General features: G+C 39.3%; 1 long non-coding RNA gene and 1 pseudogene across 4 annotated transcripts; one reads left to right on the forward strand and one right to left on the reverse strand.

Moving 5' to 3' along the window:
* The first annotated feature begins 28,032 nt into the window (after positions 1-28,032).
* On the forward strand, positions 28,033-29,958 carry LOC117695268 (T-complex protein 1 subunit gamma-like; annotated as a pseudogene).
* Positions 29,959-45,009: 15,051 nt separating this feature from the next.
* LOC117695432 (uncharacterized) lies at positions 45,010-107,080 on the reverse strand. 4 transcript variants are annotated; one of them, XR_013105916.1, is made up of 7 exons: positions 106,694-107,080; positions 105,057-105,114; positions 103,066-103,120; positions 100,033-100,229; positions 71,918-72,004; positions 46,646-69,092; positions 45,010-45,894 (listed from the first exon to the last, which is right to left on the reverse strand). It is a non-coding gene; the product is annotated as an uncharacterized LOC117695432 (long non-coding RNA). The 4 variants fall into 4 exon arrangements; XR_004604606.2 differs by lacking the exon at positions 71,918-72,004 and having other exon boundaries at positions 46,646-66,608; positions 68,850-69,092; positions 106,694-107,078; XR_013105915.1 differs by lacking the exon at positions 71,918-72,004.
* Between the last annotated feature and the right edge of the window lie 37,099 nt (positions 107,081-144,179).

Here is a 144,179-nt window from a genome sequence, read left to right on the forward strand (position 1 = left end):
AGAACTAGTTTCTAAGACACTGTCCAAGTTAGAGCGCCTGGGATCCCTGCCTCCTCTGGGTTCTTGGAGGTTGGGGGCAGAGCTGCCACCCAAGATCTGCTCAGTGCTCTGGCCCAGACTGGAAGGAACCAGTGTTCCAGGCCGGGAGTGACTTCCTGGGTCCTTTTGGTTCCCAGTTACTCCCTGGTTAGGGCGGGCCCTGCTGTCTGCTTACCTAAGATACTGCCTGAGTTCGAGTGCCTGGGATCCCTGCCTCCTCTGGGTTCTTGGAGGTTGGGGGCAGAGCTGCCACCCAAGATCTGCCCAGTGCTCTGGCCCAGACCGGAAGGAACCAGTGTTCCAGGCCGGGAGTGACTTCCTGGGTCCTTTTGGTTCCCAGTTACTCCCTGGTTAGGGCGGGCCCTGCTGTCTGCTTACCTAAGATACTGCCTGAGTTCGAGCGCCTGGGATCCCTGCCTCCTCTGGGTTCTTGGAGGTTGGGGGCAGAGCTGCCACCCAAGATCTGCCCAGTGCTCTGGCCCAGACCGGAAGGAACCAGTGTTCCAGGCCGGGAGTGACTTCCTGGGTCCTTTTGGTTCCCAGTTACTTCCTGTTTAGGGCGGGCCCTGCTGTCTGCTTACCTAGGATACTGCCTGAGTTCGAGTGCCTGGGATCCCTGCTTCCTCTGGGTTCTTGGATGTTGGGGGCAGAGCTGCCACCCAAGATCTGCCCAGTGCTCTGGCCCAGACCAGAAGGACGTATCATGAGAATTGTAAAGAGACATCTAGGAGAAACATTCAGGCAGGCAATGGTTGGTCCTTTGATGCCTTAGTAGGAGAAGGGCAATTTGCTTCTAGTGATAACCAGATGCAATATGACCCAGGTTTATATGCTCAAATTCAAAATGCAGCCATGAAGGCTTGGCGTAAACTCCCGGTAAAGGGAGACCCTGGTGCATCTTTAACAGCAGTCAGGCAAGGGCCTGATGAACAATTTTCTGACTTTGTTCATCGATTAATGACAACAGCAGGGAGGATTTTTGGCAATGCAGAGTCAGGTGTAGATTATGTGAAACAACTTGCATATGAAAATGCTAATCCTGCCTGCCAAGCGGCCATTAGACCTTATAGGAAAAAGACAGACCTTACGGGATATATCAGACTCTGTTCTGACATAGGTCCCTCTTATCAACAGGGCTTAGCTATGGCAGCTGCTATGCAAGGAAAATCTGTAAGAGATTTTTTGGCAAATAAAGACAGAAAGGCATGTTTTAAATATGGTAAGCCTGGACACTTTGCAAGAGATTGCAAAGTAGAAAATGAGTTAAGCCAGAGACAGCCCAGAAAACAGCCTGGGCTCTGCCCATGTTGCAAACATGGAAGGCATTGGGCTAGTCATTGTATGTCTAAAAGACACGCACAAGGTAACACCCTTTTCTATGATCAGGGAAACGGGAACAGGGGCCAGCTCCAGGCCCCGAACCAACACAAGCCAAAACAGGCTTATGGAGCAGTCAGTGTCCTACCAGCAAATACCAATCCCTTTCTGAACTTAGTCGAGCAACACCAGGAAGCGCAGGACTGGACCTCAGTTCTGCCACCCACACAGTATTAACTCCAGAAATGGGACCTCAGGCTTTACCCACTGGAGTGTTTGGACCACTCTATCCAAATGTGTTTGGCCTGATAGTGGGAAGAAGCAGTACTACTATGCAGGGATTACAAATTTTTCCTGGAGTTATAGATAATGATTATCAGGGTGAGATTAAAGTAATGGTGCAGGCAATTCAGAACATAGTCACCATTCCTACAGGAAAGAGGATAGCTCAACTATTGTTACTTCCATTGTACCCTACTAATCACAAATATAAGAATCCTAAAAGAGGGGATCAAGGTTTTGGTTCCTCTGATGCATACTGGGTACAGCCTATAGTTAAACAAAAACCTATGATGACAATCTGGCTAGATGGAAAGGCATTCCAAGGCTTGGTTGACACAGGAGCTGATGTGACTATCCTAAAACAAAGTGATTGGCCTGCTACCTGGCCTCTGACCCCAACCTTAACCAATTTAAGGGGTATTGGCCAAAGTCAAAATCCACTACAAAGCTCTAAGGTGCTAACGTGGAAAGATAAAGAAGGAAATACAGTAAATATACAACCCTATGTCATCTCAGGCCTTCCCATTAATCTCTGGGGCAGAGATCTGTTATCCCAGCTGGGATTGATTATGTGCAGCCCTAATGAATTAATCACAGCTCAAATGATAAACTCTGGATTTTCCCCAGGGAAAGGATTAGGAAAAAGTGAAGATGGGATCACTCATCCTACTGAGGTTTATGGTAACACTAGAAGAAAAGGCTTGGGGTATTTTTGATGGGGGCTACTGAATCAGCTGCACCCCTAGGACATTGTGCAGATCCCATCACCTGGAAAGGGGACTCGCCCATCTGGGTGGATCAGTGGTCCCTAACCACCGAAAAATTACAAGCTGCCCAGTTGCTAGTGCAGGAGCAATTACAGGCAGGGCATTTAGAAGAGAGTAACTCTCCCTGGAACACCCCAATATTTGTCATTAGGAAAAAAGTCAGGAAAGTGGAGATTGTTGCAAGACTTGAGGGCTGTTAACGCAAGCATGATTAAAATGGGAGCCTTACAACCTGGGCTGCCCACACCGGTGGCCATACCTTTAGGTTATTATAAAATAGTTATAGATTTAAAAGACTGTTTTTTTACTATCCCCTTACATCCTAATGATAGAAAACGTTTTGCTTTCAGTATTCCCTCTATAAACTTTAGGGAACCTATGAAAAGATATCAATGGAAGGTATTGCCTCAGGGTATGGCTAACAGTCCTACCTTGTGCCAAGAGTTTGTGGCTTCTGCCATAGAGGGTGTTAGAACTATGTGGAAGCAAATTTACATGATTCATTTCATGGATGATATTTTGATAGCTGGAAAAGATGGAAAACAGGTACTCCAGTGCTTTGATGATCTTAGAACAGCTTTACAGACTGCAGGGTTACAAATAGCACCAGAAAAGGTGCAATTACAAGATCCATATACTTATTTAGGATTTCAGATTAATGGTCCAAGTATTATTAATAGTAAGGCCACACTGAGGACTGATTCCCTTAAGACACTTAATGATTTTCAAAAACTATTGGGAGATATTAATTGGCTACGACCATATTTGAAACTTACATCAGGAGAATTAAAGCCCCTGTTTGATATTCTTAGAGGAGATCCTGACCCTAAATCTGACAGGACTCTAACGGAGGAGGGTAGAAAAGCTTTACAGAAGGTAGAGAGTGCTATTTCATCTCAATTTGTAACTCATATTAATTATTCTAAGCCTTTATATTTTCTTATTTTTAACACTAAACTAATTCCTACTGCAGTTTTTTGGCAAACTGCACCCATATTATGGGTTCATCTTCCCTCATCCCCCAAGAAGGTTCTTAATCCATACTATGCAGCTCTAGCAGATATGATTATGTTAGGCAGAGATAACAGTCAAAAATATTTTGGAAAAGATCCTGATGTCATAGTACCACCTTATACAAGCCATCAGGTTGATTGGCTTATGCAGAATTCTGAAGTCTGGCCTATTGCATGTGCCTCATTTGCTGGTCACATAGATAATCATTATCCCCCAGATAAATTGGTTCAGTTTTGTAATCATCATGAATTTGTTTTTCCATCTCGTACTGCACATGAACCTATCAAGGAAGCATTGCTAGTTTTCACTGATGGTTCCTCATCAGGAACAGCTGCTTATGCCTTTAAAGATCAAGTAATCTCCTTTGCTACAACATCTGTGTCAGCTCAATTGGTTGAATTACATGCTGTTATTGCTGTGTTTCAAACATTTCCAAATCAAACTATTAATATTTATACAGATAGCTCATATATAGCTCAGTCTATCCCTCTGCTAGAAACTGCTGCACAAATAAAGCATTCCTCAGAAGCAGCTGATTTGTTTTTACAGTGCCAACAATTAATTTTGAGGAGAAAGTGTAAATTCTTTATAGGACACCTGAGAGCCCACACTGGGCTACCAGGTCGTCTCTCTGAAGGAAATACCAAGGCAGACCTAGCTACTGGGATAGCTGCAGTGACTTTATCAGATCAAAAATCTAATTTGGTTCAGGCCATAAAGGCTCATGAGTTACATCACCTTAATTCTAAAACCTTAAGAGTTATGTTTAAAATTACCAGAGAACAAGCTAGACAAATTGTCAAACAATGTCAATCATGTGTTAAACTTTTACCAGTTCCTCATTTGGGTGTAAATCTAAAGGGACTGATACCAAACAGTATCTGGCAAATGGATGTTACTCATTATACTGAATTTGGAAAACAGAAATATATACATGTATGTGTAGACACATACAGTGGTTTCATTTATGCAACATTACAAACTGGAGAAGCAAGCAAGCATGTGATCTCTCATATGCTTGCTACAATCGCTGTATTGGGTGTGCCTAAACAGATAAAAACTGACAATGGCCCAGGGTATACAAGCTCCAGTTTCCACCAATTTTGTGAGAAATTGGGAATACTATATAAAACGGGTATTCCATATAATCCACAGGGCCAAGGTATGGTAGAAAGGGCACATCAAACCATTAAATGTCAATTTGAAAAAATTAAAAAAGGGGAATGGTATTCTACCAAGGGATCCCCCAGAAATATCCTTCATCATGCACTTTTTATTTTAAATTTTTTAACTTTAGATTCTGAAGGAAAATCTTCTGCAGATAGATTCTGGCATCCTGATACCAAAAAGAATTTTGCAACAGTCCTCTGGAAAGACCCATTAACTGGAACCTGGAATGGGCCAGATCCAGTGCTTATCTGGGGAAGAGGTTCTGTTTGCATATATTCCCAAACTGCAGATGCTGCCAGAGAGACTGATTAAACAAATAGACAACAATAACAAATCCAGGGAGGAGAAACCCCCTGAGAAGCGTATTTTTTCTTTGCAGGAAATATGAAGGAAACAGGAAGATGCTTCACAATTGCCTTCAAACTGGAACAGATCAACGAGTAAACCTGACTTGGGAAGTTCTCAGTGCTGAAGGAGACATCACCACCCACATCTTCAGGGTGGCTCTATTGGACTCTTGATTCCCTGACTTATGATTTAGTGGGGTATATTGTTTAAACCCACTACCACAGTTATTATAGTTGTTTTGGGGTTTGAGATTGATTGAGCGGGGACGGGGATTTCCTTACTTGTTTTGTTAAGATCAAAGCTATGATCAATTCTGTATTTTTGTGAGATACCCTTAAAAAGAGTGTTGCTTTTATACTGACTGTTCAGGCATTGCTAAGTCTCTTGTCTCTTGGGTTGATAAGGTTCAACAAACTGATGGCTTTTGTACGGCAACAGATAGATGCTATTCAAATGAAACCCATACAGGTCCAATATTACAGGCTGGAAGTAGGGGACTATGAAACCTCTGTCATCAAGACAGACGAGGATTAACCCCTAACTTACGCGTTAAGCCGAATAGTCAGTGACGGGTAAGAGAACATTCCGAGACCCTTGCCCCTAAAGGAAGGGAGGCCTCACCATCCTAAGACAGGAGCTCAACCAATGGCTGTTGAGTATCCAAGGATGGGAAAGGGAGGCTGGGGTCCTTTGTTCCAACTTAGGACAGACACGGTTTCCATAAGTTTTCCCAGCCTTCCCTTTTGAAAAAAATTTAAAAAGGGGGACCTGTTGGGAGCCGACTTTAGTAGAAAGCGGCTAGATCAACTTTGCAGCCATCTGGAACCATATACCCTGACGAAAGATTTGGTTTTCAATAGCCTACAACAGCTAAAGCACACTCTGATATCCCACGTATTTTGTGTTGCTGTTTACTGCCCCCAGCTGCAAGGCGCACGTGGTAGTCACACCTGCAAGGCATGCAGTTCACGTGCTGTCCACGTGCTATCTACGCCATACATGCTTATAAGGCGCATGTGCTATCCACGCCTGCAAGGCATCACAGTGCACGTGCTGTCCATGCTATAGATGCCTGTAAGGATTACGTCATATCCACACCTACAAGGCACGTGGCAAAAGCCTATAAATACCTCAGAATTCCCTTCAATAAAGGAGACTTGATCAGACTTTCTGTCTTGTCTCCATTCTTTGCGTCTCTTCCCCTTTATCCTCTCTCTCTCTCTCTCTCTCTCTCTCTCTCTCTCTCTCTCTCTCTGTCTCTCTCTCTCTCGCTAGACCCTGACCCTCGGACCGGAGCAGCAGCTTGGGCCAAGACACTGTGGCCGCCAAGCGTGGAGCAGAGCAGGCCGCAACATTTTGGCCCACAAAGCCGGGCAGTATGGGCCGGAACAGTCAGTTGTTCTCTGCATTTTGGTCAGTTATGGATTTCTGTGATGGTCTGTCTGATATAAAAAGAAGTACTTGTGGTAAGGAGTCTGTGGGGATGAGGATAAATGTTTAGGATGCAATTAGAAATTATGCTGTTTGGTAAAGTGTTGATAATAGCTTCTCCTCTAAGATTCATGACCTCACTAAGCCCCAAGGAAATAGCTGGGTTTACAATATCAGGCACAATTTCTCTCCTGTTGAGTGGGCCTTGTGTCCAATTAAACACCTGGTGAGTACTGCCAAGATATGAGTACCATTATTGTACACCAAGGGATATCTTGCCATGATGGTCATTGTTGTGCTTCATAGGCATAGCAGTTGTATCGGATTATTGATTGTTTCCCTCCCTTGACAACTTGCATAGCGCCTTTTGGGTACTATGAAAGCTGATACCTAGGAAGGAGGCTTTAGGTCAGTTTAGTATCTAAACTGCAGTATGTCTTCATCAGAAGGACCTTACCTTTAATCTCTGGTAAGCACCTTAGGGTAACAACAGCAGCAATAGCTTATGTTGTTTTAGGAGTCTCTTGAACTCCCCTGACCAACAACTCATAAGTGTATTTATCATGCCTAGTACTAGAGTTTTTGTTAGCTTGTCTGTGGCTCCTTGGGGGAAGTATTTTCAGGCCAAGTGGCATAACTTCATTTAAACAATATGTGCATATGTATACACATACATATATATGCATTATGTACTTTAAATAAATAAAATGTTATGATTATGTGTTTTCAACTATCCTTAGTGTTACATATTTTCTACTTCTCTCTCTCTCATGTATTTCCATCTTTCCCCTCTTTCAAATTAAGGCTTTCCCCAACATTTTTTCCATTTCCTACTTTATTTCACTCACATCTCATTGTGCCTCTAGTGTTCCTGAAGAATAACCTTTTTAAAGACACAGTTATAGCTCAAACTAGGTGACAATAACCTGGAGTGTTAGGGCCAGGATATTTTACTAGTTGTCCTCTAGACAGGATTCAGGGGGTAACAATAGAATGGTTCCACTCACCATAACCCTTGTTGACCCACTAGCAAAAATATTTGCATTCTGTTCCCATGATGTTATGGTCTGCTGGCCTATAAGTCTTGATTCCAGAAAGGAGAGCACTTCTGCCAGAAACCCCAAGAAGTATCTCTTTGTGCTGCAAGCTAAGATTTCTTCTTGACCACATTAGACTCCTGGTGTACACATAAGCCATCAGCCTAAGAAAAAAAATAACAATTTTTGAAGGGGTTATTGATTCAGACTCCCAAGGATAAGTAAGACCACTTATCCAGAATGGATATAAGGATGAGTATGTCTGGAGTGTAAAAGATCATTTAGGGCATCTCTTGATATTACAGTGTCCTGCGATTAAGGACAGTAGGAAACTACAATAATCCAGACAAGATGATAAATGGCCCAGACACTTTAGGAATGAAGGTGTAGGTAACCACTCTAGGTTAAGAATCAAGACTTGATGAATTACTTTCTGAGTGTATATCACTTTTTTTTGGTCTTCTGGTTAAGAACAAATGAAGAATATGTTTGTGCATACTTGCACACATAACATATATACACACATGTATGTATATAGTAGATATTTGTGTTTCTTCTCTTATATTACTTTATCAATTAGCACACCAATTGGTAAATTGTTACTAGTTAAATGTTGGTAAAGATATAGTATTTTAAAGTTATGGGATATTAAAATTCTTAAGCATTTCTCAAAGAACTTTGCCATCTGCTCTGGGGAAAGAATAATATACCCTAATTTGCATACAGGAAAGTCAGGTCACATCAGATAAAGTTATGATCTTGCTATTGTCTTCATTTGAAAGTTAAGGGTAGAGTTCCTTCCAGTCTGGGCCCGGGAACTGAGCAGATCCAAGACAGCAGCTCTGCCCCCAATCACACAGAACCCAGAGGAAGCAGGACTCCCAGGAACTCTAACCCGGGCAGTATCTTAGGTAAGCAGGCAGCAAGGCCCGCCCCAAACAGGGAGTAACTGGGACCCACAAGGACCCAGGAAGTCACTCCCAGCCCAGAGCACTGGTTTCCTTTGGTCTGGGCCAGAGCACTGAGCAGATCTTGGGCAGCAGCTCTGCCCCCAATCTCTAAGAACCCAGAGGAAATGGGGCTCCCAGAGCTCTAACCTCAGCAGCATCCTGTCTGCACTTGAGCACTGAGCAGATTTTGGGCCCCAGCCCTTACCCAGTACTTACACCCACCCCACAAAGTTCTGATACAACCAAGATAATAGAAAAGAGAGGCTCCAGTCAGAGACAGGGTAGGTAGCACTAAGGAGATACAGATGGCAAAAGGCAAGCACAAGAACATAAGCATCAGTAACCCAGGGTATTAGGCATCATTAGAACCTAGTTCTCCCACACTAGAAAGTTCTGAATTCCCCCATATGACCAGGAAAGCAAGATTCAGATTTAAAATCACTTGTAATGATGATGATAGAGGACTTTAAGAAGGACATAAATAACACTCTCAAAGAATTTAAGGAGAACACAGGTAAACAGGTAGAAGCCCTTAAAGAGGAAACACAAAAATCCCTTAAAGAGAACACAAGCAAACAGGTGAAGGAATTGAGCAAAACCATCCAAGACATAAAAATGGAAGTAGAAACAACCAAGAAATCACAAAGGGAGACTACCCTGGAGATAGAAAACCTAGGAAAGAAATCAGGAGTCATAGACACAAGCATCACCAACAGAATACAAGAGATAGAAGAGAGAATCTCAGGTGCAGAAGATACCATAGAAAATAACACAACTGTCAAGGAAAACACAAAATGCAAACAGTTCGTAACACAAAATATCCAGGAAATCCAGGACACAATGAGGAGACCAAACCTAAGGATAATAGGTATAGATGAGAGTGAAGATTCCCAACTTAAAGGGCCAATAAATATCTTCAACAAAATTATAGAAAAAAACTTCACTAATCTAAAGAAAGAGATGCCCATAAACATACAAAAAGCCTATAGAACGCCAAATAGACTAGACCAGAAAACAAATACCTCCTGTCACATAGTAATCAAAACACCAAGTGCACAAAACAAAGAAAGAATATTAAATGCAGTAAGGGAGAAAAGCCAAGTAACATATAAAGGCAGACCTATCAGAATTACACCAGACTTCTCACCAGATACTATAAAAGCTAGAAGATGCTGGACAGATGTCATACAGACCCTAAGAGAACACAAACGCCAGCCCAGGCTACTATACCCAGCAAAACTCTCAATTACCATAGATGGAGAAATCAAGATATTCCATGACAAAGCAAAATTTACACAATATCTTTCCACAAACCCAGCATTACAAAGGATAATAGCAGGAAAGCTCCAATACAAGGAGGGAAATTATACCCTAGAAAGAGCAAGAAAGTAACCCTCTTCCAACAAATCCAAAAGAAGATAGCCACACAAAGATAACTTCACCTCTAATAACAAAAATAACAGGAGACAACAATCAGTTTTCCTTAATATCTTTTAACATCAATGGACTCAGTTCCCCAATTAAAAGACATAGGCTAATGGACTGGATACATAAACGGAACCCAGCATTTTGCTGCATACAGGAAACCCACCTCAGTGCAAAGACAGACTCTACTTTAGAGTAAAAGGCTGGAAAACAATATTTCAAGCAAATGGTCCTAAGAAACAAGCTGGAGTAGCCATTCTAAAATCTCCAGCCTGAGACCACAAAGGGGTTGGGGGACTCATGGCTCCACCTGTATAGGTAGTTGAGGGTGGCCTTGCCAGGCATCAGTGGAAGTGGACAGCCTTGGTACCTGAAAGTTTGGATTCCCTAGTGTTGGGGAATTACAAGAGCAGGGAGGCAGGAATGAGAGGATGGTGGGAGCATACCCGCATAATAATTGGAGTTGGGGAATGGAGTAAGGGGTTAGGCATCAGTGGAAGTGGAGGGCCTAGGTGCCTGAAAGTTTGGATTCCCTGATGTTGGGAAATTTGTGAGCAGGAAGGCAAAAATGGGAGGATGGTGGGAGCACACCCTCATAGAAACTCCCAGAATTATATGGATTAGACATGACAGAGTCAGGCTGCCAGAAGACTAGATTCCAGAATTCAAACAAAAAATTACCTTGATACTAAAATTTGTTTTGAGAATTTTTATATTGCAGAATACATAGCCTTGGTGTATCTACTCATTAGGCAAGCTGAGCAGACCTGCTCAAACCTATGATGTCCTGGAATTCCAGCTGGATGCAGTGAAGACACAGTGTCAGAGGTTTATCAATTTACTCTTCCCCCAACCCCTCTTCTAATATCTCAATGCTCATAATCAGCTTGAAGAAGTTAATGAAGAGTTGGCGCCCCTATTCCCTGGGCTTGGGGACTGAGGTGGCTAATATTGGGCTGTCTTTCTAGGGAAAAGTGGTGGTTTTGTTAGAACAGGGAGGATTAGCTAGGATTTATTGCATAGGCATAACCTACTGGTAGAAATATGTATAATTGTTCTTAAGATGAAGTTATAATTTCTTTAATGGTACAAAATTTACTTTGATTTCAAATTTAAGGTTTTCATTGGTACGAGCTTCTTATTAATATAAAAGTGAGATGAATTTTGTTACTATCATAGGCAATGCGCCTGTATAACACATTTAAGAATACAAGGCTTAGACCCAGTCCTTCTTTAACTTTCTTAACTTATTTGAGATGGTTAGCCTGTGAGTTTAGGGCCTATAGCAAATTCATGGCTTTGAGTTTATTGTTAGGGTGTTTTCTATATTTTCTTTAGAAATAACTGAGAAGAGTTAACAAACAACAGTCCAGATTGCCTTACATAAATAGTTGGTTTTCAAAACATCAGAAATCCACACAATTGACGTTACAAATATTTCTGTATTAATGTTCATTTTGATCAGAGACCTGTCTTTTCCTGACAGCTTCCTGTCTTGGATTCTAAGAAGAAATTGAGCATCTTTGGAGTTATTCCAATTGTGGTGAGTCAGCTACTAGGCAAGAATTGCCTCATTCCATCTACAGACAAATCACTATCCAGAAAAGGATACTTGCAGAATAGTCAACTGATTATATCTGCCAAGACAGAGTAATCAACCCTTAACAATTCTGCATCACTAGGTCTGTCAGATGATTCTGGGCCAGAAGGCTGAAGATTTGATGCTCCAACGTTCGGTAGTATAGGGACTGTCCAGGTGTTCAGCGGTCTCTATAAATTGGCTATGTTTTAGAAGCTATGCTTTGTGCTTCCCATAATTTCAGTTAACTCAGTCATTCTGGATTTCTGATGGGGTTGAAAGCTTATAGTCTCATAGCCAATCCTTGCTATTTACTTTGAGAGAAAAGATTTGAGAGGATGGTTTTCAGCTGACATTCATTCTAAAGCCAAGGGGGGAAAAAGCCAGGTTCAGAACTAAGTCTTTTATTTAGGAGAGATGACAGAGGTTCTGCTTAGTCAACAAAATGATGGACTGGGTATTAGGTCTATCTTGCACCTTGCTGACATAAATTGGTATAGTTATGCTCTAACTGTATTTTGAGAGAAAAGTTTTATTTTAACAGGAAGGGTGATATGTAGGAGGAGCTAAGATGGGAGGAGTAAGGAGAGGAGGAGTAAGGAGAGGAGGAGGAGAAGAGGATGAGGAGAAGGAGAGGAGGAGCTAGGTGATGAGAAAGAAAGAGAGAGGGGGGGCAGACATGGAGGAAGATTTTCACATGTCTCTGCCAGTCAAAGATAGTTGATATATCTAGGTTGGGTATTAGGTTACACTTCTGATTGATATTGAGCATTATCAAACTTATAAAGTCATTGGTTAACATTTTAAAAATTGTATAAAAGCCAAAAGGAGAAGGGGGTATGGGATAGGGGTTTTCTAGGGAGGGGAAATGAGGAAAGGGGGTGGCATCTGAAATGTAAATAAAATATCCAATAAAAGAAAAAATCAAAAAAGAAAATAAAAAAATGAAGACTCAAAAAAAAAAAAAAAGAAAAGAAAAAAGTTAAGGGTAGCACAAAATGTGGTTGGATGGCAAGTTGAGGTGGAGTGGACTTGTGACCATAAATCTTGGTTGTCAGTTTGATTGGATCTGAAATCAACAGAGAGCATTTCCTCTGCGTGAGTCCAGAAAAGTATTTCCTGAAAAGATTAACTGAGAAAGAAGACTGTCCCTCACATGGGGCAACATTTTCATGAAATGGCCCAGACATAAAGGCATCTGAGGAGAAAGCAGTGCTATTTGTTTCTCTTGCCTTCTCCCTGGTGACTGTACCTAACTCTGCTGCTATTGACCATTCTTTGCTTACATCAGAATCCAGGTTCTTTAGATTCTTTTCAGTGTGGACTCAGTCCAGCAGGTCTCCAGGAATCTCACAGGCTTTCAGAAGAAGATTGGTACTTTAAAGGCATACAGCTTCATGGACCAAACAGCTACCAGATTTTCAGCTTCTCCAGCATACTGGTGGCTGTGGTCAGGCTGCCCAGCCCCTGTTGGTTGTAAGCCATTTTTTTAACAGTTACTAGAAAGAATGTAAATTGTAAACATTTACAATGTAACCCCTTTTAATAGAATATATATATATATATATATATATATATATATATATATATACACTCAGTTCCGTTCCTCTTGAGAACCCCATCTAATATATACTACCTAGCACTTCACCAAACTGTTCCCTAAAACTGTCTATGCATCAGAATCACCAGAGAACTTTCTAGGGCCCAAGTTCTAGGAATTTTGAATCCAAAGTTTAGGGCTAGAAACTAATAATTTCTCTTTCAGTAAGCTTTCTCCATGGTTTTACTACACACTCCATGTAGAGAACAAAATTTATGATGTGTACAAATGCCATCTCCTCTGTGGATTCTTTTTATTTTTGTTACTGAAGATTGCACATGATAGACAAATGCTTTATGTTAAGCTACATATCCCAGATCCTCTGAATTCTTACCAGATTCCTGGAGATGTAAATCTGGTCTCTTTCCTATGATTAAAGGACATTTTGTCCTCACTCTCTCATTGTTTATAACATGCTGCTCTGTAATCCCTCCTTTTATGTACCTCTCTCGCAATCTACCATTCATTCCTTGAGGACTGACTGTATCTTTAATTCCTGAATCCCTGTGTCCTAAAGGAACATATGCTACATACTTCTTAACTGACTGATGAGTAAATTATTTCAGGAGCCAAGAACACATCAAGTATGTGGAGACAGAGTTCTTGGAATTAAATGTCCTCACTTACAGGCAGTGAGTGCCTCATTTGTTTTTAACATCACTGGTTTATAAGTATCTCAAACTTAACATAGTCAAAAAAGAGGATCCAAGACATTTCTCCAGGAACTATATCCTTTTTTTGCCTTTTCCATCTGCTTATGTGACAGTTTCACAAGCCCATTTGACAATTTCACATGCTCATTGCTTTAATCAAAATTAGTTCATTAGTATAATTCATTTTCCTTTATTTAATCCATCTCTATTTATCTGATGTTCTCATAGAAATCAGTGCTTCCATTAGGATCCAGACTCTCCTATCAACATGCCCAATGTAGAAAGAAGTCAAGAAAGCACTTGTCAAAGACTTTTTTTCATGGAGAACCATAATTAGACAATGTGGAGAGAAAGAGAGAGAGAGAGAGAGAGAGAGAGAGAGAGAGAGAGAGAGAGAGAGAGAGAGAGACTGAGCTGAGACTTTGGAGCATTCAATCCTTAAGAGGATGTCTTTATCAACTGCTCTCCTCAAAGCTCAGGGATCTATACCGAAGAGGAGACAGAGAGATTTTAAAAGCCAGCTGTGATTAATAACTCCAAGGAACTAGGGTCCTTCAGACACAATAAGATGAATGCACATTTGAACTCACTGAGACTGTGGCAGCATGTACAAGTCCTGCTCCCACCTCTAACCAAGAAGCTATCTTCAATTAGTACCTGCTTGCAAAGGAAAACTTAAGTTTTCCAGTGGAACCTCATTGGGTATATTAATCACACTTAGGGTAAGAATAATAGCCCATGAATAGTTGTGTAGCACAAAATTAATTCAATAGGGTTTTGGTAGACTTTTTGTCTTACTTTTGCTTTACTTAGGCATACTTCTTGGTACCATTGATCTTTTGCTTATGTATTTGGTTTTCATTTTGGTAGTTTTATGGATGTATGTTTCTTCTTCATTTAATTATTTTTATTTACATCCCAAATGTTACCCCCTCCCAGCCCCCTTGCAGAATTCATCTCCCCATCCCTCCTCTCCTTCACCTCTGACAGGGTGCCTGAGGCATTCCTCCCCCTTCCCTCCACAGGATTAGGCACATCCTCTCCCCACTGAGGCCAGACAAGGCAGATTTCTGCTGCATGTGTGCTAGGGGGTCTCAGACCAGCCCCTGTATGCTCTTTGGTTGGTGGTTTAGTCTCTGGGAGCTCCCAGGGATCCAGGTTAGTTAACACTGTTGATCTTCTTTTGGGAGGTTGTTTTGGTTTTGGTTTTTTGTTTGTTTGTTTAGAGAGAAAAATAACAAAGTTGAGTGTCTAGGGAGATGAGGAGGATCTGGAAGGAATTGAGGAATGTCAAAATATATTGTGTACATTTTTTTCTTTAAAAGACTTTGTTTTTGATTCATCAACAAGCTTCTAAAGGAAGGGGAGGAAAAATAGATACAAGAATAGTCTGGCTCTAAGATATATATAATATGGTGAGCCAATGAGCAAGACACAAAATAGATCCAATTTCATTCATTTCCAATTCTGTTTATATTAATACAGATTCATGCAACATAAATTAACCATTATGTAGAGTTTATAGTTTAATGACATTTAGTAAATCTACAGTGTTGATTGAATATCAAGCATAAAAACATTTGTATCACCTATGCCATTTTTATCTCTGTACCTTTAAATTCTTATACCCAATTTTATACTCCCTACATCCTGTCACAATTACCAATTTTCTTTCTACTTCTAAAGATTTGTATGTTCTGGACATTACATAGAAATGAAATAATACATGTGACTTTTCCCCTTCTATCACTTAGCATAACATTTCCAAAATCCATGTACATTTTAGCAACACAAGACTTCAATGATTTTTTAACATTTTATTTAATATTTTTTTACACTCCAGATTTTATCCCCCTCCCAGTCCACCCTCTGACTGTTCCACATCCCATACCTCCTCCTGTCTCCATGAGGATGCACCCCCCCAACTCCCCACCCCAATAGACCTCTAAACTCCCTGGGGCCTCCAGTCTCTTAAGGGTTAGATTCATCTTCTCTCAATGAACCCAGACCCGGCAGTCCTTTGCTCTATATGTGTTCGGTGCCTCATATCAGCTGACATATGCTGCCTGGTTGGTGGTTTAGTATTTAAGAGATCTCAGGGGTCCAGGTTAATTGAGACTGCTGGTCCTCCTACAGTGTCGCCCCCCCCCCCCAGCGTCTTCCAGCTTTTCCCCAATTAAACCATAGGGGTCAGCAGCTTCTGTCCATTGGTTGGGTGTAAATATCTGCATCTGACTCTTTCAGCTGCTTGGATTTCAATGATTTTTATAGCCAAAGTCTACACTATGAATATAGTACATTTGTTTATACATCCATTCACTGTTAAAACATTTGAGTTGTTTCTTGCTTTTATGTGCTATGAACTTGTATGCAGGTATTTGTTTGATTGTTTTCAATTATTTGGGGAGAGACATATCAACAAATGGAATTGCTTAGTCATATAGTAAGTAATTATATATTTAACTTTTGAGGAACAAGCATACTGTTTTCTACAGCAGTTGCCCCATTTCACATTCCCACCAGCAATGTATGAGCAATTTCACCACATTCTCGCCAGCATTTATCTTCCCTTTGTCACTATAGTAACCTTAGTGAGTGTGACATAGCATCTCATTGTGGTTTTCATTAGCATTTTCCTGACAACTAATGATGGTGAATATTTTTCAAGTGTTTATTGACCATTCACATATCTTCTTTAGAAAAATGCCTTTTTAAAATTCTTTGTTATTCTAATAGGACTGTTTTGGAACTGTAAAAGTTCTTCACTTATCCTGGACATTATAACCACATGTAACATATAACCTGAAAGTATTTTCAAACACTGTTTTGTTTTCACTTTCTTGATAATATCATTGATCCACAGATTTTTAATTTTCAAATATATTCTTTTTTTTGTTTGTTTTATTGCTTGTGCTAATGGTGTTAGGGGTAACAAACCGTCACCAAATGCAAAAGAGTGTAGTTTCACCACTGTATTTTCTTTGATTTTTAAAATTGAAAATAGACTTTTTCGTATGATTTATTCTGAGTACAGTTTTCCATACCCTAATTCCTTTCAGAACCTCCCTACATTCCCACCCACCCAAATCTACACTCTTTTTTTTCTCTCCAACTAGAAAACAAACAGGCATTTAAACTAATAACAATAATAATTAATGATGATGGTGATAATGATATAAGATACAATAAAAATGAACCAGAATTACAAAACAAATGGGGAAACAAGAGTAAAAGAAAAAGCAAAAGAAACATATATAGACACAGAAACAGTCATTTACACACACAGAAATCCCATAAAAACACAAAATTGGAAGCAATAATATATAAGCAAAGGACTTGTATGATAAAAAGAATTTCCAGAAAAAGCATTATGAAATAAAACAAACAAACAAAAGTCTCCCGAAATACCACTGAATTCATTTTGTATTGGTCATTTGTGGCTGGGTATGGAGCCTGCCGGTTAAGTGTGGCTTGTAAACCCAGTGAGACTAAGTTGGAGAAAAGCAATTTTTTTCTTTATGAGAATTTGGAAATAGCTTCTATGTTAGGGATGGGAGATCATACCCACTTCCTCTCTCAACACTGGGATCCCCATCTGGGAATGCTGCCACAGTCTCTGTGCATTCATAGAGCATTCATACTACTATGCTAGAAGGCTTTATTTTCTTGATGTCTCTCATCCCAATGAACTCTTAACAATCCTTCCATCTTTTTCCACAGGGTTCCCTGAGTCCTGAGGAGGGGTATTTCATGGATACATCCCATTTAGAACTGAGTATTGCAGGATATTTGATCACACTGTGTACTCTGAGATTTTCTTATTTACTGAAAAAACCTGTTTCTAGTCATGGTGTGGCTCAGCCCTCAGTACACAGTTCTGATCACTTTGGCTAGAATACAGACATGCCTTTAGTACACACATTTAATCCATATCAATAAAGGTAAAGTTAGTGTGTAGAAGAATGCATCTGTGTTTGAAAGTCATGTCCAATTGAGTGGCAGAAAAAGTGACAAACCAGAGAAAGATTTGACAGAATAGGATATGCCCAACTCTCATGAGAAGAGAGAGGAGAGGGAAGCTACTTGAGGGGCAGCATGCAGCATAGGGAGACAGGGGATGCAGTTTTACGGGCACAGTTATAAATGTTTCAGAGAGAGAGAGAAAGAGAGAGAGAGAGAGAGAGAGAGAGAGAGAGAGAGAGAGAGAGAGAGAGAGAGAGAAACAAGCTAGACACAAGTGAAGACATAATGAGCCAGAGAATGAGAAGGAGCCAGAAGATTAGAATTGATTAGCAAAGTTAGTATGAGGCCAAGCAGAGAAATTCAGGAGAGGCCAAGAGAAAGAAGCCAGATTGAATCAGTTAGCATGGAGAAGAGTTTTGATCCAGAACAGCTGAGTTGAATCAGCCAGAACACAGAACTAGAAAGGGTGAGCTTATTGAGCAATATGTCTCAGATACTGAAAACATTCAAGCATAGATAAAATTTTATGGAGGCTAGAAGCTTTCAGAACTAGGCCTAGGTTAGCAGACAGAGACAGTAAGCCCCAGAGATGACAATTACATCCGGTGAATAAAAGATATTTTTACAGAGTGTTTCAAGATCTCTCACTCTCTGTACATTATCAAGATGAGTATTTGTATCTGCATTTGTTCCCATTTGCTGCAGGAAAAAGCTTCTCTGATGATGGTTGAGCAAGGCAGTGATCTATTAGTATAGCAGAATGTTATTTAAAATCATTTTATTGCCATGGTCCTTTAGTAGTATTTGATTTTCCCATAGGTCCATGGCCTGTCTAGTCCTAGGTTATTGGTTACCTGAGCAAGTTGGGGATGGATTCCCTCTCATGTAGTAGGCTTTAATCCCAATCAGATAGTAGATAGTTACTTCCACAACTTTTGTGCCCCTACTGTACCAGTGTATCTTGAAGGCAGGTTACTTCTTTAGATCAAAGGATTTGTAGGTGAGTTTGTGTTTACCTTTCTTCTCTGGTAGTATGCAGAGTACCTTTCAGTACCATGAAAGTAGTGAGCAGGGGTGAAGGCTCTAAGTAGGCACCAGCTCAAATTTTATGTGTTCAATAAGTCATATAAGTGTTGTCTCCAGCAATAGATATTACCATTAATTTGTGGAAAATAACTAATAGCCTTGGAAATAGCCCGGGTTGTTTAGGGGGTTTCCATGGAGTCCTATTGACCAACAACCAGATTAGATGTAACTCATCCCCAGCACTATCGGTTTCATGTGCTGGAGAGAGATGTCTAGCTGGAGCTTTGTCTCTCCTGTTATTTGGTGATCTCATTTAGTTTTTTTTATGTGTATATATTTTAAGAAGCCTCTACTGTATTTAGTCTTGATCCAACCCCTTAAGTTGCCCTTAGTTTAGCTGTGTTTATGCAGCTCTTTCCTCCTCATCTTCAGTTGATCACCCAGTTCCAGTTTCCCACCTCCCCTGTCCATCCATGACTATCTTATTTTATTTCTCCTTGCTAAAACTTCTTCCTTTCCCTAGTTCCCTACTTTATAAATACCTCTGTAGTCATATGAATTGTAGCATACTTATCAAAGACAGCCACAGATGTAAGTGAATACACCCCATATTTCTTTTTTGGGGTCTGGGTTACCTCACTCAGAATGATTTTTTTTACCTGTGCATTCCATGATTTTTTAACAGTTAAATAATATTCCAGTGCTGTTCCCTCCATCTTTTGATTAGTTGGTTTGAAGTCTATTTTGTCAGATATTAAATAAGTATACCTGCTTGCTTTGGGTCCATTTGCTTGCAATATCTTTTCCTATCCTTTTATCCTGAAGTGATGTCTATCCTTAATGTTAAGGTGTGTTTTTTTAATGCAGCAGAAGAATGGATCATGTTTTCCAATCCAATCTATTAATCTGTCTCGTTCTATTGGGGAATTGAGACCATTGATGTTAAGAGTTACCAATAAGCAGTGTTTTCTGAGTCCTGTAACTTTGTTGTTATGTTGTGGGTTTTCTAGACACTTCCCAGTGAATCTTTCTCCTAGCTCTACTACAGAATCTTTTCTCTCTCCTAGGTGCCCCTCCTCTATTTCCTGCATAAGTCATAGGCCATAGGCTTTTTAATTGGCAGGTGATGCATCCATACAATACACAAGATATTCTCTATACAATACTTCTTAAATTTGGTTTCACTATAGAATGTTTTCCTTTCTCCATCTCTTGTGATTGAAAGTTAATCTGGGTATAGTAGTCTGGTCTGTCATCTATGCTCTCTTGAGTTTGTTCAGACTCTACTGGCTTTTAGCGTCAGGTATTTTTGAGTTAGGTTTTACTCTAAATGGGTCTGTCCTTATGTTATTTAGTCTCTTTTCCCTTGCAGCTTTTAATATTCTTTCTTTGCTCTGTACATTTAACGTTTTTATTATTATATGCAGTGTGTTATTTATTTTCTGATCAAGTCTATTTGATATTCTGTATGTTTCTTGTTCATTTTCTGTACCTTTAACCTGACTTTCCTGTCCTTCTTCTCTTCCTATTTAGATTTGGTTTTTTCACAGTGTCTCAGATTTCCTGGATGTTTTGTATCTAGATTTTTTTAGGGTTGTAACATGTTCTTTAACTGGGGTGTCTATTTCTTCTATCTTGTTTTCAGTGTCTGAGATTTTCTATTTCATCTCTTGTATTCTCTGGATAAGGCTTACCTCTGAGGTTTTTGTTTGGCTTCCTAAATTTTACATTTCCAGTTTCACCTCAGTTTTGGTATCTTTAGTTATTCTGTTTCCACATTCATATCTTGAACTGTTTTTATCATTTCAATTCTCTTTTGGTTGTGTTTTACAGACCCCATTGAGGGATTTGTTCATACTGTCTTTAAAGCCATTGACCATATTTATTTCTTTTTTTTCTTTTCTTTTCTTTCTTTCTTTCTTTTTTTTTTTTTTTTGAGACATGGTTTCTCTGTATAGCCCTTGCTGTCCTGGAACTCACTCTGTAGACCAGGCTGGCCTGGAACTCAGAAATCCACCTGCCTCTGTCTCCCAAGTGCTGGAATTAAAGGTGTGTGCCTCCATATGCATAATAGCTGTTTTTGGAGTCCCTGTCAGTCATATTGCATTACTTGAGGTTTCCTGTAGTATGTTTGGTGGGTTATGATGGCAACATATTGGGTGTTAATGATTGTGTTTTTGCACTGGTATCTAGGCATCTGGATTTGATATTATTGGAATTCTAGATGTTAATATCTGGTCTTGTCTTTGTTGGCTAGGTGTTCCATTCCTTGCGCTCTATTGCCCTCTCTGGATCTTGGAAAGGTGTAATGAGTGTGGGTTGCCTTGTAGGGAGTGCTTCTGAGTCTCTGCCAGGTGTAGCCCCTGGGGATTCCAGGAATAACATATTTTTAGGTATTGATGGCTGACAAGAGAGAATGGGAAACATCTAGAAAGGGTGTTGAGAAGATCCTAGGGGAGGAAGAAATCTGAGTCTTCCTAGGGAGTGGAGTAAGAGAGGGGGAACATGTCTCTGCTAGAGAGCTGTGGGTGAAACTGGGAAATTCAAAATGGAGGAGAGGAAGGAGAAGAAAGATGAGCTACCTGATTTCCAGGCCTGTGACAAGTGAGTTCCCAGGGAGAGAATACCTCAGGGTTTTGGTGGCTGACACAAAGGGATGGGGTTAGGAAAGAAGGCTAGTCTGACTCAAGGACCCAGAGTTAATGGAGATACAGAGGTAGGCCAGGCCATAGAAAGTGCTCTGCTACAGAGATGGGGAAGAGACTATATTTTCTTTTAAAAGGTTGAATACATGTATGGAACTTTCTAAAGTCTTCGTATATTCATTTCTTAAAGACTTATTTATTTATATGTATATGAGTGTTTTGTCTACATGTATGTCTGTGCAACATGTACATACATATACAACCACAGAGGCCAGAATAATATCCTAGATCTACAGGTACAGGTGTTTGTGAGCCATTCTGTGAATGCTGGGAATTGAACCTGGCCAAGTATCTGAAAAAGCAGCAAATGTTCTTTACTGTTGAGCCATTTCTCCAGACCTAGTATATTAAACATTCAAAGAATAAAAACTATTATTTTGTTTTAAAAAGATTGTCCTAGTTAATTTTCTTAAGACTTGACTGGACAACATAAAGCTGACTATGTAATCAAACAGTATTCTGGATGTTTGTTTTGGGGCATTTTAGGATAAAGTTCATATTTAAATTGGTGGTCCTTGAGTAAATTGTTACCCTCTGTAATGTGTATGGACTGCATCCAAGCAGTCAACAACCTAACAAAAATGAGAAAGAGAGAAAAGAGAGAGAGAAAGAGGGAGAGAGAGAGAGAGAGAGAGAGAGAGAGAGAGAGAGAGAAGAGGAGAGGAGAGGAGAGGAGAGGAGAGGAGAGGAGAGGAGAGGAGAGGAGAAGAGAAGAGAAGAGAAGAGAAGAGAAGAGAAGAGAAGAGAAGAGAAGAGAAGAGAAGAGAAGAGAAGAGAGACTGGCTTTTTCCAAGGAATGGGAGAAGTCTACAGCAGATAAACTTTAGATTTCAATTTCAGCTTTGACTTTTCCCTGAATATGCAGCTTGCCAGCCAGTTTTTATATATTATTGACTATGTGAGTTCCATCCTTAAACAATCCAGATCTATCTCTAAAGATACATATATCCTATTGCTACTATTTTTCTGAGGGGCTGATTACATTAGTATGGAAAATATAATTTCAGCTCTTCCATTTAAGTCATCAATACATTTTGATATCACTTTGGTATATGGTGTGAAATAGGGCTGACTTAATCATTCTTCAGTACCAAGTTATCTCAGCAAAATATGTTAATCTCTTTTCTCCATTAAAAGTTCTTGGCATCTATGGTGATTTGAATAGGTATGGCTCTCGTAGACTCATGTGTTTGAATGTTTGGCCCATAGGGAATGGCACTATTATGAGGTGTGGCCTTGTTGGAGTAGGTGTGACTTTGTTGGATGAAGTGTCTCACTAGTGGGTTGACTTTGAGGTCTCATATATGCTCAAGCCAGTTCTGTGTCTGCTGCCTATGGATCCAAATGTAGAACTCTCAGCTCCTCCAGCACCAGGATGGCCTATATGCCAATGGTAGAATTAATAATAAAAGGTTAAAAAAACAATTAGACAACCTAAAACAATCCCTATACTCAGTAAGCCAAAGCTGGAAAACAACTCCAGGTCAACTGTGTGCCTTGGGAAACCTGACCAAAAGAAAAGACTAAATGTCAAGAAAATGAAAGAGAAAGAACAGGTCAGGATGAAGCTCTAAACATTTCTGAGATGCCCTGAAAACATCTTTCCTGCTGTCTTGATGATGACAAGTTCTGCTGATGTGCCTAACACAACATCCACAACATCCTTGACATTTTTTCTTTGCTGTTTCCATCGTCAGATTAGTCAGACTGTGAAATTCTAAATCTTTCCACTTTGTCCACTTGATCACTGTAAAACTGGCAGAAAGTAGCCAAGAATACCCACATTTCAGTCTGAAAGATGGAGGGGGAGGTGTCGGGGGTGGAAATCTTCTCTGCCAAACTTATCCATCAACTTTAAATTTAGCTTTCCATGAAGTCTTAGCACATGAGCACAATATAGTCAAGGTCTTTTCCACAGTTTAACAAGTGACCTTTTCTCCAGTTCCCAATAGAATCTTCATCTATTTCCAAGATCTCATCAGTATAGCCTTTAGCCCTTAAATTTTTATCAACATTCTGGTCATCTGGAACCTTACCAGAATCACCTTCATATCAACCATTCCAAAGGCTATTTTGTATTCTTTCAGTATTAGCTTTCAACTACAGAGTGTGGTGATTGCTTTGGGTTTATTTAAATCATACTTTTAGAAACTCAAAGTCTAGTTCAAGCAGCCCCAGAGAATAGTACATCGTGAAGAAATCACATGTGTGACCATATAATCACACCTATAATGGAATCAGAGAAAAAATAAGCTAAGCTAGGCTTGCTCCTTGTCTTAGGGTTTTACTGCCGTGAACAGACACCATGACCTAGGCAACTCTTTTAAGGACATTTTATTGGGGCTGGCTTACAGATTCAGAGGTTCAGTCCATTATCATCAAGGCAGGAACATGGCAGTATCCAGGCAGGCATGGTGCAGGAGGAGCTGAGAGTTCTACAGCTTCATCTGAATGCTGCTAGCAGAAGACTGGTTTCCAGGCAACTAGGACAAGGGTATTAAAACCCATGCCCAGAAGGCTACACCTACTCCAACAAGGCCACACCTCCCAACAGTGCCACACCCTTGACCAAGCATATACAAACCATCACACTCCTTTATAACAACCTTCACACAAGGAATGCCAAAGGAATCACAGAAGCAATATTCATCCCTACTGATATAAGGAACTCTCACTAGATTCTACATCTAGACATTTCTACCAGCTCCTTCTGGGACTACCCTGCAGACCAGTAACTAATTACAATTGACTTTTGTGGGATTCTTCAACAACACCCAAGCCACTGCACACACACACACACACACACACACACACACACACACACACACACACACTTGTATGACCTGCATGGAGTATAAATTTGATGCGTGGGATTGTGTATACCATTGCACACAAATAGATGTTAAGGCCAGAGGAGGATATTTTATTGCTCTCTTCCTCATTACCTTAAGACAGGCCCTTTCACTGAACCAGAAGCTCAGTGTTTCAGCTAGAATGGCTAGCCAGCAAGCTCCTGGGACCCACCTGTCTCCACTCTCCAGTGTTGAAGCTATAAGCACCTACAGTCACACCCAGTTTTTATATCAGTGCTGGGGATTTGAACACCTGTCCTCTACTTGCATGAACTGTTGTTACTCATGAGACATCTTCCCAGGCCCAGTACCAGTTTAATGTATAATTCACTGAAGTCTGCCTTCCCTTAATATGTGTAATTAGCACTTTTGCCAAAAATAAAATGAAGCTAAATGTGTATCCTTATGTTTGAACTTACTACGAGGCAATTTTTACATGTTTTGGTTAAAATATCATGAAAGTATACTTGATGTGATGACCCAGTTTTGATCACCCTACTTAACAAAATCCCTTTGGCTATTCAGGTTTTTGTGTTGTTGTTATGAATGACTTAAGAATGGTTTGCTGTTTCTAAGTTATTAGAAAACTATTGTTTCATTAGAACGTATTGTTAAGGCTTGCATTGATTGGGTAGCTTGCTTTAGGTAGTATGGATGGGTTAACCACACTAAGTATTCTAATCTGTGAACACAGCATCTTTTCATTTTTCTGAGACTTCTTCAAGTTTTTTTCCTTGATATTTTACATTGTAAAGTACACAGGTTTTCCTTGGTCAAACAAATTTCTAAATACATTTGTGCTCTGCAAAAGGAATTCTTTTCTTGACTCCTTTTAGAATAATTCATTGTTGGTGTATAGAATCCTGAGTAATTTTTTAAATCCTAACACTTTACTGAATTCATTTAATTGTTAAATATTTTTGTTGATGCTTTGAGGCTCATATATGATTGTGTCATCTATAAACAGGCAATTTTTTTTCTTTTTTCATTTTGGATTCCCTTTATGTTGTGGTTTGAATTAGAATGGTATCCAAATAGGAAGGGCTGTGTAAGGGGGAAACTGGAGGGAGGGGGGCTGCAATCAGGATGGAAAGTGAATAAATAAACTAACTTATGGAATAACAGTCCACATAGAATCATATTTGAATGCTAGTCACTAGGGAGTGGCATTATTTGAAAAGATTTGGAGTGTGGCCTTGTTGGAGAAGTATGTCACTGAAGATAGGCTTTGAGGTTTCAAAAGCCCAAACCAGGACTGGTGGCTCTCTCTTCTTGCTACCATGGATTTGGATAAAGAACGCTCAGCTACCAAGTATGCTTGAATGCTGCCATGCTCACCATGTATACAATAGACTAAACCTCTGAAACTATAAGCAAGCTCCAATTAAATGCTTTATTATAAGAGTTTTCATGGTCATGGTGTCTATTCATAGTAATAGGACACTGACTAAGACTCTTTCCCTTGTCTAAGTACAATAAGTAAGACTAGTAGTTCTGCGTTGAATAGCTGTGATGAGTGTAAACACCTATGTTTTATTCCTTATATTAGAAGAAAAGCTTTCTACTTTTCTCCATTGATTATGATATTTTGAGTTAGTCATATGTGGCTTTCATGGTGTTGAAACATACTCCTTCTATAACTACATTATTCAGAGGGGTTGAGGTGGAAGGGGTAGGGGTTGACACCCAGAGTGGGGCTTCCCCTTCTAAGGGGGATGGGGAAGAACTTATGTAAGGGGGTACTGGGAGGGGAAGAAGGGCTGATATCAGGTTGTAAAGTGAATAAATAATTGTAATAAAATGTAATAATGTCACCAGAAATATGTTTTTTTAGGAGAAATTGATTCTTTGTGGCATTTTAAACTATAAAATAAATTACTTTTTCCGTTTCTTTCTTTCTTTACAAATGCTGCCCCTTCCTGATCCATCCTGGCAGAATTCCTCCCTCTCCCCTTCCCCTTCACTTCTGAGAGGGCAGTCTTCTCAGTATCGCCCTGACTTTCTCATAATATAACCCATATATTTTAATATACATTTTGTCACATGGCTAGTTACTGGTGCTCAGGTACCATGTATCTATCTCATCACATCTTTCTGGGTGAATCTCAGATTCTGGCACTATCCCAGAATCTTTTCTGCCTACCAGATGTTCCACTTCCTATTTCCTGCCTAAGTTAAAGCCCATCAGATTTTTTATTGACAAGTGCCACATCCATACAGACACAAGATATTCTCTCTACAGATCGAGAGGAGGCAGTGCCTGTATTATTTATTTTGTTTGTTTGTGTGTTTGGTTGTTGTTGTTGCCACCACTGCTGCTGCTGCTGGAATAAATACCATAAGCAGCAGTAACTTGGGAAGAAAGAGGTTTGTGGGGCTTGTTGTTGCTGAGAGTGAGCCTATAACAGCAAGGGAAGACCAGAGCAGGAAACTTGTGATAAAATCTTAAAGGGCAAACATGAAGGAAGGATAGGGAGAGGAGGTAAGAGGGAGAAGGAGAGGGATAAATGGAAGTGGGGAATGACTATAACTGTCAAATCCTGCACCCAGTGACATACATTTTCCAGCAAGACTACACCTCCTAAATGTGCCACTATCTCCCCAAAATAACACCATTAACAGGGGACCAAGTATTCAAATACATGAACCAAATACGTGGGGGAACATTCTCATTCAAACCACAATAAACAGCATACCTCACTCAAATAGTGGGCCCCTCTGTTTTTTTTTTTTTTTTTTTTTTTTTTTTTGTGTGTGTTTGTGTGTGTGTTTGGGACTTATTTTATACAGTGCATTAACTGGATCCTAAAGGGGAACAGATATTGCTCTGTATCCATTAGCTTCTGATGTATTATGGCTAGAATATGTGCCTCTTTCTCTTTGTGTTCTCATCCAATCTCTCCAAAACCTTACAGGAAGAAATGTATGGTATGGCTAAGAAAAGGAATTCCCCATTTACCATGTAAATCAGTCTAAAACATATGTTGTTGCATGGTACACATGTGGGACTTGGCTCATGCCAGGGAAGACAACTCTCAAATGGAAAATACATGATAAACCTGATCCCCAGGTTTCCAAGTGAAAGGGAGACATTCCAGTCATTTGTTCATATTTTGTTATTTTCTCTTTGACAGTTTTATACTTAAAACACAATGAATTTTAGTCACCCCCCAAAACTACTCTCATTCCTATTCCTTTTTCCTTTGAAACCCTGTTTTCTCAGAAGTTCCTCTTGCGTTTTTATGTTCTTTGTGAGTAGCCCAAGAACTTTTTTAGGGTTGCTTGGATGAGAATGGCTGGGAGAGTATTTACTGGAGCATGAGAAACTTACCAGCAGCTGCATCCTACTAAAAATTACAGCCCCATTGGTAGTTTTGATAAGGCTGAAATAGAATAGATGCTCTTTCCACAAGTTCTTTATTTTCCTCTGTCTTCTAGATAGTGAAGTCCTTTTCATATCCTTTTGATTTGCCTGCCCCTTGGATATACTCCTATTACTTTACACAAATTTAATTTCCACATCTTAAGAAAAAAGTTAACTTTGATTTACAGATTGAATTTTAGAACTCTTTTATAAAGTCCCAAGCAAATGGTCTCAAATAAAAGATACAGATTAATATAAGCAAAATAATCAGGTAATTTAAACTCAATGTTATAGAAATATAAGGAATAATTGGCTATATAAACACTCAGTAGGCCTATTTTTAGAAGAAAATGGTCTGATACTCAGGGTTTTTTTAATGACTTTCATAGAAAGGCTCAAATATATCAGAAAATTTGTAAAGGAAAGACAAAAAGAAACCATAAAGTGTAAGAAAGAAGCATAGAAGGTTATAAGAATGGAAATAAGTAGTCAGCTCCCAGTTGTGGCGCCATGGTGGACCACTGCCCAGTGCTTGTGCTTGGTCAGAATACAAAGCATGAATCGTGAAGGAAAGTTCAACCTGGAAATATCAATGCTATAAAGACAATTCTGGACATCATCTGGACCTGTTTGGGACCTAAATCTATGATGAAGATGTTTTTAAACCCAGTGAAAGGCATTGTGATGACCAATGATGGCAGTGCCATTCTTTGAGAGATTCAAGTCCAGCATCCCACAGCAAAGTTCATGATTGAAATCAGTGGGACCTAGGACAAAGTGGTTGGAGATGGGACCACATCAGTAATTATTCTTGTGGGAGAAATGCTGTCTGTCGCTGAGCACTTCCTAGAGCAGCAGATGCACCCAACAGTGGTAACCAGTGCTTACCATATGGCACTGGATGATATGATTAGTACTCTGAAGCAAATCAGTACCCCTGTTGATGTCAATAACTATGATACGATGTTGAACATCATCATTAGCTCTATTACTACAAAAGTCATCAGTCAGTGGTCCTCTTTGGCATGCAGCATTTCGCTGGATGCTGTCAAGACTGTACAGTTTGAAGAGAACAGCTGAAAGGAAATTGACAACAGGAAGTATGCAAGGGTGGAAAAGATACCTGGGGGCATCATTGAAGCCTAGTGTGTCTTACATGGAGTCTTAATTAACAAGGATGTGACTCATCCATGAATGCACTGCTATAATAAGAATCCTCAAATTGTGCTACTGGGTTCTTTTTTATTATTATTATTTCCATGATTTTATTTATTTATTTATTTATTTATTTATTTTGGATTCTTCTCTAGAGTACAAGAAAGAAGAAAGCCAGACTGACACTGAGATTACACAAGAGGAGGATTTCAACCGAATCCTGCAAATGGAAGAAGAGCACACCCAACAGTTGTGTGAAGATATTATCTAGTTGAAACCTAACATGGTCGTCACAGAAAATAGCATCACAGATTTAGCTCAACATTACCTCATATGGGCCAATGTCACAGCCATTCTTAGAGTTTGTAAAATAGACAACAATCATATTGCTAGAGCCTGTGAGGCATGGGTAGTCGGCAGACCCAAGAAACTAAGAGAAAATGTTAGTACAGAGGAAGTTTTATTGGAAATCAAGAAGATTGGAGATGAGTGCTTCACATTCACTGCTGACTGCAAAGACCCAAAGGCCTGCATCATTCTTCTTAGAGGAGCCAGCAAAGAGATACTCTCAGAAGTAGAACACAACCTCCAGGATGCTACACAAGTGTGCCTCAGTGTTCTCCTTGACCCTCAACTGGTGCCTGATGGTGGAGCCTTAGATGGCTGTGGCCCATGCCTTGACAGAAAAAGCTAAGACCATGACTGGTATGGAACAATGGCCATATAGAGCTGTGGCCTAGGCTTTAGAGGTTATCTCTTGGAGCTTGATCCAGAACTGCAAGGCCAATACTATTCCTCTACTTACCTCCTTCTGGGCCAAGCACACACAGGAGAGTTGTGAAACCTGGGGTATGAATGGTGAGACTAGTACCTTGGTGGGCATGAAAGAGCTGGGTAATGGGAGCCATTGGGTGAAGCTAAAAAGATACATAACATCAGTGAAGATTGCAGTTCTACTTCTGTGGATCGATGATATTGTCTTGGGCCACAAGAAAAAGGATGATGATCAGAGCTGGCAAAGCCATGCTCCAGATGCTGGCCAGGAATGAGTGGTGAGCAAGGTGACTTCAATGCATAGAACCAGCAATCTACCCTTTCCTGAGTCAGAGTTCCAGGAATACTGTGAACATCCTTGTTTGCAAAGGATCAGGTTGAGGGGAAGTCTATCCCATCTTGGTTTGCAAAAAGCACTGACATATATCTCTTCACTATTGTCAGCTTTCCATTTAGCTTGATCCCAATGATTAAATTTAAGTCACTTGAAAAAAATGGAAATATGTTACTCTTTTTAAAGAAGTAAATGTTTTAGTTTTAAAAAGGGTTTGTATAGTAAACTATAGCTTATATAGTTTGTATATAAACTATAGTTATAGAGTTATAAACTATATAACTTTATCAATTATGTACAAGACTGTCATAAAAATGGAAATAGATAAAAATAATAACAAAACCAGAATGTCAGTATATGTCACAAAATGGTTTGTAAAATGTGAAATCTAAAATGTGTACTATGGGCATGTGGTAAGATTAAAAATTCCTTAAGTCAAAATTTAGTGTGCTAATATAATTTCCACGCAATTCTCTGTATGTAGAAGCATTTATACAAAACTGGCTTAGAAAACAAAAAATATGTTTATCAAGGTAAGTATTTGCATTGTTTTCTGCTTTATTTGTTAGGCATTTTAGCTACTTAGGAAACTGAGTTATAACAGAGTCAAGAATAATTTTTTAAGTATATTAGTTTTTGTCCATCTTTAAGTGTTACACTAAAACCATTATTCCTTCTTCAAGACTAATATGACTAACCTTTTAGTATCTGACAACCAAAGCTAGAGTCCATAACCAATGAGGATAAAGGTATTAAGGGGACAGCCAATTATTTTTCCTCTTTATCAGCTCAACCAAAATGCTAGGGACAATGGGACACCTTGAAAAGAATCCTGTGCTTCTGTTAGGTTACATATCCTCTTGATTGGAGAGGCCATGTAGATCCCAGAAGTTAGACTCTAGCCAGTGTGCATTCTACAAGACAGAGGATTATTATAGAGGGAATTATAGAGGCTTTTTAAAGGTAGACACATGCTCAATAAAACCAGGATGCATTCAAGTAGATAACACAACTGGTTTAGGCAAGACTAAAGGAATCACTGGACTCTCTCCTATGTTCCTAAAAGTAACCCCTAAAGGGACCCTCAAATGACCTTAACAATAAACAGAAGAAAAGGTTAACTTTTATCTCCCTATAGAGTCTAAAACACCCATCAGGAATGAATAAACAAAAAACAGAGCAGTTGTTAATAAATAAACTAATCTAGATTTGAAATGGGATTCTAAATACTATGCCAACTTTTATAGGACCTACTCAAAAGAATATGAGGACACAAAGGGTACAGAGAAAAACTAACAAATTTGTACAGTTTCTAACTACACTGGTGGCTTCTTAACCAGCAGTCATTAAAAATTCCAGACTTCCAGCACAGTAACTCTAGTAAAATGTATCATTCATCCTATTTTTAAAAAGGTTACTACATCTTGTATTATTATTTCTCTAAAACTTTCACTTAAAACATGGCCACTTTAGCTTCCTTCACTGAGAAGCTGTACAAGTTCTAACTGCCACAAATTAATCAGCATCCAATCTATTAGACTACAAGCTAGCTTTAGATCAACTCTTAACTGATCAAGATGAAGTTTATGATGTCTTTTTATAAATGTTTCCCTAGTTAACAATTCAAGAATGCTGTAGATTGACTTTCAGATTATCCTTCAGTCTAACCTCCATAGATCTCTTCAAAGTGATAGTTATCATTATTTTATTATAGATCACTTATCCTGTAGCTAAGTCCCCGGGAATTAGTTATTATCTTCATTCTGCTTATGGACTTAAGTCCTGTGGATAACTAAATGTGTTACTCAGACCCTACAATTATCCATTAAAAGGCTTTGCCAGGAGATTCATCTTACCTAGAGGGAAAACACTACAAATAACCCTATTAAGAGTCCATGTAAACATGTAAACCTTCATTCAGTTCCTAGCTTTAATTCTTTTAAAACATCTTATAGGTACCCTTTTCTATATTCAGGTCTGCTAATAGATGACACAGTCTGTGTTTTAAGACAGTGTTATATGGTCCTTCCTGTCTGCACCAGAGCACTGAGCAAAACCTGGGCTTCACCTCTGCACTCAATCTCACAAAACCCAGAGGAGGCAGGGCTCCCAAGAGCTCTAAACCCAGCAGTATTTTAGGTAAGGAAACAGTAACACCCGCCCAAAACAGGGAGTAACTGGCACCCACTGGGACCCAGAAACTCACTCCTGGTCCAGAACACTGGTTATTTCCTATCCATGCCCAAGCACTTAGCAGATCTTGGAACCCTCAGCTTTAACCCCAGAAGCAACATCCACCCCAAACAGTTCTGACACAATCAAGATAATAGGAAAGACAGTCTCTAGTCAGAGACAGGGAAGGTAGCACCAAGGAGATCCAGATGACTGAAGGCAAGCACAAGAACATAAGCATCAGCAACCCAGGGTACTTGGCATCATTAGAACCTAGTTCTCCCATACAAGAAAGTCCTGAATTCCCCATATTACTAGGAAAGCAAGATTCAGATTTAAAATCACTTCTAATGATGATGATAGAGGACTTTAAGAAGGACACAAATAACACTCTCAAAGAAATTGAGGAGAGCACAGGTAAACAGGTAGAAGTCCTTAAAGAGGAAACACAAAAATCCCTTAAAGAATTACAAGACAACACAACCAAACAGGTGAAGGAATTGAACAAAACCATCCAGGACATAAAAATGGAAATAAAAACAATCAAGAAACCACAAAGGGAGATTACCCTGAAGATAGAAAACCTAAGAAAGAAATCAGGAATCATAGATACAAGCATCACCAACAGAATACAAGAAATAGAAGAGAGACTCTCAGATGCAGAAGATACCATAGAAAATATTGATACAACTGTCAAAGAAAACGCAAAATGTAAAAGGTTCTTAGCGCAAAACATCCAGGAAATCCAGGACACAATGAGAAGACCAAACCTAAGGATAATAGGTATAGAAGAGAATGAAGATTCCCAACTTAAAGGGCCAATAAATATTTTCAACGAAATTATAGAAGAAAACTTCCCTAACCTAAAGCATGAGATGCCCATAAACATACAAAAAGCCTACAGAACCCAAATAAACTAGACCAAAAAAGAAATATCTCCTGTCACATAATAATCAAAACACCAAATGCACAAAACAAAGAAAAGATATTAAATGAAGTAAGGGAATAAGGCCAAGTAATATATAAAGGCAGACCTATCAGAATTATACCAGATTTCTCAGCAGATACTATAAAAGCCAGAAGATCCTGGACAGATGTCATACAGACCCTAAATACAGACCTTAAGAGAACACAAATGCCAGCCCAGGCTACTATACCCAGCAAAACTCTCAATTACCATAGATGGAGAAACCAAGATATTCCATGACAAAACCAAATTTACACAATATGTTTCTACAAACCCAGCACTACAAAAGATAATAGCAGGAAAGCTGCAATACAAGGAAGGAAATTATACCCTAGAAAGAGCAAGAAAGTAACCCTCTCCCAACAAATCCAAAAGAAGATAACCACATAAACAATGTCATTGCTAATAACAAAAATAACAGGAAGCAACAATCTCCTCTCCCTAATATCTCTTAACATCAATGGACTCAATTCCCTAATAAAAAGAGATAGACTAATGGACTGGATACATAAACAGAACCCAGCATTTTGCTGCATACAGAAAACCCACCTCAGTGACAAAGACAGATACTACCTTAGAGTAAAAGGCAGGAAAACAATTTTTCAAGCAAATGGTCCTAAGAAACAAGCTGGATTAGCCATTCTAATATTGAATAAAATTGACTTTCAACTTAAAGCTATCAAAAAAAAAAGGATAAGGAAGGACATTTCATACTCATCAAAGGAAAAGTCAACCATCATGAACTCTCAATTCTAAGCATCTGTGCACCAAATGCAAGAGCACCCACTTTCATAAGAGAAGCCTTACTAAAGCTCAAAGCACACATTGCACCTCACACAGTAATAGTGGGAGACTTCAACACCCCACTCTCAGCAATGGACAGATCATGGAAACAGAAACTAAACAGAGATACAGTGAAACTAACAGAAGTTATGAACCAAATGGATTTAACAAATATCTATAGAACATTTCACCCTAAAACAAAAGAATATACCTTTTTCTCAGTACCTTTTTAGAATTTAATGAAAATGAAGACACATCATACCAAAACTTATAAGACACAATGAAAGCAGTGCTAAGAGGAAAACTCATAGCTCCAAGTGCTTACAAAAACAAACTGGAGAGAGCATACACTAGCTTGACAACACATCTGAAAGTTCTAGAACAAAAAGAAGCAAATACACCCAAGAGGAGTAGATAGCAGGAAATAATCAAACTCATGGCTGAAATCAACCAAGTATAAACAAAAAGAACTATACAAAGAATCAACAAAATTGGGAAATGGTTCTTTGAGAAAATCAACAAGATAGATAACTCTTAGCCAGACTAACCAGAGAGCACAGAGACAGTATCCAAATAAATAAAGTTAGAAGTGAAAAGGGAGACATAACAACAGAAGCTGAGGAAATTCAAAAAAATTATCAGATCCTACTACAAAAACCTACATTCAACAAACCTGGAAAATGTGGATGAAATGGACAATTTTCTAGACAGATAACAGGTGTCAAAGTTAAGCCAGGATCAGATAAGCCATCTAAACAGTCCCATAACTCCAAAAGAAATAGAAGCAGTCATTAACAGTCTCCCCACCAAAATAAAGTCCGGGACCAGACAGTTTTTGTGCAGAGTTCTTTCAGACCTTCAAAGAAGACTTAATACCAATTTTCTATAAACTTTTCTACAAAATAGAAACAAAAGGAACACTACTCAATTCATTCTATGAAGCCACAATTACACTAATACCAAAACCACACAAAAACCCAACAATTTCTTTCTCTTTCTGAGAACTTCAGACCAATCTCCCTTATGAATATTGATGCAAAAATACTCAATAAAATTCTCACAAACTGAATCCAAGAACACATCAAAACAATTATTCATCATGATCAAGTAGGCTTTATCCCAGGAATACAGGGTTGGTTCAGTATATAGAAATTGATCAATGTAATCCACTATATAAACAAACTCAAAGGAAAAAACACATGATCATATCATTAGATGCTGAGGAAGCATTTGACAAAATTCAACACTTCTTCATGATAAAAGTCTTGGGAAAATCAGGAATCCATGACTTATACCGAAACATTGTAAAAGCAATATACAGCAAACCAGTAGCCAACATCAGATAAATGGAGAGAAACTGGAAGCAATCCCACTAAAATCAGGGACTAGACAAGGCTGCCCACTCTCTCCCTACCTATTCAATATAGTACTGGAAGTCCTAGCCAGAGCAATTAGGCAACAAAAGGAAGTCAAAGGGATACAGATTGGAAAGGTAGAAGTTAAAATTTCACTATTTACAGATGATATGATAGTATACTTACATGACCACAAAACTTCCACCAGAGAACTCCTAAACCTGATAAACAGCTTTAACCAAGTGGCTGGATATAAAATTAACTCAAACAAATCAGTAGCCTTTCTCTACTCAAAAGATAAACAAGCTGAGAAAGAAATTATGGAAATGACACCCTTCACAATAGTCACAAATAATATAAAATACCTTGGTGTGAATCTAACCAAGCAAGTGAAAGATCTGTATAACAAGAACTTCAAGTCCATAAAGAAAGAAATTGAAGCAGATCTCAGAAGATAGAAAGATCTCCCATGCTCATGAATTGGACGGATTAATATAATAAAAATGGCTATCTTACCGACAGCAATCTATAGATTTAATGCAATCCCCATCCAAATTCCAACTCAATTATTGACAGAGATAGAAAGAGCAATCCTCAAATTCATTTGGAATAACAAAAAACCCAGGATAGCAAAAACTACTCTCAACAATAAAAGAACTTCTCGGGGAATCACCATTCTTGACCTCAAGCTGTACTACAAAGCAATAGTGAAAAAAACTGCATGGTATTGGAATAGAGACAGGCAGGATGATCAGTGGAATAGAATAGAAGACTCAGAAATAAACCCCCATACCTATGGTCACTTGATCTTTGACAAAAGAGCTAAAACCAGCCAGTGGAAAAAAAGACAGCATTTTCAACAAATGATGCTGGTTCAACTGGAGGTCAGCATGTAGAAGAATGCAAATTCATCCATTCTTTTCTCCTTGTACAAGGCTCAAATCCAAGTGGATCAAGGACCTCCAAATAAAACCAGCTACACTGAAACTAATAGAAGAGAAAATGGGGAAAAGCCTTGAACACATGGGCACAGGGGAAAAGTCCTTGAACACAACACCATTAGCTTATGCTCTAAGATTAAGAACTGACAAATGGGACCTCATAAAATTGCAAAGCTTCTGTAAAGCAAAGGACACTGTCAATAGGACAAAGCAGTAACCAACAGATTGGGAAAAGATCTTTACCAGTTCTACATCTGATAGAGGGCTAATATCCAAAGTATACAAAGAACTGAAGAAATTAGACGCTAGACAACCAAATAACCCTATTAAAAATGGGGTACAGAGCTAAACGAAGAATTCTCAACTGAGGAAACATGAATGGCTGAGAAGCACCTAAAGAAGTGTTCAGCATCCTTAGTCATCAGGGAAATGAAAATCAAAACAACCCTGAGATTCCATGTCACACCAGTCAGAATGACTAAGATCAAAAACACATGTGACAGCAGATGTTGGTGAGGATGTGGAGAAAGAGGAACACTCCTTCCCTGTTGGTGGGATTTTAAGCTGGTACAACCACTCTGGAAAGCAGTCTGGCCGTACCTCAGAAAATTGAAGATAGTGTTACCCGAGGACCCAGCTATACCACTCCTGGGCATATACCCAAAAGATGTTTCAACATACAACAGGGACACATGCTTCACTATGTTCACAGCAGCCTTATTTATAATAGCCAGAAGCTGGAAAGAACCCAGATGTCCTTCAACAGAGGAATGGATACAGAAAATGTGGTACATTTACACAATGGAATACTACTCAGCTACTAAAAACAATGAGCTCATGAAATTCTAAGGCAAATGGATGGAACTGGAAAATATCATCCTGAGTGAGGTAAGCCAATCACAAAAGAACACACATGGCATTCACTCACTGATAAGTGGATATTAGCCCAATAGCTCACAATACCTAAGATACAATGCATAAGACCATATGAAGTTCAAGAAGTAGAAGTAAGTCCAAAGTGTGAGTGCTTTGGTCCTTCTTAGAAGGAGTATCAAAATACTTAACCAGAGCTCTCAGGGTCTAGACCTCCAGCCTGAGAACACAAAGTTGCATTGACTATATAATTTCCAATTATGTTAGTGTGTTGAAACCTGGCATGTCTGTTATGGGGATCTATCAATCAACTTTCGTCTCACTGCCCTGAGTATTAGAAAACCTTGATTTTCTGAAAAAAGCTTGAAAGTGCTGGAAGAAGTGAGTTAGGCTTTAAGCAGAAGCAAGAGGGTAGTGGGCTTGATTATTGCTGGTATAACAGCTTTAATTTCATTAATTGCTAGTACCACTGCTTCTGCAATAGCATTGATACAAGGAGTTAAGACAACTATTTTTGTTAATCATCTAACAAAACAATGTTAGTAATGTATTGAGTATACAAAAGGTTTTATATAGGTATCTGGAACAAAAAGTGATGCTCTATAACCCATTCAAATTATCTGAAGGAGGTTCAGGTTCGGGGTTCAAGAGTAGGAGCCATCCCAAGTGTCATGACAAATATCATTGGAGTAGCATTACTTTTGAAATTTACAATAATTGTCATTATAATTAGAAAAAAATTTTAAAGACACCTGTAGGATATTTGGCATAATCTTAACACCACTCTGGGTGTGTTAACTTTGCATAGTGAAAGTATGAATTTAAAGAATGCTGCTCTGTTGAAGTTTGATGCTGCAGATAATACTGATAAAATTATTCATAGCCTGAGGTCAGTACTTCCATTTTGGTCAAACCTCAGGAATGGCATACATAGCTTGATTGGGCTATTCCTTCTTGTCCTGGGAATACTTTTATTCCTGCTCATCATGTTAAAGCTTATCTTTAGCAACATCAACATGTTGCCAGCCAAATTACATGTCTTGAACCTGAAAATGGACCCCCAAACAGAGTTATTAAATTAACAGGCTGGCAAGCCAAGGACAGGTAAGATTCTGCACAGAGCCTTACCAACCTAAGACAGATTGTTTTTGATAATGCGTATTTCATGATGGGTAAGAAAGGCATTCTTGTCAGAATGACATAAGACAGGCTCAGTCCTGTTAACAAAATAAAAAGGGGGCGAGGTGGAGAGCCTTTGGGGCTGCTTGACAAGAATTTGACATGGGCCAAGGGCAAGGAAATAGGCTGTTTGGCAGGAATATGACATTGGCCAAGGACAAGGAAGTAGGCTTAAAGCAGGAATCTGACATTAGGCTAGAACAAAGAAGTAATTTCAGGTAGGAATCTAAATTGTAGGCCACAGCAAAGAAATAATCTCTGGTAGGAATCTAAATATTAAGCTAGAACAAAGAAGTAATTTCAGACAGGAATCTAAATTTTAGGCTAGAACAAGGAAGTAGGCTTCAGACATGAAAATTATTTGGGCTAGGACAGGGAAGTAGGCTCAGATACCTTGGTCATCCTGATAAGCCTTTAGAAATTGTGATGACGGGATTGTTCACGTAATTGAGTTTAATGCCTTGCTTTTTCTTTGACTATTTGTGTTTATTGTATTACTTATTCCTCGACTATTTGCATCTATTGTATTGCTAGACCCTCAACCTGGAACTGACCTTAATACATGCATGTAATCAAAATTGTATAAAAGCATAAAGGAAGAGGGGGTATAGGATAGGGGGTTCTAGATAGGGAAAATGGGGAAAGGGGAGGACATCTGTATTGTAAATAAATAAAATATCCAATACAAAAATAAAATGCATGTTAGACAAATGTATTAAATAAAGAGATGCTATAAAAAAAGACTGTGTTATATGAGACCTGAGTGTTACCTTTGGTCCTGGGAGAACATGTGAATTCCCAAAGGGCTTACAAAGTGATTAATGGGTAATGATCTAAACCTAACTTCTAGAACTTTACGTATTTTAAGATTATTATTTAACAGAAACCTTTATGATATAAAAAACAAGGACATAGATTATATAGCAGTTTCCTCTGAGGTAAAGTATTATATTCTGGAGGAAAATTCACTAAGAATAAAGATATTCTAAAGAGGACAGAGAACATTCTACCTACAGGGAAGCTAGTTAAGACCAAAGTAAACAATACAAAAATCTCAGGAAGTCCCTGTAACTGAACAGATAAATTAGGCCCCTGCCTCCCCAAGCATATTATAAGCAGTAACAACTGATGAAATACACTCTTTGATCAGCTGTGCTTCCTGGAAATAGCACTGTACAAACTGTGGAGCTGTCTGCAAGTTGTCCAGTGCTTTTTAGATTTCCAACTTTAGTGAGCTGTCATCCATGCTTTGGTAGGCCTTTGGTGATACAGCAAGCTTTGTGTCTTCTCTGATTCTGTAATTAACCCCAATACAATTCATTGGTTCACCAAATTGGACTTTAGAGATATTCTTTTTTTTTGGGGGGGGGGGGTTGGTTTTTCAAGACAGGGTTTCTCTGTGTAGTCCTGGCTGTCCTGGAACTCACTCTGTAGACCAGGCTGGCCTCGAACTCAAAAATCCACCTGCCTCTTGGAGATATTCTTAATTTATTTGGTCTATTATTGATTTGGTATGTGGCATATGTAGTTGTTTGTTCAAATCTCTCCAGAAACTGCCACAAAACAACATACCAATGATCCCTCTTCTAAGAATTAATGCAATTGAACCTCATTTTAGACACTATAAAAATAGTGTAGAGCCCGCCTAAAATGTATACTGGAGTAATCTTGGACCATTGTCCACTCTCACCTGTTGAGACTCCACTCTCCTTTAAAATGTCCCCTTTTGTCACTGACCACACTCACCTCTTGATATTGGATTCTCCCCTACAATTGCCCTTTTGGCAACTGCCTTCTTTCACCCCTTTGAGAATGTCCTCTTCTATGCAATGCACTCTTTGGCCATCTACTCTCATTCTTTGAGAGGTATTTCCACTTTATAATAAACCGCTCTTCTTCTATACTGTGCTCTGTGCATCTCATCTGAATTCTCTCTGTGTATCTCATCACAAGGACCAAGGAGCTAAAGGCATTCAGAGAGAGATACTGGTAACATTGTTAATAACTAGGTTTGTAGTTTTAGTAAACATACCATTTAGGATTTTTAAAATTTATTCTTTCTCTTGTGTTCTAACATACAATCTGTTCTGGATAATGTTCTATGTGCAGTTGAGGAAGTTGTATATTGTTTGTGGTGTATGGTATATGTGCCACATGCCTGATGGATGTATGGAGTTGCTCAGATCTTAAATTTTCTTACTTATCTTCTTTCTAGCTCTATGAATTAAAAAAATTATACAAGTAACTGTAAACTTATATTTTGCTCCATTCAGTTCTGTTTATTTCATTTATTTATTCCTTGGGTTTTTTGGTGTGTATATATGTTTATAATTACTATACATTTTGATGGACTGAACTTTTATCAATCTATAATATTCTTTATTACTTTTAAATATTTTGACCTAAATATTTTTTCTTAAACTCCAGTTTAGCTACTATTTATATGGAATATATTTTATAATTATTCACTTTTAATTTATTTTCACCACTTTAACTAAAGTAAGGTTTAAAAATTTTTTCTTTACCCCAAATGGAAACTATGTGAAGTGGTTCATTTGTTAATTAGTTTGGCTACATTCCTTCATAATGGACATGTGTATCAAAACATTAAGGTCTGGTTGTGGCTCAGTGGCCCTGGGTTCCATCCTTGGTAGTATGAAGAAAATTGAACACTTTAAATACATACCACTTTTATTTGTCAATTACATCTCAATACAGTACTGTGCTGTGGTATAGCTGTTTTCTACAAGTGTAAACATGATCATCACCATCATGAAACCTAGATTGCTGTGATAACCTATAAAATGGTTTATCTCTGCAGTCATAGTAACAAAATAAACACAATAACATGCTAATAGCTAGGTTAATAAAAATTATAATTGGATTGTTAACATTAACTCTTAGAAGGAAGGTCACTACATTACCCACTACTCCCTACCTCTCACCTGTATGTGGTCTTAGGAAGTTCTAAAGAATATAGAAAGGGGAAGGATAACTAAACCCAGAACTCCAGTTAGGCATCTTTTGTGAGTGGTCACACATGCTGGAGTAGGATTGTTCAGTGAATCAGCTTCCCAAACCACCCATGTAGTGGCCACACATGTTGGGGTTGGACTTTGTTGATGATATAGCTGTCCAGCTATCCATGCTCCTATAAGTAACTCTAATCAATTTATTGATGCATCACTTTGAACTTAGGTGGAGTCAAATTTTTAGTGTATACCCTATATGAGATAAATTGTCATTTCTTTATGTCCTCCAAGAAAAGTCACTCAACAATATAGTTTGATTTTTAATCCATTTTTCTAATGACTTCAATTTTAGGGTAAGTGACAAATGTAATGTGTGTGTATAAAACATCTGTAACATTTTAAAAAGCATAGGCATAATAACTATATCTACATTATAGAAAAATGGATGTATAGAATTTTTCATGTTGAAAAAGTAAATCTCTATTGTTTGTAAAAATAATCAAGAGCAACAATGACAAAAATGAGGAGAAGGAAGAAGAGGAGGAGGAGGAGAAAGAACAAGAAGAGGAGGAGGAGGAAGAAGAGGAGGAGAAGGAGGAAGAGGAAGAAGAAGAAGAGGAAGAGGAAGAAGAGGAAGAGGACAAAAACAACAAAAGTCCTTTTCTTCATCACCATTACTGTGATGCTTTAGATAAGAACAGCCCCTGTAGGTTTGTATTTTTGAATGCTTGGTCATTTGGCAGTGGCACTACTTGAGAGACATTAAGTGTGCCCTTCTCTGAGTAGGTGTGTCACTGGGGATGGGGAATGGGAGTTGGGGGATGGAGGTGGGCATTGGGGTTTCAAGGACACAAACCAGGCCAAGTATTTCTCTTTCTGCTGCCTTCAGATCTAGATGGAGAAGTCTCAGCTCCTCTCCAACACCATGACTGCCTACATGCTGCTGTGCTTTTTGCATGCTGATAATGGATTAAACCTCCAAAACTGTAAACCAGCCCCAAGCCGATGTCTTCCTTTATAAGAGTTGCCTTGCTCTTGGTATTCACAGCAGTAAAACAGTGACTAAGACAATTACCCTGGTGACCACTATTCTATTAATATGTTTTTCTATGAATTTGACTACTTCAGATATTTGCCTTAGTGAAATCATTCACTAAATCATTTTTTGGTGGGCTTATTTCTTTTACCACAGTATCTTCAAAGTTTATCCACATTGTAGCAGCTGTAAGTTATCCCTCTTTTTGAAAGGCTAAATAAAACACTACTATATATTTATGCCATATTCATCTATTCTTCCACTGATAGGTACTTGAGTTATTTCTACCTTTTTACTCTTGTAAACAAAAGCTCTATGACTGAAGATATACAGATTTCTCTTGAAGATCCCGTTTTCAATCTTCCTGTGTAAATATCCACAAATGGAATTGCTAGATTATATAATTTTTTACAAATATTTTAAGGAATCACCATAATATTTTCTACAGTAACTACATCATTTTATATTCTAACAAAGAGTGCTGAAAGTGTCAGATCTAAGAGTCGTTGGTTGTGGTGTCCAAGGGTCTTTTAAGTAGATGCTCATGTCATTTGCAAATAACAGTAATTTGATTTGACTTCTTTTTCTATTTATATCCATTTAATTTTTCTCTTGTATTATTGCTCTAAAGCTTCAAACACTATATTTTATATCAAACACTGTATTTTATAAGAGTGTTAAAAGTAGGCACTATATTACTCCAGATTTTAGAGTAAATGGTCTTGGTTTGTCTCCATTTAATATAATGTTAACTATGGGTTTGTTGTATGTAGCCTTTTTAAAAGTTGAAATATGTTCCTTTGATTACTAGATTCATGACTTTTTATCATGAACACATGTTAAACTTTGAAATGGCTTTTCTGGGTCTATGGAAATTATCATGTGATTCTGTACTTAAGTCTATTAATATAGTGCATTACATTAACTAATTTGCATGCTTTAAGCCAAACTTGCATCCTTAATATGAAACCAATTAGTGGTGGTATATGTTCTTCTTAGTGTGTTCTTGTGTTTAGTTTACAAGTATCTTGAGATTTTTTACATCTGTTCACCAGAGAAATGTGTCATCAAGATAATACCAGCTTCACAGAATAAGTTTAATGCTGTCTCCATCATTTCTATTTTATGAAAAATGTTTAAGGAGTGCTGATGTTAGACTTCCTTAAAGATTTGTTAAAATTCAGTAGTGAATCCATCTACTTTTCTATTTGTGAAGATTTCAGTATCACTGCTTATTTTACTCTCTTGAAGTTATTCTTATCTCCTTGAATTTGTGTTGGCAGGTTACATGAGTTTAGGAATATATCCATTTTTTAAAGTTTTCTAACATTTTGTTTTTTAAATGCTAGGAATAAAATTCAGGGCTTTGAGCATTCCAGACAAGCCCTCTACCACTGAGCTGCATCCTTGGCCCCAGTTTTCTAGCTTTTTAGAACATAAATTTTCAAAGTATTCTGTAATGTCCCTCTGAATTTCATAAGAGCCTGCTGTAATAGCTTTCTTTTCATCCGTATTCTTAATTTGGGGATTATCTATTTTTCTTTAAAATTTGCTGAACTTACTTATCTTTTCAAATAACTTTTTGTTTGATTTGCTATGTTTTATTATCTGTACTTCATGATATTCATGTCATCTGAGTTTGACTTCTTGTTTTTCTAGAAACTTGAGGTGTATTATTAGGTTATTTAAAGTGTATGCTTAGGTTATTGTGATCTCATTGTTTTTAATGTAAGCAATTATAGCAATAACCCTTCTTATGAATGATTTATTTTTTGTATCCCATAGCTTTGGTTGGTTGTGTCACAATTTTCATTTATTTATAGGATTTCAAAAACTTTCTTCCTTGATTTCCTCAATGACCCACTGTTCACTCAAAACTCTATTTTATGATACTATTTATGTAGCTTCTTTTATTCTTCTATTATCTGATGAAATGTAATTACTTTGATTTTGCTTTGTTTCCTATAATGTGAATAGTTCTGGAGAAGGACCCATATGCTGTAGAGAATAGTTGTATTCCCTATTTATTGAATGAAATACTCTGTAAGTATCTGTTAAATGCTATTGCTCTATCATGTTGTTTCTTTATGCTGATCCTTTGCTGATTTTTAGTTTGAAATAAGTGCCTAAAGATGAAAGTATTAAAATCTCCCACTGATATTTGGTATATAAATGTTAACAATATTTAATAGTTTTTCTCCATTAGTTTATTTATTTACTTTATATACTGACAGTTGGCCCTCTCCTCCTCCCAGACTCTCCTCACATGGCCTCTGATCCTCTTCCCTTTCTCTGAGAAGTGGGAAGACCCCCTAGGTACCAACCCATCCTGGCACATCAAGTCACTGCCGGACTAGCCACATACTCTCCCACTGGGGCCAGACAAGGCAGCCCAGTTAGGGGAACAGGATCCACAGGCAAGCAACAGAGTCACGGAAAGACCCCTCTCTAGTTGTTGGGGGACAGCATGAAGACAAAGCTGCACATCTGCAGGCAGCCTAAGTCCAGCCTGTGTATGTTCTTTGGTTGGTAGACTGATCTCTGGGAGCCCTCAAGGGTCCAGGTTAGTTGACTCTGTTGGTCTTTTTGTGGAGTACATATCCCCTCCTGGTTCCTCAGTCCTTTCCCCAACTCTTCCACAAGAGTTCCTGAGCTCACTAATGTTTGGCTGTGGTATCTGCATCTTTTTCAGTCAGCTGCTGGGAGGAGCCTCTCAGAGGACAGTTATGCTAGGCAACTGTGAATTCAGGCTGACAGATACAAGCAACCTGAGGATCCTAGGTTGTTGAAGGAGGAAGGCAGACCTGCAATGTGTCCCTATTGATCTTCTGAGGACAGCTTTGCACATTCCCAACTAAACTGACAGTGTTTGCTACTGCATTCATTTATGTCCATCTCACAGAGGACACCTGTGTGTCCAGGCCAGCAGTGACAAATATAACTGTCAACAATGTCGTCACATGTTTTATTATTGTGATGAGGGTTTGATCAACAGAGGCATCAAAGTGTGTCCCTGTGAATCCACTACTCATGCAGTCATAGTAGTCGTTATTTTCTCCATCCACACATAGATCTCCATGGAGATATGGCTGACTGGCACATTTACCAGAGTTGAGTTCACAGTGATCTCCAGGGAATCCAGGTGAACAGTCACAGAAGTAAGCCCCCAAGAGCATCCTGACAGATGGCACCATGTAGACATGGCTGGGATCCACAGTCATCAATTTCCAGCTCACACTAAAATACTCTTAAGAGCAAACACGCATGAATCTATCTCACTGAGGCACATAGCCTCATTCTCATCCATGCAGGGATCAGAAACACATTCATCCACTTCCAAGTCACACTGCCTGCTTTGGTATCCAGACACACAGAAGCAGGAGTAGCTACTGATTCCATCCTAGAACACAGCCCCATTGTGGTAAGGGCTAGAAACACACTCATTGTGATCCATCTCACAGAACCTTCCAGTATATCCAGCAGTGCAGTGTTCCCTTTATTAATATGTATCTTCTTTTTCTCAGCAAGCTCACTAAAAAGTCTATGGATTCCTTTTCTGATGTTTTGTTGGGTTTGATTTGAGATAGGGTCATATATGTTTTTCAGGATGCTCAACTTAGTTCTTTGACTCAAGTAATTCTCCCACCCCAGCCTCCCAAATAGTATGGATTTTAAGTACAGCTAAACTAACATTTATAGAAATATGAGGAGGTGATTCTTGATTTCCAGGTGATCTTGGAACTTTTGTTTATGGTCAATTCCTAGGTAAGTTGTTGAAATGTGGTGGCATGTTGACTGGCTGCTCCTCTTGACAGTTCTGGTTAGAAACATCTGACAGAAACAAGACAAATGTTAGGAGATGGTGGCTGGAAGCCATGAATAATTATTGCACTGTGACTGAGGAAATATCCTCCCACATACTAGGGAATAAACAGGACTATCTCTCTTAACAGTTTCTTCAGTAGCCAAGCTTCTAGAAATACCAGCCTTTCAGATGCACGATTTACATATTTGGTTTTTTCCTAGTTCTTTGAGAATTTTTGATCCCATTTACTTCTCCTCCATCCCTTCCCATTCTCTCCTTTTCTATCCACCTAACTCTGTATCTTTTTTAAAAACCCTCCGAGACCAGTTTATGCTGCTCCAATAGTTTCAGGTCTGAGATCTTCCACTGGACCATGGTCAACTTACCAGTAGCTCCAATCTTAAAGAAAACTATCCTGTCTCCCAGCAGCTAACAATTGCCAATAGCTCCAAGTAGACTGTGATTAATACTCCACATGTTTCGGAGTGCAAAATATTTGGAGAACTTATGAAAATGCCAGTTCTTGGAACTCCCCAATTCCCTTTTCTGAGAGCTAGAGTTAGACTGGCATTGAAAATGTTGTAGTGGGAGTATGAGAGGAAGCTAACGGAGCAGGTGGGTTTGTTCTAGCTCTCTTTGACCTGGCAGTTAGCTCGTACTTCCACATTTAGATTAGTATTCTCCCTGATTTGTGCAGTATATCCAAGCTTTTAGGGCAGGGATTTAAGGTAAAAAGACAAATCAGACAATTTGGTAGAAGTCATGAAAACCACTTACCTGTAATTACAGTATGGAGGTCTACATAATGAATACCAAAAACCAAGCCTGAGGGAAATCCAGATACAAATGTCCAAAGGTGTTCCTCGGTTGAGTATCAAGACATGATGTTGAGCCAAATGAGGTTCAGAGGTCCAGGGATATTCCAAAGAAAGAACAGCAAATATAAGTATAAGTAATACATATTAGTCATTTTTAAAGAAAGGTTCTTATCATGCAACCCAGACTGGGCTGTAATCTTACTGTTTTGCTCCTTTTAGTTTTAGGATTACAGGAGTATACCACCAAGGCCAGCACTCATGGTATTCTTATGGAAAGAATACCTCACACACAGGTGACTTTTTACAAGTTATAAGTCTGAATTTTCTTGCTATGTTTAGTCTGATAAAGGGGCTGAACTGAGACAGACATATGTCCCCAGATCATCAATCCGAGGCAGTTATCGGCTTTGCCCATAAAAAGCATCATTGTCTTCCACTGAATTCCTGACATTTAGGGAGAGTTTCCATGCTTGCTTCTGAGATCTATTCACCTTTTTGAGAGGTAGCTGCTGAATTGGCCATTGTCATATCAAGATTACAATACGTTCCCTGTGCTGCACTTATAGTCCTTCTTAGGTTGGACGTAGTCGGGATACAGAATAAAGTGCCAAAGCACACAGCATGAAAATGAAACACATACATACAAATAGGCATAGACAGAAATGCAAAACTGTACAGGGATCATCTACCTAGCTGCCCTCGGCTAGAACTTTGTACTGATTAACATATCCTTTATATGTTTCTCTATATACTGTCAAGGACATGGGTGAAGCTAGAAATGTGGGAGGATAGAATCACACTTGCTCTGCAAAAGAACCTTCACTGAAGTTCAAAGAACTGCTCTAAGGGAATCCTGAAATAGCAGATGTATAGGAGGAGTAAGTGTAGAGACTTAATGTATGGCAGCATACTACTATAGTTAATAAGACCATATTGTATTTAGTGTTTTTAATAACTAGATTTTAGATGCTTTTGTTACAGATAATACATCTATTAATGTTTTAAAAACTAAGATATGCATATCAAAGCCCTGTTATCTACCACTGTAGAAGGATATAGTGAGTTCAGGTTTTCCTGACTGATGGGCATTGTCTTAATATAAACATAAAAGGAGATACTATTCTCATATAAAATGCACAACCAGAAAAATATTCAGTGCTCAGAGCAGAAATGTCTAGAGAGGAAAGAGGAAATTTCCTGTGTGGCCACTAAAACAGATGTCATTCACATTAACAGCAATTGGAGCAGAAGTCCAAGATCTCAGCACACTTTACTACTTGACAACATAGTTATGGATGAATAAACCGAGGAAACCAAAACTAGAATGTAGCAAAAATAGATATGGCTGGACAGGTGTTGCATTAGAAGACTTCCTAAATCCTAAACAGCAAGGAATATGATGTGGAAAGTCTGCTCCCATGATCAAAACTGCCATGACTTGAAAGGCCATGATAGTGGAAAAATAATTCTATGACAAAGACAGCTACAGTTGGGAGAAACAGAAATGTATATTTTTTTTTCCTGGAAGGAACCATAACATACAGTGTTTAAAGATAAAGTTCATAAGCAGAGAAGAGAGACTTTGAAAGGCATGAGCTAGGAATGACTCCTTGCATTATCAAAGCAGATGTGCTTGAAAAGCATGAAGGTGAAGAACCTTTTCCTTGGCCAGAGGTGGAAACTTCTTTTTCTGACCAACTTTGTTGAGCCTATTAGAGAGGAGAAGCTGGAAAATTTCCTTAAGCAGTGTGGATATGGAATGGGAAGACATGGTAATGGAAAACTTCTTGCTTTACCAAACAACTTTAGCTAATGATGAAATGGATTTAGAAGGTATTTCATAGCTATGACCCTGCACCAAATGAGAGGACATAGAAGTTGAGCTTCACTTTCTTGTCAACAGCATCTATATCAAGAAAATAACATAGTGATAGATGACTTATTCCAGTATTAAACCAGCAACAGGAAGGATCTGACTGTAGAGAATTCAATTTATTACTAAAGTAGTTGTGAGTTAGAAATATATAGGCATGGAAAAATTATATCATGATTTAAGTAAAACCCTTATGAGTGAATAAGTCACATTAGATATTCTTTTTTGAATCCAAAGTCCATAATGATTATACAAGATTTAGGACTGGATTATATCTCTTATGGGCACTCATTTTCAGTAGTAAGTTAATATGAAAAACCTTCTTCAATGCACCAAGAAGTTGTGGTTAGGAAAGACATGAGATAAAATGATTAGTTTCTAATAATATTACATATGGTAGAAAATATAGCACGCAGAATATATTTCATGAAGTAGATAGGAAAATGTTGGCCACTTTCATCATCACACAGTTTTTGCCATGGAGTGGAGCACTCAAAACAAATATGGCTTTGAAAGATGGGAAAGTTGAAGATTTCAGTAGCTATTAAAGTAATATATATGGGAATGACAAGAATATGAAGTAGATGTGATGATTTGAAGGCAGCCATAACTTGAGAAGACAGAGATTGATGACTCCTATGACCAAAACATATCTAGCTATGGAAGAAATGCAATAATTCCTCACTGAAGAGAATAAATAATAGTGAAGATATAAAAGTGGTAAACATCTTTGAAAGCTACATGGCATGACCTCTTTGGCAGTGATTGACTTAAAAGACTTATTTACTGGCCAGAACATAGGCACATAGATAAATATTGGAAATGGAACACTTAATAACCAAAGCAGAAAGAGCAGGAATAGTAAAATGCAGAGACTATCTTTCAGGATTCATGCTAGTCTTAATTTGGAAAACATCTCATGCAAAGCTTCCTTTGATATTGAGTAAGAAGAGATGAGGGGGCCATAGATATCAGAACAGCAATGCCAATGAAAGACAGAGTAGGAAGCATAAAATACCAAAAAGGTAATTGTTATGTCTTAGAAGCTTTGTGATAGCAAAACCGTACACAGATGAAATCTATTTTCACTGCTAGATCAGAGAAGGCAGGAAAACAATCTGTATACACAAAAGACATCCCTTGGTCAACTGAGCAACACTAGTAAGTCATCATAGTTCAAAAATGCACAAGCTAGAACAACAATAAAAATCCTACCCCTAAACAGAAGTATCAAGGAAAAATGGAAACTACAAGGCAAATACAAGGAAAATAACATCAGAGAAACCAAGCAAATGGTAACCAGCAAAAATGACTTAGTGATTGATACCACCAAAATGACCTAACACCTTTGCCCACACACATCAAGTACCAGTTTCTTCATGTATCTTGAATATCCAGACATGTTTTAAGAGGATAATCCACCATATTCTTAGCCCAAGCAAGGGTCATAAATTCATGTGTACCAGAACAAAGAGGTGAATGAATGCCTTAGCTCCTCGGTTCCTCAGGCAATATCAAACTGGTCCAGTACAGATCCAGTGACTCTGCTCCATTTGAAAAATGTCAAAACCCAGAACAATCATCAAAAGTTAGGTTCACAGACACTCAGGTTTAGATGGATTTGTACACCTTATACAAAAGACCAGCAAGGGAGTGCTCCAGTTCCCCCACATACCTAGTCCTAACTTCAGAATGCATGGCCAGGCTGAGGACACAGATTCTCTGTGCTAGTCCAATTGAGTTGGAACAAGACATATATTTGCAGCCCATCACCATAGACTGAGGCATAGCTGGAGACCCCCATATACAACAGGCCAGCCAGCTTTGAGTCCTACATGCTTTCATGCTCACGCAGGATCACCCAGCATCAGATGGGGCTCTACAACTATATCCTTCACCCAAAATATGGAGTAAACCCAATTCTTCCTCATTGACTCTGTTGTTGCTTTCTCTGGACTTACTGGTGTTGCTCAGTTTTGTGCTCCTGACCAGTCAGATGACACACTTCTGTCTCTGCGTTTCACAAATTTTGAATCATTCCAGAATCAACTGGAATCCCATTGCTCAAGGTCATCGACCCTAGGGTGTGGGCTGGACTTTCATTAACCCATGTGATTTCCGTATTCTATGAAGGCCTGACTAGGCTCCAGGAGCCCATGCAACTCCAAAGCTTTGTGAATGACACAGGACATACCCAACAAATGTGTATCCACTCACCACATAGGCTTTCCTAGGGCATAGAACCTTACATCTGCCAAGCCTAGAGCTTGCCCCAGCCTTCTCTACCCTACATTCTCTATCAGCCTAAGACAGTGGTTCTCTACATTCTCAATACTTCCACCCTATGCAATACAATTCCTGACACTGTGATGACCTACATCAGTAACATTATTTCTGTTGTTATTGCATGACTGTAATTTTGCTACTGTTATGAATTTTCATGGACAAGAGTATGTGTTTTCAGAAAATCTTTTCTCTGTTATGACCCACACTTTGAGAACCACTGCCATAATCCATAGGCTCTGTGGATCTCCACAGCAGTCAACCAGTTGTGTGCCCTAATGCCATAGTTTCCTCTACCAGGCCCATGCCAAGGCCCAGTCAATGTAGTCTGGATAGCTCCATAGGCCAAAGAAGGATAAAGAACACCATGGGACTCATGAGGCCACATGCTGCTAGGTCTTGCTAGTATCTTGAAGGCTGCATAATAGTCTATCAGGAAGAAGCAGCCTTACCCTGAATGCCCTGGTCCCCACATTTGAGGCCTTATTTGGGTGTAGATGGGTATGCAATGTCCCATGCATGACATAGTCTGCATTAGATCGCAATCCACCTGGTATCTACTTGTCCAAAGATTGCTAGGATGATGCAGCCTACAAACCAGCAAGATCTTGTCCGTGTCCAGCACATGACACACCTACACTGTCCTACATGCTTAGACCTAGCTAGAGTAGAAAACCATATGCAACATCCCAGCAACATGATTACCCCAGATCCTCAACTGTAGATGCAGTCCCATAACCCCAGGCAGAAAGGGAGTCAGCAGCCTATGCTCAACCCCTGCAATGTGAAGACCACAAACATGCCTTTACAGGATTATTTTCATAGCCAGACAGGTCTAGATGGATTTGCACTCCTTGTACATGAGACCCATGAGAGAGTGCTCTAGTTCCCCACATACCTAGCCCTGTCACAATGCATGACTGAGCTGAGGATATAGATTCTATGTGCTTAGGACACACATTTGCAGCAGATCATCAAGGTCAGATGCCTAGCTTGGGTGGTCCCTCATCTACATCAGACCAGCCAGCTTTAATTCCTACACTCCTACATGCTCTTGCAGTCCTCACTACCCAGGATCAGATGGGGTCCGGTGACCCCTATTTACCCTTTTCACCCTGTCCATTGTCCCCTGGACTTGCTGGTGTTGCTCAGTTTTGTGCTCCTACCCAGTCATTTGGGATTCTTATAACTATATATTTTACCCAATTTTAATCATCCCAGAATGAAACGGGATCTCATTGCTCAAGGTCAGACCAGCCTGGGAGGTAGGCTGTACCTTCCACTCACCCATGGGATTCCCATACTCTTTGAAGGCCTGCCTATGGTCCAGGAGCCTGTGCTACACCAAAGCTTAGTCAGTGACACAGGTAAGTACCAATTACCATGGTTACAACACACCTAGGACACAGGCTTCCTGGGGCATTAAGCCTTATATCTTCCATGCCTATAGCTTGGTGAAGTCCTCTCTACCCTACAGTCTCTATCACCCTATGACAGTGGTTCTCAACATTCCCAGTGCCTGGGTGATACAATTCCTGCTGTTGTGGTGACCTGCAACCATGAAAATATTTATATTACTACTGCATGACTCTAATTTGCTACTGCTATGAATTGTCATGGAAAAGACTCTGTTTTCAAAAAAATCTTTTCTCTGTTTTGACCCATAGTTTGATAACCACTGCCATAATCCATGGGCTCTGTATATGTCTACAGCCTTTAACCAGTTGTATATCCTAGTCCCATTGTTCCCTCTAAAAGGCCCACAACCAAGGCCTTGTCAGTTTAGTCTGTAGAGTACCACAGGCCAGAGAGGGACACAAGACACCACGGGACTCATGAGGCTCCACACTACTAGGCCTTGCTGGTGTCTTGAAGACTGCATAATAGGGTACCATGGAAGAATCACCCCTACCCTGCCTGCTCTGGTTCCCATATTTGAGGTCTTTCTTGGGTCTAGATGGCCATGCAATCTCCTATGCATGACACAGGCTCTGGAATATCCCACAATCCCTGTTCTCTACGTCTCCAAAGATAGCTGGGTCCACACCAAGATCTCATTGGTACTCTATTCTTACATTTAAATACATTTATACATACTGCATACTAAGCTAGCAAAGGGAGAGCTCCAATTCCCTAATTTCGCAATTCACACTCTTGCTAAAAATTTGTGTTGTAGACCAATCTACTGAAACCATCACGCACATTTCTAGGCCTTCAGCACTGTTGTGGCCCTAGGTTGTATCCTATAGCTTGTGCATCAGTCCATGAAGCTCTGATATCCCAAACGGGTCCTTAGTGTGCCCCCCCTTTCCAGAACTGGCTGTGATCTCACCAGCACCCATAGTCACTGACCTCATTAATTACTAGCCTTTCTTAAAAACCAACCCAGTTTTCCAGCCTGGCAGCATGGTGCTCATATTCCACACCTATCTTGAGTCTCAAAACCCGTGTAATGCAACATCACTTCCTGGTGAGCGCTTATGATTCCACACATCCTGTCTGTTTCCATCCTTTTCTGACATGCTGCATGCTTACCAGCACAGCCTTGTATGTATCCATAGAACTTCACCCACACTCACTGGCCCTAAACTTTTCAGCCTACTTAGGGTCATCCAGCATATGCACCAGCTCAAGGTAAGTGGCATAGATTTTTAAGTGTTCATGCAATCACCATAGTGCCATGCCTAGCTGCAGGTCCTGCATCCTGCTCACCAGCTTATCCTGTTGGGGTTTTTTTTGTGATTGTTCCTCATCATTTCCGAACACTTGTCATCTTCATACTCCCAGAAGTCCTATCTATGTTCAGCAGACTGTTCTATGGCCACGCCTAGTGAGTCATCTAGATCCTCAGTCACCTCCTCTGTCCACATCTTTGCATGCATAGGTGTGGTCAGTTGCCTTGTTCCTAAATTCAGACATGTTAGTGCTACAAAGATCCCGATGAGCTCATGTAATCCCCACACTCACAGGCCTAGCTGGATTCCCATAGCAAATATCCCAATTCTGCCTAATGAATAATCCAGACTCTCCCTCTCAATTTATGTCCCCTCATTCTCGGGTCTAGCTGTGGTCACAAAATCTGTGTATCACTATGGCTTGTTCAGTTTCCTGGGTCCCTGAAGGCTTCCCAGTCCTCATATGCTCAAGCTCTTAGTTGTTTCCCAGTTCTATCTTTAGTTCCATAGCCCGTGCACCAGCCCAGGGTAATGAGTGATACTGACACTCCCAGTTCTAACTGGGGTTACACAACTTGTGCAGTGGCACAATAAGACAAGTGCCCTGGATTCCCCAAATGCTCATGTGTCCTCCACTCTTCTTAGCTAGCTTGGGTCCCTTACCCTGTGTCCCAACAAACTGGAGAATTTCTCCAGATCCCTGTATGCCATGCCTGCCCCATACATCCAATGTGCTCAGCTCAGGTTCTACAGCCTATGGACCAGTTCAGCTTATAAATCCCCTAGAACCTAGCCTGCCTGTGCTGACTCCATTCTCCCAAGCCTAGGGTCTCAGTCTGTATATAAGCCCATCCTGGTGAACTACCTATACCCCTACCCACCTGCATCTTTCCCATACTCCCAGGAGTTTCAAAATGTCAAAAGGAAGCTTCCTTAAAATCACATATCGCGAGCACTCATGCACACACATTTGGAGATATACATATATTTTAATGACATTAAGTGGCACATGGTGCAGTGTTCCCCACAAGAGTCATAGGCTACCTAACAAACAAGCAAGCATGCCAGACACAGGAAATCTTTCTTTGAATTGTTGGTCAATAGGCATCCAAGAGACTTCCAAAGCAATTTAGGTTATTGACATTGCCTTCCCATGGTTGTCTCCTATAAGCAGAAGGTAAGATTCTATTGCAGAAGACACTAGACACTTTGGACACACAACTTGAAAAAAATGAGCCAGAATTGACCTGGAAGCCTCTTCCCTGAAGACAAGCTCGCATGTATCTAGAGGTGCTATGCAAGTTTCCAAAGGAGAAACATAAACAATAGTCCTATCCAGATGTGTAGCCTAGGAACCACAACAATGACTGGCCCAGCAAGCTCTCCCCAGATGTGCAATAGTGACACTTTCTCTTGGAGGTAACTAATAGCTCTCTAATTGGACATAAGGCTCAGCTAACAGAAAGGAATTTCTGTCTGGTGCTTTAAGCCTAGTCAGCTGCCCATGGTTTGTGATGTTATAGACCTTGGAGGAGAATCTACTATTGCCATTTTTCTTAAGCAAATATGATTTTTCAATTGTATTCTCAATATTTACCTTTATACCCACAGATAAATGTAGTTTGCACCTTTCATCAAAGAAGTTTTTTTTTTTTACGACAAAGACTATTATAGAGATCCTTAACAGGTCAGCAGTACACAGAGAAAAGTAGCCAACTGATACCTCTTTAATGTAGCAGGGAATACTGCAGAAGAGAGGCTGCAAAGAGTATGAGCATCAGAGGACCAGGATTCCTACTGCTAGATAAATCTCCTATATTTGACAGGGATAATGTACTCATGAAATCTCAACAACATGGTTGCCTGCACAATAGCTGAATAATGACCTCATCAGTTGGCATGCCAACCTGGATAGGAGAAATTTCACAAGGCTCCATCCATCCCTAAATGAAGAGCTACAGGCAATTAATGACTTCTGAGAAAGGGAAAATCAGAAAAAACAATGTCTATTACTTGATAAAGAAATTATGGGTTAAACCAACAGAAATGCTGCTAGTTTAGATGAAAGGGAACAGAGACCATGCAAAATGAAGAAAAGCTATTAGACTTTTTAAGTTCTAAGATGGAAGGACACAGCTATCGATCTGCAAATATGCACCAGCCTTCAAAAATGGGGAAGCACGTCTTTAATCCCAGCACCTACAAGGCAGAGGCCAACCTGGTTTACATAGTAAATATTGGGCCACCTATATTGATTTATAGTGTGAAACACCATCTCAAAATAATAAAAAAGAAATGGGTAAGAACATGCTATGCAAATGAGAGATTAGTGGTAACAGTACTCTCTCCACATAGAGCACAATTCTGTGGGTCATTCCTGTCTTATCCTAATAGCTACCACTTTGTTTTCACAGGCCAGGCTTCTCCCACCCAGCATCTTCAGAGGAAAGTTACCACCCAGTGAGTCTATGGGCAAGATCATCAAATCCAAAAAAATAACTTATTGAACTCACTACAGAATAAAGTCACCCTTGCTTGGAGTCTTGGATTTGCTTGAACTATTATCCCTTTCATATTTCTCAGGCTACTACTTTCCTCTACTGTGTCCTGAAAGCACATTTCCTGTATGGAGTGAAGAATTTACACCTGAGGAGGCTTTTGTGCAGGTCTTTGCATACACTAGGCACGCTCTACCACTGAGTAGTAGCTCCAACCATTTTAAAATTATATCTTGAGACAAAGCCTTGCTAAATTACTGTCCACTTGACTATGGATGTGATGAGACTAGCTACCTGACTTCTTTGAAATGATGGAGCTGGAACTGTAAGTAAACCCTCTCATCCCAGAGTTGCTTTTGGTCAGGTTATTTTATCATAGAATCCTATCTGAATATGACTGCTATAATTTAATTCACTTATTCTGAGCCTGATAATTAAGAAGCTACTGGTCTGGATTAAAAGAGCCTGTGATACCTATCTTACAGATACTTTAAAAGCCTGTAACTGGCCTGAGAACTCTTCTATAAAAATGGGTTATCTAGACTACCAATAAGAACAAGGTGTCACTGTTGTAGAAAGAAGTGTTAAAGGTTCTCATTAGCTCAATTTTACTGAATAAACTAATGAGGACCTAAGAGTTGCAGTGACTGGCCTATACCTAGTGGTGCATAGCAAAGCTGAAATAGAAACCCAGTCTTTTCTTTTAGTTGAGTTCCCTCTCTCTTTACCAGATGGTATGTGACATGCCATCTTCCCTCACTGTTATAAGAACATACTTAGCCACAAGAGATTTTTAAATTTCTTATAACTGGTAGAACCTGCAGTGTAGGAAGTTCTGCAATTCATTCATTATTCATTGTAAGAAACACACAATAAGAATGTGCTGTATCATAGACCCTAGACTAGAAGCAGAGCTATTTTAGGTAATCAAGGGAACTCACCAATGAATAATCCTTTCCTTTTCTATTTCCCCCTTTCTTCTGCATGTGTGCATGTGTGTGAATGAGTGCATGTGGTATGTGTGTGTGTGTGTGTGTGTTTGAGTGTGTGTGTGTTTGTGTTGGGGGATTGCTGAGGGCCTTGGCCTTGTGAATACCAGAAAAGTGTTGTAGTACAGAGTTGTATATACTCAGCCTTGAATAACTCTTTTAATTAAATATCTGGAAGCAATACCTGCATTTTTCTAATTTAAAAAGCCATTACATTTTACTTGTTTATTTGTGGGAGAGACACTCGTGTGGAGATCAAAGGACACCATGCAGCAGTTGGTTCTTTCCTTCTACCTTATGGGTCCTAAGGATTGAAATTAGGTCATCAGGCTTCGTTAGTATTAAGCATTATTACCCAACTGAGCCATCTTGTCAGTTTCAACCTAGATTTTATTTTTAATAATCCAGAATTCTTTATTTGAAAGGGGCTGCAAGAAACCAAATTTATCAATTTCCTCTTCCCCCCACCTAATAAGAATAGAACATTCAAGCATTGATTCTATTTATATGTCTATCTATAAGGGAACAAGAATATATATATATATATATATATATATATATATATATATATATATATATATATATATATTGGTTTTTCGAGACAGGGTTTCTCTGTGTAGCCCTGGCTGTCCTGGAACTCACTCTGTAGACCAGGCTGGCCTCAAACTCAGAAATCCGTCTCTGCCTCCCAAGTGCTGGGATTAGAGGCGTGTGCCACCACTGCCTGGCTAAGACAGGTCTTATAAAGGAGATTGTGCTAAAAGAAAATTAAGTAGGTTATCCATGATCACAGATTTTATAAGTATTTGAGCTAACATTTGAGCTCCCAGTCAATTGTCAAAATATTTACATTCTTTCTTAATTAAATTTTTTTGTTTTGTTTTCAGCTTCAGGAATTGTTTATTTATTTATTGGAAATATTTTTTTATTTTCTTTTAATTTTATTTATTTTACACCCTGGTCACAGTGTCCCCTCCCTCTTTTCTCATCCTTCTGTCCCACCCCCCAATCTAGCCCTCCTCAATTTCTCTTCAGAAAAGGGCTAGCCTCAGTGGCTATCAACCAACCACAGCATATCAAGTTGCAGTAAAATTAGGTGCCTTCTCTTCTATTGAGGCTAGAAAGGCAACCCAGTAAGGGGAAAGGGTCCCAAAGGCAAGGAACAGAGTCAGAGACAACCCCTGTTCACATTTGGGAGTCTCACAAGATAAACAAACTACACAACTATAACATATATGCAGAGGTCCCAGGTCAGTCCCATTTAGTTACATTTTTTAACTTAGCATAGAAAGTAACAGCTTTGTTTTGGCACTAGCTTATGCATCATTATGCTTTCTTCTTATCTGTTCCCCTCCCCAACTGCCCTACCTTGTTCCCTGCTCCCTCTGGCTGGTTCTCTCCCTTCCCCCCACATAGTCCCCTATTCTGCTTTTAGAAATCACATGCATTCCATTATGTTCTCTTCCATCCCCCACCTAAAATTGCCTCCTTCGATGGCATCTATGCATTTTCATGACCATCAGCCATGTTCCCAAGATGTTGCTATATAAAGTGAACAACAAGGAGTAAGAGGAAAGAAACAAAGTGGGACACTGATGAGTGTTCTCTATTTTCCTTCAAGTTCACAAAACTCATCACATTGTAGGAAGCAGGGAAAGCCTGAGTTTTCACAAGGAAGAGATTAAACTTGGACTCTTATTAGATTCTTTCCCAAGGTCATAGGACTGAAAATGTTCTGGGGAAGCTTCTTGAGGTAGTTTTAATTTTTTGTCTCTTTAATTCCATCTCAGCTAGACAGAAAATGGAAAAACTGTAGAGCTTTATGTTCCAAAACTGTTAGTCATCCTAGCTCCACCCCCACTCCCACTGCCACCCCCATAATACCACAGTCCAAGAAATAATGCAATGTACCTTTTGGGAAAAGTGACTTTATAGTTGTTTTGGATCCTAAGAACATACACTTTCCTTGCCTGATGATTTCTCACCTTAACTTCCAAGCAGTGTTTCCTAATGCAGACTTCTGCTAGGGACAACTGCTTCCCAGTCCTGCCCAGTCTCCAGTGGGTAATAATACTGGAAACCTTAACAACTCTGCCAGCAAATAGGACAGAGGCAGGCTACCTGGCCAATGGCTTCTGTGATAAGTCTTCTGAGACGGATGTTATTCTGCAAGAACATATCTTTCAGACCTGCTTTCTGTCATGGTGGGGGGTGGTAGGGTAATTGTTGGAGAGTAGAGAGAAGAGGGTGGACAACATGAACACAGGATATACGGCTGTTCCAAGAAGAAAGCGATACATGAAGAACAGATTCTAACTTTTATCTTATCCCCAAGTAATATCTTGAAATAATTGCAGAGAGTATCTGATTCATTAGCTATATTGTATGAGAGACACCACAACAGATCTTAGCCATATATCCCAAAAGCTTCAGGTGTTGATCTTGCTTTGTCTTACTTATCAGTCAGAGAGCACTAGAAGACAACAGGCCTGCTATATGTACAGTGCTAGCCTACTGGTAAAACCTTGAATAACATTTTGTTAACCCTGAATCATTCCATCATAGCCAAGAAGCTCTTCACCCAGCCAAATCCACAGCTTTCTTGGATGCCAGCAAGGGCCAGTTCCCTTCAGCTGGTCTTCCCAGCTGGACTTTGATTAGGAGTTCAGTAATATTCAATCATGCTACAGTAATTCCTCCTGACGACCCATCAGAAGGGACGAGCCTCTGGTAAAAAGCCTGGAAGTGCTAACTATTACATGCTTATCCTTACTGACCCTGCAAGTAATCCACCCATACCCTAGAGGTAACATTCCCATCTTTTTGGCCTTGTCTGGCAGAGCCACCTTTTCATTTTCAGGGAGAAAAAGAATAACAGTAGATTGTTCCATGGTTTAGAACAGGCTCAGAAGGGAAGAAAGCTAAAGCTCATGGTAGAGAGGTACAGGGAAACTGAAGGCAAAAGATTTCAGCCCCTGTCATTATGGCAAAAACAAGGTATATTTGAAGGTTCAAATTAAGGACAGAGGTGTGGCAAGTAGGAAAAAATGCCTATTAACTTAAAAGAAAGTTCCATCACTTGTTTGCATGTCAGAGAGCTCAAGAAACAGCTTTTTATTTGGGAGCTAAAATTTTGCCAAAATGCTTGTTCTACATATCAGACCTCACATGTGGTTCAAAGAGTGCAGCGACTTGACTGGAAAGATTCGCTTTGCAACACCAAGGACTGTGAAGACTAAGGTCCAGGTCTTTCATTTTGAGTTCAGGATGAAATACGAAACTTTCAGAATGCAAATGCAAAGTTAGGTTGCCTGAACGATAGCATAATGTTCATTAGTGAGCCAGTGTTTATGTTCTACTCTAAACTGTTAAGCCCACACTTATGCTGGGGGTGGGAGCATCTCTTGTAATCCCAGCGTTTGCAGAATCTGAGGAGTAAAGGCAAAACGATCAGCAGCACACAGTCAGACTTGGTTACACAGAGATGTCAAAAAATCTGTCTAATCATACCTTTAAGAAATTCAATGGAGAACTTCGATATTTGTCTTTCTGACAACAAGTCCTCATTTTTCATTTCAGACTTCCCTTACCTGCTGCCCTGTATGATATAATCCTTCCACAATGTCTCTCACTACAGGTACTTTTGCTGTCCCTCTTCTTTTCTTATATTATTTTTATTTTCAGGACCAATGTGTTATCCCTAAGGCACAGTCACAAAGCACTTGTGCTATGCCTGCCTATATGAGACACTCCAAAACATCCACCCCCTTTACCTGCCACTTAGTGAATGTTACCTTCTGTCTTCCTTTATTTTCCTATCATCATAGTCAACTGACTGTTCAATGGGTAAGAGACACTGAAGTGAATAAGCATGTGTTTTCCCAAGGACTGCTAATTTCAAATAACCTACCTAAATTTTCAGAAGATATGTTCTAATTTTTGGTTAGAAAATATGGTCACCATAAGTTTAAGGCATCCTTGAAATATACACAGTACATAGATCAGTGCAATTCAGTTTGAGAGACAAAATGGCCTTAAATGACTAGAGGTATTAAAAGAAGATACACCAGAGAGGATCAAAACAACTAGATGAACTTTAACAGAGTTGAGTTGTGCCTTGGGATATTGATCATATCTGGATACAGTAGGGATGAGATTAGGGCCAAGTGTCATCATCTAAGCAAATTGAAGGATCATTTGTATGACTATAAAATATTGCTCACTTGCATCTTACTATATCAGCCAATGTACACCAGTACAGGTGCTGAGATCAGTTGTCAAACAACTTTGTCCATCTTTTTGATATCTCTTGATCCCCACCCCACATAGCCAGCTCATTTCCTGGCTTCATCTGAGTGGGCTCCCAGGATAGTCCATTTTCACTAGTCAAATAGAAGTCAAGCTAATCCCCTTAACTGTCAACATGCAAAGAAACCCAACCAGTGACTTGATATGATTGTAATACTCAAGGCCAAAACTCATTCAGAACTCATTCAACATTTTGTTTTCATTTCTAAATTGATTTAAGAATAGATACAACCCACAGCAATGCTGATATAAACCAGTAGCCAGATCATTTCAAAATAGTAAATGAAAATAGATAACTACAAATAGGAACCAAGTACATATATTAAATAATGACATTATGTGAATATCAAGTCCCATTAGCATATAAATGAACAGGAAAAGGTAAAAAATCATGGCAGAGTAAGGTTGATAGAAATTATTGTTTCTTTGGCATGACTTATGGAATTAGAATATCAAAATTTTGGTTGGAAGTGAGCTGGGAGAAAGGCAATGAAGCTTTGGCTAGCACTTTTGTAAAGGAGTAAGAAAGTTTAGACAGTACTTTGGCTCACTTGACAAGTACAATTGCCTTTGCTCCCAATTATTGGGTTTTTTATTTCTAATGCCTCCTAAAATAAGCATATCTAAAACCCTGTATCACCAAAGTACTGGCAAATCATGCAGAAACCCTTGGGAGCTATGAAAATCAAGTAGTACTACTATTATCAGAATTATTAATACCTAGACACATTAACAGATAAATAAGAATTGATTACAAAAAAGTCATGATCCGGAGATGTTCTAGGAATTCACAGTTAGCTTCTTGAAGGCTTCCTATGTGTTTCGGGAATCTTGCTAGCTGAATATATGTTACAGGCATTGTGAACAATTTCTAGGAATGACTTACCAACATTATACACATTGCCTAGGAATTGTTTACAATTCCTGATTTAACATTCCGCTGCAACAGAAATACAAGTTAATTTGAATTTGATCATACACTGGCTTCAAAGCAGAAGGCAGCATTTCTGCAGGCCTTCCATATAATAGGAAGATTGACTTTTATATAAAAACATAGACAATGGCTAAGTAGCTGGGCTGTTCACTTTGAAGACTCACATGCAGAAGACTATGCATGAACTGACTGAATAAAAAGTGCCAAGAAAAATTTCTTTTATTATTTTTAAAGTGAATTAATTTTATAGCAATCACAAATCCAAATATGAAATTCATAAGTATTTCAAAAATGAATTAAAATATGTATGTCTACATTTCTTTCTTTTCACTGTTTTTGAACAAATTCCCTACTAGCAATATTTATTTTTAAATAGATTAGGATTTTTACACTCAAGATATGTACTGAACTGTCTGAAGCAGTCCCCTTGAGAATGTGTTCTGATGTTGTCATTGTTCAGAATAGTTTTGAAATGCTGCTTTGAGAACTGCCTTCTGAGCCAGTTTATGAGGGAGACAGTAACAAAATCACATGGTTTTCTTATCACATTTTAAAGCTTAGCTATACAGCATAGTAACTACACAATTTGAATCAACCAGATTCATTGTAGAAATAAAAAATGCAGCCACATTGTTACTAAAGCCCTGTCCCAGGCCACCCCCAGAACCTTTGCTCAGGCTGGATGCGAGACAGTCTTTCACTCTCTACCCAAGCACCCTAAAGACATGTTCAGTTTTTGAAAAGTACTAGCTAACATTTGTTTCAAAAATTCAGACTGAACTTTTCCAGTGAATTTTCATGGTATACTATGTTTGGCCAGACCAGGCTCCTAGACTGTAAGCTTCATGACAGCAGTTCACTGCCTTATTCCTAGCACTTATAGCCATGTTTTGGATACTGTCACTGCTCAACAAATATCTGTTGAATGGTAAATGGATGGATGTAGGGGAGGTGATGATGAATATATGGATAGATGGATAAAGTTCATTAAAGAGTTATTATAGGCCTATCTTGGGATGCTGCTGAGTAATAGAGCACTTCCCTAGCATATACAAGTTCCTGGGGTCATATCCCCCACATAATAAAATAGATATCATGACACAGTGTTAGTGGAACAGTGAAATACAAAGGTGATGGTTATATAGAAAGTTTACCTTCTAGAAGTGAGCCCAGGATATCACTGTTTGTCAGTAGCAAAAAAAAAAAAAAAAAAAAAAAAAAAGATTCTGGTGGTGACTATAGCATACACCTGGATTGTGAGCTAGTTCGCTGATAAGCATTAGAAGTTAGTTCCTTGCCTGTTTTGGACCAGTTGCTCATACACATTCCAGTCACAGACCAGCCTCTGATACAGGTCAGCTTGCCTGCAAACAAGTGCCACAGGGCTTTACTTTCAAGAGGAACCAGTGAAACACCATTATCTAAAGTGGCAAACTAATGAAGAGTGATGGAGCTTTGGTCTGAGATGAGGGAAATAAACTACAAGAGCTCTGCACTGTTCTCATTCTTTTCCTTTCAATCCAGAATTATAGTCCTGCCATCTTCTTCCTCGGCATGCTTACCTTCTCCATAAGCTAGGAAAACAAAGTTGAGGACCTCCAGCTCCCCATATAACTTGGCAATAGATCCTGTTTCCTGCCCTAGTGACAGCAGTGGCAGCAGTGCTAATAGTATAAAAGTAGCAGTATTAATAAACATTAAAGCTCTGCTGGCGATGGTGTTGATAACCGTGCTGTACTTGCTGAGTGCTTCATACATGGTATACACTCTATTTAAATGCAATTTTTTAGTTCTCTTGACAAAACTCTAGAGTTAGCACTGTTGCAATGAGTTTTGTAGTTTAACAAAGTGAGACTATGATAGGTTAACACACCAAGCCAGTCAGGGGTCAAAGCTTTTGCCTGTCTTACTTTTGTGCCAGAGAGTGAATCACAATAGAATGTTGCCTCTTGGTATTATAGTCTGCCCTCTGACACATCCTTTCATGGCCAACAATAAAGATGCAAAAGAAAGCTAAATGTACACCCTCGTTCAAACTTTAAAGTGATTTGGTCTTGCCTTATTGTATTTGATAATAGTAGCTGCAAAGCAACCCAATCCTAGAACCCAAACATCTGTTTTAAGACCTTGAGCGGGTATGTTTTTCTGGAATATCCCTTCAGAAATGTTTTTGAACATTTGTTCAAACAAGCTGAGGTCTGGACACCCTCTGATGCCTTTCTCGATTGGTTATGCGCCAAGTATGACATGATCTCCTGCATGTGGTTTGAGTTAGGTGGAAGTGTTGCACATGCCTGGGATACTGGGCAAGCCCACTAGAGCTGCCCCGTGGACACAGACAAGCCTGACTCCAGCAGGCCCACTGAGAAGATGGCAGAGCTGTGGTGACTGGGATGGGAGCACCAGTTGGATAGGTCACCCCATAACCCCCATTGAGCTAGGCCATTTGTATTCTAGATTCTTTCTCCCTTTGCCTGAATATTTAATTGTGTTTGGGACAGGTTCCAAAATACCAAGTGGACTTCCCAAGCCCTGTGACTTGAGAGTTTCAGGAGCTCTGAGCCTGAAGCAATAGGCTTGTTGCTATGGTCGTTCCTGCTGCTGACCACGTGAGTTCTACCTGCTGTGCCATGAGATCATGAGGGAATTGATCAATGCCCTTGGAAAGTGCCTCCTCGTGCACATAACTGGAAGGGACTATAATCCCAGACAGTTTTACAGCTTTGGCAGGATGGAGGTACACACTGAGGATAGATTGAATGTCACCTCTTGGCCTGGGTTTGTAGGAGATGGCTGAAGAGCCCATCCGCAAAGCTGCCACATGGCCAAGTCCATGTGAGTGATGGAAACACAGCTGTGGGAAGAGGCCAAGGCCGGTAATGAAGGAGCAGACACTCAAACCTATGGGGAAATCTCTGAATCCCCAACATCTGTGAGAAAGATCAGATGAGGCTTGGGGGTAAAAAGCAACAAGAAAGCACTTAGCAGTTCTAAGTGTTCACAGAAAGAAATGAAGAATACCAGTTTGCCATGGGCATGGGTGTCAGACTGGCTTGAACATTCAATCAAGTTCAGAGGTACAGTATTTCTTTAAGCCAGTATGGACTCCTGAAATTGCCTCCAAATATTCTTGAGAAACAACTCCTTCTTCCCTTCCTTCAAAGTAAGATGCATATGTACTGCTGAAAACTAACATCACCTCTCTATACACTTAGCCTAGCAACTGGGAGAAAAGAATGTTAACAGTTACATGTGATTCTGTGTTTTGATTGACTGGGGTACATTGGTTTGGAGAAAAATGAACCAGGTAAGGGTTAATTGCAACATTTGCAGTAAGAAATCATGAAGGCCTAATAAAAGGAGAAGTAGTGCAATATGGGTGAAGGTCTGGTATCACGAGTTAGCAACCTGTTAAATTTATCAGGGCAATGGAGAAAAGTGTAAATGCCATTTTTATCATTTGTAGTGATTGATAAGAGGAAAATAGCAATGCCAGTAACATGAACAGTGAATTTAGGAAAAGAACAGGTCTTGGGGAGAAGAGAAATACACTTCAGATGCCAGACTGAGCATTAGAAGACACATTTAAAATTTGTTCTCTGACCTGAGAAAGAGGTTAGGGCTAGAGACAGATGTTCAGGCAGACACAGCTTGCATACTCCTTTACTTAAGTCCAAACCTGCTGGCCCCCACTCACTATCAGCACAGGCTACAGCAAACAATGAATATTTGAAACCCCTGCCTTTCTGCTTCCACTGCTAACTTCCCCTGCTGCCCAGTTTCTTGTGCCCTCTATCTCCAGAATGTTACAGCCGAAGAACCTAACTGGATTCTTGATCCATTGCAATCACAATATATGTAATACCTATCTTGAAGAATGACTTTTTTATATTCCCAAACACATGTCAAATTGGGATAATAAATGATCCCAATGATTACATTAAACAGTTTCCATTTCTTTGGACATTTATTACACAGACAGAAAACTTGCCACATATGAGAAAAACCTAGAAAGGAAGATAAGGTAAGTGCTACAGAGTTATGGTGACCATATTTCCTAAAACAAAAATTTGACACTGGTTCCTGTTGAAAAACTTAGTGAAGCCCTCTGTGGCTGAATAAGGCGATTTAGGAGATATAACTGAAACAATGAAAATTGTGTTTCCCAAGACATTTCAATTGTTTCCCAGAAACAATAGAACAAGATACTTACTTATAGTGGGAAATGCACACAGTAGAATGCCAATAACATGATATGCTTTGTGGTTTTGTACTTTAAATGCTTTTTCTTTTATTCTTTTCATATTCTGTTACTTCCAGTCTAAATTTAATAGTCTTGCCATTTGCTCCTTCCCAGGACAACTTGAGGGTCAAAAAATATGAAGGTCAGTGTGAGAAGGTACCTCAAAGATAAACTGAACTTTTTCTTTGTTTTTAAGACAGTGTCTCATGTATCCCAGGATGTCCCCAAACTTAAAGTGTAGCTGATGATGACTTTGAACCTCTGATTCTCTTGCTGTTACCACCTAAGAGCTAGGATTACAGATAGGTGTGTACCACCATGCCTTGTTTATGTAGCATTTGGGTTAGGACCTAGAGCTTTGGGCATTTTAGGTAAGCACTCTACCAACTGGGTTACATTCCCAGCCTCAAACCATTCTTGATTTTTTTTTTTTTTGAGACAAGATCTCACTATGTATTCCTGACTGGTCTGAAACTCACTATATAGATTAACCTAAACTAACACCTTCCTCTGCCTACTGAGTGTTGTGATTAAGAGTGTGCACCACCACATCTGGCCTCCAATCCAGTTTTTTAAAGATATAAAGAAATGGCTTACCCAAGGTCATACATGAAGTGAAGGGCAGATCTAGGACTAGAATCTAGGTATTTTATCTTGACCTTATAAACATCCCATCTCCAAACACCAAGCCTCCATTTGGGAAGCAGCCTTTCTTCCCCTTCATCATGTATCTTATCCCTATCCTTTGCTTTGGAGACCTCTGGAGGCTCAGGCCCAGCTATCAATAGGGAATAGCACTAAAGAGCCAAAGTCAAACGAGCCACGATCTCACATTCCCTTGGTATACAGCAGCCCTTGGCCCACATTCTTCAACACCTTTCTCTTGTCTCAGCTAGGACATCCACATCTCTGTTACACAAAAGATCTTTATGTCAACTGGTACATCAAAAGAAATAGGTAGAACCTGAGCACCTATTATGAAAGATGATGAAAGGTGAGACCTTTGCTTTTGTGTGCTAGACTGTCAGCACTTTCCACAGCTTTCTGGACATTTTTTTTTTTAATGAAAATCAAACATTCACTGCTGAGAGAAAATTTAGTTCCGCTTGTATCTCAATCCTGAGTTTGCTAAACTCTTCCCTATGGTAAAGTAGAAAAGACATTATATCTGTATATGTTCCCAAAAGGTAGTTGTGCAAACCCAACACAAGCGAGCTAGAACACAGAACTTAATACCATATGTGGCAGAAGGTTGCTCTCTGGTCCTTATTCCTTCTATGAGGCTGTCATAAATATAATTCCTCATGTGGCACTTCTCTATGAAAAACAAGATTCTATAGTGCCATTAGCCACATGAAAAACTTTAAAAGGTTCCCCTTTGAATCCAAGAACTCTGGCATGTGTGGAAGAAGGGCCTGTGGACAGAGTTGTCTTTCTAGCCCCAAGACCTACTATGTGGTCAACAACTACACTGCAAAGAAACAAATATGGAAGTGAAATGAAGTAGACAGCACAACAGGAGACTAGAGTGGAGAGGTAGGGCAGCATCATAATGTAAAGGGTTTCACAAAAAGCTTGTGGAATATACACTTTTGACATAGGCTATAAATATGTATCTTTGTGTCTGTCACAGAGCAAAACACTTTCAACATCAGGGTAGATCTTCATGGCAAGTAAAAACTCTGTACTCAGTGCCTATACAAGAAGTTCTAAGTCTTTTTAAAAAAATAGTTAGGGAACACATAGTTCCCAGGCACTCATTTCAATGTGTCTCAAGCAATTTCATTGACGTATTGCATATACCTTGGGCCTGAGACCAAGTGTGAGAAATTTCATCCCATCAGAAAAATCATTGAGGCAGCTTAAGGTAATGGAAACTGGTGCTTTGGATTAAACCTGTCTTTCCATCTCTGTTTTTGGTGCCTAGATAATGGCTGTGAAAGAAAAAAACACTAGAAAGCATATAGCTTGCATACTTTGGAATTAATGGGGGAAGAAAGATCAAATGGAGAGAATGAGGAGATATGATCTAGTCTGTAATTCAGTTCCAAACTGAGATCTAAAGAGTATCACAAATAAAGTCTTCAAACCAATGATGCTTCACAGGTCAGAGTGCTCCATTGCCACCACCCAAGCTTAGAATACACACACTTTGGATGGAAATTTGGGACTGTCTCTAGTGCTCTGTAGTATATTATCAATACAGTGTTTGTCAGACCTTAACCATATTGTTGGAAATCAAATACTGAAAGCTAAAGAGAAACGAGTGCCAGGAATGCAGTGTAAGTTACCTATCATTGTTTAAAATGGCTCATTGGTGGAAAAGGACGAATGAGAATAGCAAACACAGATAACATTACCATTTTCGAAGATCATTTGCTTCTAAGTAATGTTCCCAATATTAAGGAGTAGTTAGATTAGTCTCCTTGGTCTACCACAACAAGATATCATAGGCTGTGTGCTGTAAAAAAGACATTCATTGTCTCACAGTTGTAGGAGCTGAAAACCCAAACTCAGGGTCAGGATTGGTTTCTGGTGAGGCTTCTTTTTCTGGATTGTGGATAACCATCGTCTTCTCACTCTGTCCTCAAATGGCCTTTCCTCTGTATTCATGTAGAGAGAGGAGGGGAGGAGAAAGAGAGAGAGAGAGAGGAGAGGAGGAAAGGGGGAGGGAGAGAGGGAGAGAAAGAGATCTGATGTCTCTTCTCATAAAGACAGCAGTTCTACTAAATTAGGGTCCCACTAATATGATCTCATTTTAACCTTAATTACCTCCCTATATCCTCTATTTCCAAATACAGTCACATCAAATCTGGGGCATCAAGCTATGAATTTGGAGGAGGACACAATCCAATCCATAGCAGTTTTTTTTTTAATGTACTTTTTTGGAGACAAGGTATCATGTAGCCCATTGGCCTTGAAATTCTAACCCTCCTCCCTCCACTTTCTGAGTTCTTGGATCACAGGCTTGTGTCTCCATGTCTAGCTTATTACCTGAATTTTACCAATAAGGACTAAAACTCAAAGAGGTTTAGTGATTTGCATATACTGCTAAGTAGCTGAGGTCAAGACCAGAACTAGGCTCTGTTAAGTAATGGCCCTGCGTTCTTTCTGATATTCCTAACATTGTCTTATGAAATGAATTAGGACAAATTTTTCTGATTTTGCTTTCTTTCTTAGGTGGGCTGTAAAGAATTGGTATAGGTTCTTCTACAAGGAATTTTGGTAAAATTCACCCACGAGTTCACCTTGGTTTAATACTTTTTGAGAGATAATTATCAAATTAGTTTTCTGAGTAGATAGAGGCCTATACAAATAATCAATTTCCTCTGAGTTTTGACAGATTGTCTTTTTCAATTAAAATTTTAGTTAGGCTAGATATTAAAGGGTTTGGTAGAATGGCCCATTTCACTGAGGTTGTCATATCTGTGGTTATAGTATTTCCTTACTATCCTTTTACTATCTATGAAACCCACAGCTTTGCCGCCTTTCTTAATTTCAGTTATTTGTGGCTTTTCTCTCATATTTTTATCTGAGCTTTCTATATATTAATTGCACAAAGTAATATTCATTATGATATCTTCATACATATCAATAATATACTTGAATCCTTCCTATTCATCCCCTGTTGTCCTCTCATTTCCAATTATCTCCCATCTCCTGCTGGTCCTCTTCTTCTCCCCAAGTAGTTCCTTTCTACTTTCTGTCTTTGTTTTAAAATCTACACTTTGTATCTCAGAGAAAATGTGATATTTGTCTTTACAAACTTGGATTATTACACTTAATATGATGATTGCCAGTTCTATCCATTTTCCTGAAAATAATGCAATTTCATTATTCTTTGTTGTTGGATAATATTCTATTGTATACATGTACCATTTTTCTTTGTTATCTGGCCTGGCTGGATGATTATCAATTTTATTAATCTTTTCCAAGAAATACCATTCAATTTCATTTATTTTTCTCCATTCCTTTCTAGTTTTTTATTTCATTAATTTCTCTAATTTTTATTATCTATATATTTTTTATTTCTTTGGGTATCATTTACTCTTTAAATAGTCTCCTATGAAAGAAACACACTATAGATTTTAAAACTTTCTTTTATAATATTTAGCATTTAGTACTATAAGTTTGCCTATAAATTCAGCATTGTCTGAATTCCCTAAGCCCTGATATAAGTTTCATTTTCATCTAATGCAAAGTATTTTTATTTCCTCTGAAAACCTGCTATTTGACCTACATGTTATTTAGAATTGTGTCCTTTACTGTCCAAGTATTTGTGGATATTTCAACTATATTTTGTTGTTCATTTCTATTTTAACCATATTACTGAGAGCATACACTGTATCATTTCTATTCTTTAAAACTTAATATGGTTCCTTTTATATCCTGAAAGTGAACCATGTGATATTCTTTGAGAACTATAAAGGGAAATATACTCTATTGTTGATGTATCATATAGATGTCAGCTAGGTTTAGTTGATTGGTGATCTTGTTTAGTTCTACTATATTTTTGATGAGTTTCTGCTTACTGGATCTGTCCAGTAGAAGAACTAATAAACTTTAGGAAAACCTTGAAATATACTAACAGATTGCCTACTTTTGAATATTGTTTTTTAACTATGAAAATCTGATTTTTAAAGATTTACTTTTGTTATTTTAATTACATGTATTCGTGTCAATATGTGCACACAAGTACAGAAGCCTGTGTAGTCCAGAGGGGTTGAATACTCCTGGAAGTGCAGTTACAGGCAGTTATAAGGTGACGAATGTTGGTGTGAGAAACTGAACTTGGGTCTTCTCTAAGAGCAGCACATGCTTTTTAACCACTGATCATCTCTCCAGCCCCAGCTGGCTTTTAATTGGGAGTATTAGACCTATTGATGTTGAAACCACCAGTGGTAAAGCTGGATTGGTATCTACCGTATTTCTTACTATTTCTCCATTCTATGTATTTATTTCCTTGCTTTTGGTCTCACCTTTCTTCTACTCCATTTCTGCCTTCAGGATATCATATATGATTTCATTTCAGTTTTTCTTAGAATGTAAGCTATACTTTTTTTTTACTGCTGGAGATAGGACCCAGGGGTTTGCACTAGCTAAATTCCAGCCTTATTTTAGTGTTTGCCACTGATGTCATAACATACATTTCTAGCTGATCAGACTCCATTTTCAGTTAACACTGCACCACTTCATAAGTATTACAAATATAACAAGATTCCCAAATTATTCTTCTCATTCCTTATAATATTGATGTCATTCTTTTTGCCTATCTATAAGATAATCACCAATTATAATGTTGCTGTTCACCTATTAGAAAAAAAATGAGAATAAGAATGAAATTTTGGTTTTCTTTAGTGTATGGGGAAAAATAAATAAAACATATTTGAGGAAATAAAAATGAAAATTTTTACTTCTATATACTCACCCTGTAATATTCTTCCTCTCCTCCCAGAGATCCACACTTCTTATCTAAATTATTTTGTCTATTTTCGAAGAATATTTTTCAACATCTCTTGTAAAAAAAAAAAAAAAAGGTCTGCTAGTGATAAATTACCTCCAGGTTTCTCTAGATATTTCTCAATTGTCTCCTGTTGTTGCTCAGAATTCTTGCTGATGCAGTGGCAAGTATGCTGCAGTCCTATAACATGGTCTCAATCTTTTCAGAAGCCTGTGTCCCCTTCATAAGTGCTCCTCAGGTTGATTCCCGCCCCCAGCCCCCTGTTTAAATGATACAGAGAGAATAAGGGGGATTGAAGTTGAGTATTTATCTTTTCCAAAGTCAGCTGGGCACTCATAAACCCTCACTCAGTCCGGCTCCGACAGAACAGTTTCCCTGGACTATAAGCCTTAAGTATAGTAGAATGCTCTGAGTATATTTACAAATGGTTACTCTTGTCCATTCCTTGTGGGAAAAAAACAAGGATTTTTTTTTCCTATCTTGACTGCATAACTTCCAACAGATCCTGTGGATAAAACTCATACAAATAAAACTGCCTCTGTTGGAGTTTTTAATTCTCACACTTGTCTATTCTGAGCCTCTAGCAATTCATCAACTCGTTTGTTTTCCTACCCCACAACTGGCTCTAATGCTGATGTTTTGCTCCTAGATTTCTGTTCTTATGAGCCAAGGTCATCTGTATCTGCCCATCTGTCCAACTAGAGGAATGTACTTTCTCTGGGACTTCAGTTCTCTGGTGCATGTAAGAAGAAGTGATTTTTAAAATTTTTTCCTGGTTATGAGGATGAGAATAATGACCTACAAGCTCATTTTATTTGAGAACAAATACCAGACATCTCTCTTGCCTTTTTTTCTACATACAATTATTTCCCCTGTAGATCCTTTTCCTTGTTATTGGAATCTTTAGCCTTAGGAAATCTTCAAGCCTCTCCAGCTTTATTTCAAGCTCCCTTACAAATATATCTTCCTTTCATGTCAGATCAAAACTGCCCAGGCTTCTCGTAAATGTGTACCTATTGATAGAAGCCAGTTAAAGAATTCATGCTAATCCATTAATGTGGCTTTGTTTTGAGCCCAAATAATTAGCTCTGTTCATGTATACATTTCACGACTCCATTCAATTTTTGTGTTCCCTATAGAATTTGGCACATAGTAGGTATTCCACACATGGGAAATTTCTTTAAAAGGATTTTCATAATGAGTGGGGTAAATGTTATTATGCGTATGATCAATTCCATGTGTTTGGAAAGAGCATCATGTTTTGGAACGACCAAGAAAGGCTTCATGATGGAAGCTGAAACTGAATATTACCCTGAAGAATGGATGGGATTTACGTTGAATCAGAGGAGAATGAAATGGCATTCCAAGTTTTGGGCACAGCATAAACAAAGCTTCAGAAACAGAATAAGACAATGCTCTTTCTACTGTTAAAAACAGCCATAACTGGGACTTGAGATCTTTGAAGACACTGAAAAACTATAGAACTGATTACGTATGGTTATGGAAGGAATACATTCATCTTAGAAGATAGCAAGTCAATAACAAACAATAACTAAGTTTTTCTTCACACAATTAAGCAATTTTTCTCTGCCAGTACTCCATACTAGGTCTTAATTTTAAATCCAGGTTTTCACTTGGAGTATTACATGTACTATGAAAATGAAAATATTGATTACTGGGCTCATAGCACATTAACTATGAAAATTAAACATAAAATGATCTTGACTGATGTTTAGTAAAAGGGAACATAGTCTGGAGTGAAATATCCATAGTACATATTCTGCCAAACTGCTTTATCCTAAAGTGCAAACATGAGAAGCATTCAAGAAACCTGTTCTATGAATATAAAATAACATCTTTTTAAAAGAAGATTTCTTATAAGATCTTGGATCATTCTTTGAGTCCAGATAAAGGCTTATGTGTGAGAGACTTTGCTAATGGAAGTCCAAACTGAGAGAAAGCAACTTTCCTAATATTATCCAGTGTAGTATGGATCCTAGACATAAATTCATGTCTATCTAACTCTAAAAGATCATGTTATTTAAACGAAACTATGCTTTATAAAAGAAAGAGAGAGGGAGAAGAAAGAAAGAAAGAAAGAAAGAAAGAAAGAAAGAAAGAAAGAAAGAAAGAAAGAAAGACTTTTGTGTCCCTGGATCACTATCAAGAAAGGAAGTTACAGCTGTAATTCAAACATGGGGTTAAGAAGGTAGATAGCCTTGATACTTATACTATTAAAAAGTTCTATCAACTCTGAGAATCTGTAATCAAATGTAAACACCTTAAGAACATGCTTTATTGTCATATACAATAGATATGTAAACAAGTGTATACTTATGTACACACTAAACAACAGGAATATTTTTTGCTTCCAAGCAAAATTCCCCACTATAAATCATTCCTTTGAAATTTCATTTCAGCTTCCCAATGTTCTGGGGATTTCTGAGCTGCAAATGTCAGCTCTTACTGGTTTTCTATTTTGAAATAAATTACCTGGTCTTATGCCCCGAAATGTTGATCCTGAAGAAGCCTCTAGACAAAATTCAAGTTGTCATAGATTCTCCACTGTAAAATGGCTGACTGGTAAGTACTCTAAAATGTATAAAATGGTTGTGCCTATCGCTGTAGTAATTTTGAAATACTATGAAGAAAATTGGGTCATGTACTTTCAAATCAAATAAAAAATATCAATGATTTCTCTGAGTTAGTAAATCATTCAAATCTTATAATGTTACTTTTGCTTAATATTCTTAGTAGTTTCAATTTAGAACTTAAAAATGACTATTTAAAACACATGGCAAATACTGTGCTGTAATTGTAAAAGTAACTTTGGTGATGCACCCTCTGAGATTGTCCTCTCAAACATCTTGCCATTTCAGAGCTACAGTGATCAAATAAAGTCCAATGAAATGGATCTTCTGCTTCAGACATCTGGGCAGAGATGAAGACAGCTTGAATCAGGCCTGAACTGCTGTCAAAAACAACATCTTGCTTCATCTCCCTCTCCTCCCACCCTCTGAGTTTAGGGTCAGTCACCTGGAACTGGAATGACTATCAGAAGCAAATTTTTGCTCAGACAGAAAGATGGGATTTAAGAATAGTTTGTAAAATGGCAATAAGATTTTGTTATTTGCTCAGGATAACCTAATTCCAACATTCCTGTTAGACTTCTTCAGAATTCCTTTACTTTCTATTGAGTTATAGAAAATTCTCTCTCTCTCTCTCTCTCTCTCTCTCTCTCTCTCTCTCTCTCTCTCTCTCTCCATCTCTCTCCATTTTTCAGGTCACCTACTAATCTCCCTTATGTAATGATGCATGAAAGATGGGAACTACTTCTCCCTTATCAGAGCATACAGCAACTCAGAAAACACCAATGACAATATGACAACTTGAGGCTTCCCTGATTTAAAAAACTATCAAATGATAATTCTTTAAGTTAAAAATATTGGTTTACACTAAATGTATACACCTGAGTTTTAACTATCTTTATCCTTTTGCATGGAAACTTGGGGTATGATGCAGCCTTTGTATTGAAAGGTTTGGAAAAGTGCTTGGGGTCAACAACTACCATTTGGCTATAAATTAAAAGGAAGTTGGAGTCACAAGTTGCAGGACTGCGGTGAACGCCTTTGAACCAGGGCAAAATGAAAGCAGTTGTCCATAACCAACAGTCTTTTCCAGTACTGAGCACGGCTGAAAGGGTTCCAGGACAGATTTTGAGCAGATTTCTTTGAAGAGTCCTCCAAAGTCTTCCCAAAGGGCTATTACTAAGTTGAAGACAGTAGGTTCAGTTCTCTCTGTGTCCAGCTGAAACTCCTTCACTGAACATCAACTTGATATTGGAAAATAGATGAACTTGACTCTTATCATCCTTTAAAACTCCTAAGGATTCTGAATTTATGTAGCGTGAAACCTATCTAACAAGGCTTTCAAAGCCAGAGGAATAAGGTCACAGATCTGGGCATCTGAAATCAGGTCTTACTCAATGTGTGACTGAAAATTTCCAACCACTCTGTATATTATGTTAAGAAGAAAAGAATGAGCCATAAAAGTATTTTAACACAATTTTACACAGTTAATTTACCAAGGGGTCAAAAGGTTATCTGAACTAAGAACAAAGTAGGATAGATCTAAGTTCTGAGCTGCCACTATGGGACTCATTGTCAGTGAAAATACTAGATACTGAATTACAACAAAACCTTTCTACTGAGCTCTTACTACCTTCTTGCACTTTCTTCTAGAATATAGGCAAAAAGACACACGTATATGTTCTCAAGGAAGAGTTACATTCCAACAGAGTAGACTTGGTACATTAGTTTCTTTATGACTGCATATAGGACAAGAAAAACATACTGGTGGCTGTATTGCTTATCTATATGTTTGTAATAAATGTTTCCATAGCTGGGCCACAGTGAGGTCATTGAAGATAGTTCTTTTATTACATTGAGCAAAGATAGTATACATATCAATATATTAGGGTAGATCAAGATACTAATAAATAAGAGTGTTGTCAATTATATAATAAAAACCAGGAAAAGGTCAAAGTTAGAAGTATATAATCTCATTTTCCTCCAATCTGCTCACTCTACTTAGAGTGAATTTTTCCTGCAGATTTAATAAGATTACTGCATTAAGAAAATGGTTCTGTATTGTTTTGGGGATAAAAACATGAACCTTTTATGAATAATATCTAAGACCATTTATAATGTGCTCTCTGCATGCCTCAATTCTCACTGTAGTATGGGTCATAGCACTGTAACCCTAGTTTACTCTCCATGTGCACTGCAAGTTCCTTGATGGTAAAGATCTCATCCCATTTGTTTGTGGGGTACCAGCACCTAAAATGGTGTATCTCAGTTCCTACTAAATATCTAACAGTATCTTCTAATGGCATTGGAATAATATTACTACACATTAAATTATTCTCAGATTCTCTTTCATTTAATTTTGCCTCACAGACCTTGCAAGAACTGTCAAATTCTGTATGAGTCAGTAAACTATACAGTCCTATCCATCCTGCATCGTGATTTATCTGTGTACATGTCTCCTCATTTAGAAAAATAATATCACCTGTATTTTATGAATTACATAACTCCTAAGCCATTATACATTTTGGGCTAAGTTGCTACAAATAGTCTTATACAAATATGTGTGGAAAAATAATTTTATAAATGTAGACTCATGGTTATAGTGACAGTTAATGTAAGCTGACTGTGCATGGAGACAGGCTGCTTTGGATTTGAATTCTGGATCAGTCATCTGATCAGGAACTACTTTTATCACATTCTTCATTTGTAACATGGAATTAATAATCATACTTCTTTGGGTTCTGTTGAAGGGTAGTGAGAAAATTCATATGAAGTATTTAAAAGATTACCCTAGCACGTCATAGATACTTTGATGCCAGCTAATGCTTCCGGTTGTCTGGTACTTGATTGTGGTAGTGACTGTCAAGTTATCCATAAAGTAAAGACATAAGCTGTACATGCCTTATGGCTTCCCAGACCCTAATCACTGAACCCTAGCAGGGTCAAAGAGAGAATTGCTTCTAAATTTTATTCTCAACTTCAAACTGTAACATATATGGCCAATGCTTGAGAGCCTTCCAACACTTCAGTCTGGTCTTCAAGACATCTGGTCTTCAAGATTAAGTATATTTTCATTAATTTGAAAACTGTGTTCTTTTCTAGTAACCATGTTTACATAGTTCCAATGTAAAAGCCAACCTCCCCACACAAACACCACAAATAGATGTGATATAAAGGTTTCCTTAAGAACTCTTTTCCAGTCCCTACTGAGCTTTCCTGCTTGATGAGAAAACCAATTGTCAAAGCTTCCTTGACTCAGCAATATCACCAGAGAATAAAAGATGACTATCCCATACTTTTCAATTCATTGTCTTAGAATTATAAATAAGAGTAACTCAACTCCCTTAAGCTAGTTCAGACATGACTATGTACTATGAGTTTCCCAAACCTGTTCAGAAGAGACCATCAAGATTTTTAACTCAGAACTGAAGGAAAAAAAAGGGTAGGGTAAGTGGTACTTGGAAAGCAAATATGTTTAATTTTTACACATGAATTCTTAGTGTGCATGGAATTGGTGGTCCTTGTTAATCTTAAAGCCACAGACTCCCAGAGGTGGGAGACTGTTGTGTGGTCTTGAAACAAAAGGAACTGTGAAAGATGGAGCTTTGATGTAGCTTAAGTGTTAAGGGTGCTTTTTAAGAATAAAAAAATGACTATTATTTTAACTTCTTGATGGACAAACCTCAAAATGGAGAGAAAGGACTGCATCAAATAGTTTTGTGTCAAAAAAAAAAAAAAAACTGATCTGAAGATGGAAGGTAACTCTGTTTGGCTTGGCTCAGATAGCGACACCTCTATGAGAATCACTCATATGACAGCAGATAGAGGAGCATTGTTTTGGTTTCTAACAGTCTGTTACAATTGAATTTATGACACTTGCAGTGAATTCTAAGTGTATTTTTAGTACATGTGTTTTTTTCTCTGCCCTCCCCCAATATTTTTATTTCTGATGTTACTTTTGAAATGAGCTATTTTGGTTGCTTCTGTAGATCACACACAATTCCCAATAACTAATTTTAACTTTTTCATCTGGTTCCAGGAATGAGCCCGTGCCCAACAGAAAGTTGCTGTTGTTACTTTTGGAAAACTACATGCTCTCAAAAGAAAAGTGAAGCATGAGCCTCTAATTCAGCAGACCAGTGGGGCTGTAGATAGAATACGGGCTAGCAGGGGCTATGAGATTTCTTTTAAGCTTCAAACTTCTCAAGTAGACTTTTAATTATTATTTAAAAATTTGTATATTCAAAGTAGATATAAAATGTCCAATTTTGCAAGTGCTTTCTGATTTTGTATACAGTCAACATAGTTGTCAAATAAACTAATTTTAATAAGTTAGTTGTTTCTAGCAGATAATTGATCTACTCATAAAAACATCCAAGTCCACTTTTACAGGTCCAAGTACATGTCTAGGTCACTTTGGTCTAAAAACCATTCAGTTAATCAGTTGAAGTAATGACTTTATTCAAATATATAATTCTGTTTAATAATGTCTGGATTCTGCCTCACAACTAATTAATTCAGTATAACATTGTTTTAGTTTTAGAAATTGATCAACCAATCCATTGTCAGTAAAGATTTAATAGACTGTATTCATTCCATTGGATGAATAAGTAAAAAGATGCTTAGGACAGGATGGCACAGGGTTCTGGAAAGATGTTGACAAATGAAGTTAGAGATAAATTGCTTTCCTTGTATATATATGCACACACAGGTGGGTGTTTTTGAGATGTGGCCCAGTTCTCTTGCCTCTGTCTCACAAGTGCTGAGATTTCATGCATGTGCCACCACACCTGGCTTCTTTGTGTATATTAAATGTGCCAAGTTAAAGAACGCTCATGAAAACCTTAAAGAACAATTTGTAAGAAAATAAAGTTACCAATAATGGCTATTCACTAATGAAAATTATGAGTTCATGATAGCCTGTGGGAATATTTTTGGTTGTGTCTCTGACATTTTGAAATATTCTAGTTTTTTAATTCCACTGCAAGAATGTTTTTTCAATCAATTTATATCTTTTATAAATCATTCTATAAGTGAATCTCAACATCATCAGTGCATTGAAGATTATTTAGTAAAAAAGCTACCACACAGAAAAATTTGACCAAAATTTCTACAAGGTGTATATGGTAAATATTTAAAAACTATACTTAAATATTAAATCTAGAATGTGAATAACTATTAACCTGTATGCTTCTAGTTCAAAAGTGAATATATCTCATGAGTATATACACTCGTCATACCATGGGTGTCTCCAACTCTTTTTGAAATAATTACAGAAGATATAAAGTTGGAAACCAATGTTCAAGCAGATATGCTTACACCTCTACTTTCTCTTTATCTGCTCACATGAAGACCACAGAGACATGTGTTACATTTCCTGAAAGGTTTTAAATTCTCTGGGGTGCATTCTTCTCTGTTTCTCTTCTTGCCTCAATCCACAATGCATTACAATTTCTAATTAAGATGGCTGTGATAAAATGTTGCACTTAACATCTTAATTTCTCAGCCCATATTACCACCAAAATGTTTAGTAATTGTGAAGAAATGTCTATAATCATATGTTCTTTTGAAATGATTAAAATTGGAAAATAGTTTATCCTTCAGAATGACAAAAGAATATGGATACTTTCCTGAACAATTTTTGTCCTATTGTAAACCAAAATAATAGAATAAAGCAGGAAAATACATAACTAAATATTCATTAGGCTCAATGAGAGGAGAAAGTACATATTTTCATCAGGAGGCCCCCAACACCAGAATGTCTGGCTACATATATATGCATACATATATATGTATGTATATGTATATATACATATATATATATATACATACACATATGTGTATGTATGTATATATGTATATATATGTATATATGCATATATGTATATATGTATATGTGTGTATATATGTATATATGTGTATGTATATATGTATATATGAAAATATTTTAAATATATGTTGAAAAATAAAATATATGTTTTAAAAATAAAACAATTAATTCCTACAAGGCACTTAAGTCACCAGACAACATGATGAAGGCTTGTCTCATGTCCTCAAAGAATTCACAACATAAGAATCCATACAAGTAATTTAGTTGGTTATAAAATAAGTTCTGGAATAGAATACAGAAGGGGGGCCTATGAGAGTAAAAGAACAGCAGTTCATTTTGACTGGGGGTATTTAAGAAAGCCCCCTGAAAAGAGCAGCACTTATACATCTGTTCCAGTTTTTATGCACCCATTTTATGCCAGGAACTTTCTGACCTGGCTTCTTTTACGCAGCCATTTTGATGTGGCTTAAGATAAATAAACCATCATGCTTTCGTCAGTTTTATAAATTACCAAGTAATGTGTAAAACAGATGTCCTTACCCTGAGACTTGCCCCATTGCTAGCCTTTACCAGAAGGTGAAATACAGGGTGCAGAGTAGAGCTGGCATATTTATACTTTCCATTTACAAAGAATGGTGGCCCGGCCTCCTTTACTCATCTCTAATGTTCAACAATTCTACTCAATAAATCATAAAATCATATTCTCATTCTCTGAGAGTTTGCGTGGATCTTTAGAATATATATATATATATGTATATATATAAATTTTTTCAATGACTCCAAAGAGAAATGATGCTTTAGCAACATTGTATTCTCTTGTTCTTAGTCTCAGAGTTTACAGGAAATCTTTAATTGGATTCCTCACTGCAATTTCATGCATGATGTTATAACATTCCTTTAACTGGGGACATTCAAAAGTATGATTGACACAACCTAGAAGTCAACTTGCAGACACATGTTCCTCAGTGGTATAGTGCTCGCATTTGCAAGACCCTAGGTTTGGTCTGCATCTCTCTGATGATGCATCTCTCTGGTAGAGAGAGAGGATGAAGGAAGGAGGTGGGAAATAAGTTAACCTGGTTTATACTTTTGCTTTGTTTTTTTTTTAAACTATAAAGGTAATAATGGCTGATATTTTTGAAACCAAGAACTTAACACAGGAGAGGGGCTAGAGAGATGGCTCAGTAAAATTCTTGCCATGAGGACCCAAGTTCAGATCTCGAACATCAATGAAAAGGAAAAGCTGGGCATGGTAGTGCACCTGTTATCCTATTTCTGATTAAGTAGAGATAAGCAGATCACTAGAACAGCTGATTTGGTGAGCTGTGGGTTCAGTGAGAAATATTATCTCAAAAAGTAAGGTAGAGGGCTGGGGAGATAGCTCTTCGGATGATGAGCTTGCCACACAAGCATGAGGACCTGAGTTCAAATCCCCAGAACCTACATAAAAGCATTTTTATAATTTTGTGTGCATATACACATATATACAAATTATATGTTATATACACATGGGAACATGTGTAATCACAGAACTTTTACCAGAAGAAAGAGGTAGAGAAATGGGGATGCTTAGATGTTCACGGGCCATCAAATTGGACACATACAGTAGGGAATGAGAGAGAACCTATCTCAAAGCAGAAGGCAGATAATGGCATACAAAATTGTACTCTGACCTCCACATATGTGGTGAAGCACATGCATAGCCACATTCACAAACATGTACACATGCATTCATACATACATATCATACATATCATATATACCACACCATACACAGACACATATACACCTTATAGATATACACTAGAAAATATAAGGGATTAAAGAAGTTACATGTTGACTTCTAGCTTCCTCAATCTCACATGCACACATGTGCACACATACATCAGCACACATATACAAGCACCCATATGCACCCCAAATAATAGAACAATATTCAAAAAAGTAACAAAGGAAAAAGCAAACTTCTCTAACTGGTACTGCAGTTAGGTAGAGAAGTTATGACACATAGCAATAGTTTCAAAACAGTTATAGTTCCTTGTTGGTTTCTTCATAATAATATATCCCATGTCCTGTTTTGGAGTTTTTCAGTGCTAGTCATGGAGCACAGAGCCTTGCCCATACTAGACAACATCTCTGTCACTGAGTCATGATCCCTGCCTCCAGTACTAAGCTGGAAACGATGAGGGTACAGAATAAAAGAAACTGGTTAGCTAGCGGTGCCCGAGTAAGGGATACTGTGTCACCAAATGAAGTGCCATTATGACCAACAGCTGCCTAAAGATGCACAAACTTTACAACATGGAGACATGAGGAAACATTTCAATATCTCATGGAAGTAAAAGATAAGTTAAAAGAATAAAGAAAGAATTCAATAAAGATAAAAATTAGAAAAATATTAAACCTGTATATGTTTTTCCACTTGTCTAAACTTTATTCTGTTACATACTATGATAAGAGGAAGGAAAATGTTTCTTTTCATTTTATTTGAAAGATGATATGCTAAGTAATATATCTCCACATCCAGCTATTGTGAACTACATAGTATGTCTTGATAATGGATCTAAAGTTTCTGCCCATTCCCTTGTCTCCCGATTACTGAATACCAGGAAAACTAAACAGGGATAATCCTGTGAACATGAAAACCTGTAAAAATAGTCCACATCCTTAGACAATATAATCAAAATCGAGGACTCAAAAAAAATATCAATATGAATACACACAGCTTTTTGCATGTAATTCTGGAGGTCCATAGCCTTGATGTTAAGGGCTCCTGTCTTGGTTTCTTTTGGCTCTGAACACATTGTTTCCTTTCTTGTCTACGCATACAATATTTTTAGCAGGGCATTAGCAATGTAACCTTCCAGAAACAGGTTCCATACTTACTCTTGCTCTTTGCCTCAGATGTTCTGCTGATGGAGTGTGGATAGTGGCTTAACTCAACTTGATTTGGGGTCCTTGGGAAACTGGCATGTTGCCACAACTTCTAGCCCTGTCTTGGAAGCTAATGTGCCATCTCACATATAACAATAACACAGTAAAAATAACAGAACAGAATTCCCTAAACCATTTTTTAAAAAAACTAGCACATTAACAGGCGTGCAAAACCCGACTGGAGGTGTAGGGTTTTTTTTTTTTTTTTTTTTTTCGCCTTCTTTCTACATTAATTTTTCTTCCTGATTTCAATTAGCCAAACTTGAATGGAGACATTACAGACAGTTCAACCCCACCTCAGAGCTGTGCAGACAGCTCCTGTTGCCAAGCTGTCTATCACCAAGACAACTGGGCCAATGTGCTTTGCTCTGGGTAAATAGCTCATCAGGGCCAGTTGCAGAAGGAGCCATTTTACAATGACCTCCCATTGGATCAAAATCTGTATGCCTTGTGATCCAAAATATGTTTTGAAAGTACATGGGGTTATAAATAAGTAATCATTAATATTTTCACAAAATTCTTTGCACTGATGAAATGTGGCTTAGCTCCAGAGGCCGTTTGTTTGCCAGTTGATTTGAGGGATCTAGTAAGTGCAGAGTTCCTCTGTTTGCGAGTCCTTGCTATTTTTTTCCTTTGCATCAGCCATAAGTTTCTTCCAACACTATCTTGTCAACCACACACTCCCCTGAAGTGGCCATCAGTAAATAGCAATCTTCCTGTCTCTATTCTCTTCTCTTAAAACATTCTAAATAGAAAGCAATGATAAAATGGGAGGTGGTTGGCATTCCTGCCTCAGACAGAGCCATCAGCTGAGGTTAAGGTTTGGACACAGTGCCATTTAATGAAATCATATTTTTGATTAGTTCAGTACATATAAATGAATAAGAAATGTTTTTTAAAAACTCAGCAGATTCAAAGAGAGTTGCTTTTATCCTTGTTTTGTTAATTTTGAATACAAGTTCTGAACTTGGGGTCCTTCAGGGTCTAGCAGAAGTGGTAGAACATTGTTCTCCCATCCAGCCATTGGTGCTGATCGACCCTGGACAGCTTTGTGAGCAGCCCCTTGCAACTTTATTGTTTTCTAGTCTCCTTGGTGGCAGGTGTCTGCTAATCAAAGGCTCAAGAAGGTGTGGGGTTAGGAGTCAGCTCTGACTAGAAGGAAAACTTTCCATTCAGCCTTGGGCAACAATATTGGAGGTTTTTTTTTTTTTTAATGTTGTAATCAACTCTGTGCCAAGTGGGGCCCAAGCTCCCCCTACACAGCCCCAGGAATCCAAAGAAAGAAGTGTTTTCAATTCTCTTCAGAACGTCTGATCTCCCACACTGCAGACCAAATAAAAACAGTCTGGGCCAATTGTGCCTCCTCCTACCCCCATCTATTGTGGAATCCGCCTGGGAGAAACTCAGGAAAGTTGGCCTCTGGCCAGCACTGGCCTTCCATGGCAGCAGAAAATTTTCCTCACCTTCCCTCCATCAACTGCTTTTAGAGAATCAAGGACAAACCCCCACCCCAGATATCCCATAGGAAGGGACAACTAGGAGGACCAGGGCAGAACCTAAGATGATTTAACAGGATTAGGATGACGTGGGAAGTGCTAACCTTGAGTTGGCATCTTCCGTGTACTTGTTGTTTTTGTGTGTTACCTCTGCTCCTAGGAAATGGACACTGGGAGGAAGAATGCATCAAGTTCCTTGGGAGTAGAACTTGTCACTGACTGACACTCAGCACAACTGCTTGCTTCCCAACTACAGACTAAAACAACTTACTCCACAGAGCAAAGCCCTCATCCCTGTTCTCTACTGGCTCACAGTATGCCTCAGCCAAACCTGGATTGTAACCTTGGTTCTCCCATCATAGAAACATGAGGTCACTGCTAGGGACCTCCTTCAATCAAACAGTTCAAGTCACTTCTGGGGTCCTGAGTTGTAAAAACATATAAGTTACTGTCCACCCCATCCCCAAATCCTACCAACCTTGACAGCCCTTGGCCACAGGTCCCTCTGGACATGTTTCTTAGGAGCCTCCAAGCCCTGAGCAGTACAAGCAGGCCATGCAATACCAAATCCATTATAAAAGTCCAGGTGGCCATGTTCAAAGCAAGAAGAACTTCAAACTCCGAGTTTTCTGGCCAGAGATGCCAGTTTATACATTAATGAAGTTTGTAGTAGATTTTTTCCTAAGATCTTCAACAAGCAAGCTTCCCAGGTAAATGAGAAATACCTTCCAGAACATGGCTCATGGGATTTCAACTATGAGGAGATGGTGAGAAAGCCCGGACAAGCTTGAATATTGGAACGGCAACTCTTGGAAACCAAAGCCTTCTCAAGACCTCAATAAACAAGAGGTTAGAAAGCTAACTCTACAATTGCAGGTACATTGGAGTGTGGCAGGAAAGAGCTTGTAGACTAAAACAGCAGCATTGGAAAGAACCCCACGTGACCCGCTTCTTTGATCCTTAAGATAGAATGGTCCCTACCTAAAGTTGGGGGAGGGCTGTGAGGGAGACTATAATGGAATTCAAAGCAGTATGCTTGGTAGAAATGCAGGCTATTTTCATTTTCAAAATATTCTAGTCTGGATTTATTAAAATAAAACTAAATTAAAAAGAACAGGGCTAAACTCAAGCTTATGTTTTTGTGTTCATGACACTAAATAAACAGATTTTAGTGAATTCTCCCTTTTTAACTCATTGGTTGGTATTGTATAGATGCAGCCAGCATCTAATATGCTTTCAATTGTGTCTTCAGCCCTCAAGACCCTGGGGGTCTGAAATCTCAGCCAACTTTGCAATTTAATCCAAAACCCAAAGCAGTTCAGATTCCAAGTAACCTGTTACCCTCTGCTAGCAAAACATCACTGGTGGTTTGAAAAAGGCCATTTTTAATAACCCCTTTTCAGTTTCCTGGCAGGCCCCCAGCTTTACTTCAAAGTTGATTTTCCCCAGTGAGAGTACAGCTGGAAGAATCCAGAAGTGCACTGTGCCATGCTTCACTACCCTGAGCTTCGAAGGCCCAGCTCTAGGGCACTGAAGAGGACTGAGATTGAAAGGCAGGCAGGGGGCTGGGCAGGCTGTGGCTCACAGGGAAATTTCCTCAGCTAGGGCCTTCCCAGATATAAAACAGCATATTGCCCATAACAGTGAACACCTACAGGAACTGAATCCAAATTGAATTTTGAAATTGTATCACTTTGGCTTATTTTTAAATAAATTTGAAATGATGATGATGATGATGATAAGAAGAAGAAGAAGAAGAATAGAAACCATTGTAATTTGGGCTGCCTCTTGAGTGTCACATTGTTTTGGGGGGGCTCATTATTTATTTGTTTATTCATTCATTCATTGGTTATTGTTTTCTCTCAGTAGCCCATTCTTTAGATATCACACAATAAGATGCCTAGAAAATAATCTGAAATGAGACACTGGAGGCAGGGAGCAGGCAAGAAAGCAGGACTGACGAAGACAAGTGCAGACTGAGCTAGCCTTAAACTCCAAGACAGTAGCCTTCAAGTCCCACATTTTCTCTTGTGTTTCTTGCCCAGGACTAGTGAAGTTGGGGTTGCCAGTAAAATGACCACTCAGCTCAAAACATCTCATTTAAACTCCAAGTTTTCTGAAAACAGTGGAGAAGGATTAAAGCCAAAAAGTGCTTTCTAGTACAAACACTGGTGCACTTTTACAAGACAGGTAAAGCCTGAAATTATGTTACTAATTAATTTTATATTTCCTCCAACTACCTAGAACCAACTACAGCCCAATATTCCCCAATTGGGATTTTGCCAAGAATTCAGATAATGCCATTTATGGACCATGCCAACAGTTGAGGTCATGCTTTCTGTCTCAGGAGGAAAAAGCAATAGGGAGGAATTCATGGAAAGTACATATGGGGGGGGGGGGAGACAAAAGGGCGAGAGGAAAGAGACAAGAGGTAAAAATCTCTCTATAGCAACCAAGCCCAAACAGACACACAGAGCAGAGGCAGCCCAAGAGGCTCTGCAGTTGTACAATTTGGGGGTGAGCATGAAGCAAAACAGTCTAAAAGAGTGTTCACAGGGAAAGTTCAAGAAACAGTACTGTGAAGGCACAAAAGCAACCCCTCCAGAACTGTGAAGGAAATCAAAAGACCTGGTGCCTTACACCATGTCTGCTGGCAAAGGCTTTCCTTCATGTATGCCAGGAATGTGAAGTACCTGCCACCTGCTTCAGGGTTTGGTGATTAGAAGTGAGGTTTTGTTTCTAGCAGGAATTCAAGACTATCGGGACTCAAGAGAAGCTCGAGAATCTGGATAGCTCTTTGGATTTTGTTCAGACTAATTGCCCCTATTGTAGAGATGAGAAAATCGAGGCACCGGATGGGAAAACAGTATAGCTGAGTGCTACTATTAGCCCCTGAGAAAAGACTGGTGCCCAGCTGCCAGCTGTTCATGTTGAACATTTCACAGTTCCAAAAGAAAATGAGAAAGGCAGGACTGTACAGATTATTCCACAAAGTTAAATTTTCTAATCCTGATATTGTATCATCTCTACTTTCTTTTTAATGTCAAAATATCTTTTCTTTCAGCAAATGATGATCCCAGAAAGTAACCATTGTTTTAGAATGTCTTCTGTGTTCATAATATACCCAGCAGAACTAATAAATTAGAAGCTCCACATGACACATCAGTATTTCTGGGCAAATATTTGGCATGTAAAAACATTAATCTAGTCCAGTCCCCTGCCACATATCACCAGTCTATCCAAGTTCTCATTTGAGCATAAGTTTGGAATCCATTTAAAATGCCACTGGAGTGTTAGGCATGGAATGGTGCATTTGAAATAGGAAGGTTTGGCTGAGATGTTTGTGGAGGGTGAGCTAGGGAAGAGATGGAATGCTTGGAAAACTGTGGAGAACCAGGCTGCCTTGAGCTCAGTCTCTCAGCCTGTTCAGTTTTGTTTTCTGTTGTTGTGTGATGACAACTTCAAATTACCATTACATCCTGCTTTAATGGCCAATATCTCTGCTACTATATAGTTATGTTTTTGATTTGGAGCTGTTTTTAAATTTTCCTCATGAGGGAAAAAAGTCATAATACTCATTTTCCAATGTGGTATGTTCCTTGTCTAGAAGTTTAGAGAGGTTATGGGACTTGCCTGAAATTACATGGTTCTTCCAGGTTGGGCTTCATTGTAGATCTTAGTCCTTCCTCTAGTCCCCATGCCTATCCTGTGTATGTTAACTTAGCTTCTTAGTATGATCCATCACTGGATGGCATTGCAACATGTGCTATCAACACTCCCTGCTCTCCTCCCTCCAAATGCTCAGAAGCACCACTCTGCATACCAGAGCCAAGAAGCACCAGGCTTCAGGTCACAGAAAAATTATAGACTTGCTGGGAGTTTGAAGATGTCTGCCTCCTGACCACTCACTGATGTGATCTGTGAGAAATTCATGCCCCAGTTGTTTCATCACTGCAGCTGCCCTGAAGCTATCACTTCCAGCCACATAAAGGCCAGTGCAGGGAACCTGCATGTCAAAATGCACATCCACCATAATCATTGCCATCAAATTCTCCTGATCCTTGTTGGGATGGCACAACTAAAGGATATGTTAGGAATATGCTTCCTCCTAGGCATCACCTTGTACTACTCAATTAAAAGTCAGTGTGATCATGGAAAGGGATTAAACCATTAATCTTAACCAGGAAGAATTTCAAATAAATAGTATAATAGTAATATATATATATATATATATATATATATATATATATATATATTCCCATTTATGTGGGGAAGAATCACATTTTTAAATGAATATAAAAACATCTCTGGCTCCTGGTGAGTTTGGTGGTTGGCAAGTTCCAGGACTCTGACTCAGCAAAAGTACTTGGAGGGAAGACCTAGTAGTCACCTAGATGTGGCCCAGACAGAACCTGCATCCTTTTCAATATAGCTTTTGGGGAAAAAAAAAGTTGAACTCATATCTATCTCTGGGCAGGCAGGATCCCAGTACAGATTATAGGTCTAGCCCATCAACAAACGGTTATCTCTCAGACACTGGTGAAATAAAACAGTACTCGGGGGCTTTGGGTAAAACAGCCAGCTTCTCAGACTCATGTGAGAAAGTTAATATGGTGGTAATGAGCCACTTAAATGCCTGTCTGCCTATGTTATAATAACATGCCCTTTCATTCCTTCCAACAGCTCCCAAAGGGCACTGTGGACAGCCGTGTTTTCTGGGTATTTACCCCCCACCTCACAAGCCTACCAAAAGCAAATCCTTCCTATCTCTCCCAAAGTTTCTTTTCTTTTTTTGTCCTATATTTATCATGAGTTTTCCTTCTCTTAATGCTTTTTACACTTTTTTCTCTTTATTCTCTCAATTTTTTCATTGCTGCTAAGAATATTTTTTCTTCCTCTCTTTATTATATTTCCTTGTTCTTTACGTCCTATTTTTGATAAAGTTTTTCTTGTTCAGTAGACTTTACTTTTACTCTGTTTTTGTTGGGTTTTGTTTTGTTGTTTTATGGGGTTTGTATTTATTCTGTTTTTGTAAAAAAAAGAAATGGGGTTTGGTTTAATTTTTCTTTGCTATGCTTTTTTCCTTCCCTTTGGTTTTAACTGCTGTGTGTGTGTGTGTGTGTGTTTTGTTGTTGTTTGTTGGTGGTTTTTTGTTTTGTATTTTTGTTTTGCTTCCTTATAGGGGGTTTGTAAGCAGGTGAAAAGTTGTTTGGGTTTTTTTTTTAGATTTTTGGTAGATTTTTTCTTTAAAAATTTCTTTGTCTATGCTGTTTGCTTTAATTAAAAAATCTTTGTCTCTTAGCCATCTATGGTGGTGCACCTTGGTAATCTTGGCACTCAGGAGGTGGAGGCAGGGGAATTATGAGTTCAAGGCCAGCATGAGTTCCACAGTGACATCATATTATCTCAAAAAGGAGAGAGAGAGAGAGATTCATTTCTCTCTCCTCCTCCACTATTGTACCATGTTTTTTTTCCTTTGTCCTTAAACTTGAAGCAGAACCTTTATTTTAACACAGTTTTAGATTTAGAGATGTTACAAAGATGGTACAGAGGATTCAACATCCTCCACACCTGGCTTTCTCTACTACTAACATCTCTCATCCATGATACAAATTTTTATACATTTTACTATCTATCGTGTCTTAAGTAAAATCAGCTCTCTATTCAGATGCCTGTAGTTTCTATCCGAGGTCCTTTCTCTATGCCTGTATTCCATCTAGGACCCTACAATAACACTTCTCGAATCTCCCTAGACTCTTCTTGCTTGGGCAGTGATCTGACTTTTCATCGTTTTTGATTATTGATAGTTCTGAGGCATAGTGTTTTGCAGAATGGATCTCAGTTGGCACTCAATGATGTTAACCTTACTCTTGTGCTTGCTGTATTTTTCCACTATGAACTTACTTTGCCTTTTATTCTGGACTCCATTCTTTGGAATAAAATCCTTGCTAGGGATGGAAAGGTTTAAGCTCCACCTTCTGGAAGATGGCCAGTGCCACATTATCCTGTTGTTCTGGTTTTTTCAGACTGTCTTTCTGTTTCCTTGTCATGACCTTTCCATATGTTTTTCACTCATTTAACTTTCTAAGATCATTTCCTTTTATTTTTCTTTGACACTTGTTTGCTTTGTTTTTAATTTCTATTTGCTTTCCTCTACCTCCCTTTGCCATCCTCTTCCCACACCCCCCTTACCTTTTAACATTCTCTCTGGTTATGTTTTATGCCATTTATATTCCCATTTGTTTTAAAATAATTGTCTCATAATGTTTTCTTGGATAAAGAAATTAGTATGCACTACACAACTAATATATCTTACATAGCTAAGAGAATAAAATGAAAATTAAAAAGGAATAAGGTTCCCTCATTCTCATCCTCTAAGTCTCACAATAGTTTGTCATCTGCTAAACTTCACATGACTCTTGAAAGCTCTGCCCCAACCCAGAATGACCAATAGACCCTGTGCTATAAGTTCTAAGAGTTTCTACTTTTTTCAACAACTCTGATCCACTCATGGTCATAGTTATCAAACTGAAATTTGCAGGGAACATTAAAGTGATACTTGCATGTTTAATACCTTTCTTAAATATAAGCATCCACATTAAAATCACTTTAGCCAGCTATGAATAGGGAAGCTGTATCCTACATGGTCCTTTCCTAGACATTTTTAGCTCTTAGTATCAGGAGCATGTGAGTGCCTGAGTGTGTGTGTGTGTGTGTGTGTGTGTGTGTGTGTGTGTGTGTGTGTGTGTGTTGTGTGTGTATATTTATGTCTCTGTGTATTTGTGTGTCCCACACTCAGTGGCAACTAGGAACTAAGGATAAGAAGTGAGTTGGAGCCTGGGGATTGAGGAAGAAGGCTTTGTGAGAAGTGTATAGGCATGTGGCAAGAAGGTCAGTAAAGCCAAGTTGCTGATTGCTTTGCTCTTTTGCACTCTAGGTTCCCTGAGTGGGAAAAGCAACAGGACAGTCTTTCCTGACAAGCCCTGCATATAGAGCTTGCTTTAGGTGTAACCCCACACACAGGTGCTTGGCAGGGCTTGAGGTATGTGTGAATTCGATGACCTCTACAATCCCTTTCTGATAGTAAGCTCAGTCCTCTGAGGACTTTTTTGTTGCTGTTAATTAAGATTGACATAAGGAGACACTGTGCTAGGGCAAATCTAGATTACTTTGGGAGCTGAAGAAAGGCAAGAATATCATTCTAGCTCCTACCAGAGCCCTTCTCTTCCTGCTCTGTTTCATTGTGGTGCTATGTGTTTAGAAAAGAAGCCAGGGATAATTCTATAACATGGTGTGTCCCATCCATCTAAGCCCAGTTAGAGTTGGATGGTGCTAGAAGTCCACAACCTTGGCCTAAAAAGCAGTGTGTTAGCAGTGTAGATCAACTCTACATTGTCACAGAGCAGGTCTTCCTATCTTTTCTTGACTCTATACATTAGCTACAATCATGTACTGGCACTGGGCTAAGGACCATGTGACTTTATCTCCCTTCAATGTGGTATTAATTTTCACCAGGAAAAAAAATGGTTAATGGAAATTGAGCACTTAAGGTGGTAAGGGACAGTTTTGCCTTAGGGCAACACATAAGGGTTTGATTTTCTTTGAATTTTCAACCTGATTCTGAGGTTAGCAGTAACTAGTATAAGGGCAGTGCAAATACATGAGGTGAAGCCCTCATCCCAGAGCCAGCAGAACGCACTGGCTCAACCACATATCAATTTTCAACAGTCCACATATCGAAGGGCTTTTCAACATCGTGGTTCTCATCCACAGTGAACAGATTGAGCAACTCTACTATGCAAAGTAAAGCTCAAACTGGCAAAGTAATATTGAAATAGAGGAAACAGGAAAATGGCTCATAAGAATGATGGAGTTTCTGCTTTTGTGGTTCATTCCTTGTGAAGCAGAGGAAGAAGAGATGTTTACAAGGGCAGATGGATATGGGAAATGTTCAGAAGGCCTCCACACAAGCATCTTTGAGACTATATAGATCATTGTTGCTGTTAGTTCAAGCATTGGGAATTCTCTAGGCTGAACCTAGGAAAAAATCAAAGGTACCATAAATACTGATATAGAGAAGTATAGCTAACTGAGGAAAACTTGACCTTGAGAATGTAAAGTACTTGCTTTAAGGGAACCAATGACTTACATCGCAGGAAGTGGCCATAGAGATATGTTAATTAATCTTCAAGCCTAACTATAATAAGCAATTCCCAAAGACTAGCAATTAAAAATTACAGAGAGACTCCGAATTTATAGTAGAAAGAAGCTGTAAGCTATACAGGAAGGCTAAAGCAGGAAAATGTTAAAAAAAAATATTAGGGGACTTCATATGTGACCTTGAAGGAAAGAGGCAAAATGGCAATGGGAAAGATGAAGGGGCACAGGAAATGCTATACCAGAACACACAACAGACACAACAGTTATGCTGATTTCCAACATTAAAACTAAAATTGCAATGAACCACAAAGGGAGAAATAACTTTTGTATATATATATATATATATATATATATATATATATATATACATATATATATATATAATTTTCTTAGTTGATAGTAAATGAATTAATATAAGCACTTATAGGATGTAATTGAAATGTGATATTTCTTTTAAAATAAATACCCAGCCAGCCAATCCTTATGTTGCTGGCCTGTAATTCCAGCTACCAGTGAGACTAAGGCTGGAGGATCACAAGTTCAAGACTTTTTTAAACTACCCGTGGTGGTCAAGTTAATGAGCTACTTGGTTTCAACAAAATGTTACACAAGGTGTTTATTGCAATGGTGAATAGCTTATCTGAAATGCTCTGGTTTCATTTCAGTACATGATGAGTTATCTCGTCAGCCCAGGGAAACATTTTATAAGCTCTTTGTCTCATCTTCCAAAGACTTTCGATTTTCCAAGCATGTTCTAGCTAATCATATGCCCTTTTGAAGGATTCTCCCCTGTCAGAGTTCTTTCACAGCAACATGTAATCTTCACAGTACGTCAGAATCACCGAAAGTTCAGGCAGGCACCAGTCTATTTCATATACATGAGAACCAACTACCAGGAAGAATGCAGCAAGAGATGTTTACAAGGGCACATGGATATGGAAAATTCTTTTGAATGGCAAGAGCTTTGAGGATCCAGAACAAACTTTAAAAGTGTACAATCTATAGTTTATAGTCTACATAGACTAAAAGTAGATAGCTGACACTCTTCACACCCATATCTTCATCAGAATGGGTTACAAAGATTTGAGTTCTAGTACAGTCTTGCTTTGGGTTTACTTAGTACTAAAGTGCATACTTAGGGGTACTAAAAATTGAGCTATGGCTTTACACATGCTAGTTAAGCAGTTTACCACTGAGCACCACAATGATTTGTATATGGTCTGAGGGTACCTTACTACTTTATATGTTGACATTTATTCCCCTTGTAATACATTAAGAGGATACAAAATTAATTCAATTATGTTGTTTAGACACAAGGCCTATAAGACATGATTAAGTTTATATAAGGCCATTATGGTGGTGCTCTCATAGTTGAATTCTGGTAGATTAAGAAATGAGGGAAGCTCAGAGTCCTAGACATGCTCTTTGCCCCTTGTCATATGATTCTGTATACAGTCTTGGGACCCTGGTTGCAGTCAAGGGGTCTTGAGCTAAAGTAGTCTTTGGTTTATAAAGCATCCTGTCTCATGTATTTCATTGCACAACAGTAAATGGACTAAACATAGATACTTAGACTTTGCAATGCTGTTGTTAAGTTTGTTTAAAACAGAGCCTTCCATGGGATCAGAGTATATGTATATTAGCTACTGTCATCACTATAGCTATTGTTTGTTGTGGCTCTGGATGCTGTTATGTGGGGAAACAACATCTTTAGAGTTTCTTGAAGCTACACAATGTTTTCTGTAGTTTTTCATCACAGGTTTCTCCAAAGATGAGAACATTTGCCACTTCTCTTTCTCAAAAATACCACCCCCACCAATTGTTAATCAAAATTGTACCTCAAAAACTCTTCTGGACACACACAAAAAGCTTGCTCTCCCTGCCTGTCATTCCTCTCACAGCATGGCCCAAACAAACTGTTTCACGTGTCATTACTCACTACTATTCTTGTCTAGACCAAGGAAAGGCATGGACAGTTCAGCATGTGCCCCTTTCTCTGGGAATTAACCTAGAATATACTACATCCATTCCTTTGTGTGATTTCAGTTTTTCTTCATTTCTAAGCTTCTTGGTGCTTCTGCCGAGATGCATGTTACTGACTAGCCACGGACAATGTATTGCCTTATCCTGATAGCTAGGCCATTAGGCAGCTGGGACTGTTGGAACAGGCTACTGTACTCCATAGACACTGGTTGATTCCCATTGTAGCTGGAGTCTTCTGTCTCATTCCCATAAGAACCCTGTGAGAAGGAGAAGCCAAGCTCATGGGTGCTCACCTCCTGTTTCAGGTAATAGGTAGCTAGGATATTTACATTCTCCAACCAGCAAGTGACTGATATCTGCTTACTTTCTCCTAAACATTAATCCCAAAAATTGATCCTGGACTCCTGGTGCAAGCCTTTGTATAATCAGATGGATTTAAACATCCATGGGAAATAACCAGGAAGCCTTGGTTCAAGTATCATAACCTCTTCCTAAAATTACACCATTTATTCATGTCCTTGGACACACCCAGAATCTTTTTGTCATTCCAAACTACCACACCTGCATCATTCTCTATTTGGTTTTTTGGGGGGTTTGTTTGGTTGGTTGGTTTTTGGTTTTTCGAAACAGGGTTTCTCCCATAGCCCTGGAACTCACTCTGTAGACCAGGCTGGCCTCAGAACTCAGAAATCCACCTGCTTCTGCCTCCCAAGTTTTGGGATTAAAGGCATGTGCCACCACGGCTCAGCCTTTTTTTTTTTTTTTTTTTTTTTTTTTTTTTTTTTTTTTTTTTTTTTTTTTTTTTTTTTGTCATTCTCTATTTGTATACCCCACTCTCTGGCTACTTCAGGCCCCAATAAGACCTTTTCTTTGTTTCCATCATTTGCATCTTAAACTGTTGGTTTCTTCTAATTTATCAGACTCATTCAGAATAATTACCTTCTCAAACTGGTTTGAGACCTGCAATTCATTATTGCAATCACTGCCCTTTGCATACTCTTAACTTTCTCCATCATCTCTTGGTACCACCTACAAGTCCACACTCACATGCTTCAGAAGAGTTCTTCTGGAGATCCTGGCCAGTTTCCACTCTCATCTCCTCTACAGCCTCACACACGACTTTCCATTCCTCACTACCTTAACTCCTGAGTCTTCACCCTGCCCTTTCCAATGGGAACATTATGCTCAAACATCTCATTTTTAAGGTAAAGCATCTCAGCCTTACCTCTCCATTTGCTGCCCCCTTCTCTCCTTTCCTTCCTAAGGTTTTGGAATACATAGCATATATCCACTGCCTCTTCCCACAGTGCAACTTGCTTCTATTTCCTGGGCATAGCCTCTTATCTCTATCATTACTGTTGTTATAACTAATCATTCTACTATAACCACTACTAGAAATAAGGACCTCAAAAGGGAACATCTTGTCTAACTTAGCTATGTGGCTCCAGAGCCTAGCACAGTGCTTGATTGATAGGAGGTGCTCAATAAACGAATTATGTCACAAACACTTACTGAGCACCTACTAGGAACCAAGCACTATATCGGCTCTGTTAGAATCCACAACACTTGGCCCCTAATCCATCACAAAAGCCACGTTCAAGAAGCATTGATTTTCACAGAAACCTCTCTGTGAATGCCCACAGCCACTCCTCACAATAGGCATTTGAATCTTGTTGAATAAGCTTGATAAACCCAGCAGAATCCAAAAAAAAAAAAAACTAATTTGAAGATTTTTCTCACATAAATGGCCATGTGTATTTTTGTTATCGGGTCTGGTAGCTGACAGAGGGATTTCTGAGGGCAACACATTCACTTGCAAGTCTATCTTAACACAGCTAAACTTTACTAAGCTGTGGCATGACCTCTCCACGGTCCTTTCTTCAGCTTCTCTCAACAAATCTTTGTTTCTAGGATTTTATTCTCTACCTTAAAACTAGTGAAGGTTTCTTGCTCTTCTACTTAATAGTATGAAGAAATACTAATATTAGACTTACTGTTGACTTTGGGATCCTACTTGACATAGCATGCTTCCTTTGCCACATGGAGGCTACCTTTGCTAACTCCATTCTGCCAATTAGATCCTAGGTCAGTAAGGATAGAATGTGGGTTAAAATGGTCAGGGAAAGAGTTTTTGGACAAGATAGGGGGGAACACTTTGTGATTACAGTTCAACAGATGGAAATGTACTGGATAAAAATGAATGTGTGTGTGTGTGTGTGTGTGTGTGTGTGTGTGTGTGTGTGTTTTACAGTTTATAAATATTGGCACACCTATATTATAGTCACTGACTTAATATGGTCCAAAACACCCTAAGCAGAATGAGCTGATATATGTAGAAGTGTTAACAAAGTAGGGAATACTCTCTTTCATCCTATATACCCTTCTTAAGTTTCAGACACTCTTAGTAGCCATTCTCATCCTCCATGGGAGACAAGTTGCAACTTCTAATCACCTCCTATTGGCACCATGGTCTTCAGTTTGTAGGGTATGGTCATAGCCCATTTCATATACCTTTGGTACAGTTCTATGAGTTAATCTTCCCCTTACCTATCTTTGTATTAGAGTTAGGCCACTTAGTAATCCCTACACCTCCACTGTAGATAGTTTGGAAAAATATTTTTACCTACAACTACTTCTAACCACTTCCATTGTCCATTTGTAACTCTATCTTTCATGTAACTGTCTTTCATGCCCTCATCGATTCTCATGGGCAATGCTGGAATTTGGAATGAATGCCTACATAGGGCCTCAAGCATATTAGGTAAAATTAAATGGTTTAAGTACTATTGGAGTTCACTAGTACTTAACAAATATTTGCTTCTTTCTCATCCTCTCTCTATATATATCCTCCCTACTTTACCCATTCTCTATATTACATACACATGTGGCACATCAGATGGTGTACAATTCATGAAATATTTCTTATGTCTTTTCTCTATTGAAATAGGGATCAGAGTATTAGATCATGGCAACTTACCTGAACCCTAGAGGAAAGTACTAGAAAATTCCAGGTATATACATCCCAAAAGAGAACCATTTTCAATGCCTCTTAAAGTCACTGACTTCAGAGTCTAGAGTGGTATCACTGTTGAAGCTGAAAAGGTCAATACTTACCCTGTGTTTCAACCCTAAAATTCTACATATCCTTTAAGACTCAGCTCCAAAGTTGTCGTCTTCTGTCTTCTTCTTCTTCTTCTTCTTCTTCTTCTTCTTCTTCTTCTTCTTCTTCTTCTTCTTCTTCTTCTTCTTCTTCTTCTTCTTCTTCCCTTCTAAGAACTGGGACAGTTGATCTATTTTCACAGAAGTCTCAATGAAATTTTTCCTTTCTGTGCACAGTCAAGGGTGAGACTGTTCTTTCTGGTTTGATTAATACAGTAAGACTCCATTGCCCATGCCAACTCATTATCCCACCTCCTAAAGAATGCCCAACTATATAAGATGTGTGGCTACTGAGGAGCAGGTTAGATGGTTCCCTCTACTTGTATGTACAGGATTATACTTAAAATGCTTTCACCCTGAAATTGATTTATTTTCAATTTGACCTACTTCAGTGTATATGATGCAAGTGTAACTTAATTTTTAACTTTTATGTCATGTACTTTATTTCAATGAAGTTAAAATGTTGTTCATGTCATCAACTGTTCTTTGAGAAAAATTTAAGGATTTTGTAAGGCTTTTGTCCTGTTTCTATCCACAGTACATCTGTTCTCCCTCTTAAAGGACTCCTATATTTTTTCTATTTTTGTTTTTACAAGTAACATTATACTAAAGGTGTATACATATGTAGCTGAATATCTGTTTCTCAGAAGACATACTTTGAAGTTCAATTTCTCAGTCATGATGTACTAAAATTTGTACAAGTTTTTGTAGAGGGCACCAAGCCACTTCCTATGATGTCGTGCTGATTTAATTCACTGATAGTACACAAAAGAATGATAAGATCATTGTACTGTGGCCAGCACAGTTCATAAATCTTTTCTAATATGATAGGCAACAACACTGACCTGCCATTGTTACTCCAACTTGAAATCTGTTATCATTAATAAATGGGAGAGTTGTCCAATAACGTTAACATACATGATTTGTTTATCCCTGTCCAGTCATTTAATTTATGTATTGCTTTAGCTTGCTTTTTGATGAAGATCACATTGTTTCCCTCATAAATTGACATGTAGTTTATGTAATCAGCATGTTTGATAGTAATCATGCTTCTACTTATTCATAATTGAGAACTTTGATAAAAATCATGGCAAACACTATTCTAGTGGATACTGACCCATTACATAAATCTGATTCATTAACAAAATTACAGCCAGCAGCACTGCCACACATGGCTGAGGCTCATGTCCATTACAGATACTATGGGTGTCTGTAATGGACCTCTAAGCCTTCCTACACTTAGAAGCACTCAACAGCACTATGCATGGGGAATGTTTTGTACAGTGAAATTATCAAAAAATATGAGAATTGTGGCACTTAACACACCCTGCAGAAATCTTTATTTATGGTGTAAGATTGAAAACAAAAAGCCATAACTGGGCTTCTGCTAAAATCCTACACCGTGAGTGTTCAGTCACTGTATTTATCCAAATGACTGCACAAATACAACAATTAATCTTGGGTTTATCATTAAATTGCATGAAATGGCAATTTTGCAAATATGTAAATCATGTAAGGACAGAATATACCTTATTATATTATTGAACGAGTGCCCAGATGACCACTTATATTAATGTCATTCATGTTTTGTAGAGTTTTATATTTGCAATTAGACAAACATGTAACTCTTCCCTTTTGTTATTTTATATATTTAGTTCATCCAAAGCTGAAATAATGTAGTCACCTACTTTTTGATATATGTGTGTATGTGTTTGAGTGTTCTAAATATTTTCTTTAACAACAGACCTGAAACTTTATTTGATGGACAGTGTGAAATCATTTGGGTAGGTACCAAACTCAAGTCATAATGACCCCAGCATGAGCACTGTGTCCTTCCAGCTCTCGGTGCAGGTTCCTTCAAACACGGGTAGGCCAGTTCTGAAATGCATAAGCAATTTCCAGAAAATAGAAAACAAGGAAGAATGGCCTTACCTTTACTATTCCGTGAAGGTGCTGGCTCTTAGGCTACTTTGTAGCTGCATTCTAGGGAGCAGCGGGATAACAGGAAAACCAGGGGCTGATGACTGGCAGGTGCTGAGGTATTAAAGGTGCTGATCTTGCCAGGCCACAAAACGATATCTGAATTCCCTGGAGTGCTTCTATAACTGATTCTGTGCCTTACTGTGAACCTGTTGAATCAGAACATGGATAACTGGGTATCTGGAATCTGCATGTTTTAAATCATAGTAAACTATATAGAACATGAGGTTTACCACTCAATATTTTTAAATTATACAGTTCAGTGGCATTTACCACACTCCCACTGCCTGCAGCTATTCATCCCCTGAGCTCTCTCAGCTGCCCAAACTGAAACTTTATACCCATTACACAGAACTGTAATCCTCCCTCCTTCCTCACCAGCATTAGTCACTATTCTACTCTGTCTCCTGAATGTCTATATTCTAGGAAACCCATAGTGTAGAGCCCTACAGTATTTGCCCTTTTGTGTAAAACCAGGGTTTACTTCAATGAGAAAATGGTCCATGAGAAAGTACATCCATATCACATGGAGCATAACTTATTTTAGAAAATGTTGTATTGCCCAGGAACCTCTGAGGGGTCAAAAAACCCTGCCAGAAAACTCATGGATTCAAAATTACCTAATAATAAGAATCTACGTGATAGAACTGGAAAGATGGCTCAGAGATTAAGGTTCTTGCAAAGGACTTGAGTTCAGGTCCTATCACCCACATTAGGCAGGTCACAACTGCCTGGAACTCAGGGTCCAGGGGATCCAGTACCCTCTCTAGCACTCAGTTATACAAATTTATACACATAGGCAGATGCATAGACAGACACACACACATACACTTAAAAATAAATCTTATAAAAGTGAAAGAAATTGCAAGCTTACTCACTCTCCCTCCTTCCCCAAATAAGGTTTTCAGAGGCCATCTCTATGTGATACAGCAAAAGACTGAATGAAGACACTAACAACAGTTACAAAAAAAAAAAAAAAAAAAAAAAGAAAGACCACAACTCGTAGATGTTTTATTTGAAAAACATTGTTTCATTCAAAAAAATTTTTTGTGAACTGTTTTGAATTTTTTGCAACTGTCCTTGAATTAGTAGAATTTTAAGTTCTGTTTTCAGTCCTAACATGCTAACTATCAATAGACAATGTATATACACCCATTCCTTCCTGATTATGGGTATAAAGTAGGGGATAAATACCCTACAGACATTGGCACAAGCTTAGGCTATGTTTATTCCAGGATCAACTAGGTAACTTAATGAGACCCTCCCTCAAAACCAAAATAAAAAGAAGTGAAGTTGTGGCTCAGTGGTAGCACTTGTATAGAAAATACAGGGCCTTTGGTTTGATACACAGTTCTGAAGAAAAAGTAGTGTACGTAAAACCAAATTGAAAGCCAAGTATGATGCCACACACTTGTAATCGCAAAACCCAGGAGGCTGAGGCAGGATGATTACAAGTTAGAGGCCAACCTGGGCTATATAGCAAGTTCAAGGACAGCCTGAGCTACATAACAAAACCAGGACTTACGTGGGGGCAGGGCTTTTTAACCTTCTTTACAATAAAGGACACACAGATTGGCTTAGAATTGGCCTTACAAAAAGATTCCCAGGTGCAGTTCATGAGTGTTGCCGCTACAGCAACACTATAGTATTATAATATTATATTATATAATGACTTGGGAAGCTAGTGTGATATGCTGCTAAAGTCAGGGAATTTAGCTCTAATACATATACACATATATGTAAGGTGGTGTTGAGCCACAAAACAAAACTGAACTATTGAAGCCTTAAGATATACCAATAAAAGGATGGTGTCTGGAATGATGGAGATGGTGGCTTTCCTTTTACTCCATCCCATTTCAGAAGTACTGGGTTTAGCTTTAGAGTACCTTATACCAAGAGTGAAAAAAAAAACAAAAAACAAAAATACTCTGTGTCCTCAAAAGGACAAATGAGCTACTAAGGAAGCTGAAATCCAAGACAAATGCAGAATTACCAAACATGTTAAGTCTAGGGGCTAATATCTAGAGCTATCAAGCCAGGGAACTAGAAAACATGGATGAATAGCCATCTTGTGGAAGAGAGTCTTCTGCTTAGGTGAGGTCATGTGTGGGCCTCATGACGCATTCTGTACCGTTGCCCTAACTAGTAATTCTTGTTATCGGTTTATCTAGAAGCAGACACTTTCTGAGCTTCAGCCCTTCCCTGATTCCCTCTGGACTTCTCCAGTCACCTCCAACTCCACAGGAATAGAATCAGATTATTAGTCCTAATTTTACAAGTAAAGAACTTGGGGCCCAGGAAAATCTTAGTGGATTTCCATCTGGGCTTCAGAAAGGGAATTAGTTCCAATCTGAATGACTCTGAAGTATCTTTATGTTTCTATGATGCTAGTTTATATAATAATCAGAAAGAAATGAAAATACTACCCTACAGACCTATCTTGTAGTAAGGTTCACGGGGGAATAGGTATTGCCTCAAAAACGTGCTCAAAGCCTAAATTTTCTAGATTATATTTAAAAATTAATTTCTGGCACAATCAGGGGCAAAATCATTAGGTAGAAAAACTTGGAGAGGTCCCTGCCCCTCTCTTGACTGCACTTCCCTAATTTTTAATGGGGAGGTCTCCATGTCTTCTTACAGATGTGCTCTTCCAAGTGTCTATAGAGGACAATGTTCTGGGGGAGGTACAGACATTATGAATAAGTACTCATGCCATTTGGCTATGTAATAGCTCAGCTGTGTTCCAACCTCATCCTCCAGGACCTGCTGGGCTACAGGCTGATCATATATCTTCACAATACTCTCATCAACTCCAGGCACCCAGCCCAACATGACGTACTTGTGCACAGTCCTGATGCGCCTCTGGCAATATCAGCATGTTACTCAACTGGAGAAGTGATCAGGTAAGAATGAAAACCCTGAGCACATGCAGTACCCCTCCCAGCACTCAAGAGTCTGATGCATCCCCCACCCCAGGTTACTTACTAGCTGCATGGCCTTGGACAAGTCACAGAAGCTCATCGAGCCTCAGTTTTCTCATCTGTGAAAAGAAGAAAAGGGGTTAACGCACAAGGCTAGGGGTGCTGTTTGACTGGTAGAGAGATTCCTTCGCATGCACCAATGCCAGCACCAAATAAACCAATTAGTTGGTGAGACAGATCATCACTTAAGAGCAAAGCAGGGGGATCAGAAGAAGTTCAAGGTCATCCTTGGCTACAAAGCAAGTCTAAAGCTAGCCTGGTAACATGTTAAAAATGGTTAGTAATATATAATTTGCCTAACTGTTATGAAAATTCACATCTTTGGCTGAGTCAGGCCAGCCAATGCCCCATCATGCAGCAGCCAAAGAATATTCAAAGAACTAAGGCTGCATCTGAGGACTCACAGCCTCAGTAACTAGGACAAATCAGGTGGCTTGTACATCCTTCTACCTGAGTCAGAAGTTCCTTCTGACTGAGCTTCTCCAGTCAGCTCTGCAGCAACTCTCACCCATCACTCTCATTCTGCCTCTTGGGGTGAAATTGTACAGATAAAACCTTCTTTGTCATGACAAGTCTAAAGATGTCAGAAGACAACAATTCTGCCCTATTCACCAGCTAGGCTCCTTTTCTTGATCTTCATTTCATCTTGTTCCCTTTTAAAAGACAATATAACCAAGCCCAGTACTTGAGGTTTGGTTCTACAAATGCTGGTCAGAATAAAAACAATTAATCTACTCCTGCAATATTAGAGTCTACACTATCATTAATATAACCTGAATTCACATTGACTTTTCCTCCTTAAGCATGGATTCATCCTTTAGAATTGTAAATTTTTTAAAAAGAATTTTGTCTGCTTTATAAACCAAACACAAAATGTCACACTTGCTCTTATCAAATTTATGTTGTTATTGTTGGATTATCTTTGTGGTCTAGTAAATTCTTCATAAACTCCTAGTTCTGTCTTCCCACCTCAAGGGTGTGCTATTCTATAGCTCCACCCAAGACAGAAACTAAAATGGAGAAGCCACGCCCGAGCCAGGTAGAGCGCTGCAGCCCACTGCCAAGGATTTCTATAATGGTGAAGTCCGACATTTTCCCTAGCTTGCTGTGCCCGAAACCTTGCAGCCACCATCACAGTGGCTCCTACAGCATTTTAGAGTCCCAGGAAGGGCAGGCTTTCTGATAAAAAGCTGAACTAGGGGAAAGGCCTTTCTCCATGTGCTTCTGTTAATTCCAAAGAGAATGGGTCTTCATCTTCCGTACTGAGTAATAATTCTTACTCCAGGAAAAATACAGACAATAAGTGACACCCTTTGTGAATGGTTTCTTCACATACATGGGTGGTTCTGGGAAGAAAATAAGTAATGTATTTAAATCATTCATCATGTTGGGTACATAGTAAGTAATCAATAAAAGATTACCTGAAAAAGAAAAAGAAAAAGAAAAAGAAAAAGAAAAAGAAAAAGAAAAAGACTTATTCAAGATCTAATTAGAAGTGCAATGCTGACTCATAGGTCCTCCATCTTGTTCACAGAGCACCACGACAAAAAGCTTCGTCATGCTCTTCTTGTCTTACGGACATGGTGTAACCATCAAAAAGGCCACATTTCCTGGCTTCCAATTCTGACCATATAACACAGTTCCCCAATGGGAATATTGTGGCTAACTACACTACATTGATTTTTTTTTCAAACTGAAGCTCTGCTATTCCTCCTGTCCTTCCCCTCAGGCAAGAATGGCAGCATCAGGACAGCCATATTCTCAACAGCCCACCTCATTACCTTTCCAGATGATCCTTTACCTGATCCTGCTTTTTACAGGGCCAGTAACAGAACCCAGGCAAGGTGACCAAAGCTGCTCTTGAAATCAGGTAGTTTTCCACATTTGTATGGCTAAAGAGCAGATTGTGATACTCCACAACCCCTGATATGATCCCCAGCTCCCAGACTCCAGCCTCTCCCATCTTGGGCCCCCATGGCTCAAAATGCTGCATACCATGTCACAAAGCCTCCAGTCACCACAGGTCCAGGGTGGAGTCAAGGAAGAAGTGAATCTGGAATCCAAGAAATCTGTGAGTGTGCAACACCAGAAAACATTTTACACTGGATTTCTCCAGTACTGCTTAGGTAATAATCAACAAGTTATTATAGAAACAGCCAATAGTCACACATATGCTTCATAGTTTGTAAACATCTCCAGTAAATAATTTTCCCTTTGATTCTCAAAATAGTCCAGTGGTTTTATTTGTGGAAAAGCATTGCTAAAAATAATTTAGAAAAAAATTGTATCAAGCTAAACTATACAAACACACACATACACAAAAATAATCTCTGCCACACATTCCAGATCAATAAAAACAAAAAGGTTGGATGTCAGCTACATTGCCCCCAAAGGCATGAAACTCTAAGGTTCTTATCTTTTAAGGAAAACTAAAAAATATCATAACAAGTCTTTAGGAGGTTAATTTACTCAAAGTTCACATTGCAAATAACAGGGATGACACTCAAAGCCTCGGTTTTCTGACTCTAAACCTTCTAATTTTTCCAGTTCAATCCTGAAAAGGCCATTCAGCTGCCTTCAGTAAAATGGCCGCCATCCTCCCTTTGGAGAAATGGGCAGTGGCTAACTGACGCAATCTTCCTAAACATACAGAATCCTAACAAATTCTCCAAATATATATTTATATTAAAGATCAACTTCCCTTCCAGGCAGCCAAGTTTCTAGATCATTCTAGGAGAGCTTTATTTTTTTTTCTGCTTATAGGAAGGGAGCCAGAGAACCACATGCATCCCTCCCCCCCTTCCCCCCCCCGCAACTGCACCAGCTTCAACCCCACCCTCCATCTTGCAGCAGAACATCAGTCGTCATCAAATCATCCGGCCTGCCCACTGTCCCACTGCATCAGAAATGCCGCAGTCTGTGAAAATGTCATTGTTTTCATCCTCTATGTCTCAGCCCCAACATTTCCACTGCAGTCCCCACAAAAGACAGGAACACAGCACATGACAGAAATCCAGACCACACAAACCATCAACCCACAGCCCTGAGAATAACCCATGCCAGAGATGAGAAAAGAAGTACTATTCTCAACCTACCAGTTCCCCAACTACCTTGCTGAAACAAAAATTAGAAAGTGAGCGCCCCAACTCAGTTCTAATGAACTCATTCAATTCTAATCAACTCATTCATGCACACCTGTCTTATCTATTGTAATTTGCTATTTCTCCAAAATGGCTCACTCCCTCCTAATTTAAATGACCAGCTCCATTAAATGGGTGAAAAGGTAGTCATTCGTAAGCTTGGAACTATCAAATAGCCTGAGGTGAGACACATGTAAAGAATGGCCTAAGAGCAGGCCTGCAGAGCCAGACAGCATTACTGCACCACAAACCACCCAGTCTCTGCTCCAGTCTACCAGATGATGTCAGCATCCAGACTGCCTCCTAGACACTTGAATTTAGAGCCCCAGACTGCATTGCTTCCTAGAAATAACCTCTCAACCTCTAAAAAAAAATTGCTTCAGGTTACACCAACCTCTTCTGAGCCTTCCCTCTACCAACTTCCTATATTCTCCTGTTTCCTTAATCAGACTATTTTCCTTCTCTCAGATTGCTTTCAACTTTTATAAATACCTGGCTCCTTGTTTGGTGTTGAGTCAGCATAGTATTCGGCCATCTTCCTGGATTTACCGACCTCAGGCTCCAGCTCTGCGCAATTAGCTTAAACTGGCTCAAATGGATTTTAACTGGTCAGAAATTGAAAATTTTTTTCTTTTTCATAAAAGATCTAAAATGATCAAGAGAAACGTCTGGCCATTTTCAACCCATTTGCTCCAGTTCACAGCGGTAACGCAGGAGTAAGGCACTGAGGGGCCCAGGATACATCAGGAATGAGATGAAGCTGCGTCAGTTCTGCTCAGAAGACCAGTGGGGGACAAAAAGGACCTGATGCTAAGGACCATACCATTAGTAATGGTGATGCTAGAGGGGGAATCAGAAAGAACCTAATAGTCCATGAGGTAGGATCAAACCACTGTGGACCCCGGGGGAGGGACTAAAAGCCTGATGCTCAGTGACGCAGTATCTAATCATTCGTGTGAGACAGGAGGGGAAAGATGCTGATGCTTAGCAGATAGGAGCAAACCACTGCGGTGAACAGGGAACTGAGTAGGAATGCTTTAGTGTAAGATACAATCAAACCACACTAGGTTATTAGCTAGATAACTACAGGGAAAAATAAAAGCATAAAGGCCTAATAATCAGTGAGACAGGAGCAGGCCACTCAGGAGGTTTAGTAGAAAGGATGCTGTTCTGAAAAGCAGGACCAAACCACTGGGGGAAAGGAGGGGAGCAAGAACGAGCTGAACTCTCTTCAAGCAAATTTAATTTCCCCCTAGTGACATAAAGGATGATCCAACGTTCTATGAGACAGAATCAAATCCTGTTTCATGATTTATCATGGGTTCAACATATATTATCTCCTTTGCTCTTTACTCTGCCCTGATGGTTGGATCCAACCATCTTTTCACAAAAGCTTCTGCAGAAATTCTGAGCTATCCCTTAGGGTTGCTAGGCAACAGTGCGGCAGCTGCCCAAGGAACCTTGCCCTTTTGACATTAACCCCTTAGTTCCTGAAAAGAAAATAAGATGCATGAAAAATGAGGAACAAGTTGAAGCAATTATCAACACATGCTAGACGAGAAGGAGTGGATCATCTACAAAGACCTAACAAATGTAAACATAGAAGTGAGTGGGTGAGAAATGATGGATACATAGAAAAGGAAACATTTTGACACAGTGGCCATCCTATAGACTTGAAAGAGGAAAATCAATACCTGGTCAGGCCTTAGAGTCTTCCTATGACATCCCTAACCAGTGTCTTTTGGATATCTTTTCCATCTTTTTTTAAGGTAGTGGTTGTAACTTCCTGGGAAACAAATCTCATTTTTCTATAACTCTGGTTATCCCTTTTCTATTGGAGCCAAACATTCCCATTTTGGCCCCATAGTTTCTGTTCTGTCCTCTAGAGCAGGTTAATAAAGGCAAACTAGAACTTCCAGGACATATCTAACCTACTAACTATTTTTGTGCAGCTAAGAATGGTTTTGACATTTTAAATAACCCCCTTTTAAAGCAAAGCAAGGGTTGCATTGCATGCTTCTTTGGTTATATACACATAGAGTTGTGTTCTTGTCACAAAGGCAGAGTTGAATAGGCACACAGAAACCAGGAGTGTTCTCAAAATCATTAACATGCTGAATCTCATGAGGCCTGTTTTTTGTTTGTTTTTGGTTTTTGGTTTTTGGTTTTTGGTTTTTGGCTTTTTTAGCTGAGAAAGACAACTAGCCTTATAGCTTGATGGCCTTACACTTAGAAGATCACAGATACTTTGATGACTCTCTGTCAGCCCTTGTTCCACATCCACCTTCAGAGACCAGACAGCAAGGGAAGAGGGCCATGCAAACAAGCTAGTTCTTTCTGGTACTGATGCTGCAAGGTCCTTAGCTCCCCATTGTGCTCGCCTTTATGGTCTCGGGGCTAAATAACCTGGTCAGGAAGACAAGGCCCACAGTGATGTCTGCCAGGCATCCAATCCCATTTTCCATGGCCTCTGTTGATCCTGGAGCCAACCTTCAGGCTGGACTCAACAGATTCAGGACGAAAATAGGCGCTTGGCCGGGAGGCTGGCTTTCCACAAAGTGCTCTTTCCCCCAATGGCCAAAGCAAACGCTGCAGGCTGGGGCTAACAGCCAGCCAGCCGCTCCCCGACCTCTGCCGGCCAGCACCAAGGAGGCCCAGAGTCAACAGTGTATACACGGGTCTGCTATTTCATTCCTCCTTAATTACTCCGACATCAGATTTCCCTCAGTGAATCTGAAAAACCAAATAGAACTGAAGGCAGCCCTCGCCTCTAGGAAAAAGTCAGAGATCATCCAAGAGTCTCAGCTTCAAAGATTCAGTCGCTTCAACCTCTCAGCTCACCTTCTGAAGCCTCAGTTTAAACTGGTTGCTTCTGTTTCCTTAAAGGAAGGAAGGATGCATGCAGGAATGAGCTAATGGCACCCTGTACTCTGGCTGGCTCATGGGCCTAACGGAGAATCAAAACAGCCAGCCCAATCATTCTTCCTGAATTAGGTAGCCAGTCTCCCCTCACTGTGAGGAGAGCTTGGGTAAGAGCCAGTATTCAGATACTGAGTGAGAAGAAGGACATGGAGAAAAGAAGAGAGGGGAAGCAAAGGAAAAGGAGAGAAAGGCCAGAATGAGACTAAAGAAAAACCTGCTTGCTTGGTTTTGTTCTGCAGTACCAAGGTTGAACCCAAAGCCTCATAGACACTAGGCAAGTAGTCTACCACTTGAGTATACTTCTAGACGTCCTTTTACTTTTTAATTTGAAACAGGGTCTAAGTTGCCCAAGATGGCTAGGAACTCAGCCTGGAGCCCAGTCAAGCCTTGAGTAATAATATATAATGCTGAATAATATAAAAATTGAATATAATATATAATAAATATAAATGTGATCCTCCAGCCTCAGTCTCTAAAGTAGCTGGGATTATAGGCCCAGCAAAGGAAGGTATGTCTGACTAGTACATGAAATCTTCTTTTAAAGCAATGACTTGTGATCAATGGCTGACAGGGAGTGGAAGAGCAGACATAGAAAATGACAATGCATTAGTTATGAAATTGTCTTGACTGCTCATACAGAAACTAATCTAAAGAACTTCTTTCTCTAATGATAATAATAAACACCTCCCCGTAACAACCAGTCTGTAATTAATGAGAAATGTGTTCCCAGCAATGCTTTATTTTTAAACTGGTCACCAACACACCCCAGGGTGACAGACAACTCACAAGGTTATTGTAAGATATTTTAAATTTGGGAGGAAACATACAGCTCATAAACTAGCACTGTTACCATTTTTTACACCTAAATGCTCAATAAACACACATGTGACATAGTTCTTTTCACTTAGGGGTGCTGTGAAGAAAATTACCGAGGCAATGAGAATACAATGAACCAAAAAGTACTCGGCACTTTTGTATATGCACTGTGTGTATTATTTCATATAATCTCCAGCCATTATGAGGTAAATTCTAATATTTTCATTTCTTAGGTAAAGAAACTAGGGTTCCAAAAGATTAAATCATTCTCCCAGGGTATCCAGGCAAGTGAAAATGTTAGAGCCCAGTTGTAGGAGACTCCAGAGCCTGTTTTCTTAACCTATCCATAAGACTACTCCTGCATAATTAGCTCTAGGTATGTTGAAGGAATGTCTTCAAAGGACAAAGTATCCTATGGGCTATAGAAACACTAGTACTATTCTAGAATAGAATTACCTGATTTGTTGGTCAACATGCATACTATACGAGGCATAAGGAAAGAAGTGCGCTTAAACATTAATGCTAAATATAAGCAAATATTTGGGTTCCCTTCATACTATTTCAACTATTCAACTGCCTTTGAACAAATCTCCATGCTTTATATAATCTTACCTTAATTTTTTGTTTTATTAGCATATGTTTGTTGTACATAGCATCATGATGGGTTTAGTAAGGACAATTTCAAGTATATAAAGTACTCTAATTATACCCATTTCCAAATAATCTCTTTTGTCTTCCCTCTTTTCTTCCTCCTGCCAGCAGTCTCCTTTATGTCTTTATGTTATAGATGTGGCCTTATGTGTCTATATATGCTATAGAATCTGTGAATAAAAGAAAACATGCAATATTTGTCTGGCTCATTTCACTTAACATGATGATCTCAAGTGTAATCCATTTCTAGCAAACAAAATAATTTTACTATTCATGGGTATATAAAACTCTATCATTCATATGTACCATATTCTCTTTATACATTTATCTGTAAATAGACCCTGAAACTGATCCTGTAACTTAGCTATTGTGACTAGTCCCCCATAAACATGAATGGCAAGCATCTCTGTGATATGTTGACTTAGAATCTTCTGAGCATATAGGCAGTGGTGGTACAGATGTTACTTTAAATTTAAGTGTATTAAAGCATTTAAAATTAATTTTGTACTACAGTGAAAGAAGCAATATATTTTACTGGATGGAATATAAAATAGCTCTAGTTGTCACTGCTCTCTCCCAAAGTACAGACAAAAATCAAAACTAACCAAACAAAACACAGAAGAGTAGAGAGAACCATGAAGGAAAGGAACCAATGTCATAGCTGAACCAGTGTGCAGCCTGTCCAAACTCTGGGTTTTCCTGTCATGTGAGGAAAAAAATCCCCAGCATCGTTTTATGTCCATTTAAGTGTCATTTGACATCATTTGCAATCAAAATATCCTTTGTAGGAGTTACTTTCCTAAACCACTGAGCACAATGCTCGCTATGCCCATGCATACATAGGAACCTAATTTCAATGTCAGCTATCCACAAAAGACTGATACGAACTACAAAACACAATTTATTTCTCCATTCAATGCATATACATAGGCCATGGTGAGTTATTTATTTATAGTTACTTCTGTAACTATTCTATTTCCCACTGTATAGTGAATCTATAGTGCCTTACAAAGTGTCAGAAGACCCTCCAAAACTGAAGTCAAATGTTAATCATTCAGTTCCCCTGCCACTGGTAAGCAGAATGAAGCCAACAAGCCCTATTCTTATCACAATTTCTGGTGACTTGAGCTTTCAGCTCTAGGTGCATGTGGAATACCTATGGATAGCAAAGTTCAGCCAGCTAGACCACATCCAATACTCCACATCAAATGTGACAGAAGTCAGTGAAGAAATTGCTGGCAGGAGTCATGGCCTCAGTGAAACCGGCACACAGATGGTAAAAGTGCCATGATGACTACCACAAATGTGGCCACCTAATTACAATCAGAGTACCACAAAGACATCTCCAGGAAGGTCCCCAAAACGTACCAATCCAATTCTCTCTTCTGTCCTAGCTCCAAGAATGTAATTGTATCATAGAATTAGACCTGTGTTGATAGTTGAAACCTCTGGCCATTTTTACACTCTGATGCCTCTCTGGGCAGTAGCTCCTTCCTTCTAAATGCCACATGGCTATACAGATTCTTCTGGTACCAGTTATTGACTTGTGACTATCTATGGATATCTGTCTTAGTAGATTTTGATTTTCTTTTTTTGGGGGGGTGGGGTTGAGACAGGGTTTCTCTGTATAGCCTTGACTGTCCTGGAACTCACTCTGTAGATCAGGCTGGCCTTGAACTCAGAAATCTGCCTGCCTTTGCCTCCCAAATGCTGGGATTAAAGGTGTGCGCTACCACTGCCCGGCTAGATTTCGAGTTTCTTAAGGACAAGAACTGTGTCTTCTCATCTTCTGCATTCCATTGACCTAACAGAAAACTTCAAATAGCAGCTGCTCAGAAAAGTGATTTGCATTTTTCTAGTAGGTATGTATTTTGCTGTCATTTCTCAGGTGTTGGAAAGCATTTTTAGCTTATTAAAAACTTTAGAAAAAGTTTGTCTATTATAACATAATGTTCAAATATGGATCCAAGGTAAAATTATAGTTATCAAAATATGGAATATAGAATTCTCTTTAGGTGAAAATTTGTTTATTAATATTGTGGAACAATCTTATTAACACAATGCTTTTGGTTTTGTTAGTACAAATTTATAAATGTTGCAGTTTTCTCTTTGGCTAGTTCCCAATAGTTGAGACAGGACTATTTTATTTATTTAACAGCTTTAAGGCATAACAATTGAGCAATATTAATCTATTTTAATCTTCTATGGCTAATCTGGCTACCTCCCAGCCCAAATCCCCAAGATACTTGGCATTTCATGGCTTTCATTGCTCCAGCCATTTTCTTATGATGTCTCCTAGACACTCGCCTCATGGTTGAATCCCCACTTCCTCTTTTTCCCTCCCCTTTCTCTTGTTGGGAGGAAGTCCAGCTCTATTCTCTTCCCATTTCAGTCATTGGATGGTTAGCTTCTTTACTGACCAATCAGGGAATAATTGGGCAGTAATGTTTACAGAACATTGACTCAGGAGATTATCAGAATAAAGGTTGCAACAGGAGCCCAGAAATCAGCATTTTAATAAGATAAAAATAATCTTGACATAGTGCACAATAACATTATGCAAACAGTTTTTGTGTGTGTACATTTGTGTGCATGTGTGAGTATAAGTATGTATGCATAGGTATGCAGAGACCAGAGGTCAAGGTTAGGAGTCTTCCTCAATTACTCCTCACCTTAGTTTTAGGACAGGGTCTCTCACTGAAGTAAGAACTCATTGATTCAAGTAATCAATCTTCTGCCTAGGGATCCATCCTCCTGCTTCTGCCTCTCCAGCTGGGGTTACAGGTGTGCACACCACACCTTACCTTTACATGGGTGTGAGGGGTCTTAATTAAAGTCCCCATGCTTGTGTATAAGTACTTCAGTGACAGCCATCTCCGCAACCCTCATGCATTTCCCAAGACACTACAACTGCTAATGCTTTTACTTCAAAGAACAGATTGCTTAAACTTTCATGAAAACTAAATGCCTAATCATGGATACTAAAGGAAAACATTTTCAAGATCCATATTTTTAATTTTAAAAGAATTTAGCAGATATATTTGTTCAATACAGTATAACATCTTCTTTAAATCTGATTGAGAGAATGATGTTTGTGGTGAATATTTGCTGAATAATATCAATGTGTTGGTTGTGCAATTGCAAAATTCAAAACAATCTTCAGAACTAGCAGTTCTCAAAATGTGACCCTTGGGTCACTGAAATCGTTTTTAGAAAATTTACAAGTTCAACCTATTTCCATAAGAATGCTACAATGTTGTGGTTTTTTTGCTAAGCTGAGCATACACTGATGCTGGGGGGGGGGCAGTGGTAAAACCATGGGGTCTTTCCTTGAGTCCCGGTGGAGAACCAACATGTATTAGTAAGTACCTAGGGAACGTCTCATCTTGTAGAAAGGTTGAGATAATTTATGATGTAATTGAAGTACTTTTTTAAAATCACATTTTTTTTTTGCCTTGGCCTACATTGGTATTTCTTCAGAGTGCTTCAGAATGCCATTGTACATAAAGATGCCTCCTGTATCAACCCACCTGGGTGGATTGCTGTTCTTGTTGCTATGGCACCATTCTTTTTTCTCCATTAAACAGTCCACAGACTTTATCCTTCAGTGCTCCTCTTTCAGCAGTGCTCAAGGTTGGCAAATAGTCCCAGAACCTGCACTACAACAGCATTCTTGCAGAAAAGATGCCTTCCTCATTCAGCCACTCTTCAAATGATATTAATACTAATTTATGTTTCCAGGGTACCTGCACACTGGACAGTGAGAGACATCATCTAGAGACAAAGGTGATGAGGGGAAGAAAGTCACCTCTGAATGTCAAACTAAAACCTGCCGAATTCTAGTAGTCATTGTCACTTCTCCATAGTCACATCTTTGCTCTTCCTGGTCTAAAGGTCATAAATGGCTTTGGTCTATTTCTTCTCAGGGTCAAGAGCTAATTGTCCTTCAAACACAGTACACAGCTCAAATTCCACCCATACTGCAGCCTTCCCACTGAACCTAGGAGTTGTTTCCTTCTCTTTCATGTTCCCTCAAAGAACCTAAGTCCTGATTTCCATTATCTACCTCAGTTACAGTTTCTAATGTACCCTCTCCCCCTGCACACTCATCTCTTGCCTCTAGTACCACAGTTGCATATAAAGTGGCCTCCCTGAGAGCAGTCTTTCTTTCTATCCTACAGGTTTCATTATGCTATTGCCAAAGGCGGCTTTCTAAAATGCAGAGCACTGCTCTGATTAAAAGCTTCTTTGTAGAAGACTGCAAACTTAGTAACACAATCAACCACAGACAGCAACCCCATGAACTCAACAGATCAGAGTCATAGCCCAGGAAGAGACGGAAGAGTAGTATGTTTAGAAACGTAGATTCCCAACAAGATTTGGTTTCCTGAAAATCTGTAATTTGAAAAGCTTCGCAGATCAGCCAAGGATGGCAAGTATGTTTCACCTCATGAATCAATTCAACTTGGCTGCAAGTCGCTGTTTAGAGTACTGTGGCATGCTGTGGTGAGGATTGGAAGTCCTATCCAGGCTAAGTGGGAAAGAACACCATGTCTGGTTAACAATTGCTGCCAAAGGCAGGGTAGAAACTAAGAGCGCTGATCGTACCAGGCATTCACCATACCTATCCTAGAGAAAGAACAACACCTTTATGCACTGTTCCATTTGTCATCTGGAAGAACTCCCCCAACTCATGCTCCCAGCTCTGGAGTCCCTAGAAAACTCTGACTCATCCACCAAGTTCAATCCAGTGTCCTTTAGTCTGGGAAGCTTTGGCTGACTTTTCTCATCTGGCCTCTCATAACAATTTGTTCATAAGCAGAACGTACTATGTTTGCCATTTCAAACCTCTTTTTTAATAAGGGTAATAGGAATAAATAAAAATGTTTGAGACAGAGTGTCTCTCTGTAATCCAGACTAGCTTTCTGCTCATAATTCTGTCTCAGCCTTGTAGGTACTCAAGTTACAGGTGTGTCCCACCATGCCTGGCCAATAAACACATTAAAAAATAGTAACTTATATTACAAACCTTTGTGTATTACTGTCCTATGTAACAATGGTATAGCAGAGTCAAATGTACTCTGCTCTTATTTTATACTAAGCCCTAAACTCAGTGCCTGGGATCCTCAGCAAGCATAGACTAAACTGACAGCAGACCTCATGTAAGGGTATCAGTGGAGGAGGACCCAAGGAGACTGTCATTATGTCCAAAACATCTTCCCTATGGAGGTGGGGAATCAGGGCCAGAGTGGGTGTAAGTGACAACTTGTGAATGAAGGAACACACAAGATCAGCAAAAATATTGCCTGAAATAGATGCAAAGGCTTATTCTTTCCTCTGTAACACATTCTGCTTAGGTTCAATGTCTGCCCACTATTCTTGTCTGTACTTCATAATTTGGCATCCATTTGTCTCAGGAATGTGAGTCTTGTCTCCACTACTCTACTAGACTACCCTCCTTTAAAAAAAAAAAAAGAATACGTATTTCTGTGTGTGTAACACATGGCTTCACACAAATGCTGTAACGTTCTTGTGGAAGACAGAGAACAACTTTGTAGGAATGGGTTCTCTTCTTCCACTGTGTAGGTTCCAGGGATTGAATGTAAGTCATCATGCTTGGTGGTATGTACCTTTACCCTCTGAGACATTTTGCTGCCCCCCTAGAGCACCCTTAAAGAACCAGCAATAAAATCTTAAAGTACACCAAGCATTTGCCCCCCCCCATATACTCATTATACACAATGAAAAATAGGCTGTGAATTTGAAGAACAAGAAGGGTATAAGGGAGAAAGGGGGAAGGGAAAATTATGTCATTATATTATAATCTTAAAAAATAAAAAATATAAAAAATTTTATATTAAATATAAAAAATAAGAAAACTTAAAAATTTTTTAAAAAACTCTAAATGGTGTTATTTATAGTATAACAGATCAAGTAATTATGAAATACTTGCTTCAGGAAGGCACAACAAGCAAGGATGCTTGAATCTCAGAAGGGGAAATAAAATAGTCAGAAGAGGCAGTTGGAGGGAGAGAACTGGGTGGAAGAGTGGATGGGGAAGGAATGGAAGAGGTTCGGGATCAAGTGTGGGGAAGGACAGGAAATATGACCCTATGGCCATGAGAAGAAATGGAAATTTGAACTGATAGGGGTGAGGAGGCAGGGGGCATCTCCAGGAAAAGACAGAGACCTGGGATAAGGAAGGTGCTCAAAAATCAATGGGGTGATTTCAGCTGTGACTCACAGCATTGAGGATATGGAACTTGAAGAGGCCACCTTCTGTAGCCAGGCAAGAACCCCAGTGGAGCAATATGGACACCAACCCACCCACAAAACTTTTAACCCAAAATTTATCCTATCTACAAGAAATGCAGGGATGAGGGATAAAACAGAGACTTAGGGAATGCCCAACCAATAACCTGCCCAACTTGACGCCCATCCCATGGGCAAACACCAATCCATGACACTATTAATAATACTATGTTATGCTTGCAGACAAGAGTCTAGCATGGCTGTTCTTTGAGAGGCTCCACCCAGCAGCTGAGTCAGACAGATGCAGACACCCACAGTCAAACAATGGATGGAGCTTAGGGACACTTATGGGAGAATAGGAGAAAGGATTGTGATCCCTAAGGGGATAGGAACTCCACAGGAAGATCAACAGAGTCAACTAACCTGGACCCTAGGGACTCTCAGAGACTGAACCACCAACCAAAGAACACACATGGGCTAGACCTGGACCTCCATGCACATATTATTTTGTCTACTGTGCAGCAAACACTCTTCTGGAATCTAGGACTGTAGCACTAAATAAAACATGATCCCAATTCTCTAACTCCTGGCATTCCAATTAGGAGGAGATGGATTATAATCAAACAAAGTTTCACTGTGTCACTGAGTGCAATGGAAAAGAACACATGCAATCAAGAAAGGCCATCTTATAAAGTAATATTTTATTAAAGACATAAAAGAAGTAAGAAAGCCAGCAGTGTACATGTCAGGGGGACAATAATTCCAGGATGATAAACAAAAAGTAAAAAGTCCTGTGAAAGGTTATGCTAGAAGTGGTCAGAGGCTGCTGTGCCTGGAGCAGAGTAAGAGCACAGTAAAACAGGAGGCAGAGGCAGCAGGGAGAACAAGACCCTTGTAGGACATAATAAGACTGGATTTTATTCAGGGTGAGTCAGAGGACTGCTGCAAGGCTGCTCACAGGAAGTGATATGGCATAACCCGTATCTTGAAAGCAATACTAGGCCCTGTTTTGAGACTATTTCATAAAAAGGGCAAGCAGGAATTAGAACAAGAAAACCAGTTAGAAGACTATGTTAAAAGTGTGCTAGCTGTCTGGGTATGGTGCCATGCACCTCTAATCCAACAACTTGGGAGGCAGAGGCAGGTGGATCTTTGTGAGTTCGAGTCCGGCCTGGTCTACATACAGAGTGAGCTCTGCTATATTAAGGGCTATGTAGAGATCTTGTCTCAAAACTAAGCAAAACAAAACAAACCAAAAATGGGGTGGGGGATAGTTGATTGAAAAACCACAGACATCTATACATGAATCAATGAGAGACTCAATGATGGTGTGACTACAGATGAAAGAGAGTTCAAGTACTGTGATGTTGGGCAGGACCAAGTGTGTGACTTTATCTGTGATACATAGACAGACAAAAGACTCCTGCTGGTTTTAAAAGGTGAAGAGGGAAGATCTATATTGGGGATAAGATGGGGGTACTAGGATCCAGAAGAGAAGATCCAGTTACTACCCAAATTCATAGCCTACACCTAAGTGCCCTAACTCTCTGCCATGTGCCCTTCCTGCTTTAATTCAGATGGCTTGTCCTCATCTAGACTTAGACATTGACATTTCTCAGGTGGTCAGCTCTCACATATTTGGATCCCATATGTGCTCGCTGCTCAAAGACATCACTTAGATTTCCTCATCACTTTTCAAGGACTATTTCCATATCAGAAAGCCGGGTCTAAACAGGCTAAGTTTTGTTTATCTTTGCTATGATATACAAATGGGATATGAGTCCTATTTTGCTCAAAATCATGTTTTTCTCTATCACTCCTTTATCCTTTGTCTTCTTAGTATTTCTTTATTTTTATTTTTATTTTTTATTGGATATTTTATTTATTTACATTTCAGATGTCATCTCCTTTCCCCATTTCTCCTCCCTAGAGCCCCCTATCCCATCCCCCCTCCTCCTTTTTGCTTTTATACCATTTGAATTACATGTAAGTATTCAGGTCAGTTCTAAGTTTAGGAACTAGCAATACAATAGATGCAAATAGTCAAGGAACAAACAAGAAAATAAACACAAATAGTCAAAGAAGAAGCAGGGCAATAAACAAAGTCCCATGATCACTCCCATGATCACTGTTTCTTGCTCTGCAGAGATTTGATGCTGCAGATAATGCTGATAAAATTATCTATGGCTTGAGGTCAGTATTTCCATTTTGGTCAAGCTTCAAGAATGGCATATATAGCTTGATCATGCTAGCCCTTTTTGTCGTTGTATTTCTTGATCCACCATGTCTGTCACACCCTCTAGACACAAGGTAAGCACTATGCTGGTAAGTAGTGGTATTTTAGTTACTGCCCTATCTTCAGTACCTCCAATGGTACTCTTCAGATGTAAGTCACCCAGTAAACATTGAACTGACTGGTGGCAATACTATTGAGAACACAAGTTCCCGTTTTGTTCTGTCACTTGCAGCATGTAGCTTCTCACTCATGGTCCTAGTTGGGCACAGGGAAAAGAAATAGGAGAGTGACAAAACACATCCCCCAAATTATACCCAGCCCTTGGGCAAATTTCAGTAAAACCATCATATATAGCTTCCAGAGAGGCTTGGAAATACTTTTGAGATACATAGCCTTGTGTCTAGCTTAAACTGTTCTTTAGTACAGAAGAGGAGAAGTAATATTAAACAATCAATAAGCTATAGTTCACAAAGCAAATAACTTTAGTATCTGTGAACATTTTATAAGCCTAATTGTTCTATTACCTAACGCCTAATACACCCATAAATGTCTGAGACAGCTACTCTCCTCAGAAAAATATCATAAGCTCAGTAATATTATATCCTGCTATTTATGCCATGATTTTAGTAATTGGGGAATCTGTAAGTTTCTCATTCTGTATTATCTGGCCCAAGCAACATGGCATCTTTAAAAACCTGATTTGTTGTCTAGTATCTATGATTTGTTGAATAGTAAAGATCTAAGTTCAGTAGGAGAGAGAAAGGTAGCCTAGAAATTGTTGCAATGTGGCATGCAACCTAGAAGCGTTTATTAAAACAGTGAACCTCATTCTAGGATGCTGTCATTAGTACAGTCCCAAAACTATTCTTTTCAGCTGACCCTCCCCCAAAAAAACAGGGTTTGGATTTGCTATTTCTATACACCAGCTTTTCTCTTTATTGCCCTACTTACAAACTTCCATCCCAGCTACTGAAGAAAAATGTATCCTAGTCTGAGGACTCTAGTTACTCAGGAAAGAATTCCAAAATTGACAAATGGAATCTCATGAAATTAAAAGTGTAGGGATAATCGCTTGGATACTGTGTGGAAGCATCACCTGTCAATAAAAATCTGATGACTAATAAAATGAGGCAAGATTAGAAGGTGGGACATCTGGCAGAGAGGAACTCTGGAATAGGAAGAAATAGGAAGGATTTGCCACCTGGACTTGGAGGAGGTTGGACATATGAAACTGAGGAGAGATAACCAGCCATGTGGCAGACACAGAATAGTATAAATGGGTCAATTAAGTGTTGGGGAACACACCTAGCTTATGGTCTAGGCATTTATTATTGATAAATAACAAGCCTCCAAGTCATCATTCAGGAACTAGGGCACAGGTTAAACCACCAAGTGGTTACATAAGAGCTTTTCTGCACAGCACAGGAAACACTCAAATGAAGAGAGCCTCCAGAATGGAAGAAAATCTTTACCAGCTACACATATGACAGGAGACATAACTAAAATATTGTTAAAATGGCTATTCTTGGTTGTCAACTTGACTATTAAATAAACCCATATGTGTGGATACACCTGTGAGATTTTTTTTCTTAATTAAATAATTTGAACTACAACAACCCACTTTTAAACCAGATTTCGAAGTTAGAAGACCCACCTTTAATCTGGGCCCCACTTTGTAATAGCAGACTATATAAAGAACATGGAAGAAGAAAGCTTGCTTTTTTTTTTTTTTTGCCTGCTTGCCCTCACTCTTGCTGGCAAGTTTATTCCTTCACTGGTATTAGAGTCCACTTCTTTGGATTCTGACATATACCGAAGCCCAGCTGAGACATACAGATGTGAGGGCTGAACAACTACTGGATTCTCATATCTGCAATTGTTGGACTCGCTAGGCACAGCCTCTAAGCAATTGTGTGTGTGTGTGTGTGTGTTCAGTCAGTTATAGTTCTGTTTCTTTTTTTTTTTATCTTTTTTTTCTTTTTTTTTTATTAGATATTTTATTTACACTTCAGATGGCATCCCCTATCCCCATCCCCCCCCCCACCCTCCTTAGGAAACCCCTATGCCATGCCCCCTTTTCCTTTTTGCATTTATACATTTTTTTAAAAATGTTAATCATAGGCTTTATAAGTTTGGAATTGTTCAATCAGAGGTGTAACCCACTGACCGACCTAGATATAACAACTATCTTTGACTGGTGGAGATACATGAATATCTGCCTCCCTGTCTCCCCTCTTTCTCTCTTTCATCATCTAGCTTCTTCTCTCCTTCTTCTTCTCCTCTTCTTACTCCTTTTCTTCCTCTCAGTACTCCTCCTACCCTAGCTCCTCCTACACATCACCCTACCTGTTAAAATGAAACTTTTCTCTCAAAATACAATTAGAGCATAATTATGCCAATTTGTACCAGTGAGGTACAGGATAGTCCTAATACCCAGTCCATCCTTTTGTTGACTACCCAGCTCCTCTGTCATCTATTCTAACTAGAATATTTAGTTCTGAACCTGGCTTTAGGATGAATGTTAGCTGACGACCATCCACTCAAATCTTTTCTCTTAAGGTCAATAGCTATATGTTTTCAACCCCATCAGAAATCCAGAATGACTGAGTTAACTATAATTGAGGGAAGCACAAAGCATAGTTTCTAAAACTTAGCCAATTTATAGAGACCTCTGACCTCACCTGGACACTCGCTATACTTCAAAACGTTGGAGCATCTGTTCTTCTGCCTTCTGGCCCAGGATCTTCTGACAGACCTTAGTGCTGCAGAATTATTAAGGGCTGATTACTCTGTCTAGGTAGATATAATCAGTCGACTATTCTGCAAGTGTGTCCTTTTCTGGACAGTAATTTGTCTGTAGAAGGAAAGTGGCAATTCTTGCCTAGTGGCTGTCTCACCACAACTGGAATAACTCCAAGGATGCTCAATTTCTTCTTAGAATTCAATATAGGAAGCTCTCCGGAGCAGACAGGTCTCTAATGAAAATGAACATTAATACTGAAATGTTTGTCATGTCAATTCTAAGGATTTCTGATGTTTTGAAAACCAACTATCCATGTAAGGTAATCTGGACTGTTGCCTGTTAACTCCACTCAGCTATTTCTAAATAAAACATAGAGAACACCCTTATAATAAACTCCAAGTCATGAATTTGCTATAGTCCTTAACTCACAGGCTGACCATCTCAAATCAGTTAAAAAAAAGTTAAAGAAGGACCGGGTCTAAGCTTTGTATTCCTAAATGTGTTATACTGGTACAATGCCTATGAGAGTAAAAATATTCGTCTCACTCTTATATCACTAAGAAGCTCATGCCAATGAAAACCTTAAAATTTGTAAACAAAGTAAATTGGTGCCATTTAAGAATTTATATCTTCATCTTGATATTAATTATACAGATTTCTACTAATAGGTTATGGCTATGCAATAAACCCTAGCTAATCCTCTCTATTCCGACAAAACCACTACTTTTTCCCTAGAGAGACAGCCCAACATTTACCACCTTAGTCCCCAAGCCCAGGGAATAGGGATGCTGACTCTTCATTAGCTTCTTCAAGCTGATTATGGGCATTGAGATATTAGAAGAGGAGGGGGGGAGAGCAAATTGACAATCCTCTGATGCTGTGTCTTCGCTGCCTCCAGATGGAATTCCCAGACCTCAGTGGTTTGAGCAGGTCTGCCCAGCTTGCTTGTTGAGTAGATACACCAAGGCTGATCATTCTGCAATATACAATTCTCAAAACAAATTTTAGTATCAAGATAGTTTTTTTTTTTAAGAGGGCTGACATTTTATTAAGAATGTTGGTTCTACCCGCTTTTCTATTTTTTCCCCTCTTTTATTGGATATAATATTTACATTTCAAATTTTATCCCCTTACCATATTTCCCCCACCATCCAGGAACCCCTTATCCCATCCCCCCTCCTCCTGCTTCTATGAAGGTGTTTATCCACCTACCCCCAGCCCCCCTCCCCACCCTCAGATTCCCCCCGCCCTCAGTGCTCAGCCTTCAGGGTACCATTGACCTTGTCTCCCACCTATGCCCAACAAGGCCATCCTCCCCTACATATACTGCTGGAGTCATGTGTCTCTCTATATGTGCTTCTAGGCTGGTGGTTTAGACCCTGGGGAGCTCTGGCTGGTTGGTATTGTTGCTCTCCTCATGGGGCCACCAGCCCTTAAGGTTCCTTCAATTTACTCTCTAACTCCTCCATTGGGAACCTTTGATCAGATTAATGGATAGCTGTGGGTATCTGTCTCTGGGTATGTCCGACTCTGGGAGACCTCTAAGGAGACAGCCTTATCAGGCTGCTGTCAGCTTTCCCATCCTGACATCCCTATCAGCATCTATTTTTGGTGACTGCACATGGAATGAATACCCAGGTGGAATGGTCTCCCTACAACCCCCCCTTCAGATTCTGTCCCACACTTTGTGTCCATATTTGCTCCCTTGGGTATTTAGTTACTCCTTCTAAGAAAGACCTAGGCATCCTCACTTGTTCTTTCTTCTTCATGAGCTTCATGTCGTCTGGTAGTTGAATCTTTGTTGTTTCAAATTTTTGGGCTAATCTCTGCTTATCAGTGAGTAAATACCATGTGTGTTCTTTTGTGATTGGGTTACCTCACTCAGGATGATATTTTCTAGTTCCATCCATTTACCTAAGAATTTCTCGAATTCATTATTTTTAATAGCTGAGTAATATTCCATTGTGTAAATGTACCACATTTTTTGTATCCATTCCTCTGTTGAAGGGCATCTGGGTTCTTTCCAGCTTCTGGCTATTATAAATAAGGCTGCTATGAACTAGTGGAGCATATGTCTTTGTTATTTGTTGGGGCATTTTCTGGGTATATGCCCAGAAGTGGTATAGCTGGGTCCTCAGGTAGTGCTATGTCCAATTTTCTGAGGAACCGCCAGACTGACTTCCAAAGTGGTTGTACCAGCTTGCAACCCCACCAACAATGCAGGAGTGTTCCTCTTTCTTCACATCCTTGCCAGCATCTACTATCACCTGAGTTTTTTGATCTTAGCCATTCTGACTGGTGTGAGGTGGTATCTCAGTGTTGTTTTGATTTGCATTTCCCTGATGACTAAGGATGTTGAGCATTTCTTAAGGTGCTTCTCAGCCATTTGAGTTTCCTCAGTTGAGAATTCTTTGTTTAGCTCTGTACCCCATTTTTAATGGGGTTATTTTGTTGTTTGGTGTCTAATTTCTTGAGTTCTTTGTAAATATTCGATATTAGACCCCTATCAGATGTAGGATTGGTAATGATCTTTTCCCAATCTGTTGGTTGCCGTTTTGTCTTGTTGATAGTGTCCTTTGCCTTACAGAAGCTTTGCAATTTGATGAGGTCCCATTTGTCGATTCTTGATCTTAGAGCATAAGCCATTGGTGTTCTGTTCAGGAACTTTTCCCCTGTGCCTAGGTATTCGAGGGTCTTCCCCAACTTCTCTTCTAATAGTTTCAGTGTACCTGGATTTATGTGAAGGTCCTTTATCCACTTGGAGTTGAGCTTTGTGCAAGGGGATAAGAATGGGTTAATTTGCATTCTTCTACATGTTGACCTCCAGTTGAGCCAGCACCACTTGTTGAAAATGCTGTCCTTTTTCCACTGGATGGATTTAGTTCCCTTGTCAAAGATCAAGTGACCATAGGTGTGCGGGTTCATTTCTGGTTCTTCAATTCTATTCCATTGATCATCCTGTCTGTCTCTGTACCAATACCATGCAGTTTTTATCACTACTGCTCTGTAGTACAGTTTGAGGTCCGGAATGGTGATTCCCCCAGAGGTTCTTTTATTGTTGAGAATAGTTCTCGCTATCCTAGGTTTTTTGTTATTCCAAATGAATTTGTGAATTGCTCTTTCTATCTCTATGAAGAATTGATTTGGAATTTTGATGGGTATTGCATTGAATCTGTAGATTGCTTTTGGCAGGATAGCCATTTTTACTAAATTAATCCTGCCAATCTAGGAGCATGGGAGATCTTTCCATCTTCTGAGATCTTCTTCAATTTCTTTCTTCAGAGACTTGAAGTTCTTGTCATACAGATCTTTCACTTGCTTTGTTAGATTCACTCCAAGATAATTTATTTTATTTGTGGCTAATGTGAAGGGTGTAATTTCCCTGATTCCTTTCTCTGCCTGTTTATCCTTTGAATAGAGGAAGGCTACTGATTTGTTTGAGTTGATTTTATATCCAGCCACATTGCTAAAGTTGTTTATCATGTTTAGGAGTTCTCTGGTGGAAGTTTTAGGTTCACTTAAGTATACTATCATATCATCTGCAAATAGTGAAATTTTGACTTCTTCCTTTCCTATCTGTATCCCTTTGACTTCCTTTTGTTGTCTAATTGCTCTAGCTAAGACTTCCAGTACTATATTGAATAGGTAAGGTGAGAGTGGGCAGCCTTGTCTAGTCCCTGATCTTAGTGGGATTGCTTCAAGTTTCTCTCCATTTAGTTTGATGTTGGCTACTGGCTTGCTGTACTATTGCTTTTACTATGTTTAGATATGGGCCTTGAATTCCTGATCTTTCCAAGACTTTTAACATGAAGGGATGTTGAATTTTGTCAAATGCTTTCTCAGCGTCTAGTGAGATGACCATGTGGTTTTTCTCTTTGAGTTTATTTATGTAGTGGATTACATTGATGGATTTCCGAATATTGAACCATCCCTGCATTCCTGGGATAAAGCCTACTTGATCTTGATGGATAATTGTTTTGATGTGTTTTTGGATTCCGTTTTCGAGAATTTTATTGAGTATTTTTGCATCAATATTCATAAGAGAGATTGGTCTGTAGTTCTCTTTCTTTGTTGGGTCTTTCTGTGGTTTAGGTATGAATGTGATGGTAGCTTCATAGAATGAATTGGGTAGTGTTCCTTCTGTTTCTATTCGATGGAATAGCTTGAAGAGGATTGGTATTAGGTCTTCCTTGAAGGTCTGAAAGAATTCTGCACTGAAACCATCTGGCCCCGGACATTTTTTGGTGGGAAGATTTTTAATGACTGTGTCTATTTCTTTAGGCGTTATGGGACTGTTTAGATGGTTTATCTGCTCCTCGTTTAACTTTGGTACCTGGTATCTATCTAGAAAATTGTCCATTTCCTCCAGATTTTCCAATTTTGTTGAGTATAGGCCTTTGTAGTAGGATCTGATAATTTTTTTAATTTGCTCTGTTTCTGTTGTTATGTCTCCCTTTTCAGTTCTGATTTTATTAATTTGAATGCTGTCTCTGTGCCCTTTGGTTAGTCTGGCTAAGGGTTTGTCTATCTTGTTGATTTTCTCAAAGAACCAGCTCCTGGTTTTGTTGATATTTTGTATAGTTCTTTTTGTTTGGACTTGGTTGATTTCAGCCCTGAGTTTGATTCTTTCCTGCCGTCTACTCCTCTTGGGTATACTAGCTTCTTTTTGTTCTAATGCTTTCAGGTGTGCTGTCAAGTTGTTAATGTATGCTCTTTCCACTTTCTTTTTGTGAGCACTTAGAGCTATGATTTTTCCTCTTAGTACTGCTTTCAATGAGTCCCACATGTTTTGATATTATGTGTCCTCATTTTCATTTAAATCTAAAAAGTCTTTAATTTCTTTCTTAATTTCTTCCTTGACCAAGTTATCATTGAGTTGCCAAGTGTATGTGGGCTTTCTGTTGTTTTTGTCCATGTCAAAGACAAGTCTTAATCCATGGTGCTCTGATAAGGTACTAGGGATTATTTCAATCTTTTTGTATCTGTTGAGGCCTGTTTTGTGACCAATTATATGGTCTATTTTCGAGAAGGTACCATGAGGGGCTGAGAAGAAGGTATATTCTTTTGTTTTAGGATGAAATGTTCTATAGATGTCAGTTAAGTCCGATTGGTTCATAACTTCTGTTAGTTTCATTGTGTCTCGGTTTAGTTTTTTTCCCAAGATCTGTCCATAGCTGAGAGTGGGGTGTTGAAATCTCCCACTATTATTGTGTAGGGTGCAATGTATGCTTTAAATTTTAGTAAAGTGTCTTTTATGTATGTGGGTGCCCTTACATTTGGGGCATAGATGTTGAGAATTGCAGGTTCCTCTTGGTACATTTTTCCTTTGATGAATATGAAGTGTCCTTCTTTATCTTTTTTGATTAGTTCTGGTTGAAAACTGATTTTATTTGATATTAGAATCGCTACTCCAACTTGTTTCTTGGGACCATTTGCTTGGAAGATTGTTTTCCAACCTTTTACTCTGAGGTAGTGTCTGTCCTTTCCACAGAGGTGCGTTTCCTGAATGCAGCAAAATGTTGGGTCCTGTTTACGTATCCAGTCTGATAGTCTATGTCTTTTTACTGGAGAATTGAGTCCATTGATATTAAGAGATATTAAGGAAAAATGAGTGTTGTTTCCTGTTATTTTTGTTATTGGCAGTGGAGATATGTTTGTGTAGGTACCTTCTTTTGCAGTTTTTGGAAGCTTACTTTCCTGCTTTTTCTAGGTTGTAGTTTCCCTCCTTGTGATGGAGTTTTCCACCAATTATCTTTTGAAGTGCTGGGTTTGTGTTGAGATACTGTGTAAATTTGGATTTGTCATGGAATATTTTGGTTTCTCCATCAATAATGATTGACAGTTTTGCTGGGTATAGTAGTCTGGGCTGACATTTATGTTCTTTTAGGGTCTGTATGATATCAGTCCAGGATCTTCTGGCTTTTATGGTCTCTGGTGAGAAGTCTGGTGTAATTCTTATAGGTCTGCCTTTATATGTTACTTTGCCTTTTTCCCTTACTGCTTTTAGTATTTTTTTCTTTGTTTTGTACATTTGATGTTTTGACTATTATGTGGCGGGAAGTATTTCTTTTCTGGTCTAAACTATTTGGAGTTCTGTAGGCTTCTTGTATATTTATGGACATCTCTTTCTTTAGGTTAGGGAAGTTTTCCTCTATAATTTTGTTGAGGATATTTACTGGTCCTTTTAGTTGGGAGTCTTCCCCCTCATCTATTCCTATTATCCTTAGGTTTGGCCTTCTCATTGTGTCTTGGATTTCTTGTATATTTTGGGTTAGTAGCTTTTTGTATTTTGCATTTTCTTTGACAGTTGTGTCAATGTTTTCCATGGTATCTTCTGCACATGAGATTCTCTCTTCCATCTCTTGTATTCTGTTGGTAATACTTGTGTCTATGACTCCTGATCGTTTTTTTTTTAAGTTTTCTATCTCCAGGGTGTTCTCCCTTTGAGATTTCTTTATTGTTTCTACTTCCATTTTTAGATCCTGCATGGTTTTGTTTAATTCCTTCTCCCGTTTGGTTGCATTTTCTTGCAATTCCTTAAGGGATTTTTGTGTTTCCTCTTTAAGGGTTTCTATCTGTCTACCAGTGCTCTCCTTAAGTTCTTTGAGAGTGTTATTTATGTCTTTCTTAAAGTCCTCTATCATCATCATGAGAAGTGATTTTAATTCTGAATCCTGCTTTTCTGGTGTGATGGGGTGTTCAGGGCTTGCTATGATGGGGGAACTGGGTTCTGATGATGCCATGTAACTTTGGATTCTGTTGCTTACGTTCTTGCGCCTGCCTTTTGCCATCTGGTTAAATCTAGTGCTACCTGTATTTCTGTCTCTGATTGAAGCCTGTCTTTCAAGTTGTCTCGCTTGTGGTTGGTCTTCTAGGAGTCCAGATGTCTCTGTGATTTTTTTCCAGCTGCCCTGATTACAGTGGTATCTCTAGGATGCCTCAGGATACGGTGCCTCCAAGGTAGCAGTCCAGCTAGATGTCTGCTGTTCTGGGTGCAGTGTCTCCTCTTGGATATCTCAGGATATGTTGTCTGACACTCTGAGTTCAGTTGTTCCTCTGTGGCTCTGGGTTGAGTGGACCTTCCAGTATGTCTCAGGCAGAATCCGGGGTCCACACCACTGCAGACCTGGTAGAGGTCTGGTCCGGGCCTCAGACCTGGGAGATGGGCAGAAGGGGGTGCTAGCCGGCAGGGGTGCGCGGGGGGGGGGGGTATCTGCTGGATTCTGAGCACTCAGGGCACCCAGCTATGAGCTCAGGGTAGTATGTGGGTTTTCCTACCTAAAGCTGGTTGTGGGATCTGTGGATCCCCCCGAATGTGTCTGGCGGAATCCAGGGTGCATTCACCCACAGGCCTCAGACCGGAAGAGGGTAGAGCAGCGGAGAGGGAGTGCTAGCGCTGGCTATGGGTTCTATGGATCCCCCAGAATGTGTCTGGTGGAATCCGGGGTGCACTCACCCACAGGCCTCAGACCGGAAGAGGGTCGAGCGGTGGAAGGGGGGGTGCTAGCGCTGGTTATGGGTTCTATGGATCCCCCAGGAATGTGTCTGGCAGAATCCGGGGTGCACACACCCACAGGCCTCAGACCGGAGGAGGGGCGAGCGGCGGAAGGGGAGTCCTAGCGCTGGCTATGGGTTCTATGGATCCCCCAGAATGTGTCTGGCGGAATCCGGGGTGCACTCACCCGCAGGCCTCAGACCGGAAGCAGTTCTGTTTCTTTAAGGAACTCTAATACAAGTATACAAAAAATAAAAATTTCAACAAGAAATAAAAAAAAAAAACCCAATCAATAGAGATGGCCAATAAAAATATAAGAAAGGTTGACCTCACTAGCCATAAAAGTTAAATAAATAAAATAAATAAAAATTAAAACAATATTGAAATTTAATATCACCCCAGTCAGAATAGCAATCATTAGGAAAATAATAAAAAATGGTGACAAAATGTGGATATAAGGGAACCTTTATACACTGCTAATAGGAATATAAACTAATTTATCCACTATGAAAATCAGTATAGTGCTTCTTCAAAGCACTAATAATATACCTACTATATGGCCATGCTATACCACTCCTGCATACTTACCCAAAGGCTTCAGGTCAAATGTTACAGAGATGTCTGCACATCAATGTTTATCAAAGCACTTTCACAATAGCCAAGTTCTAAATCCAGCATAGTTACCCAATACCAGAAGAATTGATGGAGAAAATGTAGTAAACAATGGAATTTCTCAGAAACAAAGAATGATGTTATGATGATAACAGAAAAAAATGAATGCAAATGTAAATAATCAATTTAAGCAAATTAAGCTAGTCTCACAATGAAAAATATTGCATATTTTCTCTCATTTTTGGTTCCTATATTTTCTATAGATATCTAAAATCGTGTATGTCTATATGGCACAGAAGTGGGAGCAAAACTGTCTAGGGGAACAAAGGATGCCAATGGGAAAGGAGAACATGAAGAAAGGAAAGGGTAGAGAGTATTGGAAGATATGCTCAGTCTACAGTGTACACTGGTGTGTACATGCCCTTATGCAACACAAGACCATGTACAACAAATACAGTGAAAAGGTTTTCAAATTGTTCTATTCTTGAAGTTCCTAAAAACCTATCAACTTTGTCATTTATAAAATCACTTTTTAAAAAGTATACAAAATCTGTTTTTGTGTACCTCATAACGTGGAGAATAAATGTCCTATTTTTAGGTATCTATGGTCTGTGTCAATGCAATATAACAGGTCTATTTTGTAGCTGTTTAACTTATGTTCAAATCCCAGCTCCACCATCAAGAGGTTGTGTGCTCTTGATGAAGTGACTTTGTCTCTCTCGTCTTCTGTTTCCAAATCCAGAAGGACAATAATATTTTCTACTGGCATGTAGTTGATATAGAAGATAAAACTAATAAAGGGATAAATGAATGAAAGCATTTGGAAACAGATTGTTAGGACTCCTCTGAGATTAAGGTCCTATTCGAGATGTCATAGCACATGATGTAATTCCAGAAACTGGAGCATAATGAGTTCAAGCCTTAGCCAGTCTGGGCATAACAAGACCCTATGAAAAATATATTTCTATATCTGCATCACTAGATGCAGATCCTATAATAATGCTCTAAAGTTTTACTCATGTGGTAACCTGAAAGCTATTAATATGACTATTCTTGTATTCAAATATGTTGCTCTCAAATAGCAAGATCACTGGGCTGCAAGGTAAATGACCCAGGTCACATCACCTATTTTTATTCATCCATTCAACTAATCAAGAAATACCTGTAAACATCCATTATGTGCCAAGTTCTGTGTTAGGTGTTGGCTTAGTTGTTGATCTTAAAGGAACTAGGAATCTCATGGAAAAGACAAACAAATGATTATAATATGGGTAGTAACAGCTGTATTAACAGGCAAGACTTAAGTGCCATGAAAATTTGGAAGAAAAAGGAACATAACATTTTTCCCTAACCTAATTTAGGTTAAGAGAGAAGTCAGGGGAACAATTCCCTAAGAGACACCATTAGAACTGGAGCTAAAAGAAGTTGGATTTTGCCATGTGGAGTTCACAATGTAGTAGAGGTCAAAGGGAAGAGCCTGTGTACAGCTCGGAAGCAATTACAACCACCTCCAAAGACCACACACTGGTCGGTTATTAAAGAGGGCAAAATGCAAGCAAAAAGAAGGAAGACACTGGTTAGAAAGCTCATCTGAACAGAGCATATGGAGCTGGGTATGTCAGCTTCAAGAGCCTGCTGTAGAGCCTAAGGAGTAGTTGGGAGTTTTAAACTGGAGCACGCCACAATTGGGTTTAAAAAACACTCAGATTCTAGAGTAGAAGATGCACTGGAGTCTGGGGTTACCATGAGAATGATGGTGGTGAGAAGCGAACTTAAAATGAAGGGATGAGAATCATCCATACTTGACAGTTAATTAACAATCAGTAGGGAGGGGCGAAGCATGCTGTCCAGGTTTTCTCTGTTAGCTGGTTAACTAGGGGCACTTATCCATCACTTTGCTTAGTGATCCTCGCTTTTTGAGTGTCAGATGGCTACAATAACATTTTTTATGCTTCCTACGGTGCTAGGAAGACTCAAGGGAAAAAATGGCTGTGAATACTCTTTCCAAGGGGCTATGAAACAAGGATTTGCCGAGGGTTTACACTCATTGCAAAGAAAATTAAGTAGGATTATATTAGCACAACTCCAGGGTGCACATGGAAAATATACCCTTGATACTCTGCTTCCTGCCACCCAGATGGCATCTCTGATCTCAACATCTTGATCCCCGTATCTACTTGACAACTCTGCTTCCAGATGGTTGCCAACATCTCTGGGACCAGATTTTAGAGTCTCTCCACTTTCATAACAAGTTATACTGCTTATGCTGTGACTTTCCCCTTGCCTTCTGGCCATGTAAATCCCATATGACGACAGAAAGGAAGAGTTACTGCATCTGGAAAGAGATGGTGTGGTGGTTAGAAATGGCCCCCATAGGCTCATTTTTGAATGTTTAGGCTGCTTGTGTTTGTTTTTTTTTTGTTTGTTTAATGCCTTGCGGTTTCAAAAGTCCAGCCCCACCCCCCTTTTCTCTCTTTCAGCCTGTGACTTGCTCTTAGCTACAGCACCATGCTGGCCTGCCTGCTGCCATGCTCCCCACTATGACAGTCATGGACTCATTCTCTACAATGGTAAGCAAGCCCCCAGTTACATGCTTTCTTTTATGTGTTCACTTAGTCGTGGTGTCTCTTTATAGCAGTAGAAAAGTAGCTAAAACTGATGGTAATATAGTCAAGCATTTTTTTTTTCATTTCTTTTAGCACATTCATCAAGTCCCCACCTTGTTCTTACATCACAGATGTGAACAACATATGAGGAACTCCACTATAAATAAAAGAAGTTAAGACACAAGGAAGTAACGACTGACTTACCTAAGTGCACAGTGCACAGTAGTAGCAGATTCAGAACTAAACACAGCTCTTCTGTTCCCACTCCCTGCCTACCAGCTAAGGGAACATGCTTCTTCATCAGAAGATGACCTCTTCCTGTTGGAAGCCTGTCAATGAAAGAAATGCAACCAGCTGCAAGCAAGGATCCACCCAATAGCAGCTGGTTCTATGAACTGCTCTCTCCCACCCCCACCCCCCACCCCAACCCCAGAGGCTCAATTCTAGGCCTGAAAAATGCAAACATCAGCCAGGCTGTGGGGTGCAGTACAGAATCTGGTCCCCTCCCCCTCCTCTTCCCTTCTACATCCCCAGAGCTTGAGCCTTGGAAAAGCCACACGTTTCAGGGAGGAGGCCTCCCCATGACAGCTGCAAGCAGGTTATTCCAGAGATGGCAGGAATAGTTTCCAGTTGAAATCAACCCAATTCCCTTTGCGTTTGAGTCTCAGGAACATTCATGTTGAAAATCTAGACAGCATGACATTGTATGAACTCTGAAAGGCGGGCTGATGCTACTTTGCCTGGTGTTGCCTTTGGCTCACACTGAAGACATAGTCAGAGTCCTGGAAAGGTTTGGCTAAAGCAGATTCAGCCAAAGACCCTGTGCCATCCATATTTTAAAGGGTGTAGTGCTGACCCAGTCTCAGAGAAAATGATTGGCTTTTTGTACTTTTGTCCAAGGAAGATCTGGGGCTGTAGGTATTACTACTTGGGGCAGCACAAAAGGAAGTGATTGGCTGCATCTTTGTTCTAGCTACAGGTAAAAGAAAAGGATGACAAAAAGAAAGCCCAAGAAGCTGAGGATAGTGGTGACTCATTCTCTCCTAGAGTGGTGCTGGTATCATTCCTGGCCAAGGGATTTCCCACCAAGATTGGGGCTAGGGGACAGCATCATAGTAAAGGAGCAACTCTAGACTAGAAGTGAAATCTGGTCTCCTGATTTTCTCCTTCCATACTCCAGCTTGGGCCCTCTTTGAAATATAAGATTCTCAGTATGCTCATAAAGTAGCCACCCTTGGAGATGGAAAGTTGGAGATGGTCAGTAGTTAGAAGCAGTTTGCAGTTCCCTCATGGGTGGGAGGAGGAGATAGCTCACAACTGCCTATAACTCTAGCTTCAGAAGAGACTCTGACACTCTCTTCTGGCCTCTGAGTGCACCTGCACTTATGTGTGTGTCCACAGACACAGTCCAAATGTTTCCTAAAAAGTTAAATGACTAGGCTTACAACAGCTGCATAAGTGAGAGCAATGAACTATTACCCAGAACCCAGTAGAAACAGGCTGTGCCACTCACTGGATATCTGAAAATTTCCTTCCCCTACAGTGGTCTTCAGTTTCCTCACATTAATCTACAAGGATAATAAACTCTGCCTACTTCATAAAGCATATCAGCTGCTTTATTTATTTATTGCTGTGACAAAACACTGTAACTATAAGCAACTTGTAGAAGGAAGGGTTTCCTTGGGCTCACTGTTTTAAATGGTTAAGGAGTCTGTCACCATCACTGCAAGGATGTGCTGCAGAGAGCACCAGGTATGATGACAGAACAGATGATAGCTCACATCTCTGATCACAAGCAGAAAGCAGAGAGCATGCACTGAAAATGGCTTTTGAAACCCTAAAGCCCAGCCACAGTGCCATACTTCCTCTTGCACGGCCACACCTCCTAAACCTACTCAAAAACTGTCACCAACTGGAGACCAAGTATTCAGATGCCTGAAAATATGGAAGATATCTCATTTAAAACTTTGTGAGAAACAAATGAGACAGTGGGTACAAGACAGCTTTGAAAGTTGTAAACTTATAGGGCCCCTTTGTAGATTTTATTATTTAATTTAAATTATTTTATTTATTTATTTACATTCCAATCATTGTCCCCCCCTCAATCCCCCTCACAGTTCCTCATCCCATTCCTCCTTCCCTTTGCCTCTAAGTTGGTGCTCTCCCTGGTGACCAGGCCTCCCCCTTCCCTGGGGCCTCAAAGCTCTGGAGGATTAAGCCCACCTTCTCCCATTGAGGCCAGACCAGGTAAACCTCTGCTATATACTTGCCAGGGGCCTCAGACCAGCCTGTGTATGCTCAGTCTCTGGGAGCTCCCTGGGATCTGGGTTAGTTGAGAGTGATGGTCTTCCTCTGGGGTTTCTCTCCCTTTCAGCTTCTCCAATCCTTCACCTAATTCAACCACAGGGGTTCCTGGCTTCGTTCTAGTAGTTGGATATAAGTATCTGTATCTGTCTCAGTCAGCTGCTGGTAGGGCTTCTCTGAGGACAGCCATGCCAGGCTCCCATCTGTAAGTACAACATAGCATAGTGTCAGGCCTTGGTGTAGGGCCCTTTCTTATAACTAGGGTCCTAGAAGCAGACTAGGTGATACAGCTGACATGGAGGAGGTGTGCCAGGAGTCTCACTAGAGCTGGGACTTTGTGAGAGGAGAGGAAAGAAGATCCACGGTCTGTCTAAACTGTGGATCCAGGAAATTTAGCATGTAGAAATGTAAATGCAGAAGAAATGCAGATAGCAAAGAATAGCGCTGGGCTTTCCCTAGGACTTCTCTGGGAGGAGTCTCGATCAAACTTTGCCGTGTTCTGGGGCCAGAATGGCCCCAGTTCAAATATTATCACTAATCGCTGAAATCCCAGAGGAAATGCTGGGTTATTAAGCTAAGTCACCTCTTCTGTCATAAAACACAAGTGTAGCCCTCGCTTGGTCCTTGTGGCTGGGGCAAACACTTAGCTGGTCTGCTCCCATGAAGACACCATATCCTGAGATATGCTAGAAGAGCCACTGCACTCAGAGCAGCTGGAGCTCAGGATCACAGGATCACAGAGACATCTGGACCCTGAGGAGTTCTGACACAAGCAAGATAACTGGAAAGGCAGGCTCCAGTCAGAGATAGTGAGTGCACGTAGCACTAGAGTTAACCAGATGACGAAAGGCAAGCACAAGAACTTAAGAAACAGAATCCAAAGTTACTTGGCATCATCAGAACCCAGTTCTCCCACCATATCAAGCCCTGGACACCCCATCACACCAGAAAAGCAGGATTCAGAATTAAAATCACTTCTCATTATGATGGTAGAAGACTATAAGAAGGACATAAATAACTCCCTTAAAGAACTACAGGAGAACACAGGTAAACAGGGAGAAGCCCTTAAAGAGAAAACACAAAAATCCCTTAAAGAATTGCAAGAAAACAAAATCAAACAGGTGAAGGAATTAAACAAAACCATCCAGGATCTAAAAATGGAAGTAGAAACAATAAAGAAATCTCAAAGGGAGACTACCCTAGAGATAGAAAACCTAGGAAAAAGATCAGGAGTCATAGACTCAAGCATCACCAACAGAATACAAGAGATAGAAGAGAGAATCTCATGTGCAGAAGATACCATGGAAAATATTGACACAACTGTCAAAGAAAATGCAAAAAGCAAAAAGCAAAAAGCTCCTAACCCAAAACATCCAGGAAATCCAGGACACAATGAGAAGGCCAAACCTAAGGATAAGAGGTATAGATGAGGGTGAAGACTCCCAACTTAAAGGGCCAGTAAATATCTTCAACAAAATTATAGAGGAAAACTTCCCTAACCTAAAGAAAAAGATGTCCGTGAATATACAAGAAGCCTACACAACTCCAAATAGACTAGACCAGAAAAGAAATACCTCCCGCCACATAATAATCAAGACATCAAATGTACAAAACAAAGAAAAAATACTAAAAACAGTAAGGGAAAAAGGTAAAGTAACATATAAAGGCAGACCTACAAGAATTATACCAGACTTCTCACCAGAAAATATACCCTAGACTGATATCATACAGACCCTGAGAGAACACAAATGCTAGCCCAGACTACTATACCCAGCAAAACTCTCAATCATTCTTGATGGAGAAACCAAGATATTCCATGACAAAGCTAAATATACACAATATCTCCCCACAAATCCAGCACTTCAAAGGATAACTGATGGAAAACTCCAACACAAGGAGGGAAACTACAACCTAGAAAAAGCAAGAAAGTAATCTTCCAACAACCCCAAAAGAAGATAGCTACATAAACATAATTCCACCTCTAATAACAAAAATAACAGGAAGCAACAATCACTTTCCTGAATAACTCTTAATATCAATGGACTCAATTCTCCAATAAAAAGATGTAGACTATCGGGCTGGATACATAAACAGAACCCAGAATTTTGCTGCATACAGGAAACCCACCTCAGTGAAAAAACAGGCACTACCTCAGAGTAAAAAGATAGAAAACAATCTTCCAAGCAAATGGTCCCAAGAATCAAGCTGGAGTAGCAATTCTAATATAAAATCAATGTACAACTAAAAGTAATCAAAAAAGATAAGGGAGGACACTTCATACACATCAAAGAAAAAATCTACCAAGATGAACTCTCAATACTGAACATCTATACCCCAAATGCAAGGGCACCCACATACATAAAAGAAACTTTACTAAACCACAAAGCATACATTGCACCTCACACAATAATAGTGGGGTATTTCAACATCCCACTCTCAGCAATGGACAGATCATGGAAACAGAAACTAAATAGAGATACAATGAAACTAACAGAAGTTATGAACCAAATGAATTTAACTGACATCTATAGAACATTTCATCCTAAAACAAAAGAATATACCTTCTTCTCAGCACCTCATGGTACCTTCTCCAAATTAGACCATATAATTGGTCACAAAACAGGCCTCAACAGATACAAAAAGATTGAAATAATCCCTTGTACCTTATCAGACCACCATGGACTAAGACTTGTCTTTGACTTGGACAAAAACAACAGAAAGCCCACATACACGTGGAAACTGAACAATGCTCTACTCAATGATAACTTGGTCAAGGAAAAAATAAAGAAAGAAATAAAAGACTTTTGGAATTTAAAGAAAATGAGGACACATCATGTCAAACTTGTGAGACTCTATGAAAGCAGTACTAAGAGGAAAACTCATAGCTCTAAGTGCCTACAAAAAGAAACTGGAGAGAGCATACACTAACAACTTGACAGCACACCTGAAAGTGTTAGAACAAAAAGAATCTAATATACCCAAGAGGAGTAGACAGCAGGAAATAATCAAACTCAGGGCTGAAATCAATCAAGTAGAAACAGAAAGAACTATACAAAATATCAACAAAACCAGGAGCTGGTTCTCTGAGAAAATCAACATAGATAAACCCTTAGCCAGACTAACCAAAGGGCACAGAGATGTCGCGGCCCATACTGCCTGGCTTTGTGGGCCAAAATGTTGCAGCCTGCTCTGCTCCATGCTTGGCGTCCACTGTGTCCTGGCCCAAGCTGCCACTCCGGTCCGAGGGTCAGGGTCTAGCGAGAGAGAGAGTGGGGATAAAGGGGAAGAGACGCGAAGAATGGAGACAAGACAGAAAGTCTGATCAAGTCTCAAGTCTCATACCAAGTCTCTTTTATTGAAGGGAATTCTGAGGTATTTATTCGCTTTTGCCACGTGCCTTGCAGGTGTTGATATGACGTGAGCCTTACAGGCGTCTATAGCGTGGATAGCACATGGACAGCAAGTGAACCACATGCCTTGCAGGCGTGGCTACCACGTGCACCTTGCAGCTGGGGGCAGTAAACAACAACACAAAATATGTGGGATATCAGAGTGTGCTTCACCTGTTGTAGGCTGTTGAAAACCAAATGTCTTATCAGGGTATATGGTTCCAGATGGCTACAAAGATAATCTAGCCGCTTTCTGCTAAAAGTTGGCTCCCAACACAGAGACAGTATCCAAATTAATAAAATCAGAACTGAAAAGGGAGACATAACAACAGAAACTGAGGAAATTTAAAAACCGTCAGATCCTACTACAAAGGCCTATACTCAACAAAACTGGAAAATCTGGATGAAATAGACAATTTTCTAGACAGATACCAGGTACCAAAATTAAATCAGGAGCAGATAAACCATCTAAACTGTCCCATAACCCCTAAAGAAATAGAAGCAGTCATTAAATGTCTCCCCACCAAAAAAAAAGTCCAGGACCAGATGGTTTTAGTGCAGAATTCTATCAGACCTTCAAGGAAGACCTAATACCAATTCTCTTCAAACTATTCCACAGAATAGAAACAGAAGGAACAATACCCAATTCATCCTATGAAGCTACTACAGTCATGCTCATACCTAAACCTCACAAAGACCCAACAAAGAAAGAGAACTACAGACCAATCTCTCTTATGAATATTGATGCAAAAATACTCAATAAAATTCTTGCAAACTGAATCCAAGAACACATCAAAACAATTATCCATCATGATCAAGTAGGCTTTCTCCCAGGAATGCAGGGATGGTTCAATATTTGGGAATCTATCAATGTAATCCACTACATAAACAAACTCAAAGAAAAAAACCACATGATAATCGCACTAGATGCTGAGAAAGCATTTGACAAAATTCAACATCCCTTCATGTTAAAAGTCTTGGAAAGATCCGGAATTCAAGGCCCATACCTAAACATAGTAAAAGCAATAGTACAGCAAGCCAGTAGCCAACGTCAAACTAAATGGAGAGAACCTTGAAGCAATCCCACTAAGATCAGGGACTAGACAAGGCTGCCCACTATCACCTTACCTATTCAATATAGTACTGGAAGTCCTAGCCAGAGCAATTAGACAACAAAAGGAAGTCAAAGGGATACAAATAGGAAAGGAAGAAGTCAAAATTTCACTATTTGCAGATGATATGATAGTATACTTAAGTGAACCTAAAACTTCCACCAGAGAACTCCTAAACCTGATAAACAACTTCAGCAAAGTGGCTGGATATAAAATCAACTCAAACAAATCAGTAGCCTTCCTCTACTCAAAGGATAAACAGGCTGAGAAAGAAATTATGGAAATAACACCCTTCACAATAGTCACAAATAATATAAAATATCTTGGAGCGAATCTGACCAAGCAAGTGAAAGATCTGTATGACAAGAACTTCAAGTCTCTGAAGAAAGAAATTGAAGAAGATCTCAGAAGATAGAAGGATATCCCAGGCTCGTGGATTGGCAGGATTAATTTAGTAACAATGGCCATCTTGCCAAAAGCAATCTACAGAATCAATGTAATCCCCATCAAAATTCTAAATCAATTCTTCATAGAGATAGAAAGAGCAATTTGCAAATTCATTTGGAATAACAAAAAAAAAAAAAAAAAACAGGATAGTGAGAACTATTCTCAACAATAAAAGAACTTCTGGGAGAATCACCATCCCTGACCTCAAACTGTACTACAGAATAATAGTGATGAAAACTGCATGGTATTGGTACAGAGACAGGCAGGAAGATCAATGGAATAGAATTGAAGATCCAGAAATGAACCAACACACCTATGGTCACTTGATCTTTGACAAAGGAGCTAAAACTGCCCAGTGGAAAAAGGACAGCATTTTCAAAAAATGGTGCAGGTTTAACTGGAGGTCAGCATGTAGAAGAATGCAAATCAATTCATTCTTATCCCCTTGTACAAAGCTTAAGTCCAAGTGGATAAAGGACCTTCACATAAAACCAGCTACACTGAAACTAATAGAAAGGAAGGTGGGGAAGACCCTCGAATACCTAGGCACAGGGGGAAAATTCCTAAACAGAACACCAATGGCTTATGCTGTAAGATCAAGAATTGACAAATGGGACCTCATAAAACTGCAAAGCTTCTGTAAGGCAAAGGACGCTGTCAATAGTAAAAGGACACTGGCTAGGATGTGGAGAAAGAGGAATGTTCCTCCATTGTTGGTGGGATTGCAAGCTAGTACAACCACTCTGGAAATCAATCTGGCAGTTCCTCAGAAAATTGGACATAGCATTACCTGAGGATCCAGCTATGCCTCTCCTGGGCATATACCTAAAAGATGCTCCAACATATAACAAGGACATATACTCCACTATGTTCATAGCAGCCTTATTTATAATATCCAGAAGCTGGAAAGAACCCAGATATTCTTCAACAGAGGAATGTATACAAAAACGTGGTACATTTACACAATGGAGTATTACTCAGCTATTAAAAATAATGAATTCGATAAAATCTTAGGTAAATGGATGGAACTAAAAAATATCATCCTGTGAGGTAACCCAATCACAAAAGAACACACTTGGTATTTACTCACTGATAAGTGGATATTAGTCCAAAAGCTTGAAATAGCCAAGATTCTACTCACAGACCACATGAAGCTCATGAAGAAGGAAGACCAAGTGTGGGTGCTTCAGTCCTACTTAGAAGGAGTAACAAAATACTCAAGGGAGCAAATATGGATACAAAGTGTGGGACAGAAACTGAAGGAGGGGCCGTCTGGAGACCATTCCACCTGGGTATCCATCCCATGTGCATTCACCAAAGGTAGATGCCGATGTGGATGTCAAGAAGTGCATGCTGACAAGAGCCTGATATAGCTGTCTCCTTAGAGGTCTGCCAGAGTCTGACATATTCAGAGGCAGATGCTCACAGCTAACCATTGAACTGATCATGGGGTTCCCAATGGAGGAGTTAGGGAGAAGACTGAAGGAGCTGAAGGGGTTTGCGGCCCCATTGGGAGAGCAACAATCCCAACAACCAGAGCTCCCCAGGGTCTAAACCACCAGCCTGGGAGCACATAGGAAGGGACCCATGGCTCCAGCTGTATATGTAGGGGAGGATGGCCTTTTCAGGCATAGATGGGAGAGGAGATCCTTGGTCCCATGAAGCCTGGACACCAAGTGGGGTGGGGGAATTTGAGGGTGGGGAGGTGGGAGTGGGGGGATAGGTGGGGGCACATCCTCATAGAAGCATGAGGAGGGGGGATGGGATGGGGGTACCTGGGTAGGGGGAACGGGTTAAGGGGATAAAATATAAAATGTAATAAAAAAAAGAATAAAATCAAAAAACAAAAACAAACCACAGGTGTAATCACAGCATGGGAAGAGGAGTGGGCCTGTATCATTTGCATCCTGTTTTAAAGGTTTCTTCTTAGTGTTTTGCTCCCTCCAAGCGCTATCCCACCAGGGATCATTGCACTACCCTACTACAGTAGCCTACTAAATTGAAATGGTGACATGACTTAGCTCCAGAACCTTCAGCAGCATCCCATTCCCAACAAGACCAAAAGCTTTGCCCTGGCGTTCCGGATTCTGAACCATCTTGCTCTAGCCTGCTTCCAGCTGTGCCTTAAATGAATGCCATCTGTGTTTTGGCTAAACGTCTCTGTTCCAGAAGCCGCAGAGAAAACATGCATTACATGGAGAACACACTGCACTAGGAGTCCAGAACTGGTTCCACTCTCAGCTCTTACATTAATCTTCTTGATCTTATATCTAAGTCATGTATTCTTTTCCCCATAATCTCTACAATGGTGTGATTACTTGCAAAATATATTAAATCTATTTGCTAGTAAATTAGAGTATAGTTATTTTTAATTTCCCTGTGTGTATGTGTGAATAGAAGACAATGTCCTCGCTCTGGTTCTTCCCACATTTCTCTCACTCCTTGTCAATTTTACAGCTTCTGGTTTTTTAATCATAATAGTTGCATGCACAAGTGTATAAATACTGGGACATAGCCAGGCAGTGGTGGTGCACGCCTTTAATCCCAGCTCTTGGGAGGCAGAGGCAGGTGGATTTCTGAGTTCGAGACCAGCCTGGTCTACAGAGTGAGTTCCAGGACAGCCAGGGCTACACAGAGAAACCCTGTCTCAAAAAACAAACAAACAAAATAACTGGAACACAGTCTAGCCCCTCTCTGTATTGTCACCTATGCTTGCTTTCTTTCCTTTATGCTTTCCAGAGTGGAAGAAACATTACTTAAGTTATAACCAGCATCTATAGAATCACCCAGAATCATAGATAAATAAAAATTCCTCCAGTTTTAATGCTATGCAAGCTAAAGTCACATGCTAATTATTCTGCTTTTGTCCTTTTTCCTTCACATTCATGTTTCTTAGAGTCTTTTTACCTTACCTTACCCCTTACCAACACATACACACACATGTCTGAGTCCCCTCTAATCAAGAAATCATTGCACTCTATTAGGACTGCTTTCCACAGGAGGACTAGGCTACAACCCTCTGGCCCAATGAGCTTTCCTTCATGCTGCTATCTATAATGGCTGTGCCTAGTCTTCAGTTCTTTATAAGAGTCACCTTGTGACTTCTCTGTCAACCATAAAGAACAGTGTGCCTTACCTAGCTTATCTACTGGCAGGGCATAATTTCCTGAGGCTATCTGTCTGTCTTCCAGGCTTTGACAGAAATTTTATAGATGATGATAGGTGAGGGATTTACTGGTGATAGATTCAATAAAACATCATCTTATCATTATTCCCACTTCCACAACCATCCCGGAAATATCCAGAGCACCATTTGAAATATGTTTGTTCCTCATTATTACATACAATCAGAGACTCAAAGCTGGAAAGTCTTTAGATGATTTTCAACCACTGATTCCTTTTGCCTGGAAAGCTTCTCAAGGGCCCTGACCTACCCCCACCCTTACCCCTTTACACACACACACACACACACACACACACACACACACTGACTGCCTGGTTTGCTGGGTCTAAGATGATACCTGAAAATTGGCACTGATGATGATCTGAGCATCCTCCTTCAGGATCCACTCACCTGGTCTGATCCTACTACTCTACAAATCAAGAAAACAAAGCCAAGCAAGAAAAAGAGACTTATCAAAGATAAGTGACCAAGCTGTTGACTCCTGACTCCTAAGCCATGTAACACTTTCTTCGCTGTCACAGCTAAAGCTGATACCCTCCTTTCTTCCTTCCCCAAGGTACAATGAAGGTGAATTAAATGTTGCCTGGAAAAGCCCTTTGGGTTTTGCACAGTTAAGATGTTCATGACCAGGTGGAATGTTATTGCTCTGCAGAGACATCTGATCCCAATTAGGGCTCTTCCCCTCACTGCCTGGCCTCATGTTTAGATGATCCTCTTTGCCCCCACCCTTTCTCCCAGCTGTGTCTGCAACAAAGAGCCACCCTTCTCAGCCCAGAGCCAGCTGTGGTCACTATTACTAGCTGTGCCTTCCCTGAGGCTGTATGCAGATGGAAAGGCCGAGTACAGCCAAGGGGGTTGACTAGGTGCCTAGTTTGCTTCAAGCAGAGCTCCAGATGGCACTAAGGCTCAGGTTCCACCTCTGACCTATACATATCCCCAACCAAGAGAAACTTGGAAACTACAGGTCATCTGCAGATCCTGTTGGAAATGAAGGATACCCTGTATGCACTTGTCTTACTTACCATGTACCAGAACACATTGTGCAAGATGTTTATGTAGTAGCCACACTGTAGGTTATGTAGGGTTTAGTAACTTGTGAATAACATGCAGAATTCTGTCTATGGCTTGTTTGTGTACTTTAGATGATTTGAGGAAAGTTTTTTGACATGTTTAAGGGGACTTCAGAAACAAAAGGGGAAGGTGATTGTG

This window comes from Arvicanthis niloticus, chromosome X (assembly GCF_011762505.2).
Source record: "Arvicanthis niloticus isolate mArvNil1 chromosome X, mArvNil1.pat.X, whole genome shotgun sequence".
NCBI classification, from domain to species: Eukaryota; Metazoa; Chordata; class Mammalia; order Rodentia; family Muridae; genus Arvicanthis; species Arvicanthis niloticus.